This window comes from Camellia sinensis, chromosome 8 (assembly GCF_055761805.1).
Source record: "Camellia sinensis isolate YWXY chromosome 8, ASM5576180v1, whole genome shotgun sequence".
NCBI lineage: Eukaryota > Viridiplantae > Streptophyta > Magnoliopsida > Ericales > Theaceae > Camellia > Camellia sinensis.
Genome location: NC_138968.1, coordinates 135,270,898 through 135,415,076, shown reverse-complemented (window position 1 = coordinate 135,415,076; position 144,179 = coordinate 135,270,898). Strand labels below are relative to the sequence as shown.

Genomic DNA, 144,179 nt, shown 5'->3' with positions numbered 1-144,179 from the left:
AACTACCTCGGCGTGATGCAGCGCTGACCTCCTTGTTCGCTGAATGACCGGCTTTGCTCCGGGGAAGACATTGAGGTGATGACAGATAAAACTTGGATCAAGGCCGGGCATGTCGTAAGGCGACTATGCGAAGACCTCGATGTTGGCCATCAAAAACTCCACCATTTCAGTTCTTTCTCAGGTAGTAAGGCTGGAGCCGAGCAGGAAGAACTTGTCTGGATGCTCTGTATCAATTTGCACTTCCACTAATTCCTCAACGGCTTTGTCCTCTGCCCTGGTGCCCACATCCTCAAGAACTCCCTGGTCTCCCGGTCCTTCTATCATTTGAACAAAGCCTTTAACAGCCCGGCTCCCGTTGACCGCCACGAAGCACTGCTTTGACATGACTTGATCTCCCCAAATTTCTTCGATTGCCCCCACAGCCGAGGGGAATCTCATTACCTGATGGTAGGTCGACGCCACGGCTTGTATCGCGTGAAGCCATCCCCTTCCAAGGATCAGGTTATAAGTGGATGGTACTTGCAGCACCCAAAACTCCACTTGCTTGACTATGGATCCCGCTTTGACCGGCAGGATAATCTTTCCCAAAGGCCACTCCGGTTGTGAGTTGAAACCAACCAGGGGCGAAGTTGCCGGAGCCAAGTCTGTATCACGGAGCTTGAGCTGCTTGAATGCATCGTAGTACATGATCTCGACCGAGCTTCCCTGATCGATCAAGATCCGTTTGACATCAAACTCCTTGACGCGGAGCGTCACTACTAAGGCGTCGTTGTGCGGTGTCTGAATGTGCTCTAGATCCCTCGAGGAGAAACTGAGCACATCTCTTTCTTCGGTCTTCCCTCTCTTGATTGCAGGCTGAACCGACAAGACTTCCCTCATGTGTTCTGCCTTCTTTATCATACCCCGGAGCTCGCATACCCGCGCTGGTTCCATTATGCTGTGAATGACATTAACAACTCCTTGTGGGGGTGCATCACGGTCATCCGGTCCCCGCGGATCAACCAGAGCTTGATTCGCCTTAACACCTCCATCGATGTAAAGGTCCAGGGGTCCGGCTGCGACTAACTCTTCCAAGTGTTGCTTCAAAGGCAAACAATCCTCTGTCCAGTGGCCGCGCTCCCAGTGAAACGTGCAGCGGTACCGCGGATTGAAGCCCTTCTAACCGTCGCCCAACTTAGCAGGAAATCGGATGTACTCCTCGTCACGGATTTCACTAAGTATACGATAGATCAGAATTTTGAAGACCATGGTAATGCCCGTCCTGGCCTTCAATCTTCTGTTTGCGTCGGCCACATCATTTCGGGGGTAGTCATCCCGGTCATTCCGACGTCCCCTACCCTGGTTTTTGCGATTTGAGCCACGGTCCGATTCCTCAGCGCGGTCACTTGATCGGCTGGACTCTTGTCCAACTGCGTGCACTTTGCTAGCTGACCTCTTGTCTGTTGCCACCGGAGTCGCCCTCGCGGTAGATGTTGACGCATCATCCTCTACTCGGATGTGCTCATTGATGCGCTGCATTAGCTGGCCCATGGATGTCGGCTGGTGCATGGTAAGTGAGTCCCGCAGTCTATTTCCGACCGGGAGGCCTCGCTTGTACTGAGTGATTGCAAGGTTGACCGGGCAATCCAAGATCTCGTTGAAAGTCTCCCAATATCTGGAGTTGTATGCCTTCAATGTATCGCTCGGCTCCATCTTGACACTCAAGCAGGTGATCAACTTCTTTAGGTGTTTTAGTGTTGGTTTTGAAGCTGTCACGACCCAAACCCGGCCCTATGGGTTTAGCACCGTAACCGGTCAGTAATCTGAGATTACCGAAGGCCTGCAAAACAGTAGTACAGTAAAACAGAGTACAGGGCCTGGCGGAAGCCAATGCAGTAAAGAAACAATGCCCAATGAGCTGTGACAGTCTGTATGCCAAAAAGATTTTTCATACATTCATACATAAACGGTACGGAACAGTATGCACAATATTTATAATCATTCAGACTAGGGACTTAATCCCTGCATAACAGTACGATAAACATTCAGTCTATACAGAACAGTAAGACAGTACAGAAGGGGAAAATCTAAAACTCCCCTAAGCCTTAACTAATAGGCTCAGAACCTCGCAGTGAGGCACATAGGCTGGCTTGACAAAACTGGAGTAACCCTGACGCTCCTAGCCGCGGTCCGGTGCCTGAACACCTACATATATATATGAGCAGTGAGCTAAAGCCGAGTGAATAACATAAAGCGTAAAGAGGTTAAGAATGAATGTCCTTACAGTATGAAAACAGTTCATTTCAATCAGTCATTCAGTTGATCAGTACAGTAAACAGTCATATGTGGTACATCCGTTAGCATAACAGTAAACAGTAGGTCTAGAAGACCGAACAGTAATGATGGCCATCAGTCAGTAAACAGTGGTGGTTCCAACAAGGGAACCGACAGAGATTTCTATCACAGTAACAGTAGACAGTAGGTGCTAAGGATGCCACAATACAGTTCAGAATATAGGACATACATTCATTCAGTTAACAGTAATCAGTTCAGAAAACAGTACAGTTCAGTTGTTCAGAAGATAATCATTTGTGAACATATCTTTACACAATCGTTACTCACAGAGTTTGGGCTACAGTATGCTAAAGCGTGTCTCCCCAGTCGCCAACCCTACACAGTTAACAGGTTGAACACACTAAGCTACACAGTTGGGAGATAACATAATTTAATCCCTAATTTGCCTTGGTGTGTTCTACATCTATGTCCTCAACAAGATGCCTTAAACTAGGTCTAAGAATGCCTAGAATGGGATGAGGATGCAAAGATGTACTCGAAAAGCAGTTTCAGAAAAACAGAGTCCCGCTCGAGCGCAGGTTTCCCCGCTCGAGCGGACATGCAACAAAGGTACACGCTCGAGCGTCAACTTTCCCGCTCGAGCGTACTGTAAAAGTACTGGATGGGTGAAATCTCTGCTCGACGCCCGCTCGAGCTTGAGACATGACTCCGCTCGAGCGCCCAATCCTCCGCTCGAGCGGACTGTAAAACAGTGCAGAGATGCTGGATGCTCGGATTTCACGCTCGAGCGCCAATTCCCCCGCTCGAGCGGGAGTGCAAAATCTGGAAATCCCAGATTGCACCTCCAAGCTCAAACTCAAGTTCAAAAGCATTAAAACCAATCCTCTTGGGTCCATTTTCTGGAAAACATTTATAAACACATAGAATAACACGGTTCAATGCTCAATTTTGAGAAATCAAGGCCCAAGGGTGTTTAATTCAAACCCAATTTCAAACCATTTTCATGAACATGAAGAACATGCAAACATGCATGAATTCAAATCACTTTGAAGTCCCAATGTGATGCTCTAAGGAGCCAATTGTTCCAAAAACAAGTTGAAAACATGGACCATTACACAATTATGAACATGCATGCACCATTTTGCCATGAACTCAACTCCAAGTTCAACCAAGAACACATGCAAGCATGAATTATGCTCTATATCAACATGTATGAACTAAAACATGACTTAGCTCTACAATTTAACATGGACCATGCAAGAATTAGTTCAAACACAAGAATGAGAAGGTGAAATTCATACCTAAGGTCCTTAATTGCTAGTCTTGAGGTTCAATCTAGCAATCCACACTTCAATTAGCAAGCAATTCTCAAGTTGAGCTCAATTCTCTCCTATCTCCTCTCTTGGTCGGCTAGTGCAAAGAAAAGGGCTGAGGAAAATGTTTGTTTCAATGAGTTCAAGGCTCTAGTATGATATACTAAGGGGCCCACTAGCAATGGCAAGATGGTAGATAAATCAAACTATGCAATTGATCAGTATTTAATCTAATTTAATCATACCTAATCATTTTTCAGATAACTTTACTATAAAATCACATTAATTATGAGGATCACGAAACATAAATCAATTCCCAGTTCGGCCGTCGATAGGGCCTTCAATTAGCAGTTTAAACATAAAATATGAACAGATAGTCAAACAGTCAAACAGATAGAATACAAATTAACACACATACTCAGTCAATTCGATCCCAGTTTTTCAGTCAGTCAGTTCAGTACTTTAATCAGTTCAGTTATCAGTCATAATCAGTTCGGTTTAACGGTAATCGATGGTTATCGGTAATCAATCAGTCATTAATCGGTAAACAGTATGAGGGTTGTTACAGAAGCGCGTCACAAAGGCTTCGGCCAACTGATGCCACCTCTCAATACTCTCCTCCGGCAGCCGCTCGAACCATTTCAAGCCCAGCTTGCCCAAACTTGACGGAAAGATGAGGCACATAAGAGCATCATTCCGCCTATGTCCTCATATGACCTGTCAGAAGTGGCTTACATGCATGTAAGGATCGGTCTTTCCGTCGTAAAGCGTAAACTTTGGCTGGTGGAAGCCTGTCAGAAGCGGTGTTGTTTCTATTTCCAGGGAGAAAGGGGTGGCGCTCAACCTTGCCAAGTCGGAATCCACAAGGAGTGGCGCCGCTAGGCGGGGTGGAGGCATTCTGACCTCCTCGCTGGCGTGAACCCCGTAGGATAACCGCTGGAAAGCCGGTGTTCTCTGTGCCTCCCGCTGGCGAGCCCGTTCCTCCAAGACTGCCCGCAAATCTTCTGATCGAGCAGAATAGGTGTACCTCGACGTCGTCACCGGACGTGAGGGCTGGTAAGTGCTATCTTGCGCGCTGGACTTCTCTACGCGCACATCGGAATCACCAACCTTGTAACTTCTAGTAATAGAGATGGACGGTGTGTGCCGCTGACTCTGACTACCTGAACGGCGGGGTTGGGTGCGTTCACTATGGTCTCCCACTCCAGCTACACCCTTCCCTTTGACATGCCGCTTCAGCTCCTCCATCCCCGCCGCCATTCGCCGGATGACGGCGTCCTGGTCCTTCAGCTTATTTTCCAGACGTCTGGCGTGTGAGTCTCTCCTTCGCCGGTGACCGTCTGGACTCCGTGAATGACCATGACTTCTTCTGCGCTTATCCCGCGCGTCTCCCGACTGTCCTCCTGGGAATGTCTCCAAGTCCCCCATCGGAGTAATGGTGGGGTGTCCTTCTCTCCGTCTGCCTGACTCCGGAGTGGCTCCATCGATGGCGGACAACGGAATCTCTTCGTTGTTCGCCATAGAAAGCGATCGGATGAGCTTGGAAGACAAGGTTTTATCTGCAAAGTTTCCCACAGATGGCGCCAATTGTACGGGGAGCAAATATTCAGGCAAGCCCGTACTCCCTTCTTCCAAGCTCCATTTCTATCCGATCACCTGCATACACAAAGGCAGTGAGCTACCCGGCGGTGTGTGGCCGGAAAACCCCTCCGACGGTCAAGTTAGAACACACACTAGGGGATAGATAGAGAGAAGAGAGAAAATTGTGTTTAGTGTTTATCTCACCAAAAAAATGTCCTATCCAGTATGGGGGCGCAGACTTGCTTATATACCTTCTGCGCCCAAAATTTACTCCTAGTAATCTCTCGACACGTGGTTCTGCTATCTCATCTGTCAGCACAAATCTTGCTGAGCATCACCTAACCCAATTGCCAGCCCACTCTACTGGGAGCTCGACAGCTGGGCAACATTATCTCGACTACTAATGGCCATACTCCACTTCAAGCCTAAGCGCACTTGACGGCGTAATGCTCCTCCAACCGGGCTCATTTCTAGCCGTGCTCGACTGCATTCCAACGAAGCCGAGATGGAGGTTGATCAACTTGGTCGTACCGGGCTGAGGGCGCGTGTATTACAACCGAGCAACGCGCGAGCTGTGGAACCCTTACCTGACTGAACCTTAACCTAACCGGTCTCCGTGCCAACGAAATCAGGTAGCTCGGTTCCACAAGGAATTTGCCATTACCGAGCAAGATCACGGCCCAATCTCGGAGCCAAATACCTCGGCCCAACCTCGTTCGGCCCAATCTGTCCGGCTAATTCCACCTTCCCAAATTCAGATCATTAATCTCCCTCTCAACGATGATCTCTGTATCACTCTTTCTATGTGTTGGGTGATTTGGGTTTGATTTTTGTGTGATGATGATGATCTCTGTATCACTCTCTCTATGTGATTTGGGTTTGATTTTTGGTTGATCTTTCTCTCTCTGCTCCTCTCCCTGTATCACTCTCTCTTTGTGTTAGGTGATTTGGGTTTGATTTTTGTGTGATGATAATGATCTCTGTATCACTCTCTCTATCTGATTTGAGTTTGATTTTTGGTTGATCTCTCTCTCTCTGCTCCTCTCTTCTCTTCTTTCTTCTTTCTTTTTCTTCTTCTTTTTCGAGTTACTACGAAAAAAAAGAGGCTAAAATGACGTCGTTTTGAAATTTCGGGCCATTCGAGCCTTCAGAAATTCGAGATACAAAACGGAACTGTCTACTAAATTCTAATTTTTCATATTTAAGGTATTTTATGAATAATTTTACTTTTATAAATATTTTTTGAAAACTTAACAATTTGGTGATATGAACATTTATATTTTTTTAATGTGAATATTCATACTATTAATGTGAATATTATTATTAGAAATATTTTGATATAAAAAAATAATTTAAACTAAGTGAAATATAAATAGATGAAAAAAGATTTATAAAAAAATGTCTCATTTAAAATTAAGAAAATCATTACGTATTTATAAAATAAAATTATAATTATATTATTAATATTGATAAATTTTACTATTTATGCATAATTATTTTTTAAGTCTTACACTTATTTAAAACTTTCCCTTTTTGTTTAAGTGCTACTATTTTCTTTATATAAAAAATAAAAAAAAATAAAAAAATGTAGTGCTACTATTTTTTGTGAACAATTAAAATGCAACCCCCTTCCAATGACCTCTTCCTGCACATAACAGCCTCTCCCCCAATAACCCAACCTTCACTCTCACTGTGCCTTCCTTTCCCTGCACACCATTAGGACCCTCCCAATCCCTCTTTTTTCTTCTTCTTTGCAATCTCTCTCTCTCTCTCTCTCTCTCTCTCTCCATGTTGATCCCGAGGCTTGGGATTGTGGAGATTAGGGTCACAACGGTAGTAAAAGCTACAAGAGTGTCGAAAGAGCAAAGGGAAGGGAGTGGCAGAATAAGGGGGCATTTCCCTAAATAAGCCAAAATAATAAAGGAATTCCCAAACTAAGCCTAGTTTTGAAAGAATTCCCAAAATGAGCTAACTCGCGGTTCACAATCGCGAGTTCAACAGTTTTCCACCCCTGTCACGCGAAACCTGCCAAATTTGAAACTCGCTGTTACGAAAAGCGAGTTTGATTAAGAACTCGCGGTTACGAAACGCGAGTTTAATTAAATTTTTTTTTTCCTTTAAACTCGCTTTTTACAAGCACGATTTCATCCCAAAAAAATTTTGTGTTGAACTCGCTTTTTGAAACCACGAGTTCATCAAAAAATAGATTTCTTCTGAACTCGCTGTTCATAACCACAAGTTTATCAAAAATTATGAACTCGCTATTTGTAACCACGATTTTAGGGCAAACTTTTTTTCTTTAAGTGAAATCGTGGTTCACAACCACGATTTTAGAACTTATATTTAACCCCCCTAGCCCCGTGTTTTGCATTAACGCTTTCTCCTCTCTCCCTCTGCTGTCTCTCTCTCGCTCGTTACTCCTCTCACTCTATTCTCTCTCTCTCGAGCTCCCTGCTCTCTCTCTCTCTCTCTCGCTCCCTCTGATTCAGTACTGTCTCTCTCTCGTTGGTATGGCTTCTATCATCTACTTTACTGTGAATAAATTAGGATTAGAGTTTATATTTGTGAATATATTTGTGTTTGTGAAAATGTGAATAAATTAGGGTTAGGGTTCATGAATGTGGGGTTAGGGTTAGGGTTTATATTTGTGAATAAATTAGGGTTAGGGTTCATGAATGTGGGGTTAGGGTTAGGGTTTATATTCGTGAATAAAATGTTGTGAAATCAAAAATAATAAATTAGGGTTACAGTTTATATTTGTGAAATTTTAAGTATAGATAATTTGTTGAATGTGAATGTTGAATGTGTTGAATTTTAATTATAGATAATTTGTTGAATTTGTTTAATTATAGATAATTTGTTGAATTTTAATTATAGATAATCTGTTGAATGTGAAATCTTTTGCTATAGATAATTTGTTGTTGAATTTGTTGAATGTGTTTAATTATAGATAATTTGTTGAATTTTAATTATAGATAATCTGTTCAATGTGAAATCTTAAATTTTAAATTAGGGTTAGGGTTAGGGTTAGGGTTTATATTTGTGAAATCTGTTTAGAAATCTGTTGAATGTGAATGTTGAATGGTTTATATTTATCTTAAATCTGTTTATAATTGTGAAATCTGTTGAATGTGAAATCAGATTTGTATTGAATGTGAAATCAAATTTCTGTTCAATGTTGTATCTGTTTAGCAAAATTTAAATATTATGTTTGAAATAAGAAAATGAGGGTTATGGTTTTCTATTGAATGTGAAATCAGAAATGAGGGTTTTGGTTTTGAATTAGGGTTTTGAATTGATGAATGTGAAATCATTTTTCAATTAACGGTTTTAAATTGTGAAATCAGAAATGAGGGTTATGGTTTCAGAAATTAGGGGTTAAGAAATTTATGATAAGTTAAAATTTTTAAATAATGTTATATAATTTTTTTTAGGAACAAATAATTTTTACGTAATAAATAGATAATTATCTATAATAATAATAATTACATAAGAAAGAGAAACGTTAATTTGGCTGTAAAAATTATTATTAATTAGGTGATGTGGAGTAGTAATAACTTAAAATTAATAAAGTAACAAAAATAATTTTGTTCTAACTTTCAATTTTTTAAGTAAGAATAAGAAATTGAAAAGTAAGGAACAAAATTTGTGATAAGAAATTGCTATGGAAGTTTTCTCATCATTTTGGACAGGAACAAATATATATATATATATATATATTTTGGAGATAGGGATATGGCAAAATAGAAAAGTCAGATAATTGAATTTTATGTCGGTGTAGGCCTGCTTAATATTTTCTATGGGTGACCCTTTAAGTAGTACACTAAAATTTTATTAACAAATTAAAAATCTAACTATTTAGAATGTTGACCCAAAAATAAAAAATAAAAGAAAACGTTAAAATATGCCATTGATGCCACATGCCCCTACGATAAGAAAAATTGGTTTGACTAAATTTATGCACTAAATTCAAATGTAATCGTGGTTAAATATAAAAAGTATAGTTTACTTGAATTTCTTGCCCCATTTACGGTTGAATTTCATTTTAGAGTTTTTCCTCCTTAAAATTCATGACATTCCTTTTTATAAATTTGATATAAATAAATGACTTTTTAGAAGTGATCTACAAAAAATTGATATAAACATTAGAGGTCGAATAATTTGATCCACAAAAAATTAGAAGTCAAAACATTACTTTTTACCTCTTTGCCAAAAGAGGCCTTCCAAGTCGTCATGGAAAATGCTATTATGAAAACATTTGATATAAAAAAAAAAAAACAAATTTGTTTAGGAATTATGTTTGAAAAAATTAAAATATTTGATTTATAAAATGAGTCATTCTCGATAATTTTTACCCACTTGAATTATCCAATTGACTTATTCTCTATGCGTCTGCATTATGTTTATTCAATTAAGTTATAACTTTTTATGATAGTCGGATGTCTGAATTAGTTTACGTATTTATCAACTAATCTTATAATCCACACCAAACGTCCATTCCACGTAGATCCGACAAATCTCAATTAATGAAACATACTGAGAGTTCAACTTGAGATCTGAAAGGAGCATACCTAATTTCTAACACATAATGAGAGCTCTTTAATATTAATGAAACTCAAGTTTGACTCGCTTCAGGTCGATAATTTTTTTGTTATGTTATTTCCCTAATTTATTTCCTACGTTATTTCGGATGAGGTTATTTCCCTAAGTTAGGGAATAATGTCATAGGAAATAACCTATCAAATAACTTTGTCATTAAGGTCCCTATTGGCAGAGGGAATAATGTCAATAAAAGTAACTTCTCTTTAATTGTCCACAAATCTCACTAATTTGACCACCAGTTATAAAAAATAACGTGAACAATGTTTGAAATTAAAATTAAGTACAAGTCATACAAAATCAGTCGAGTTATTTGAACTCAATGAAAAAAATAATAATTTCATAGACAAAGTTACACTATGATTTAAGATTTTTGTATGACTTGTCCAGTTTTGTCTAATCGCACTGAATAAATACAATACTTCATACAAATTATAGTATAAAATTATATGAACAGAAAAATAAAAGAAGAATCTTCGTAATGTCTTCATATTCAAAATTATTGATATATCTGTCTAGGTTACAAATCACGCTTTTAAGGAAATTTTATTTATACAAAAATTTTGAAGTAATTATTTTTTTAAAGTAAATCTGATTAAGAAAATTTGATTTATACATAACTATGCTGTGGTTAAGTAATTCTTTCTATCTTCAGAAAACGTGGTTGCAAACCACGGTTTTACTGTTGACCCGTGGATAATAATCACTTCTAAGCAAAATGTAAAAATTTAACAAAGAATTCAAAATCAGCACTCATTCTTGTTTGTCACAGACACTCACAAACACTCTCTCTATCCCTCTCTCTGACACACACACCCACAACACTCACACTCACATCAAACATATAGGCTTTTTAATATATATAAATTTTATTTTGTAAAATTCATACCAATATTTTATTATTATATATATATATATAATAATTGATAATAGCAAATAATAATCAACTATATAAAATGATTATTTTTTTACTTTAATTCTTAAAATGTAAAATTTTTTTTTAGGTAAATTACACTGACACCCCTGAGGTTTATTTGAAAAAAAAATTCATTGGAAAAAAATAAAAATAATTTGAAAAATAAATTATTTAAAAAGATAAATTAAATTAAAAAAAATTAATTATTTTGAATTTTATAAAATAAAATTTATATATATTAAAAATTATATATGTTTCATGTGAGTGCAAGTGTTGTTGGTGTGTGTGTCAGACAGAGAGATAGAGAGAGTGAGTGTCAGTGTCTGTGACAAATAAGAGGGAGTGCTAGTTTTGAATTTTTGTTCAAAATGTGCTTTGAAAACACGTTTTTACATATTTTACTTACAAGCGTGGTCACGAATATGTATAAATCAAATTTCTTTATGTATAAATCAAGTTTACCAACACTTTATAATTTATATAAGGTCACAACCTAGGGCCATTTCCCAAAATAAGTCAAAATACTAATTCAATTCCCAAACTAAGTCTAGTTTTGAAAGAATTCCCAAAATAAGCTAACTCGCGGTTCACAACCACGATTTCAACATTTCTGGGCCTGTCCCGTGTGGAATTTGGAAAATCTTAAAATCGTGGTTACAAAACGCGATTTTGATTAAGAAATCGCGGTTACAAAACGCGCTTTTAATTAAAAAAAATTTATTATGAACTCCCTGTTCTGAACCACGATTTTAGCCAAAAAAAATTTTCTTCTGAACTCGCTGTTATAAACCACAATTTTAGTCCAAAAAAATTTTGTTCTGAACTTGCTGTTATAAACCACGATTTTAGCCAAAAATATTTTTCTTCTGAACTCGCCGTTATAAACCATGACTTTATCCAAAAAAAAAAAAAAAAAGACTTGTGTACTCAAAACATATATATTAAAATGTGAACAAAGCATCACTTATGTTGTTGGTAGCTGAAGTTGTAGTGCAATGGTGATACCGAGGTAGTTGTTTGAAAATTGAGAAGGAGTTGGCGTGGTTTGAACCCACGCCTCTGCCTGGGCATCACCATTGCACTACCACTTGAGCTACCAATAACATAAGTGATGTTCTGATCACATTTTAATATATATGTTTTGAGTACACAAGTCCTTTTTTTTTTGGGTAAAATCGTGGTTTATAACAGCGAGTTCAGAAGAAATTTTTTTTTGGCTTAAATCGTGGTTTATAACAGCGAGTTCAGAGCAAAATTTTTTTTGGCTAAAATCGTGGATATGTGCATACCTGATGAGAAGTATCGACCATACATATGATACACTTATCTAGGTGTCAAGTGTCTGATATGGTTACTTGATTTGTTTTCAAGAATCCATGTAACACAGACATTTTTGATAAATTTTAAATTACAACTTCAGAAGTAAAATAACAAGTCCTTATAAAATTAAGACGTTCATCACACAAATAAAATTATATTTATTTAATGATTACAAATGTTGTTACTTTCTAATTTATACAAAATTAATCCAAAATTAATAAAGCTGTTTTTTGACCTAAAATTTAGCTGAATTACATTTAATGTGCACAAGAGCATGATCTTAATCATAATAAGTAATGTAAAAAGCATAGCATAAGAGGATGATGTTAATTTTTTCATAAGTTGTAAGATGTATTTCTTAAAAAACTAAAAAATCTAAACCATTATCATTATTTTAACTCATATCTTAATTAAAAAATCAATAATGAATGTTGGATTATAATTGATGATTACTTAAATAAAGTTTTTGCGTCACAAGTAATTGTAATTGAATGAGTATAATTTCATATAATTCTTTAACAAGTACAAGGAGATATAAGTATATTGTTGCTATTTTAATGTTTTTTGTCTTAATTGAAGCAAGTATATGGAGACTGTTCCAATTATTTTCTATTGGGGGGGGGGGGAAACATAATTCGGGATCCTGATGAAGGCGTAGCATATGATGCTGAGCCAAAAGGGATATATGCGGTGCAAATTGGCACCACGCTTAGCAATTTGGAGGAGATGTTTACGTCAAAGGTGGCAAGTTACGGGAAAAGTGTCCGATTGACCTTCAAATGTAGATATCCTTATCGCCAGTGGCAAGCACATAGCAAATACAAGATATTACCGATCAATGACGATGAGGCGTTGAACACCGTATTAAGTATCGGTGCAAGTTTTCAAGCACCAAATTGTTTGGAAGTCTACATTGATAAAGAGATTGTACACAATATCCCGAACATGACACATATGGATTCTCGTCCGTTCACTACATTGCTGACGCATGGGATAGACACAACAGCGTTTCAGTCTCCTATGTATGAATCAGATCAATGTTATCCACTGGGCTACACACAACAGTCATTTCAGGGCCATGGTGTAGAATCAAGTTCACGTGGTGGATATGGTTATGAATTTGACAGTAACACACAAGATGTACCGACATGCAGCCATCATACCACTCCGGTTGAAGTTATTGGTAATATGGCTGAAACAGTGAACGAGGTGCAGTTTGCTGACAGTGACATGTACGGTCCTGATGTCGCCCTAAACGATGATGACAATGAAATGTGTGAGGAAGAAAATTTATTAGGCGGATCAGATGATGATGATGATGAAGAATATGATGCCCAGGCTCCCGTTGAACCTGAAAATGCCCCTATTCCACCTAGAGTTGAAATCCCTTTCTATGACAACATTCACATGGGTGGTGATTTTGACATTAGTACCCGTGATGTCGTTCCCCGTAACCGGATCTGGAGTGCTGAAAATCCAGAGTTGGACAGAGGAATGGTTTTTGTTGATAAGAAGCAACTTCTATATGCTGTGAAATTGTACCATGTAACAAATAATCGAGAGTATAAGGTCGTAACCTCCAAGCGAGACCTTTGGGTGTCTGCTTGCAAGCACGACTGCAGTTGGTGGTTGCGTGCATCTATTAGTAGGAAACATGGTCTTTTTGAAATAAAGCAGTACAAGGGTCCTCACCATTGTTTATACCCACGAATGAACAGGGACCACACTAATATTAGCTCCAGTTACATTGCTTCTCATATTTTGGGACAAGTTGCGGTTAGTATAAAAAATAAATGTTTACATATACATACATATTTGTTTGTTTATAGTGTTCACATCTAGATAATCCAACTCATATTTGATTGTCATATGCAGAATGAACCTGATATGCCAATTAAGAATGTCATCGAAGATATAAAAAAGACCATGAACTATAGTATATCATACAAGAAGGCGTGACATGCAAGGGCAAGGTAATTAAAATGGTATTTGGTGATTGGGATGAATCATACAGGCAATTGCCTAAATTCATGCATGCATTACAGACATCTAATCCTGGCACCATCGTGACATGGAAGCATAGATATACCGGGCATGCAACCATTATACCCGTCTTCCACTTTGTTTTCTGGTCTTTCAAACCCGTCATCGATGGCTTTAGATATTGTAGGACTGTTATAACTATAGATGGTACATTCTTATACGGTAAATACACTGGTGTGTTACTTGTAGCAACGATTGTCACTGCCAATGGCAAAATATTACCGCTTGCATTCGCTGTTGTCGACAGGGAGGGTTTGGAGTCTTGGTCGTTCTTCATTCAAAATATCAAGGAACATATTGTCATGGACCGACAGGGAGTGACTTTGATATCTGATCGAGCTGAGAGTATTTTAGCTACTGTGAGGCGGCATTGGCTGAATCCCTCGCTCCAATTTGTTGGATATCATCGGCACTGCCTTCGACATGTTTGCAGTAACTTTAACACACATTTCAGAAATAAGGAGCTCAAACAACTTCTGTGGAAAGCAGGGAGTGCTGATCAACGACAAAAGTGTAATGGTTACTTAGATCAGATACAGGCTATTAACCAAGAAGCCATCGATTGGGTCCACAAGATGAATCCTGAGGACTGGGCCCTTGCATATGACGGTGGATATCGCTGGGGGGTATTGACCAGTAATGATGCAGAGTGCTTCAACAGCGTCTTGAAAAATGCAAGGAACTTACCTATTTCAGCTATGGTTGAATTCACATTTCGACGACTCGTCAAATATTTTGACGAGATGGGAGTCCAAGCTGAAACAGATGTACGCAATGACTTCCAATACCCTAGAGAGATGCAAAGAACTACGGAAGAGGGTATCGTAAGGGGAAATACTTTCAAGTTGATATCGTATGACAGGTTAGTTTGTAATGTGAAAAAATTGTTATTATTATGTTTTTAAGTTAATTACATCTAAAAACATGAACTTGATTATTTTGTTTCAATATTATCTTATAGGCCCCGCCGTGTATTTGAGGTGCAAACATCTTTTCGCCGTGGACGAAGTCGCAATAGACAGATTGTGCGGATGAATCAACCCACGTGCAGTTGTGGGAAATATGAGATAAGACACTATCTATGTTCTCATATGCTCGCTGTAATGTCTGAATGCGGTGACAATCCATTCCAGTACGTTGATCCAGTATACAGGCTTCCTGTATACATGAGGGTTTGGGAAACTAAATTCAACCCAATACCGCATGAAGATTATTGGGATGATCCACAGTGGACCTTAATGCCTAATGACCTTCGTCTGCGAGAAGTAAAACGGGGTCGTACATCTATGGCTCGTATTCCGAATGAGATGGATATATCAGACAGGCGTTTGACAGCTCGTTGCAGTGAGTGCCACCAGACAGGTCATGACAGGCGAACATGTCCGGCGCGAATTGGTCGATGAAGACTATGTAATACTTACATGTTGTAATATATCATTTTGAAATTCTTCATTTGTAATAGATCATTTAATTATGTATTTTTAAATTCTTTATTTGTAAACGGGGTCGTACATTTGAAGTGTGTATTACAAAATGTGTACTTGAGTCAAAAATGTGTAATGCAAAATTGAAAATGTGTACAATTTATTCAAACTTTTATAATTTATTGAAAATGTGTACTAGTTTTTCATGGAGTACTTGATTCGAAATGTGTATTACAATATTCTATAATTAATCACGTAGTTCTTCTACCATTTCAAAATTTCATATTTTTGAATAAATTAAATATCGAATGCTGCAATCATTGTTCACATTTTATAATTTAAAAAATTTACAAATTTTAAAAAAATTAACCTATTATAAATTAAAATTTTAAAAATTGGAATGCTGCGGTCATTGTTCACAATTACAAAATTTTATATGTATTTTGCAAAATTTATAATTTATTCAAACTTTTAGCATTACAAAATAAATATTTCAGTTTTGTCAAATATGCCATAAATGTAATCATTAATTTCGAATTGCTTCCGTGTAAGTGGCACATAAATTTGTCTTTTTCTCGAACCCATAACATTTACTTCATTGTATTTTACATCGTTCAGTACAAAATCAATAATTACAGTTTTCTTTGTTATTATGTTATGATTAAATGAGCTTTTGATATGGATCAATAATTTCAGTTGTACAGGCTTCATGGCACATGTACCTGAGGAGGTTCCACTGTTGAGACAGGCACGTCGGGCTGACAGTATGTGGGACCGTCCGGTATGCAATAATGTTTGTTGCACTTTATGGCTACAATTAAAATACATTGCATTTTGTTGTATATTTCGGGATAATGTTATTATTTGAACTGGTAATTCTGTTGTGCAGGATGAGGCACGCACCGTATTGACATGCCGTCGGGCAGCTTACGGATTGTGGGAGCATCCGTTGGACCATAGAGTCTTGCAGTATCTATTACGCGCGGGATTTTATGGTGTGTATCGTATCGGGCACATTCGACTGGACCACGCACTCATCACTGCTCTCGTTGAGAGGTGGCGCACAGAGACTCATACATTCCATTTCCCGATCGGGGAGGCCACCGTCACGTTGCAGGACGTATCCGTCCTATATGGTCTTCGGATTGATGGCCGAGCAGTTACTGGAGTTGACTCTTCTGTCGCGACGGGGCAGTGGATAGCCCTATGTGCTGAGCTATTGGGAGTAGCACCTACACCAGCAGATTTACAGCCAGGTAGAGTGAGGGTGAGGTGGCTGGCCGAACACTTTGCTCAACTTCCAGATCATGCTCCAGATGAGTTGGTACAGCAGCATACCCGAGCATATATTCTGTGGCTTATTGGGGGGGTACTTCTCCCTGATAAGTCACAGAACCTGGTCAAGCTGATGTACTTGCCATTGCTGAGAGACATTGAGGAGATTGGGCAGTACAGCTGGGGTAGCGCGGCTCTGGCATGGTTGTATAGGATGCTATGTCGAGCAGCTCAGGTGGGTACGAGGGAGATTGGAGGACCACTTGTGTTGCTACAGGTTAGTAACAATTTTATTACATGTCAATTCATATTTATAGCCATATATCAGTATTGTAATTGTGTTCAAACTATTGCAGATTTGGACATGGGAGAGATTGATTCGCATTGCCCCGTCTAGGCGGCAACCGGTTGGTCCTGGTGAGCTTCCTATGGGTGAGGGGGACATGCAGTTGCCCACCGGACCGCGAGGTAGCCGGTGGAGGGTTGACATGGGCCACGAGGTCGTCTTGACCCACGTAGTGGTAGTTTATAGAGACCAGCTGGACCGGATGATCGAGGGCGAGGTATGAACTTTTTTTATTGCATTTTAGTTGTCTTCTTCATTGTATATGTTTTGAGTTCACGAGCAAAATTTAAATTATTTGTCGTCATTGTAGTTTATCTGGCAGCCTTACGCTGGGGTCTTCGATACGCTCCCCGACTACTGCCGACTGGGTCAGGAGATATGGATGGCGAGAGTGCCACTTATTTGTTTTGACGTGGTTGAGTGTCATCTCCCCCATCGTGTCCTCCGACAATTTGGTCGGGTGCAGTCCGTGCAGGATCGGTTCGACACTGAGTGGCAGTTGCACGTCACTGATAGGCGTGGCCGAGCTGGCACTGACTGGCATCTATTTTATATGCGATATATACAGTTGTGGGATGCCCGCTGGGACAGTATTGTACAGGCTGACTACAGCGATGAGGTGATCCCCTCTTCCGACCCTTACATGTTGTGGTATCGGCGACATACACACCTACTAGTCGGGAATCCGAGCCACGTGTCTGAGTCTGGATATCAGGGAGTTGGCCCTTATCTTGAGGCATTGGTGAGTATCATATTATGTGTCAGATAATTATTAAAATCATACTTGATTTACTTTCAGTGAACTGTAGCCTAATAATACGTCTGAATGTTTGTTCAGGTGGCTGGAGCTGGGAGGTCGTTTCACTTGGCTGAGGACGCCCATTTGAGATGTGATGCACAGCATGCCTTGGAGGCCGTTGCAGAGATCCGGGAGTTATTGTACCAGGCATTCCAGCTTGCCCATTGGGGAGATCGTTTGCATTTCGGCCACTACGGTGTACACACTTTAGCAGCTGCTCCAGACACATCAGCGCCGTCCACGTCAGCGCCTTCCACTTCAGCGCCTGCTACATCAGCTCCTTCGACACTGCCTTCGACCCCACAACATACTACCCCATACATATCTACAGATTCCCTCGACGTACTTCTTACGCAGCATACTGGCATGCCTTATGTGCCTGACCCTGATTGGATACCGCCCCGATACATGCATGACGTTGTTACCCCACCCACCCAGTTACCACCACCAGACAGTTCGACCGCGACCATGAGTACACATGATGTAGTTCTCACTAACATCTCCCATGTTGACGCTGAGGGCCATATTGAGCCCCCCCTAGAGCGCGCGGGAGAGGCCGAGGTTTTGGTCGTGGCGGACGTTGCGGCAGAGGTCGGGGTGCGGGTAGAGGCAGAGGTCGAGCTCCAGCTGCAGATCCTGATACAGTTGCACCAGATGATGGAGTTTCACAGCTCACAGTAGTATCCGATCTTCCACCACAGCCAGGATCAGGGGCAGCACATGCAGTAGAGGGGGAGTCACAGTCACAAGCTCCACAGGAGCCAGATATTCAGAGAGTCTACCGCAGAAGACCGAGGAGAGAGGTCCACGGTCGGGGTTGTGGGACTGGGGGCAGGTTAGGGCATTAGCGGGTGTGATGTGGAGTGTATAGTTTATTTTATTTATAGTTTTTGTTATAGTTTTTGTATATCAAACTTGTACAGATGATGTAAATGTGTCATACTTATTTCTTCGAAAAATATAATTTCACAATTTTTTATTCTTACTTGTTTTGATGATTTCCATAAAAATGAAAACGAAAACAGGAAAAAAATGATAAGAATTGATAGGATTTTATGATTAAATGAGATTGGAGGACCACTTGTGTTACTACAGGTTTGTAAAAATTTTATACAACAAAAATCTGGGAAAAAAATGTGAACATTGCATAATGGATAGTTGTGGGGAGCAATATGAACAAAAAGGAAACAAAATAAATATCTAAACAAACACAAGTATTTCAACTATCAATCGATATGAACTCATACCTTGTTCATTAAGTATCATTATTATATTCCACATCAATAATGCATGAAATCATGAAAGTCTAGTTCAAGTAGCGTTCTTCAAAAAAACAATAACGGAGAGAAAGTAAAGGTAGAATTACAATAAATATTCGAAAACAATTGAAATATCTCCCTTCATTGATAAGATAAGTCGTGGATAAGCATTAAAAATTGCATGCATTACAGAAATGGTTTGGGCGTTCATCCAAACAATTTCATTCAGTATCATCATCATCTGACATCTTAATATCAGATTCATACATAACATCCATGCTCCAGGCGTAGTACTGGTGTGCATCATCCATTAACCCATCTTCGGCACGCTCATTTGCGGTCTTCATTAGTCCGGACCTTTGCAAACGTTGGGTCATGCGATTAACCTCATCGCGGATACGATGCAATGCCCTTTGCAACAACTGTGGAGTGTCAGTTGGCATACGCATGGCTAACCGGCGAGGAAATTTAAGATTAACTTCACGACATAGCTCAACGAGAACGTATGCTCAAGTTTTGCGAAATTCCCACTCAGCTCTCATGGTATTGACGGTGGCACGTGAGTAACGCAGATTTGGATTCATTGGGTATTCAAATTCATCTCCATCTGCAACCCAATAGCGACCCATTGCTGAATATAGATCAACCACCGTATATCTCATGATGATATCGCTCGAAATAGCTGTGAAACTTTTGTTATGGTATGATGCGATATTTATATCATATATACACATGGTAGTTGTATGTATGAAATTATTGTAATCAACTATGCATCAGAGTTGTCACGTCAACATTTATGACCTGAACAACTATGCATCAACTTGATAGGAGTTGTCACTTCGACTTTTATGAATTGCATAATTTATTGTTATTCCAAAACAAAAAGTAAAAACATAAAAAAAAATAATAAAATAAAAACCAAGCTGATCAACCGACTAAACGTCTGAAGTAGTCAAATTTCTCTGCCTGAAATTTTTTTTAAAAAATAAATGTGAAATTACAATTTCAAAATCTTTAAAATATTTTTAAATTCTTTGAAATATTTATTCAGAAATTTGTTTTACTTTTTAGGTGTATTGACATATTTATTAATTTATTGTTATTTTGTTATGACACCCCCTCAAAATTTTAATAGATTGCATAATTCACAAGGGCACAGTAGGTATGGTACGATAATAAATTGTAGCTCGGCGCGGTGATACGTCCAACATTTGTCAGTGATGCTCACCAAATACTTGAACCGGTGTAATAATTTGGATGCTTTGTTTTTTCCTCAGATGCTATGTGACTTTGTGCAGCGATGCAGTGATGCATCTGACTTTGTGCAGCGATGCAGCGATGCATGTGACTTTGTGCAGTGATGCATGTCGCTTTATGCAGTGATGCAGTGATGCAGTAATGCATGTGACTTTCTGACTTTGCCATGCTTATATAGTTTGTCACTTTTTTCCTCACATTACGTGATGCATGTGACTTTCTGCAGCGCAAGTAAATGCTTTATTTTTTTTTATCACATTGCAGAATATACAAAAAGAAACAAAAAATGCAAACAGGGAAAAATAGGATGACTGTGAAGTTCATTAAGTGAAAATAAAATAAAATATAGGTTGTTTATGAAGAATATTAGTTTAAAACAAAGAAAATTTAAGGATTTAATTTCATTTATAATTTTTTGAAAATACCAATTTGTACTGAAATCGTCAATTCCAAGTCACTACTTACTATATTAAAAAAGTAAGCATGAAAAAATAGTTTCATGGGGCGATGTGACAACTCACTGCATATTGTTTTATTTGACAACTCACTGCTCCAATATGAAGGGATTGCAGTGTCATCCTCTGTCCTACAATGATGACTTTATCTGACAACCACGTCCGTGACTACATCACAGGTACACAAAGTCACGGGTACTCAGGATTGTATGAAATGAAAAGCTAAAAAATAATATCACGGGTATTACTTCTTCCATAGTGCCCCAACATGCATTATCGTCACTAGATCATCTCTAGTTAACCCTCAGTATGATGTCTATAAATAGCGACAACCCCAGTATGATGTTTGTTCAAGTCATAACAATAGTAATATATCTACAATTACTATTATTATTTGTTTGTTTATTTTAGGAACAATGTCTTCAAGAGGTGCAGGAAGTTTACGCCAACAAAGAAATCCGAAAGTGTGGTTGCTACCTCCATTTAGTTATGACTACAAGAGCAAAAAGTACTCGAGTCCGAAGGATTATTATGCTGGTATCCGAGCAGAATGGGCGTTCAGGGTAACGGAGCAAGAAGGATTGTTTAATGATCTACGTAACTTTGGGGCACCGGTACCTCATCTTTGTTCATTAACCATGGCTAGACGAAATGTCAGTGACTATGAAAAAGCAGTTAGTAGAATTAAGAAGGAGAACAACAGAATGTCGATGCGAAGATGTCGACATTTCATGCTTCAGTTAGCCACCGAAATGGCAGAAGCAAGCAACAGAGATTTGAAAGTGATTGAGCGAAATAATGTCTTAAACAATGAAAAATATCTCTCTGACTACTACATGTCAGATGAGGAATGAGAAATCAAACACCTTTATCTTTCATATATATTTGTATGTTGTCTGGAGTGTAAGACAATGTTGTTGTTCATCTAACGTACGGATGTATTTGAAGTATTTGTTTAATGAACCTGAAGTCCAGTCAAAATGATGACTCTAGTAAGCCATTTAAAACCCAATTGGTTTACCTCAACACCAATTTGATATATGTGTGACTCTCAATTCAGAAAGTCACATGGTAACAGTGAATTCACTGATTTACCCTACAGTGAGCATGCCCTTATTTTGTGGGTATATGCAGATGGACTGTCAGGTCATGTGACTTGGTGCACACACTTTGGTTTTCTCAATTTTTTGCTCGACTTTTTTATTACACTGACAACTCATTTCTTATTAATATATTTGCGATTCTCAATTCTGGATTAATGAATGGATTAATGTATGTTGAATTATGTGAATACTTAAAACACATAAAACAGAATAGGTAGCTCGGTGAAAAGCTTCCCTTAACTGGGGCTGGTGAAATAGGGATCAATTTACAAAGAATTTCAATCTCCATCAGGAAAGAAGAAAGAGTCACTTTCCAATTCCTGAAAGTCCAGTAAAAATGATGAGTCTGGTAATGAATGAGGGGTTGACAGAAAACTAAACTCGGTGAAACGAACTGCCGCCTTCAATAACACATAAAACAGAACAGGTAGGTCGGTGAAAAGCTTCCCGTAACTAGGCCTTGTCAAATAGGAATCCTCTACGTAAAGAATTTCAATCTCCATCAGGAAAGAAGAAAGAGTCGCATTCCAATTCTTGGAAGTCCAGTAAAAATGATGACTCTGGTAAGGAATGGGGGGTTGATAGAAAATTAAATTTCGGGGGCTGGACAAACAAGCTCAAAGCTAAGCGGTTGGTCCAGTTCGGGGACTAATAAAGTTCAGACAAACGAACTACCGCCTTCAATAACACATAAAACAGAACAGGTAGCTCGGTGAAAAGCTTCCCTTAACTGTGCCTCGTCAAATAGGGATCCTCTACGTAAAGAATTTCAATCTCCATCAGGAAAGAAGAAAGAGTCGCCTTCCAATTCTTGTAAGTCCAGTACAAATGATGACTCTGGTAAGGAATGGGGGGTTGACAGAAAACTAAACTTCGGGGCCTGGACAAACAAGCTCAAACCCAAGTGGTTGGTCTAGTTGGGGGACTAAGTTTAAAACCCAATTGGAATTGTGTAGAAACTAGAAATTGACGATTCTCTTAGTATAGAAACTAGAATTGTAACCAGTTCTAATGACGCTGATTTGTTATTTTTCGGATTTATACCCAAAGAGAACAACACTTCTGAAATTACTGTGTAACACCAGTTTTCCAGACAGATTTTAATGCACATGATATTCACAAACATTGGTGGCTAAGTACTCTTACCTAACCCACGTTTCACTCACAAGGTCCACCATTATTTTAAAGTTGATTTCAAAAGTTGAGATTGTAAATGTTTCCAAAAATATTACAAATCGAATAATCAAAAGTTGATTTTAAAATAATTCCAAATGACAACAAAAATTCAAATAGTTATACTTTTCCCGTTGATAGAAATAGTAGGTCATAACAACGAATGATGCATAGCTAAGTGAAACACAACATTGCCTACATAAGCTTCATTTTTTCAAACATTGAGTAGTCAAATCGTGGAGAGACTTGTCAGTATATGCAGATGGATTGTGAAGTCATGTGACCTGGTGCACCGGCTTTGGTTTTCTCGATATTTTGCTCGATTATTTGATACACAATGACAACTCATCTCTTATTGATATATGTGGGATTCTCAATTCAGAAAGTCACATGGAAACAGTGAATTCACTGATTTACCTTACAGTCAGCATGCCCTTATTTTGTGGGTATATGCAGATGGATTGTCAAGTCATGTGAATTGGTGCACAGGCTTTGGTTTTCTTGATTTTTTGCTCGATTTTTTTATTACAGTGATAACTCATCTCTACTTGATATATGTGGGATTCTTAATTCAGAAAGTCACATGGCAACAATGAATTCACTGCTTTACCTTACAGTGAGCATGCCCTTATTTTGTGGGTATATTCAGATAGATTGTCAAGTCATGTGACTTGGTGCACAGACTTTGGTTTTCTCAATTTTTTGCTCGACTTTTTTATTACAATGACAACTCATTTCTTGTTAATGTATGTGCGATTCTCAATTCAGAAAGTCACATGGCAACAGTGAATTCACTGATTTACCTTACAGTGAGCATGCCCTTATTTTGTCAGTATATGCAGATGGATTGTCAAGTCATGTGACTTGGTGCACAGACTTTGGTTTTCTCAATTTTTTGCTCGACTTTTTTATTACAATGAAAACTCATTTCTTATTAATATATGTGCGATTCTCAATTCAGAAAGTCACATGGCAACAGTGAATTCACTGATTTACCTTACAGTGAGCATGCCCTTATTTTGTCGGTATATGCAGATGGATTGTCAAGTCATGTGACTTGGTGCGCAATATTTCCTTTTTTCTGGTTTTTCATTCTACTGACAACTCATACCTTGTTCGTTTATGTGGGATTGTCATGCAGGGCCATATTTCTAAAGCTGTTCATAACCAACTATATAAACGATTAAAGGTGAAGACACAACCTTACAACTCATTTCGCCCTACGAAATTATCATTCATTTGTTTTAAAAAATTAGCATGGCTACATGGTTCATGGGAGGGAGTGGGAATCGTAGAGGTGGTAGGAACTTGCAAAGGGGTGACAGTTCACGACGAGGAGGGAGAAGGGGAAGTGGCGATGCTGAAGATGAAACACCATTTGCTTCGTTAGATGCCTCTTGTGCTTATCATGATAGGTTTGGGAAGCGACATTTTGTCATGCCCAAGTACTATCGAGATCCATGTGGTTTGGTGGAGGAACCATCAGATAATCAAACAGGATATGGTTTAGCAAACGCTAGACTTCTAAAGTGGCCCGCACTATTTATAGAGCGAGTCCAAATGGAAAGATTATGTCGGGAAAATCGATTGAAGGTGCCAAAAGCACGTTCTGTTGAGATCCAAAAGGAAGATCCTGATAATGTTGATCGACTATGTGAAAGACTACAACGTGAGATTTCTCAAATGAACCGTAGGTTAGCCCGCGATATGCAGCTATACATAGTTAAGAAGGATGCCCAGAAGAACAAAACAGAACCAAATGATGCGGCTATCAAGGGTATCATGGAGGATCCTCAGCTTGTCTCTGATGTTGAGCTTTCGGATTGTTCAGACTCTGAGCCACCTACCGATTTAAGCGCGAATTAGGTGTTAATGTCTACACTTCGGCAATATTAGGTCATGCATTAATATGTAATGTCTGTGCTAGAGTAAGTGTTTCCGTAATGAGTTGGTCAGATTGTCTGGCTAATATTTGTCTGTCTAACTGTTATGTTTATCTATGTATTGTGTGTTCAGTTCATGGTGTCCATAATGTATTGTTGTTCGAGACTTATGTTTGTACTACTTATGTATTTTTGTGGGAGACTTATGTGTTTTTTCCTCAAGGTTTTATGAATTACATTATCAGCTTTGTACGAGAAAGAAATAAGCCTTCTCGTATAATCCTGTTGACCAAGTCTACTCTCCTCCGTACGTCGTCGCTTTATTACCTGAAAACACAAACGTGAGCTAGCCGGCGGGTGTGTGCCGGAAACCTCTCCGATGCCTAAGTCAGCAAGCTTGACAAATAGACAAAGCTCTGTGTATTCAGAAAGCAAAATTGTGTGTTACCTCTCCAAAGGTGATGTTTATGAGCTTTTATAGGTTTTGTGTGGCATAATCCCAGTAGGACTTCTACTCCTCCATGCAGAGTCCTCCTAGGATTCATACTCCTGAAAGATAATGCTTATCCTTCAACACCCCCCTCACTGCTTAAACCAAGTGAGATGGTTTTTACCATGGCCGAACTCCAACATGACCGAAGTAATCATGGCTATGCTGAGCCGCAGAGTAGGCCGAACTATCCTTGGTTTGGTTTTTCCTTTTACTCCTCCTTATCTCGGTTCTCTCATGTACAAACCATGGTGTGTTTAGACCGAGCTACCGAGTAGCTAGGTTCTGACCGTTCTAACCACAATACGCCATGACCGGGCTAACTTTGAGACCGGCCTAACTCGAAGTTGCTTCCGGACCGGAGTAACTTCACATTTCTCTCGGGCCGGAGTAATTTTGTACCTCTCTTGGGCCGGAGTAACTTTACGGCCTTTTTACTCAGCCCGTCGTATTGTGGGCCATAATGACCATCTCCCAACTCGGCCCAATTTTTACACAAATTACCCTCTCAATTGCCCCTTAATTCCATCTGCACAGCATGATAGGGATTACCTGTCTATCAGCCAAGCTGAAGTTTTTAAGCCTTTCTAGCCGAGCTAAAAAAACCCTTTAGCCTCTCCAGCCAAGCTAAAACTCTTAAGCCTTTCAGCCGAGCTAATTTTACACCGGGCTGGGCTCTGCTTGTCCGGTCAAAACGTCTCTTCAATCACAGCAACTGAATCGTTCCTCCTTCGCAGGACACGTGGCATGCATTGATTGACTGAGGACGGCTGTCACGCCGTCTTTGTACTTCGTGAAATTTGAACAGTCCCGCCCTTTTCCCTTTACCTAAAACGAGCCTCTTCATTTTTGCCATATTTTGTAACTTCTCCCTCTCTGTGCCTCTACTGTTTCTTCAACCTTCTAAGCTTGTGTTCTTCACTATTCTTCGTCTTTCTGAAAGAGTTCGTGATCTGCTGCTTTTTGCTTCCATCTTCAGCTCTTGCTTCTTCATCTGGTTAGTATTGTACATCTTACTTTGTTTTTGTAATTTGTTTTCTGTGTTTTTGCAAAACATATCTTTCCATTTCGCTTTGCTCTGTATTTTTTTGGAAAAAACTTAACAATAGAACACATGCGTATATGTAATATCTTGTAGAAGACTAGTTTTTCGATCCAAAATCATGATGCAACCGAACTAGGATACTGTTTAAGCCAGGTAAAAGTTTAGTCAACTTATAACCGGACTAACACTTCATGTTTACACCAGTAGCTTTTAATAAGTCAAACCACTTCTTGATTGACCTTAGCCGAGTTAAACAACCGAACTAAATTTGCACTTAGCATACTGTGGTACCTGAACTCCAACCGATCTAGGCCTTGGGGCTAACCCAGCTTTCTTAGTTTTTGAGATGGAACTCAGAAAGCTGCCCCTAGACGAACAATCGGTCAAAGAGAACCGTTTCCACAACCGAGATATCTAGACGCTCGCCAAGCCTGAATTAATAAAAAGCCCTGCTCAAACCAGCTACCAATCACCTTCCTTAAACCGAGATAGAACCTGTAGCATCCACATAGCCGAAGTAGGGCTCCGAAATTTTACTTTTATTTAATAGCACGGTCCAATGATCTGTGCTTAACCCCTTTGTTTTCTACTTTGCAGACTTAGGCTACCCAGGCACTCCTCTGCGCGCTCGACCGAGCTACTGAGCACAATTTTTGGACCGAACTAATTTATTCATAAATTATACAATAAATGGGGAAGTATAGGTATCTAGTAAATACTCCAGGCGGCCTAGCCGAATTCAGAAAAGACTACAATATACCTGATGACGTCCACCTGATTTTAGCCGAAAAAGATGTCATACCTTGGGGCAATGAAGGCTTTGTCCCCTTCACCCTTTTGTCCATAATTGAAATCGGACTACGATTTCTAGTCCAACCCTTAATTTGTGAGTTTCTGAGGCAAACCAGACTATGCCCAACCCAACTATCCACCAATTCATACCGTATAATAATGGGAATAGCCGAACTAAACCGCCAAGCCGGTCTCAACCTCGGTCTGGCCGAAATCTTTCACCAATATTCCATTGGTTCGAAGGAAGACGGCTGGGTGTACTATCTCAGAATACGCCGTCGTCGTGAGAAAATAATAAAAAACACACCGGATAAGGACTTGAATGACGACGATTTTTTCTGGGTGTCTGGGAACTTTGAGGACCACCAAGCCCAGATTCCTGGCCGACGTATAAATTGGAAAAAAGGAGAACCCGGTATACTTACTTCGGTTTTCTTGCGTGCTTTCCTATATTTTGGTTTTTCAATCTTTCAGCCGAACTAACAGTTGTCTTCTTTACAGATTCTGCCCACCTTCATTCTTTATACAGCTACCCAAATCTAGCGACCTTGCGCGCCGCACTACGGTATCCAGAACGTAGTTGGGCCAAGCTGCTAAAGTTCGAGCTGACCTATAGATACAACGGCCGCCGAAAAGCGAGGGTGACCGACTTTCTGCTAGAGGAGGCCCCAGAACCGGACCCAACCTTGCCGGAAATCAGATTAATCCCACTGACCGCTGAAGAAGAAATGGTTAAAAGAAACAGAGTAAGGGCGCTTCTAACCGAAACTAACAGACCCGAGGTACCACAAACCGGTCAGACGACTGAGACCGTGGTAGCCCTTCCATCTCAGCAGCCATCCTCATCTCAGGCGAGCAAGCGTGCTCGAACTAGCCAAACCGAGCAACGACTTGTTGACGAGGATGAGACCATTCTTCCGCCCGGCCCTCAACCAAGCCCTCAACCGGAGTACTCTGACCGGGCTGACTCCTCCAAATGGGCTCCAAGTCTTACCTTCCAAAATCGAAATATTCAGGAAACTGACTCGGTTGTTGCTGAGAAGGATCACTTGATGGCTTTCAATCTAGCCAAGAGTGTTGGCCTTCCAAAAGACATGGAGCACCACAACAAACAACTAAACACCGAGCTGAAGACCATCCGGTCATCAACTAAATCAATGATCCTGGTAAGTGGCTCTCCCTTTTCTTTGTCTAACTTTTCCCAACTGTCAGTCCGGCTAAAAAGAGTCACTACTCTTTTGTAGGCCATTCAGAAGAACAACATTGCACATAAGAAAGTGCTGGAGCTCAGGAAAACGACGAGGCAGGCCATGGCTGATGTCGAGGCAAAGACAGCCGAGCTTGAGCAAGCTAAGAAGCAGATAGCCGAGCTACAGTCCGAGAATGGTCGCTTGACCGGACTTGTTAGCTCGGCTAAAGCCAAAAAACAAAAAATTGCAGCAACAGTGAAAAACAAATACTTGTGCGAGTTGGTCAAACTTGAAGGCAAAAAAGACGCCGAAATAGCCGATCTGAAGAAGAAGGCCGGTGATGCCAACGCCCAAGGTTTCAAAGAGGCGGAGGGCCTCTACATTCCTCAGTGTGAGGGGGCGAAGGACTTATTCTTCAAGTGTGGCTGGAGGAGTGCTGTGGAACAGCTCGGCTGTGGGCCCGAAACCGAGGTCTACAATGCTCCGCAGTACTTTATTCCGGCCTCACTTGCGGAATATGCTGCTTCGGTCCAAGAACAATTTTTGCAGGATTCAGATGATGAAAACGAACAAACTGTTACTCCGGTAGTCAACGAGCAAGTCAACGATCAATCAGCTCGGTTGGAGGCAACGGTTGAAGACCTGACTGTTGAGCCATCGACTGATATCGTTCTGCCAGTTGCTACTGAGACTGATCTTCCATCTGCAACCGGTGTTCAAGTTGATATTGTCGCCGAAATTGAAGACATTTTCACTTGATTTTGTACTTTTCTTTTCTTTGTTACTTTTTGCTCTTGTAACCGGGCTATGGCCCCCCCTTTGTAATTGCTCTTTTGATGAATGAAAAAATTCCTTTTTCTTATTTCGGTTGATCTGTATGGTTGTACTTGTAATGACTTTTCCATGATCTTTTCACTTCCAACTGTTATCTCGGTTTAAATTCTTGTTTTCTAATAGAAGAGTGGCCGAGATACTTTATTCCGGTCTCATCTGAGCAATCTGATTGAGCTTACTAGCCAACCACTCTTTTGCCGATGTCCTTACTTTGGTTAAAGAGTACTAAAAGTTGGTTTAATTCAGCCAAGCACTCTTTGCCGATGTCCTTACTTCGGCTAAAGAGTACTAAGAGTTGGTTTAATCCAGCCAACCATTCTTTAGCCGATGTCCTTACTTCGGCTAAAGAGTACTAAAAGTTGGTTTAATCCAGCCAACCACTCTTTAGCCGATGTCCTTACTTCGGCTAAAGAGTACTAAGGGTTGGTTTAATCCAGCCAACCACTCTTTAGCTGATGTCCTTGCTTCGGCTAAAGAGTACTAAGGGTTGGTTTAATCCAGCCAATCACTCTTTAGCCGATGTCCTTACTTCGGCTAAAGAGTACCAAGTGTTTGGTTTAATCCAACCAACCTCTAAGTTAGTTTTTCCAGCCAACTTAGAATAAAATGTTTGGTTATTCCGACCAAACGTCCTGCAGCCTGGATCCTTATCTTGGGCTTAGGAGGGCTGTTGGTTTATTCCAGCCAACCTCTAAGTTAGTTTTTCCAGCCAACTTAGAATAAAATGTTCGGTTATTCCGACCAAACGTCCTGCAGCCCGGATCCTTATCCTGGGCTTAGAAGGGGTGTTGGTTTATTCCAGCCAACCTCTAAGTTAGTTTTTCCAGCTAACTTAGAATAAAATGTTCGGTTATTTCGACCAAACGTCCTGCAGCCTGGATCCTTATCCTGGGCTTAGGAGGGATGTTGGTTTATTCCAGCCAACCTCTAAGTTAGTTTTTCCAGCCAACTTAGAATAAAATGTTTGGTTATTCCGACCAAACGTCCTGCAGCCTGGATCCTTATCCTGGGCTTAGGAGGGGTGTTGGTTTATTCCAGCCAACCTCTAAGTTAGTTTTTCCAGCTAACTTAGAATAAAATGTGTGCAATGTACCTAAACTTTACTAAGGCTAACTTTTACGGAGAACAACTCATGCTGAAAAGAATCGATTGTTTTATTGAGGAAAAAGAAATTACACATGTTTGAAAAGAAGAAAGCTAAAAATAAAATAACTTGAGATTGGCCGTGTTCCATGGCCTAGGGATTGCTTTGCCGTCCTTGTTTTCTAGGTGGTATGCCCCTTTGCCTGCTAACCCAACCACTTTGTAAGGACCTTCCCAGTTTGGCCCTAACTTGCCATCTCCTGGTATCAAGGTGTTTCCCATCACTTTGCGCAGTACCCAATCTCCAATCTTGAATTGTCTTGGATGAACTGTTTTATTGTATTTCCTGGATAACTCTTGTTGATACGAGGCGATGTGAACCAGTGCTCTTTCTCTTCTTTCCTCTACAAGGTCGAGTTCCAAAGTTATGGCTTCGCCATTCAAGTCAGAATCAAAATTTTCGCTTCGAATTGTGGGGAGACCAACTTCCAGTGGGATCACTGCTTCCATGCCATAAGCTAAGGAGAATGGTGTTTCTCCAGTTGATCGTCGTGGTGTAGTACGGTAAGCCCATAAAACATGAGGGAGTTCCTCTGCCCACTTGCCTTTGGCTTTTTCTAACCGTTTCTTCAGTCCATCCAATATTATTTTGTTTGATGCTTCTGCCTGACCATTTGCTTGGAGATATGCCGGTGTAGAATTGTAGAACTCTATCTTGTACTATTCACAAAAGCCTCTGAAGATTCTGCCATCGAACTGAGTGCCGTTGTCTGAGATTAGGGCTTTTGGTATGCCAAACCGAGTGATGATATTCTGCCAAACGAACTTCTTCACATCTTTTTCTTTGATTGATGCCAATGCTTCTGCTTCCACCCACTTTGTGAAGTAGTCTGTTGCTGCGAGAAAGAACTTCCTATTTCCGGGTGCTGTTGGAAGTGGTCCTACTATGTCCAAGCCCCACATTGCGAAAGGCCATGGGCTAGTCAATGGAAGGAGTTCTCTAGCTGGTTGATGTATTTGATGTGCGAATTTTTGGCATTTCTCGCACTTCTTCACATATTGCTCCGAGTCTGCCTGCATGTATGGCCACCAGTATCTTTGCGAAATGGCCCTATAAGCTAGCGATCTTCCATCTTGATGGCTTCCGCATACTCCTTCGTGTATTTCGAACAAGAATGCTTCCACTTTGCTGGGATGAACACACTTTAGGTATGGTCCTGAAAATGACTTTTTGTATAATGCCAAAGATGGGGAGAGCCAAAATCGCTGCGACTTCGCTCTTATTCTGTTGGCTTCTTTTTTCTTTTCTGGCAAGATGCCGTCTTTTAAGAACAGGATGATGGGATTCATCCAAGAGGGCCTAGTTCTGCGCAACATACCTCTTCTGTTTCGGGGTCTTCAATGCTTGGTCTAGGTAGGTAGTCGATCAGTAGTGGATGAGGTATAGAGGTATCTGCCATTGAGGTGAAACCTGCTAGTTCGTCTGCTCTGCTGTTTTCCTCCCTGCCGATTTGTTTTATCCTTACTATTTCAAATTTCTTGATCTTTGTTCTGACCAATTCTTGGTACTTGGCCATCCTATCATCCTTTGCTTCATAGTCGCCAGAAATTTGGTTTACCACCAGCTGTGAGTCGCTGTAGACCATTAATTCGGTGGCCTTCATGTAGTATGCTGATTTGAGTCCTGCAAGAAGCGCTTCATACTCCGCTTCATTGTTGGATGCTGGGAAGCCAAGGTTGATTGCTTGCTCCACAACCAGGCCGTCTGGTGAGATAAGGACTATACCAAGTCCCGCACCATGCCGGTTGGATGCTCCATCCACAAAGAGCTTCCACATCTCTCCAACAAACAGCTTCCAGCAAGTGGAGGGGTCAGATGATGTTGTAGGATCAAGAATGTCGCTAGTGTTTTCTTCAAGGTCCATGCTTGCTGTCTGCCCCTCGCTATCTGATTGTACCAAGTCTTTATTTGTTGGTGAGTCTTGATTTGGTGTAGTATGGTTTGGCTCTTCCTTCCTTGCTTTGCTTTGATCTGTCTTGGCGTCTGACTGAGTATCCTGTACTAGGGGTTGTGCTATTCCTGCGTCAACTTCCATCCCTAGTTTGGTTGTGTCAGTTAGGTCGATTGGGCAGATATGATGACTTCTAGGAGTAAACTCTGCGACGAAGTCTGCCAAAGATTGGGCCTTTACTGCGGTTCTGGGTTGGAACTTGATGTCGAATTGTCCCAACTCTACTGCCCACTTTAAAATTCGCCCAGAAAAGTTTGCCTTTTCAAACAGAGCTTTTAGTGGGAAAGCTGTGAGGACGACTATGGTGTGGGCGTGAAAGTAGTGTGTCAATTTCCTGGAGGCCATCATTAAGGCCAATGCTAATTTTTCCAGTGGCAAATACCTTGTTTCGGCTCCTAGCAATGTCTTGCTGACATAATAGATGGGCAGATGCTGGATTCCTTCTGCACGAACCAATACTGCGCTAATTACGTGTTGAGAGATTGCCAGGTACAAGAAGAGTTCTTCTCCAGGTACTGGGGTGACCAGCAATGGTGGAGAAGACATATATTCCTTCAAGCTTTCCAGAGCTTGGTCGCATTCTTCGTCCCATTCGAACTTGGCTTTTAGTGTACGGAAGAATGGTCGTAGTCTGTCTGACGACCGGCTTATGAACCGATTGAGTGCAGCTGCCATGCCGGTGAGATGCTGCACTTCTTTTACCGAGTTTGGTCTCTCCAAATCTTGGATTGCTTTGATCTGAGAGGGGTCTGCTTCTATACCTTGGTTGGTCACAAGGAAGCCTAGGAATTTGCCAGATCCTACTCCGAATGCGCACTTGGATTCATTGAGGCGCAACTTGTGCTTCTTCAGGATTTCAAACATCTCTCCTAAGTCGTTGAGATGGTCATTCTCATCCTTGTTCTTGACCACCATGTCGTCGATGTAAGCCTCCATTGTTCTGTCTAACAATGGTTCAAACATCTTGGTGACCATTCGTTGGAATGTCGCCCCTGCGTTCTTTAGGCCAAAGGGCATGACCTTGTAACAGTATAGTCCTCTTGGAGTTGTAAAGGATGTGACCTCCTGGTCTGGTTCATGCATGGCGATTTGGTGGTAGCCTCTGTATGCATCTAGAAAGCTAAGTCGGTTGTGCCCTGCCGTTAGGTCTACCAGTTGATCTATTCGTGGTAGAGGAAAACTATCTTTTGGGCATGCCTTGTTGACTGTTTTATAGTTGACGCAGACACGCCACTTGCCATTCTTTTTTGGCACTACAACTGTGTTGGAGATCCATCTTGGGTAGTGCACTTCTCTAATTGCTCCTGTCTCCGGCAGGTTATCTACTTCTTCCGCTACTATCTCAGCATGGTGGAGTGCCGATCTGCGTGTTCGTTGGATGATTGGTCTGGCGGATGGGTGGACATTAAGTTGGTGACAGATGAAATTTGGATCAATGCCTGGCATGTCGTAGGGCGTCCAGGCGAACACTTCGATGTTAGAGGTTAAGAATTCCAAAACCTCTAATCTCTCAGTGCTGGACAACGACGAACCGAGCAAAAAGAACTTATCCGGGTTCTTTTCATCTATTCTTACCTCTACCAAGTCTTCCACCGCTTTCTGATCCGCCGCTTTGCCGACATCTGCGAATAGCTCATTGCTCTCAGGTTCTTCCACCGAATGAACGTATCCTTTGGCAGCGCGGCTGCCATTCACAGTGGCAAAGATTGCTTCGACATGATCTGATCTCCATAGACCTCTTCAATTACCCCGGTATCGTTGGGGAACCGCATTACTTGGTGGTAGGATGACGCCACTGATCGCATGGCATGCAGCCATGTTCTACCCAAGATGATGTTGTAAGTGGAGGGGACCTTCAATACCCAGAACTCCACTTGTTTCATCACGCTTCCTGCTTTGACTGGAAGAATTATTTTGCCGACGGGCCATTCTGGCATGGAGTTGAATCCAATTAGGGGAGATATGGCAGGCGCCAAGTCTTTGTCTTGCAGCTTCAATTGTTTAAATGTTTCGAAGTACATGATTTCACATGAACTATCCTGGTCAATCAGAATCCGCTTGACGTCAAAATCCTTGACTCGGAGAGTGACGACCAGGGCATCATTTTGAGGGCAGTATATTCGTTCCAAGTCTTTATCCGAAAAAGACATGACGTTTGTTGCCTCTGTCTTCCTCTTCTTGATGGCAGGTTGGGCACTTAGCACTTCTCTAAAGTGCTCAGCCTTTTTGATTGATCCCCTGAGCTCGCATACACGCTCAGGTTCAAAAACTCCATGTATCACATTGATAATGCCTTGAGGTGGGGCGTCGATTGGCATCCCATTGGGGTTATTATGGTCCTGGGGGGCTGGCTGCGTCCCTCCTTCAATGTATTTATTCAAGTGACCTGCCGCCACCAACTCCTCCAGGTGCTGTCTCAATGGTGTGCAATTCTCAGTGCGGTGCCCCTTTTCTTTGTGGAAGGTGCACCGTGATCTTTCGTCATAGTCCTTCTAAGCTTCCCCTAGCTTGGCTGGCCATCTGACGAAAGGCTCATCTCTTATTTCGCTCAGAATCCGATATATCGGTTTCTTGAACACCGTGGTTATGGCCGTGCGGATCCTCAACCATCTTTTATCCCGGTTCTCTCCATTGTCATGCCTGCCACGCCCGTTTCTGTTCTGACGATCTACCGTATTGACCTTTGCTGAGGTTTTCTTTTCTGGTACAGTGGTCGCCCCAGATTTTGCTTTGGCACGTACGCCATCTTCTTCTACCCTGATGTGCTGATACACTCTTTCCATCAGGGCTTCCATGGTGAGGGGTGGCGTCATGGTGATCGAGTCCTTTAGTCTATTCCCGACTGGAAGGCCTCTTTTATACTGTGCAATGGCGAGATTGGTGGGGCAGTCCCCAATCTGATTGAATGTCTCCCAGTAGCGATTATTGTAGGATCTAAGGGTCTCTTTATCGCCCATGTCGATGGAGAGTAGCTGGTCGATTTCCACTGGGTTTTAGTGTTTGTTCGGAACCTTGTTACGAACGCCTCTGCCAATTGTGCCCAAGAGGCTATGCTGCCCTCTGGAAGTTTCTCGAACCAAGTCAAGCCTAGGTCACCAAGGCTGGATGGAAAGAGTATACACATTAAGGCCTCGTTTCGCCTGTATACAGCCATGACCTGGCGAAAGTGGCTCAAGTGTGAGTAGGGATCCGTCTTCCCTTCATATGTAGTGGATTTGGGCTAAAGGAAGCCTGATGGTAGGGGCGCGTTTTCAATCGCCAGAACAAATGGCGAAGTTTGCAGCCTTGCTAATGCTTTGTCCGTTGGTTCGTAAGCAAGGCGTGGTATTGGCATTCCAACCTCGACGCTTCTATGCGTCCGAGGAGCCAACCGCTGTAAGGCAGAAACTCTGTGTGGATCCTGTGACCTGGCATCCTTCTTGCATCGTGCCTTTTCTTCGAGCACGGTTCGTAAGTCAGATGATCTGGGTAACTCCGTCTGTCTAGATCTGGTTTGGTGCGTATGTGAGGGCCAATACGTGCTTCCTTCAGTGTATGATCTTTCAGATCTTGTCCTCTCAAACCTGGAGTGACGAGTTCTGGAAGACCTGGATTGAGTATCGCCTGTCCTGAGGCTTCTGCTCTCTCCTTGCGAGGGTGTGGTATTCCTACTACGATTTTCCGAGTGGCGAGGGGCGTCTTGTTTTTGCGCCCCTCTCCTGTCGCCACTTCTTTTCTCTTCATCTGGCGCTTTAAGGCCTCCATGTCCGCCGCCATCTTTCTTATTAATTCATCTTGCTCCTTCACGCGGTCTTCCAGAGCTTGAGGATCAATCCTCCGTCTTTGCCTGTCAGGACTTTGCGAGCGAGATTGACGGGGGCTGTGAGTCCGTCTTCCCCTAGTATCTCTCCTGGGGTTATGTCGTTGGGGCTCCAAATCTGCCATGGGAGGGATAGAAGGTAATCCTTCTCGCCTTGCTCCCCCATCTGGAGTTTGCCCGTCGATGGCGGAATGTGGCAATTCTTCAATGTGCGCCATTGTTTGTAAAGAGGAGAAGCTTTAGTCAAGAGGTTTTGTTCTGTCTGCAATTCCCACAGACGGCGCCAATTGTACGGGAAAGAAATAAGCCTTCTCGTATAATCCTGTTGACCAAGTCTACTCTCCTCCGTACGTCGTCGCTTTATTACCTGAAAACACAAATGTGAGCTAGCCGGCGGGTGTGTGCCGGAAACCTCTCCGATGCCTAAGTCAGCAAGCTTGACAAATAGACAAAGCTCTCTGTATTCAGAAAGCAAAATTGTGTGTTACCTCTCCAAAGGTGATGTTTATGAGCTTTTATAGGTTTCGTGTGGCATAATCCTAGTAGGACTTCTACTCCTCCATGCAGAGTCCTCCTAGGATTCATACTCCTGAAAGATAATGCTTATCCTTCAACACCCCTCTCACTGCTTAAACCAAGTGAAATGGTTTTTACCATGGCCGAACTCCAACATGACCGAAGTAATCATGGCTATGCTGAGCCGCAGAGTAGGCCGAACTATCCTTGGTTCGGTTTTTCCTTTTACTCCTCCTTATCTCGGTTCTCTCATGTACAAACCATGGTGTGTTTAGACCGAGCTACCGAGTAGCTAGGTTCTGACCGTTCTAACCACAATACGCCATGACCGGGCTAACTTTGAGACCGGCCTAACTCGAAGTCACTTCCGGACCGGAGTAACTTCACATTTCTCTCAGGCCGGAGTAATTTTGTACCTCTCTTGGGCCGGAATAACTTTACGGCCTTTTTACTCAGCCCGTCGTATTGTGGGCCATAATGACCATCTCCCAGCTCGGCCCAATTTTTACAAAAATTACCCTCTCAAGCTTCTAACCCAAAACAAAGACAACAGAAAAAAAAATATTATTTAAATGAAAACGGCTTTAGTAAAGTCAAAACCAATTTCTGAATAACACATTCTAACCCAAAACAAAGAGAAGAGAAAAAAATAAAAAATATCAAAGTTTACATGAAAACGGCTTTAGTAAAGCGAGAAGAAATTTATGAATTACATTATCAGCTTCTAACCCAAAACAAAGACAACAGGAAAAAAAATATTATTTAAATGAAAACGGCTTTAGTAAAGCCAAAACCAATTTCTGAATAACACATTCTAACCCAAAACAAAGACAAGAGAAAAAAATAAAAAATAACAAAGTTTACATGAAAACGGCTTTAGTAAAGCGAGAAGAAATTTATGAATTACATTATCAGCTTCTAACCCAAAACAAAGACAACAGAAAAAAAAAATATATTATTTACATGAAAACGGCTTTAGTAAAGCCAAAACAAAATTTTGAATAACACATTCTAACCCAAAACAAAGACAAGAGAAAAAAATAAAAAATAAAAAACTTTACATGAAAATGGCTTTAGTAAAGTGAAAAGAAATTTATGAATTACATTATCACCTTCTAACCCAAAGTAAAGACAAAAGAAAAAATATATATATTTAAATGAAAACAGATTTATTAAAGCCCAAACAAATTACTGAATAACACCTTCTAACGCAAAACAAAGAAATAATAATTAAAAAAAAATTGACATCAAAACGGCTTTACTAAAGCTCAAAAAATTTATGAATTACATTATTACCTTCTAACCCAAAACAAACACAAGAAAAAACAAAATAAATTTACTTTAGTCAAACAAAATAAAAAAATGCTGAATTACACATTCTAACCCAAAATAAAGACAAAAGGAAAGAAAAAAAAAATTAATATGAGAACGGTTTTAGTAAAAGAATTTTAACCAAAAAAATTATTCTGAAATATATTATCACCAAAACAATGACAACATAAACAAAAGAACGAAAATTTTTTCTTTAAAGTTCAGTAAAATTGAAATTAAAAAAAAAAATTACGCTAAAAGCGCGGTTCATAAAAAAATTTGGCAAAAAACCGTGGTTCTAAAGAGTGAGGTTAGAAGAAATTTTTTTTTTTTCATAAAACGTGGGTTTTGATGAACTCGTGGTTACAAAGAGCAAGTTCATTAGAAATTTTTTTTGATAAACTCGTGCTTACAAACAGTGAGTTCAGACTGCTAAACTCGTGCTTTCAAAAAGCGAGTTCAGCGTGGGATGAAATCGTGCTTGTGAAAAGCGAGTTCAAAAGAAAAAAAAATTAATCAAACTCGCGTTTTCTAACAGCGAGTTCTTAATTAAACTCGCTTTTCGTAACAGCGAGTTTCAATTTTGGCAGGTTTCAGGCGACAGGGGTGGAAAAGTGTTGAACTCGCGATTGTGAACCGCGAGTTAGCTTACTTTGAGAAATCTTTCAAAACTAGGCTTAGTTTGGGAATTCCCTTATTATTTTGGCTTATTTAAGGAAATGCCTCCAGAATAAGCTGTGAAAGGGCAGTAGAAGATTGCCGAATCTATCTATACTATATATTAAGTAAAAAGAGATTTTTAACCCCCAAGGCCTGTGGGAGCTTCAATATGTCAATCCTAATTTTCTAATTTTTTGTTTAAAAAAAAAAAATTATTCTCAGCATTTATTAACTTTTCTTAACCCACAAGATTTTTTGACTTCTCTCATAATTACTTTAATATATTTTTCAAAACAAATAATTTGTATATTAAAAAAAATTTAAAAAAAATATAAATATTTTTATCTATGTCTATCTATAACCCACAAGACTTTTTGACTTCTCTTATAATTACTGCCGTACTTTTTCTAAAATAAATAATTTGTATATTAAAAAAAAATTAAAACAAATATAAATATCTATATCTATATCTATGTATTTATTTATATCTATTTCTAACCCACAAATTTTGTGGGAGCTCCAATATCCCTATCTAAATTTCTTGATTTTTTAATTTTTTTAAAAAATAAAACCTTAATATTTATTAACTTCTTCTAACCCCCAAGCCTTACCCTCATAATAACACATTAATGCATTAAGAACAAGTATTAAAAAATTCCTTGAAAAGTCCAACACATATGAATTTTTTGAAAAGTTCCAACATATATGATTATTATCCCTCATAATAATACTTTAATGCATTAAGAATAAGTATAAAAAAAATTCCTTAAAAAATTCAACACATATGATTATTATTAAAATATTAAACTTTAATATGATATAAAAAAAGAAGACATTTAATTCCTTGGAAAGTCCAACACATATGATTATTATCAAAATATTAAACTTTAATATAATATAAAAATGAAAAAAAAGGAAGACGTTTAAAAAAAAAAAATATTTAAAAATCACAATTTACATATATAGATAATTATAAATACAACTCGTACATAGTGCGGATGATAGACTAGTCCAGTGATATGGCAAAGAGCAACTACTAGCCGGAGTAAGTGGTAGTTATGGTAGAATAATAGAGATGAGGTTACGTCTTGAGAGGTTAGGGATGGAGATGATTTGAAAAGATGACACGATTAATAGCATTCTTTTTTTTTCTTTTAATTGATGAAGAATAAATTGTACTTTGCTACCTTTCAAATTTTTCTTAAGTGTAGACTAGGTCAGCAGATTCTGTTAGATTATAAATGGTAGTTAATTGATTACGAGTCGAATTAATCCAAATTCAAATATTTTTGTACTTAAAAAAAATCTTAAATATTTTAAGGAGACTTATTTATAAGTCATATTTCAGACACTTATGCTATGTTAAATCTTGTGTAATTTTTTATAGAATCTCAAGTCCTATTTAGATAGAAATGTATTCCACAAGATCCTATGAGTTGTAAATAAATGGTATTAATATACTATTATATACTAAAATAAAAAACCTAATAAGTTTGCGAAACGTAATCACGTTACGTTTATGTAAGTGTCACGTCACGTTACGTTTATGTAATATCTCATCTGATATGGTCACGTTACGTTTCGCAAACTTAATTTATGATAACATTCAATTTCTTATATATAGGAAATTGAATATTACCATAGATCATATCTATGTAAATGTGAATTTCAAAATACACGAACAAATAACATTTTTACATTCAATTTAAAAAATAAAAAAACAAAGTAACATTTTCACATTCAATTTAAAAAATCAAAACCCTAGTAAGTTTGCGAAACATAACGTAACACGTTACGTTACGTTTATGTAGGTAGCACGTCATGTTACGTTTCACAAACTTAATCAATGGTAACATTTAATTTCTTATATATGTTTTTACCATTATTTATGATATTAACAACTAATATTAAGGTAAATATGTCAACAAACTTCACACAAAACTTACGAAAACATAAGCTTTTTATAAAACCATATGTAACATAAGTCTCCCTAATACGACTTATAAATAATTTTCCCAATATTTTAGGAAATCTACGTGTATGTAGGAAGAAAAAAAAAAAAAAATACTAACACAAAAAAGTACAAGCTCACAACCTTTCATTTGCACAAGCACAGACACACTTATACCTCCATATATTTGTAATTTTTTTTCCTCTCCCATCTATATATAGTTCTCCCAATATTTTAAATATAAAATTGATACAATTAAAAAAAAAAGGAATTGAATTAATTTTTGAAGGCAATTTAGGATAAAATGAAATTTACTTCCATTTATAGTGCTGCTAATAACTTCCACCTCTTTTATGAGGATCCCATCATGACCCGAATTTATTAAAGGTGTATAAGCAAGGAGAAAGAAGAAGAAACAATCAGAACTCACAATTCATAAACAAACCTGACAACGACACAGACCCGGAGTCTTGACAATGACAGACACAGGCACAGACATAACAATTTATCAAAGAGAGAACACAAAGTAGAGAGAGCAGGGAAATAAAGAAAGAAGTAAAAGAAAGTAGCAATCACTAAGAATTGCTGAAAGAATACAGAAACAAAATTTAAAAGGGCCGTCGAGTTAGGGAGGTTGTTGTCCATCAATCTCCATCAATTTGAGCTTCTGAGGTTGCCTATAAAACCCTTTCACTACAGCTATGAAAAAACCCAACTTTCAAAAGAAACTAGCTAGCTGGTCAAGAAACCCTAGAAAAAGGATGAACATAAATATGAGTTGCATAACACCATATATATATAATGATGAACCAACAGTCCAATCCTCCAATTGTGCTTTTGACAATACAAGACCGAAGATTTGTTGTGAGATCATTAGGCAATGATTTCAAAAATCAGCTTTGGCTGCTTCATTTACAAGACAATAATCAGTGGTGGGACTAGCATGTGAAGTCATCAGCTACCAAGGGAGGAACAAAACTACAACCTTGAAGAGTCTGCTCAAAGATATGGCCCACTTTAAGCAATTTTTCCTGCAATTATGATTTTAATAAAGTTATATATAAAAAAAAAAAAAATCAATGACATTCTATTTGCTTAGCAAACAAAGAAATATTATGAAGTTCACCCACAAAGGTCTGCAACTATTGTATGCATAGATACATTAATCACACCAAATGGATAAGGTTACCTGGAATTCTTGGCCTAAAAAAAATCAAATTCTAAACAAGTAGTATGTGTTTACTTGTATTCTTTTAGCTCAAGTCAGTACTACTTTTCCCATTATCACCATTTGAACCAACCTATCATCAATTTGACATGTCATAACATCCAGAGAAAGAAAAATGCTTGGGACCCCCTTTTTTGGAGACCCCCACAACCCCCTTTGGATCTCAACCATTGATGTATGCGTAGGACCCATTCATATACGTGTAAGGCCCACACCATCAATGGTTGAGATCCAAAAGGAGTTGTGGGGTCCTCAAAAAAAGAGGGTCTCAATTATTGTTGTCCAAAGAAATGTGTCTTCAGCCAATCAGATTCAAGAGTTTTGTCAGAAAAAAATATGAAGTTCTAATATCCAAGCAAACATTGGGGCCATCATTAGTTAAGACCATTTTATCTTTGCTGATCCATCTAGGTACCAGATATATATATATATATATATATGCCACCTAGTTTGGGACATCACCCAGTTTTAAACAAAATAGAATGAGAAAAACCAGGTCAAGCAGGAAAAAAGTACTTGTGTTGTGCCAAACCATCTTTATGTGCAATATGAAAATTGGTTCTACCTCGTCAAATGCTGCACCAATCATTTGAAAACCAACAGGAAGACAAGTGGATCCCCCTTCAACAAATCCACATGGCAAAACCAGTGCAGGCAGACCAGCCAAGTTGACATTTACCTGTATCAAGAATAAAATCAGTCTCACTACCATGATGTCCCCTGCATGGAATTCTAACTAAACACCATAAACAAAGAGACCCAAAAAAAGGGAAAAGAACAGTAAGGCAAGAAACAGACTTACTGTCATGATGTCCCCTGCATACATTGCCAATGGATCATTTTTCTTTTCGCCTGTAAATGTGCCAGATTATTGGGGCCATCTACCAAAACAGGCAAGAAAAATAGAACTAGGCGAGCAGAGCTGAAGAGAAAAAGGAAGAATGTGAAAGCAGAAGATGTAAGGGCCATACCAATTTTATAAGCAGCAGAGGGAGCGGCTGGAGAAATTAGGATGTCATTTTTATCCAATACTTCCTTGAAGCTTTCCTGAATCAAGGTCCTCACCTAAAACACTAATATGATTGTAAATTTCTTCACATATTACAAATAGCAGCACAATAGGAACATGAATTTAGAGCGCAAAGATTACAACCAAAATGGAGACGAAGAATTAAAGTGGTGAACAGGTTCCATCACCGTGAATTTCAGAATTAGAACAGAAACAAAATAATACCTTCTATATAATCATCACAATGCAGCTATAGCTGGATTTATACCAAATAACTCTTGAGCCTAATGGCTGGTTTAAGTGTCACTGGTCTAAAATTTTCATCAAACATATTAATAAACCAAACCAAACTAAGCTTTGTCTCCCAATCAAGTGAGGTCAGCTATAATATGAATCCTTTTTCACCACTTCGCTCTATTAAGAGCTACATGCTCAATTAAATTAAATAAATTGATTGATTTTTTTTTTTTTTTTTTAAACTACATCCCATGTCAGTTTAGGTTTTCCCCTCCTAACATTGATCATATCACTTCTTAACCGTTGCATTCGCACGTCTTCGTTGTACATGATCATTTTAGCATGTTCTTTCCCGACTTATCTTCAATTAATGTGAGTCAAACTTCAGTTTTCTTGTATTAGGATGGCATCCACAAAAATGAAGATGCTAATAAGTACCTCTCACTACTGAATCTATCTGTATTGTGCAGTCAATAAAAATATTCAGCACAGTTATTAAGGTACCTGCTGGGCACGCTTGTAATAGGCATCATAGTAACCAGCTGAAAGGGCATATGTTCCCATTAGAATTCTCATTTTAACCTGTAAAATTGAACTCACATGTTATTTCAGAGCCACACTCACACAAATACATCAAAAATTAAATTTCCAGCTATCATAATTCTTAAACCCACAAACACTGCAAATTCATAACTGCAGGGGCACTTGAGATGTTTCATACCTCAGAACCAAACCCTTTAGCACGGGAATCCCCATAAAGGGAATTTATCTCATCAGCAACAACTTGATTTCCATACCTGGATGTTGATAGGAAAATAAACATAAGAAATCCACCAGCATATTTATGCCACTATCTATTGAAGTTAATAAGGGTTTTCCTACAATGCCTTTTGAGTTACTATCAAAATGTTAAAATCCACCCACTACACTAAACCTAACCCACTACACCACTATCACCTCCACTTCACCTACTCTACTAAACCTAACCCACTACACCACTACCACCTCCACTTCACCTACTCCACCTACCACCTACTACCACCTACTCTTCTATATATAGGAATCATTGTAACATATCAATAAACATCAATCAATAATACATAAATTCTTACATGGTATCAGAGCAAGGTTAAGACCTTAGTATTTCTCGCTTCACCGGCGGGCGGCAACCTTGCCTTGGCCGCCCGCCGGACCTCAACCTATTCCGCTTATTTTCTACACATACCTTGACTTCTTCAACATTTTCTTACACCCCTCCTCCGCTATGTCGGCGGCGGCACCCGCATCATCGTCTAGCCTCTATCGCCGTTCACCTTGCCTCTCACATATCCGTGGTTGTACTCTTACTCGTCGTCGTCGTTGGCGTTTCTGGCGCTGCTTTTCTGCTCGTCACTGCTGTTTTTTTTTCCCGATTTGCTCTCTCTCTCTTAGCCATGGATTTGGGTGTGGGGTGTAGAGCTGTGGCTCTGTTGTTGGTAGCCATGTTTGCTGGCTTGAAGGTTTCAATGGCAGCAGTGTACAAGGTTGGGGACTCCGCTGGTTGAACCATCATTGGGAATATTGATTACAAGGCCTGGGCTGCTTCCAAGACGTTTCATGTTGGAGATGTCATCATTTTCGAATACAATTTTCAATGTCACGTGTTGCAAGTGCCCCACAAAGAATACCAAGCCTGCAGAAGTGTAAGACAGTAACATGCATCTTCACATACAGCTTGGGTAATGTGTAACTATCAAAAGCACAAGCTTCTTGGACATCCCTCTCTCTCTCTCTCTCCATGGACCCAACATCATCATCATGCACCCACTCTATCTCCCTCTCTCTCATCTTTTCCCACTTTCAAACCCACTTTAATCATATCTCTCCTTTCTCTTAATTTATTCCATCCACAAATATTTTTCTCTATTTTCTTTATCCATTATTTTCTTTTATTTTATTTTTCTTATTAAACAACACCACAAAATAACACCAACAACATTCCACAACCTTGTCATTTTATTCATATCAGGGGATCAACCCCGATCACACTTTTACATCAAAAAAAAAAAAAAAAAAAGAAAACCCACACAAACAAAAACAAAACTACCACACCCACAGTGGGATTTTTCTTCTCTACTCAACTGCAGGTCTCTTCTTCTTACTTTTATCTTGGGTGTCCCGTGCCAGTCCGGTCTCCGTGTTTCCTTGTCCACCGAGCACGTTCACTCCCCCATACTCCTCCACTGCAGCATATGGCGGACCTCCAAATCGGAACATCACGGTGGCCTTCCGCTTCAGTTCCTTATTTTCTGCCTTTAGCACACTGATCTCTACTCGCGCATCCTTATACATGCGTTGGAGCAGAGCCAGCTGGGAATTTAAATGCTGCACCTCATTTGTCCTACTCTGCAGCCGGTTCGACAAATTTGTGACCGCCGTCATGGTTTCCACGCATGACTTCAGAGTATACTGATTAGCCTCAATATCAGTTTGCACCGCCATTTTTTGCTCCACCGACCGCATCGGAAAGTTCAATGGAGCAAAACCAGAGGTGTTTGGTTGAGGTTCACTGGCCACCGCACCAGTTATTTCTCTTGTGGGCTCGTTCAGTTCTGGAAAGAGCGTGAGCAGGTTCTGGGTAGCTGGACGGGAAGAAGAGGCCATGTTTTTGGGTTGCTACGTGTTTCAGCGAAATAGCAATTTCCAACTGGTAATGTTCGGAAGGGTTGGTGACAGAATGGCAACAAAGTGTTCCACAGTTTCTCTCTCCGCAGAGGCAGAGTTTTTTCAGCGAAGGGTTGGTTTCAGAGGTTTCAGAATGGTATGCCTCAGCCTCAGCCTTCGTCTTGGTTAAATAGCCGAGGCAGCCACGCGTATCGCGCGCCTCTTGCCGCCCGACAAACTGGCACGCCTTTTCATGGCACATCTTTTGACAAAGTGGACACGCCTTTTGATGGCACGCCTTTTGATGAATTGGGCACGCCTTTTGATGGCACGCCTTTTGACAAAATTGGGCACTCCTTTTGAGGGTGCAACTTTTTATGGGTCCGACAAGACTCTATAAACTGTCCCGACATTGATTCCGGTTAGCTCCTTTATGGGTCCGACAAGACTCTGTAAACTGTCCCGACATAGATTCCGGTTAGTTTCTACACGGGTCCGACAAGACTCTGTAAACTGTCCCGACATAGATTCCGGTTAGTTTCTACAAGGGTCCGACAAGACTCTGTAAACTGTCCCGACATTGATTCCGGTTAGTTTCTACAAGGGTCCAGCAAGACTCCGTAAACTGTCACAACAACTGTCACCACATTGTCTGCTACAACGGTCCGACATGACCCCATAAACTGTCTTCTACAACGGTCCGACATGACCCCATAAACTGTCTTCTACAGCGGTCTGACACCGCCATACAGTGTCCTCTACAACGTTATGACACCACCATCCAGTGTCTTCACCAATGGTCTGACACGACCATACAGTGTCTCCTATCCTCTTTTATTTTTATGTATTTTCTTGTTTTGTTACTCTCTCCAAACTCAAGTTGGTTAGTTCCTATCCCCCTTGAGTTTGCGGGGGGCTGTTAAAATCCACCCACTACACTAAACCTAACCCACTACACCACTATCACCTCCACTTCACCTACTCTACTAAACCTAACCCACTACACCACTACCACCTCCACTTCACCTACTCCACCTACCACCTACTACCACCTACTCTTCTATATATAGGAATCATTGTAACATATCAATAAACATCAATCAATAATACATAAATTCTTACACAAAATTTCAAACAACATTTAACTAATCTATTTCTAATTATAATAGGCATGCATATTGGGTGAATTAAAAAAAAACAACTAAACACACATGCACGTATATATCTATAACAAGAAGAGACTCTCTGCAGATCACCTGACACCATCATAACGTGACAAGTTTGAAGATGACTCAGATGAAGCAAGGATATAATAGGCTGGTAGCCCAAGGGAGAAAGAGGGTAATGAGACCTGCAAGTTTGATTCAATTTATTTTTTTTTTTAAAAAAAGGTAAGATGACACAAAAAAGAAAGATTTTAATTGTTGCAGGTGGATATAAAAAGGAAAATCCGCAAGGAAAAAAAAAAAAAAAAAAAAACCTCTGTTACAATGCATCCTAATTCTTCCAAATGAGAAGCCGCACCACGAACTAAAGATATTACTTCTGGATCAACACCATCGTCAAGAGTTTCACGAATTACACCAACCCTTAGTCCTTTCAAAGGTTTAGATTCCAACAAATCCTTGGAGATGAATTGAGATGTGAAGTCGGGAACATGCTGTAAAGTAAATTTAAAAAAAATTAAAATAAAAAACTCAGCTACAGTGCATCAAAACAATCTGGCATCTCATATTTCGACATGAAAACTCAGACCGATACAGAATACTCAAGCATTGGATGATACATCATTAGAAAGTAAGAAAGGTTTAAATTGCTTGTGCTAGTCATACAGAATCTCAATTGGTAGGTAGATGTAAGACAATGCATATAAGTTTATCGTTCATAAATAAAACCTGCTCACATTTTCTTTAAACTAAGCATTAAAGTTTTATAAGGAATGAATAAAAGAAGAAGAAAGAAGCATCAAAATCCACAAGAGTTGCTGGCATATACTTTGACAATATATGATCATAGATTGATAATATTGATAATATATGAAGTCAAGTTCGCAAACTAGGCATCATTGACCTTGATTAAGAAACTACAAGTACATGACATATAAAAAAAACCTTACTAGCTTACTACTAGTGGCGTCAAATCTATCATGACCAGAAATCGTATGAAGAATAATTCCTGTGTCAGCAACTGAAGAACCAACACATCCTATGACATCCAGCGATGATGCATACGCCACGAGTCCATATCTTGACACACGCCCATATGTTGGCTTCAATCCCACAACACCACAAAAAGATGCCGGCTGCCTTACACTTCCACCAGTATCACTTCCCAATGACACTACACACTGCCTGGCAGAAACAGCTGCAGCTGAGCCCCCTGATGACCCTCCTGGCACCCTGGACAAATCCCAAGGGTTTGCAGTCACCTAATGAATAAAAAGATGCACCTGAGTAAACTATTAACAGTTACTAATTGGAATTTTGGAACTCAAAAAAATATATCTGGCTCAGAAAACACTTTATCTTGAAGTTGAATGGAATGGAAACTTAGAAGGGTAAATAAGCAACTTTTTAGTTGGAAAAAGTACCAATTCAACATTTTGTGACCTTGTTTGCTTACTCTAGGCAAGAGATGGTTTTAACTAGTAAGGTACTAATCAAAATTTGAAGAGTTCCATGTGTGGAAATAATAACATGGAGATGGAGTCATGGAGAAAATGACTCATACATTCAACACTAGTAAATAGGGAACAGGATCCAACATTTGATGCATCCCAATATATTTATTCAATTCAACTCAAAAAAATCCAAATAGATAGCATACCCTGTCTTTTTGAACTAATATGTTCACTGCTTAAAAGTAAATAAAAGATTGGTGCAATTATTTTAATAGCTAAACTTATAAATTATATTTAGAAGATTGCCGGCCATTGTGCACTATCTACTAAAATCATATACTTAGCAGCTGAATTTAAGTTCAAGATCATTTGATATACTAAATGGTAAGGGCATAATTGCTAAAGGGACACACCTAGTCCCCAAAAGGCTTAAGACTTGTCAAGGCACAACAAAACTCCTCACTCTATGCCAAGCAAGGGCCCTGCAGTCAGCACACATGAAGCTGAAAGGCACATCGCCTTCCAGCAGAATCCATGTCCACCACAATCAAGAAAAGCTTGTGTTCATATTTTAATCACTCAAATCACAATTTTCTTTTATTTTCTGAATTTCACCATACACATCATGTCTTGACTCCAGAGGAATACATCAAACTGTTTAATCATTTATTTGTTGTTTTAGATTTGAAGGCTTGCAATCAACTACTTTGAATTAGACATATCTAATGGTAAATTCCAAATATCTATGATAGTGCAACATAGTATATGATTACAATCTATCTAGTTATAGTCATTTTTTTGTTGCAAAATTGTGACAGTATTTTATTGGTACATATGCTAATTAAAAGGATATATTTAATTTGATATAGCTAACCTTCTTTTTCGCATGCCAAATTTTTTTTCTTCTATTTTCTCTTTCTTTTTAAATTCTTAACTAGTTTTTGTAACCAATTTGAATAGTTTTTAAAGTAATTGATTGACTTAAATCAATATCAAATTTAAAAATATATGTAAGAAATTATACATGTGTGTGTTGATTTGACCGAACATGTTAGTTCATATGCCAAATTTTTTTTACTTTTCTTGATTTTTGGCAAGTTTGTGTCACAAATTCTAACTTGTTTATATTGCAAACATATTTAAAATAAACTCCCATGAACTGTTGCAAATGTGTCATACATCGTTCAGGCTTACACAAGTCCAATTTTGTTCACACACACACGGGCGCGCCTCCTATTGTTCCAAAACAGGGGCTCCACAACTTTAGATGGGGGTCTATACACTTTTTGGATGAAGGTCCTACTATTTTGGACCAATCAGATATTGTGTTTTCATTCAACTCTGAAATTGTGTGAACAAATTCAATTTCAGGCTCACACTTTATTCTACAACTGATTCAATACAATTAGGCTGTAGAAGACCTTGATGCTTTACTGTACCTTGAGCCTTTACACATAATGTGTGTTGTAGCAATGTGCTGGATGTTACTATGGTTAGCCACATAATGTACATGCTATGCTAATCTTTCTTTTATTTCTGGACAGGGTTTGCTAATGCTTGCACTACATGTTGGAATATCCTGCTGGAACATCCGAAGCTCTTTGAGGTTTTGATGCAAGGTTTGACTAGTATTGGAAAGCATAATATTTTGGTTGAATGGCTGCTGTTTCGACTTGGCTGCTGCAATTGGCTCACTGCGATTGGGAAGCCGTGTACAGCAGTTTCTTGTTTGGTTCTGGAGTCTTATAATCGCACAGTTTTGGTTGCTATTGCCATAGTGTGGAGGGCTGCTTGTAGCGCCGATGGAGTGAAGAAATTTTTATTTATGTGTATTTTGTTTATAAAATTGTGTAATCCTTCTTGTTTTTATACCTACCTTCGCGGGATGTGCAAAAATTATGTCTTGTTTTACCAGTTTTGTTGTGATGGATGTTCATGGTCCACATTTTCAATGGGGCCCACGAACATTTTCTCACTGATTATTAGTCTCTCTGCCTGTTTAGTTGTTGGCTGTTGTTTGTTGTCCGGTTCATGTTGGACATTTGTTTTTGATTTTTTGTTTACAGGTCTGTTTCCTTTGTATTGTTCTGGGTAGGGCCTGGGGCATGCCCCTTGTATTCTTGTGTTAGTTTTTTGTTTTTATTTTATGACTTACTTATCAAAAAAAAAAAAAAAAAAAGCCTTTACACATAACTCATCATTTCGAGAAACACAAGCCTGATTAAATTGACAAGTAAACTCAGAACTAAGGTAGTGTTTGGTTCACTGCTAAGTGGAATGGAATGGTCATTCCATTCGAATATTCTCATATTTGATTGACTAAATAAATAATGAAAAATGCATTGTAAATGAAATGATCGTTCACTAAGAAACCTAATGAATGACCATTCTATTCCATTTCATCTCATTCCAACTAACCAAATAGAGCAAAGTAGTTCAAAGCATATGTCCATCAAACCTAATGTGTAAAAGCAGACCACTTGTTCAGTTCATCCAGAAGAAAATGGTTCTGAACCCTTCTTATTTCTAGTTAAAAAAATCAACTTTGTAATTCTATTTGGGTTTCAACAAAATTATAATAGAAAAAAAAAAAAATTAGTGAAGTTAAATTTATACTAAACTGAATTACTGAAGCAAAACCGAGAACCCAAACCTGGTATGCAGAACCTTCGGTAGTACTCCCCATACCAAACTCATCCAAATTAGTCTTCCCAACAACAATTGCACCACTCTCCTTCAACTTCCTCACCGCCGTGGCATCGAACGGCGGCCGATACCCCTCCAAAATCCTCGACCCGGCCGTCGACGGCATATCCGCCGTACAAATATTATCCTTCACAGCAACCAAAACGCCAGCCAGAGGCCCCAACTCTTCATTCCTCTGAATCCTCTGATCAATCTCCTCCGCCTCTTTCAAAACCGTGTCCGAAACGTGTAGGAAGCTCTTGAGGTGTGGCTCGGTGCGGCGGAGGCGGTTGAGGTAGTCGGCGGCGAGCTCGACGGCGGTGGTGCGGCGGGAGAGGAGGGATTCGCGGATGGTGAGGATTTGGGAGGGCGGAGATGAGGTTGGGGTGGAAGAGAGGGTTAGGGTTTGAGAGATGTGGAGGGCTTTGACGGCTGTGGTTTGGAGGTGGGGTTTTGGCGGGCAATGGAGGTTGGGCCAACGGTAATGGAGGAGGAGGAAGCGAGGATTGTGGACTGAGGAGAACATTTCAGTAGAGAGACAGAGAGGTCACAGAAGTTTTCTTCCACTGGTATGTAATCCCTGTACCCTTAACACCATGTTTGGAAGGACTGGGAAGGAATAGGAATATCCGAACAGCACCACCCGTCCATCCTAAATCGATTTGACAAACACAATACGGATAGATACAGTTTAAAATATGATGGGCTCGTTTGGTTTGATTTTCTGAAAAAAATTTGGGAAATTTTCTCTACAAATAAGTTTTCAAAAATAACCAAATCAAACAAATTTTTCCAAAAAAATTTCCCAAAACTTGTAAACCAAACAAGTTTTCCAAACAAATCTCTCTCTCACACACATCAAATCAATCACTTTTTCTAAAACTCTATCTCAAAATAATTTTCCAAAACATCTTTTAAAAAAAACCAAACCAAACATGTTTTCGTACTTTTTATCTCTAAAACACATCTCTCAAACACAAACCAAACATACCCGATATAATTACGGATTGTAAGTGTTACTTGCACTTGTAAGAATACGGCGCACTTAGATTTTTTATTATTTTTTTTATAAAAAAATCTCAATCGTTAATTTTGTTTATCCTATCTTAAATATTTTTGGTAAACACACCAAACCTTAATTTCATGATTCAAAATGTTGTTGATGGTAGGTTAAATTTTTTTCAAACCGTATACATACAGGTTGGTCCAAATCAATCTGTAAACCGTCTAAAATTGAACCGTCAACCCTCCTAATTTGGAAGGTAGTGAAAGAAGTATAGGCACGGGGCAAATTAGATGATTTTTTTTTTTTTTGTAAAATTTATTTTACTTACTTTTTTTATAGGTGTCGGGGTAAAATTTATTTCACTTTTTTGCGAATTGAGGTCGGAAATACTTTAATTTTTATATTTAAATATAGTCGGAGAGTCTTATGTGAACTAAACTGCAACTCTTAACTTCGTTAATTACAAATGTGAATTTATTGTAATACACATATAATTCGTCTAAAAACTGGTGTGTACAATATTCTTTCTATTAGTTTAGATGGAAAAAAAAAAAAAAAAAATTCACCTTGAGATTTTCTGTTTATATTTAACCCGTAGAGGATAAGTGTTCCAATCTCAAACCATATGAGAGAATAAAATGAAATTTTCCCCTTTTTTTAGAAAGAAAATTGGAAAAATCTCGCTTTGTTCACCCTCAAACTATCACATTTGTATCACTTCACTGTCTCAATTATCAATTTTAAAAATTAACGCCTTAAATCATTGAAATTATTTCACTTTGTTCCAAGTTGTCAAGGGCATTACAATTATTTGATGGAAAAACTCACATTACTCCACAAATTATTACACTTGTATTATATTAATCTTTTGGATTATCAAGTTTAACAATTAACGCATTAATTCACTCTGTCACAAATTATTACGGATAAATTATAAATACATCCCTTAAATATTATTTAAAATACGAATTGTCCTTGTAGTTTAGAAAATTACAAATACATCCATGTCAAAATTTTTTATTTAACAGAATTAATTGAAAAAGTGAACTTTCTAACTGTTCACATATACAATAATAAAATTATCTGAATTATTAATTGAAATAAAATTTTAACATTATTAAAAACTGCTAATTAACTTGATGATTTATTAATAAAATGACCTATTTGTTATGAAATTAGAAATTTTAAGGGGTATAATGTAATTTCTAGAATCACAGGAAGTAATTTGTAATTTAAGTAAATCTCAAGGGGTGTGTTTGTAATTTATCCAATTATTAATGATGTTAACAAATTTTTATGGAAGCTCATATGAGCAAACCAAAGAGGCATGGAAAAAAAAAAATAGAATCATTCTCCAATACACTACAAGAAAAATGGGTTTAGGCGGTGTTTTTTTAACAGCGTTTTATTAAATGCCACTTTTATTAATATTTAACGACGTTTTATAAAAACGTCACATATTTATTTAATAAAACGACGTCGTTTTGAAATATGAGGCGTGTAAAAACGCCTCCAAATATGTTGTGCCTCATGCGCCTACTTTGAATCTGAGAACACTTTGTTAAAGCTTTGTAAACCCTCTCACGCTTTCACAATCCTCACGCCTCTCTCTTGCTCACCTCCAATTGCTTCTAAACCCTCGAGAGCGATTTCGATTCAGATCGATTTTCTTTGAGATTCATCTTTGAGATTCATACAGATTCATCAGAGCGATTTCGATTTGAAGCTCTGAAGCTCCACTGTCTCTCTTTCTCTCTCTCGATTCATCCTTTGTTCTCTGCGATATCGCTCTGAAGCTCTGGGAGATTGCGAAGAGAGAAGAGGGGTTGGTTTCGATCGCAGAGGAAGTGATCTCAGGAGAGGCTGTGCTTGATTTCTCAGATTGGTCTCAGACTGATTTCGATTTTGAGATTCATCTCAGAGCGATTTCGATTTTGAAGTTCTCTCTCTTGATTTTGAAGCTTCACCGCGAGGTATTGATTTCTCTCTCTCTCTCTCTCAAGCTCTTCCTTCCCGTCTCTCTTGATTTGGTTATTGAGATCGATTTCGATGTAACTTACTGTAAGGTGGTGAAAAGTTCATTTGCCCTGGTGATAAATTACTGATCAAAGTCATGAAATAACGTGGTGACATAAGCAAAAGAGGATTGAATCTATCTGAGTCACAAGTTTACCATTTTCTCTGCTTTTTGCCAAAAATCTGATAGCAAGATACGAAAATATTTTGTAAGAATGGATTATAAATTATTGATTGGTTTTCTATCCACCTAAACAGTTCATTGCTATATATTTTAAATTCCTAGTATGATTCAGAAATGTACATTATAGATGAGGTGATTCACTTTGGATAATGATATGAAAACAGAATAAGTTTTGGCCCAAAGAAAATGATATGTTATACTAGTAAGAATAGCTTTTCTTGGATATATTCCATGCGAAAAACCTACAACAACCATTTATATGTGTTCTCAATGATTAAAAATACTGTCATGTTATTTACTTTGTTTTGGTTCTCCAGTGTGAGCAGTTCATTGCTAATAGCATATATGTGCTTCGTATGCTACTTATTCATTATTTATCAGACACAAAAATTTGGTATGCACTGCCTACCAAAAGTCTGCAAAGAAAATCTAAAATTTGAGAAAACACTTATATTAAATACACTGTTTTTGTTATTATTGTATAGTGTACAACTGATAAGACTACATTATACTTCATACTGCACACAAAAATGCATTTTAGAAACTCATGCATTATTTTTACTAAAACCACTTTTCCACTTCACATTTCAATTTTAAATCAACTTCTGTTAATAAAGTTCTAATCATACTATACCGAGTACATTTAATGGAGAACTTCACATTTATGTCCATGTTTGTATTCTAGTTTTGTCCATGTTTTTATTCTAGAATACCTATACATCATATGTATTAAGATAGCCTGGCGGCTGCCACATTAACCCCATAAATAGATTTTTGGCAACCTATAAACATCAAAATGTGACATTTGTGTTAGGTACTTGACTTTCAGAATTTTTTTTCTGAATCTTCTACGGTTTTTTGGAGAAGTTTTTCGTGGTATTTGGAATGGGACAGATGTTGCCATTAAAGTTTTTCTTTAACAAGATTTAACTGTTGAGAACATCGAAGACTTCTGCAATGAGATATCTATTCTAAGGTTTGTCTTAATTGATCTATTTGCAATCATAGCTTCTCATATTTCCCCTCCTTCACTTTGTTCTTGTCCATGCGATTGACCTTTTCTTTTCTTCTTTTCATACACAGCCGTCTACGCCACCCAAATGGTAATGCCCTACATTTAAATGTTGAAGGTGTATTTCCTCGTTAAGTATTTTGTAATTTTTCAGCTGATTCAAACTATACCCAATTGACTGTAGTAATTCTCAAGTGTATGTGTGTGTAGTAATTCTTTTCCGCAAATCTTTTTGAGAGAAAGAAACTAATGCAAAGAACATAGAGATTTCCTCATAAAGAAAGATATAAAAAGAAGGGCAGAACAAATAAAAAAGGAAAAAGCCTCCAGAAAAACTAAAGCAGAATAACAGTCCCAAATTCCTCTAGAGTAAATTTTCCCTTACATATTTTTCGTTTTCATCTTGCTTTGAAAGGCAAATTTTATGCTTTATTGGAGCTTGTACGTTTGTTACAATTCTCAAGTAGAAGCAAGTGCTCAGTCAAAATGTGCCACTTGTTACAATTGTTTTCTTAGCTAGCATGTATGCTCTGGACATTTTAAAAAATATGTATGTCTATGTTTTGGACACTTGAAAATTGGCCACGACTTTGTTTGAAAGCTGAAAATTGTTTGGTTTGTGTTTATGCAATTTGCGAAAACATCTTGTTCCTTGCATATTTTTTGTCAAGGTTTCTACGGAGTCTTTCAATGCTGCCATTATGGTATGTTCAGATTGCAATGTTGTGTTATATCGAGTGTTCTATAAAAAGTATACTTTTCATTAGTCAAAATTTTGGTATCCCAGGCAAGGCATGGAACTCGTGCTCCAACCAAGGAAAACTTAAAAGAGTTAAATGATTTAGCCATGCGTATGGAAGTTCTTCTACAAGATGCAAAAGAGCAGAAGTTGGCTTTGCAGAAAGTTCCTGCCTGGTTTCGGGGATGGAAATCTCCTTGGCAAGGGAAGCTCAAGGGTGGTGAATTAATTAGCGAAGGAGAAGATGAACTGTATAATCTGGGGGTTAGAACCAGAGACAAGTTTCCACAACTGTTTAATGAGGATTACCACCTGGATGTGTATGCAATAAAGGCAACTCAGGTGGGCCACATTCTACTTTTCCTTTTATTCACTTTTGCAAATGGCTGGCTTTAGTGATGATAATTCATTGCGGGTTTCAGCCAATTGTTCTATCTATTGCCTCATTACCATAAATGCTGTTTGGATCAAGTTTTCCCTGAAATTGTTTCGATCCATCAAAAGGCTGATTGCATCACACTAATTGTGATATTACATTTTTATATAAAATTTTCTGTTGCTTTTAGAATTCATTATTCTTATACATCTCTTTTTCTTTGCCATGAATCATGAAATAGATTCCTCGGGCATCAACTAGTGCAGTAGCATTTGTCATGGGGTTGTTAAGTGGAGGGGAAATCTTGGACCAGGGCGCAATCAAGCTTTTGCAGTAACCAGTGAAAGCCGTGCAAGTGATATATTGCTAAGATTCCATGATTGGATATTAAATTGAATGGGAAAGTGAATTAATGCTACATTTACTATTTGAATGGAAGTTATTATTTCATATTAGTGCTATTCAATTTTATTAAAGGTATTTTTTTAGTTTAATCACATAAAATTAGCACAATTTTTATTAAAAAAAAATTAAAAAAGAGAGGATATCACGGCGTTTTGAGAAATACCACCTAAACTCTAGCTAATGGTCAGTTTTTAAAAAAAGATATGACGGCGTTTTGAAAACGTCACTAAATCATAGTGATGTCATAGTGCTGTTAGGGAGGGACATTTGGCAGTGTTTTTAAAAACGCCGCCTATACTAAATATAGCGACGCTTTTAAAGCGTCATAAAGCTATGGCGACGGCCGCATCTTCGACGTTTGGTACTAAACGTCACAAAAATAATTAGTGACGTTTTTGATAACTATAGCGGCGTTTTTTAAACGCCACTAAAAGCCTAATTTCTAGCAGTGATAATATCCTCACACTACAAGAATACTGGGATTTAATGGCGTTTATTTAACGACATTTAAAAAAATGCCTCTGTTTCTAATATTTAACGGCGTTTTTATAAATGTCGCATTTTTTGTTTAATAATACGACACCGTTTTCATTTCTGAAGTTGTTTTAAAAACGCCTTCGAATGTGTTTTTTTATTTTTTATTTTTTTAATATATGAGAACATAAAGTAGCGTATTCACTCTCTCTCGTCTCCCTCTTTCTGACTAAACCTTAATTTCACTCTCTCTCTTTGTCTCTCTCTCTCTCTCCCTTCTCTTCAAACCCCTTCGTATTTGTAGAACCACAACTGAACCCCTTTGTATTTGCAGATCGATTCATGAATTCGTAGATCGATTCAAGTATTATTCACTCTCAGTCTTGCTCTCTCTCTCTCTAAACCCTTGATTTCACTCTCTCTCGCTTCAAACCCCTCTGTTTCAGAGACAACTCTTCATATTTGTAGAACCGTAGCTGAACCCCTTCGTATTTGCAGATCGATTCAAGTATTCATAGATCGATTCAAGCCTTTTCTCTAGTTCGTGTTCGCGTTCGCAGCTCTTTCTTCATAGTAAGTGTTGATCAGTCTCATCTCTATCTTCTTACTGACGGAATCATTCGATTCAAGTATGCTAGGTTTCATCTACTTTATCATTCTTAGATCAGATTGAAGATCTATTCATTCGATTCAAGTATGGTAGGTTCGATTGAAGATCTATTGATCGATTGAAGATCATAATGTGTATTGTAGATGTTAAAATTGAACACAAAATACATACATACATATATATGAATAGATTGACAAATTTTTTTAAAATAGATCTCAATAAGAAAATCTGTAACCTTTTATATATTCATTGAGCTTCAGAAGAGTATTTTAATGTCTACTTGAAATGAACCAAAAAAAATAAATAAAAAAATCTGATGTTATAACTTTGTTTTTAGATAGCTTCTGTTTCTTTTAAGAGGTTAAATGTGGTGTTCATTTATGTTTCTTGTGTGGTATGAGACCAGAGGCAAGTGGTATCATTGGAGATCTCTGGTATCATTTTTTTTAATGATTTTGTTGTTTCTATTTCAGCTTCGACTTTCTCTTCTCAAGACTACACAGGGGCATCCTATGGTGAGAGTCCTGTCTTTTGAGAGCATTTTTATACTTATGTAGTCTTTGTTTGGTTGCTGAGATAATGTAGATGCAAAGAAACTAGGGTTGAATTTAAATTATTGCTCTGCTTTGTTAGAAGGAAATATAGGAAAGGAAATTTATTAAAATATGATGTTAGGTTTCTCACGATTTTGGCTCCCAAATAGCCAAGAATCTAGCAGCCAACAAGTTTTGGCTGATTTGAAATTATTTTATTATTATTTTTTAAATCATGGAGTTTTTTGCTTGTTGAAGCAAAAAAACATGAATTGTAGGAGTTAAGAGTTGAAATTTAATTTATTATTTTCCTAGGAATTTCCAGTAATCGCATGGAGGGTCAGGTTTTGAGAGTTTAAGTTTGTCAGATTAGTTAGTAAGGGGTGGAGCTTGAAGAAGCGAAGCAAACTTATAGTAACAGCATATTATATTTTTTTAAGCCCCCTAATTAATGCTTTAATTTTGATAGTTGGTGGAACTTAAAAATGGGGAAACATACAATGGGCATTTGGTGAATTGTGATGCTTGGATGAATATCCATCTTCATGGACCGACGTCGTCACATGTATGTCTATGTTTGATAGAGTTTATCTGGGTTATTTATTTTTTATTTTAAGAATCTATTTTAGATTGTTTAGACTTTTACTAATAGTCAAGAGTATAGATGAGGCTGCTACCATATTGTTGCCGCAGACCCCTGATAAGATGAGGGAGTTGGTCCAGCTCACGTTTTACAAGCCGCCCAAGATCCTGCCTTCATGCATCCTCACTGATTTCATTCGAGTAAGGTCTTTAAAACTTTATGCTCCTCATACTCAGACTCATACTTCCTAATTAAGTTGTTTGATTGTGACTTTTAAGACTCGTATCATAGTTGCTATTAGAGGTGGCAAAGGGACTGTTGGAAATGGTAGAAAAATTCTGGGTAAAACCAGAATTTTTTCTCAAGTTTGGTCTATTTTTTAGGTGGGCCCCGTGCATCGATTTACACGGGTCAAAGTGGTAACGCATTCTATGCCGCGTTGTGATTCACGTGGTATATTTGGTTGCTCAAAACCATTACCGAGTGAATGGGAAATTGAAGCCAAAGTGTGCTCCATGGAAATGGAGTTTTGGTGGAAATTCCTTAAGATTGTAAATTGGCTTGTCCCACGTTGATTTGGTGGGAAGTTTTGAAAGGGTTTATAAGGCTTGGGTGAGATACTTGGGGTGTGCCCCAATGGGTACCCAAGTGTTTTAGAGGGAGAGGTTATGGGCAAAATGGGCTAGACCCATTGGACCCAAAAATCACCACACGCGCGCGCCGCTGCTGCCCGTCCGTCCGTGCGGGCGGGCTGGGCTGGGCTGGGCCTAGGCTTGGGCACGGGTGCGTGGTGTGTGGTTGGGGGCGCGCCGCCGCTGCCGGTCGGGTGGGCTGGGCTTGGGCGCGGGTGCGTGGTGTGTGGTTGGGTTGGGCTTGTTCGGCTCGATATTAATCTTTTTGGGTAAAAAATATTTAAATTTAAATTTATTTTTTATTAAAATAAAATCCAGAATTCAAATTAAACTGGTTTGGATTTACTGTTCATCCAAATAGGGCCCTTCCCGGTTTCAAATAGAATTAAACTGGTTTGGATTTATTGTTCATCCAAACAGAGCCCTTCCCGTTTTTATCTGTTTGAATTATTAACCCAACAGATTCAAAATCTGTTTACATTCGAAACTAACAGGTTTCATACCTGTTTAATTCAAAACCAAGAGCCACCTTTACATCTATAAATAGACTAGCCTCCCATTTGGATTTAACTCGAATTTTCGTACTCTATCCTTTGGTTTAAATCTTTGCATTTTATTTTTGAAAGAAAGAGTGTAAACACTTTGTGTGTTCAACGAACGATTAAATTGTAGTGCTGCTTTTATTCGTTGATAAGATCATTTTATCCTGGAGATAGACGTCCAAATTCTGAAAGCACCGTGGAGAGGACGAATCTGTCTTAAGGACACAGTGTTAAACACTGGACTTGATCAGAAAAGTTATTCAAATAAATTAACCAAGTAAGTTGTTTAATTTTATTATATTTTTATTTGTTTATTTAATCAGATTTTATTTTTGTTTTTGTAACAAAATAAAATCTGTGGTTTTATTTATTTATTTATTATTTCGAGTTTGATTTTTGTAATCAAACAAATTCTCTTCTTTTCTTTATTTCTTTATATTCTGGTTGTTGTTTAGTACACAACAGAATTTAACTTAATTGAATACAGTGAAGATTGCCCAACAATCTTAAGACAGATTCCTTTTTGGTATCTTCATTGTATTTAATTTTCTGTGTTTTCAAAGTAATATTCTGGTTGGAAAAACAAATAGTGATTTATGCTATTTGATAAATAGTAGTAATATACTGTCTCTTTTCTTTGACAACTAGTAGTAATATACTGGTGTCATTAACAATAGCAGAATATTATTTGGTATTATAGAAAATTATTGTGATATTTTATTTTTCTAGTTTTAGTAATAAGGAAAATAAAATTATTTTGTTGTTATAATTTATTTTCTGGTTTTAGTAACTAGAAAATTAATTTGTGTTTTAATTTTTCCTGATTTTTATAATCAGAGATTATGGCTGCTACAACTGAAACTGCATCTGGCAGTGGTACTCCTATTGTTACACCTACATCGGTCCCTATGCAGAACCATGTTCATGTACCAATCAATCATGGAGAAAAATCGAAAAAATTTAACGGTACCGAGTTTAAGAGATGGCAGCAGAAGATGCTGTTCTATCTTACAACTCTTAATTTGGCCCGGTTTCTCCATGAAGAGGCTCCAGCACTTAAAGAGGGTGAAAGTGATCGGCAAGTTGTTGCCGCTGTAGATGCTTGGAAACATTCAGATTTCCTGTGCAGAAACTACATCCTAAATGGCCTTGACAATATGCTGTATAATGTATACAGTCCTCTGAAAACAGCAAAAGAATTGTGGGATTCTTTGGAGAAGAAATACATGACAGAAGATGCTGGCACGAAGAAATTTGTCGTCGGTAAATTTTTGGATTTTGTTATGGTAGACTCCCAAACGGTAATATCTCAAGTTCAAAGTTTTCAAATAATTTTGCATGATATTCATTCAGAAGGTATGTCTCTTAGCAAGTCATTCCAAGTCGCTGCTTTAGTGGAAAAGTTACCACCGGCTTGGAAAGATTTCAAAAATTATTTAAAACATAAACGCAAAGAGATGACTATGGATGAATTGATTGTAAGATTAAGAATTGAGGAAGATAACCGGAAGGCTGAAAAGAGGAATGGGAAAAATCTCATTGAGTCCAAGGCTAATGTGGTTGAACAAGTTCATAAACCACATAACAAAAAGAGGAAGTTTACTGGAGATGGTCCTAAACAAGGCGATAGCAACAAGAAGTTCAAAGGAAAATGCTATAACTGTGGCAAGACTGGACATCGAGCTTCTGACTGCCGCTGCCCTAAGAAGGATCATGGAAGTACAAGTAAGAAGACCACCAATCAGGCTAATGTATCCGAATTGGACTACATCTCTGACGGAGTGAATGACATCAACCTATCTGCTGTGGTGTCTGAGACTAACTTGGTTAGAAATCCCAAAGAGTGGTGGGTTGACACTGGAGTAACTCGTCACATATGTGCGGACAAGAAAATGTTCACTACCTACAATGAGGCTGCAAATGGTGAACAACTTTTCATGGGAAATTCTTCTACTTCTACTGTGGCTGGAGAAGGAAAAGTTATCTTGAAGATGACATCAGGGAAAGAACTGACCCTCAACAACGTACTGCATGTACCTGACATCCGGAAGAATTTAGTTTCTGGTTCTTTGTTAAGTAAAAATGGTTTTAGGCTTGTCTTTGAGTCTGATAAATTTGTATTAACAAAGAGTGGTATGTATGTTGGTAAGGGATACATGAGTGATGGTCTCTTTAAGTTGAATGTAATGACAGTTGTACCAAAAATTGCTATGAATAAGAATAACACATCTTTTGTTTATATTCTTGAGTCAAATTTATGGCATGGTAGATTAGGACATGTGAATTTTGATGCTTTGCGTAGATTAATTGGTTTAGATCATATACCAAAGTTTGAAATTAACCCTAATCATAAATGTGAAATTTGTGTAGAAGCGAAACTAACTAAGGCTCCATTTAAATCAGTTGAAAGAAAAACCGAACCTCTAGAATTAATTCATACTGATGTATGTGATTTAAAATTTATTCAAACTAGAGGAGGCAAAAAGTATTTCATAACATTTATCGATGATTGCACAAGATATTGTTATGTTTATTTACTTAGAAGTAAAGATGAAGCCTTAGAAATGTTTAAACTCCACAAAACAGAAGTTGAAAATCAACTTGGTAAAACCATTAAAATACTTAGAAGTGATAGGGGTGGTGAATATGATGCACCATTAAATGAATTTTGTGCACAACATGGCATTATTCACCAAACTACAGCCCCTTATTCTCCACAGCAAAATGGAATTGCTGAAAGGAAGAATAGAACCCTAAAAGAAATGATGAATGCCATGTTACTAAGTTCGGGCTTACCACAGAACTTGTGGGGTGAAGCAATATTGTCTGCTAATTATGTTCTTAATAGAATACCCCACAAGAAAACCAAAAGCATTCATTATGGATTGTGGAAAGGTCGACCACCTTCCTACAAATACTTAAAAGTGTGGGGGTGTTTGGCAAAAGTTGAAGTACTGTTCCTAAAAAGACTAAGATTGGACCAAAAACAGTAGATTGTGTGTTTATTGGTTATGCTCAGAATAGTAGTGCATATCGGTTTCTGACTTATAAATCAGAATTACCTGATATAAATGTGAACACTATTATAGAGTTAAGGAATGCTGTGTTTTTTGAACATGTCTTTCCTTGTAAGAAAGGACAGGAATTAAATTCACAGAAAAGAACTTATGATTGTACACAAAGTCAAGAGACTAATGACAATCAAACACAAGAGACTAGTAATGGTCTCGACCAACAGGATTTAACTGATGAACCAAGACGAAGTAAGAGAGCGAGAACATCAAAATTCTTTGGTCCAGATTTTCTGACATACTTGTTAGAAAATGAACCTCAAAGCTTTAAGGCAGCAATGATAGGTCCTGAAGCACATTTGTGGAAAGAGGCTGTTAATAATGAAATCGAATCCATTATACAAAATCATACTTGGGAATTGGTGGATCTTCCACCAGGTTCTAAACTTCTTGGATATAAATGGATATTTAAGAGAAAAATGAAAGCAGATGGTTCAATTGACAAGTATAAAGCAAGACTTATAGTTAAAGGTTACAGACAAAAGGAAGGTCTGGACTATTTTGACACATATTTCCCTGTGACAAGAATAACATCCATTCGCATGCTTATTTCTATAATAGCGTTGTTTAATTTAGAAATACATCAAATAGATGTTAAGACAACTTTCTTAAACGGTGATCTAAATGAAGAGATCTATATGGAGCAACTTGAAGGGTTTGTTGTATCAGGACAAGAAAAGAAAGTTTGTCGACTTGTAAAATCCCTTTATGGATTAAAACAAGCACATAAGCAATGGCATGAAAAATTTGATCATGCAATGCTTACTAATGGGTTTAAGATAAACGAATGTGACAAATGCGTCTATGTTAAAAACACTGACCAAGGATATGTCATAGTTTGTCTTTATGTGGATGACATGCTTATCAATGGAAGCAGTCAAAACATGATCAAATCAACTAAGCAAATGCTTAACAAAAGATTTGATATGAAAGATATGGGGGTCGCAGATGTTATATTAGGAATAAAAATTACTAAAACATCTGACGGATATGCATTATCTCAATCTCATTATATTGAGAAAATTCTTGATAAATTTATCAAGGATGATTTGAATTTAGCTAGAATACCTGTAGACATCAGTCTTTATTTATCGAAAAATAAAGGTGATGCAGTGTCTTAGTTAAAATACTCCCAAATCATTGGAAGCCTAATGTACCTAATGAATTGTACTCATCCTGATATAGCTTATGCTATCAATAAATTGAGTAGGTACACTAGTAACCCTGGAGAAGACCATTGGAAAGCGATCATTCGGGTTCTTAGATATCTAAGATTTACTCGTGATCATGGTTTGAACTTTACTCGATATCCAGCAGTACTCGAAGGTTATTGTGATGCCAATTGGATATTGGATACTAAAGATTCAAAATCCACTAGTGGATATGTCTTTACTTTAGGAGGCGCTGCTGTTTCTTGGAAGTCCACGAAACAAACTTGCATCGCACGATCCACAATGGAATCCGAGTTCATTGCTTTAGACAAAGCAGGTGAAGAAGCAGAATGGCTTCGTCACTTCTTAGAAGACATTCCAATATGGCCAAAACCTGTGCCAGCTATTTGCATTCATTGTGATAGTCAATCTGCAATAGGCAGGGCACAGAATCACATGTATAACGGTAAGTCACGACATATTCGTCGTCGACATAATACCGTAAGGCAATTGTTGTCAAACGGAATAATCTCAATAGATTATATAAAATCTAAAGAGAATATTGCGGATCCGTTAACAAAAGGTTTGACGAAAAAGCTAGTGTGTAGTTTATCAAAGGGGATGGGATTAAAGCCTATTACATAACAGTCGTCATAATGGTAACCCTACTTATATGAATGGAGATCCCAAGAACTAAGTTCAAAGGGACAACTAAGTTATGTATGGCTCGCCAGAAATCACCAAGGGATTAAAATTCCTACCCATTCCTATGGTGAGAGTGATATCTGCAACATATGTTGTCTGCAGGGGTATAAGGATAAGCTTTGCTTTTAATGATTACTTATATCTTGATTAAAGGCATAAAATCAAGACGAGTATAAGGAGATACTCACAATAAGAATCACCTATATGAGTGTTGAACTGGGGCCGGTTCTATGAGAATGAAAAAGGCTACATTCTCTAGAAATACTCATGAAAATCAGGTGCGTTCAAGGCCAAAAAGAACACAACAGTGAGAACCGCGATGTGTCAGAAGATATTTTGTGTGAAATCTATTGTCTTGGCTTACACAAATGGCTAAACAATTCAAGGCATCGCATCCATTGGTTAGCCAGTAAGTCCGATAGGTTATCACTAGGGAAGGTTCAAGGCCGAAAACTACCTATCCTGATACAAGATATTTTCGATTTATACTCTTTCGTAAAAGTCTGCATATTGTTGCATTTCCGTTGTCATCAAATTCCATTCATGTGGGGGATTGTTGGAAATGGTAGAAAAATTCTGGGCAAAACCAGAATTTTTTCTCAAGTTTGGTCTATTTTTTAGGTGAGCCCCGTGCATTGATTTACACGGGTCAAAGTGGTAACGCGTTCTATGCCGCGTTGTGATTCACGTGGTATATTTGGTTGCTCAAAACCATTACCGAGTGAATGGAAAATTGAAGCCAAAGTGTGCTCCATGGAAATGGAGTTTTGGTGAAAATTCCTTAAGGTTGTAAATTGGCTTGTCCCACATTGATTTGGTGGGAAGTTTTGAAAGGGTTTATAAGGCTTGGGTGAGATACTTGGGGTGTGCCCCAAGGGGTACCCAAGTGTTTTAGAGGGAGAGGTTATGGGCAAAATGGGCTAGACCCATTGGACCCAAAAATCACCACACGCGCGCGCGCGCCGCTGCCGGTCGGGCGGGCTGGGCTGGGCCTGGGCTTGTGCTTGGGCTTGGGTGCGTGGTGTGTGGTTGGGTTGGGCTTGTTCGGCCCGATATTAATTTTTTTGGATAAAAAACATTTGAATTTAATTTTATTTTTTATTAAAATAAAATCCAGAATTTAAATTAAACTGGTTTAGATTTACTGTTCATCCAAACAGGGCCTTTCCCGGTTTCAAACAGAATTAAACTGGTTTGGATTTATTGTTCATCCAAACAGAGCCCTTCCCGTTTTTATCTGTTTGAATTATTAACCCAACAGATTCAAAATCTGTTTAAATTCGAAACTAACAGGTTTCATACCTGTTCAATTCAAAACCAAGAGCCACCTTTACATCTATAAATAGACTAGCCTCCCATTTGGATTTAACTTGAATTTTCGTACTCCATCCTCTGGTTTAAATCTCTGCATTTTATTTCTGAAAGAAAGAGTGTAAACACTTTGTGTGTTCGACGAACGATTAAATTGTAGTGCTGCTTTTATTCGTTGATAAGATCATTTTATCCTGGGAGATAGACGTCCAAATTCTGAAAGTACCGTGGAGAGGACGAATCTGTCTTAAGGACACAGTGTTAAACACTGGACTTGATCAGAAAAGTTATTCAAATAAATTAACCAAGTAAGTTGTTTAATTTTATTCTGTTTTTATTTGTTTATTTAATCAGATTTTATTTTTGTTTTTGTAACAAAATAAAATATGTGGTTTTATTTATTTATTTATTATTTCGAGTTTGATTTTTGTAATCAAACAAATTCTCTCATTTTCTTTATTTCTTTATATTCTGGTTATTGTTTAGTACACAACAAAATTTAACTTAATTAAATACAGTAAAGATTGTCCAACAGGGACAAGTTTGGTGGTGGCGGTGATGGTGACGGTGTTTGGTGGTTGTGGAATTGTGGTGGTGGTGGTGGTGGTGGTGGTGGTGGTGGTACCCAATCTATTTAAACCGAATGTTAATTGAGCTTGTAACATGAAATCTATCTATTTATGAATTTGGACAAATCTAAATGGATTTTAAATAGATATAATTAGTGGAGTTCATGATTTTGGATTAAGTTTACCAACTCTAATTGGTATTAAATTGTTTTTCTTTTTAATGGTATGATAATCCAATAAATAAGGAAATTCACTTGTTGGAAACTAGGATTGTATGATTTTGTTGCCTTGTCGAGTCTATAATTAGTGTTAGGTGGGGTCATATATCTTAAGTTGGAAAATGCTGCAATCATTTGCTGCTCTTTTTACAGAGCCTAACAGGAAATTTGTGGATGGCAATAATTGTAAGTTCGTAATATACTTTTGATTATGCCATCATCTATTGAATGTAAAAGTTCGTCAAATCTGTGGTCATCATTATTATTATTTTCTCCTAAATTTGGCTTAGTTTCTTGGTTAATGCATTTTTTCCATTTAAGATGAAGCCCCTATCATTTAGTATTGCAATTTTGAGGTTCTAATGTAAAGAGGAAAGAAATTTCCCTCATAAAACAAAATATGTTGTAGAATGCAGAAAATCTATATGCCGAGATTAAGGAAAATCTTATAATGGACTCCATATTTATCATGTGCTTTTGTGTAAGTGACCAAGATTTCCCAAAATTCTGTTCTCATAAATTGTTTATACTGTTATCCCTTAAGAATAAAAAACTGCAGGCATAGCAAAATATCAATTATATTGGGCAAATATTAATACACTGTTATCAATTGGATTTTGTTTCCAAACATTAAAGCGTCAACTAGTTAGCTTCAATTCCAAAATGGTATGTAAGACAGAGAGAGGGAGAATATATTAGAATTTAGAATTTTACCCTCTTTTCATTAGTGAACCAACAACATTTCTGTCATTTTTATGCTCCTTGTGCTCTGTCTAATCAGATATGGTTGTATAATAATTGAATCCCCTGTATTGGTATCTATCCAATTTTTATCTATTTGCTTCTCATTAACTCACTCTATTATAAGATTTACCCGTTGTTGTTGTTGTTGTTGTTGTTGGTGTAATTGTTGTTTGTGTTCGTGTTATAAAGCTCTAGATGGTGTCCATCTCAGAGTCAGATTTATCAGATATTTTGATATCTGTGCTTGATATCCCAATAACATGATTTCGTATGAATTATTTTACCTGATAAACTAAGATCATAATAACTATCCTTAATAGTCCAAAGTAATGATGAACCATATTACATACACAGTAATTATGTTCCCTAATCCTCATTAATATATTAGTAAGAGTAATAATTATGTTTCTAAACCCTTAAAGATGTTACTTATACTAAAGAAGGTCCATATGTTCTGTTCAGATTGTTTTTCAAGTACTAGTGAAGGCATTGGTTAGCATGGATCCAGGTGATGACACGAAGTTTCTAAAGAAACAATTTCAAGAATTCATGGCTGGTCTCATATCTTTACCAATTAACCCACAGGTCATTACAGGCAAGTTAATTATATAGTCACATTAATTTCTTTATTTTTCTTATTTTACACTATTATGAGAAATTAATAATAAATTTGAAGATGGGTTGTTTCAGGCAAAGAAGAAAATGGTTGAATTAGTACATAAAATCATCGAAGCAAAAAGGAAGAATAGAGGCAGATCAGAAGTTGCAAAAGGAAGTATGATTATTATGAGTTGCCTTGGTTTTTTTTGAGAAGAATCTGCTGGTGAAGATGGAGATGAAGCAACAACAATAGCAGGAGATGGAAATGGAGATGGAGATGGAGATGGAGATGGAGGTAGAGGTGGAGAAGGAGAAAATAGAGGTGGAGATGGACCACCAGAAACAACAATAAATGGAGTAGCAGCACTTTTAACAGCAGCAGGAGATGGAAGTTGGGGATTGCTTGAAGGTGCAAAGGATAAGAAATGAGATGGAGGTTGAGCATTGCTGAAAGGTGTAGAGGATAAGAAAAAGGTTATAATAGCAGCAACAGTAGTAACATAATAATAAATTAGCAATGCTAGGTATCATGAAAAACCTTTCATGAAAATAATCATGAAAGCTTTGTGACCCTTGGATTACACTTAGAATAAAGCACCACACACTAATTAAGGTAATCCAAAGATCATAACTCTTTCATGATCATTTTCATGAAAAATTTTTCATGATCCCTAACTTTTCGCATAATAAATAGTGCAACAACAACAACAACAACACAGATCCGTTAGAACTCTGTTTCTTCTTCTTGATTACTAGTCTTTGGTTTTCTTTTGTTGGGAGAAGAAGGTTGCAGAAGAAAGGTGAGTTGTAAACTCCAGCTTTCGTGTCCGGCAAATGCAGAATAGCGAGGAAAGTGATGCATTTCAAATCAATCTTAAATCACTATTACAAGAATTATTGCAAGAGTCCCTAAAATGTTGTTTAGTTCCCCGCTCCTTCTGTTACGTCCAAAAAAAAAAAAAAGCGCACATTTCTTGACTCATACATGCACAAAAAGATCGGACTTTGATAATCTCTGTAACAAGTTTACAATAAAAGATTTTCATTATATACCTAATAACTATAAAATAGAAATGTAAGCTTATAATTATTAGTTTGAGAGGTAAAATAAAATTTTAAATGAAATTTTGATGCTACATCAAAAACTTCTATTTGATTATAGACCACAACAAATGGCGAAATTGATCAAAAAATAAATAGTTCAATTATATAATTAATCTTATTAAAAGGAATGGAGAATTCATTATGCACACCTCCATATCATACGCACTCTTAGTTACGTCATATTCTTCTTTGGTTATGACATTATTTTGAGATATTTGGTTATGACTTTTTTGTGCTTGATTATGACTTTTTTTTTTTTAATTATGACATAGAAAGTATAGAATTATGTCATTTTCTTATGCATAGTTTTTTCCTAAAAGAATAAAGGTAAAATTGATTTTTGAATGATAATTTGGGATGTAAAATATTATTATTATTTTTTAAAATTTAACACCAAATCAAATCTTTTAGTTTTGTTGGTTAGGTTCCCAAACAAACAAGGAACATGCCATGATTTGATATTGTCGATTTGGTGTAGATGAATGATTAACATGAAATTTTAAAATATTTTATAAAAAATTATAGAATTTCATATTAAAAATAAGTGAAGAAAAAAGTCAAAGTTATTCTATAAATGTCACACCTCTTAATTTTTATTACAAAATGAGTATGTATAAAAAAATTTAATATAAAATTTTAGTTATAGTTCGACTTTTATTAATATAAAAAATTTTAAAATTGAAACAAACTACTTGTTTTGAAAAACAAACAAAAAATAAAAATTTCAAATGATTTTTTTTGGGAGAAAATAACCAATAAGTCTTATATTGCTCTTAAGATTACTAATGAGTCTTATCAAATTTCAATATGGACAATTAATTCTATTTGTGATAAAAAGTTTTCAAAAAATCCACTACTCCATAATGATGTGTCTTGTCCTAAATTTACCCTTCCTATGTAATATGAATAACAATTTTATAAATAATTTTAACTTAATTAAAATTTAAAATTTTAATTGTAAAAATTATTAATCTTATACTTATAATTTTGTTTATGAAAAATCATTTAATTTGAAAAATTAAAATTATTTATGAACTTTTTTGTTCATATTTTAATGAAAAAGATAAAATGAAAACAAAAGTAAAATATACTATACCAGTATATATACAGAGGCTACTTTCCATTCTAGACTAAGCTATTCAATTCTTTTATTCTTCTTCAACCCCCAACACATGAGGTATAGTCTTCTAGACTAAGCTATTCAATTATTTTATTCTTCTTCAACCCCCAACACATGAGGTAGAGTCACAAGCGAAGTACAGCACTGTTAGCTTCACCTAATAAATGGGTCACTAATTGTGCCCCCGAGAATCGAGCTATGCTCACTTGCGTGGAAGTCCAACCCCTTTTCATGCCACCACCACCACCCCGGTGGTCTTATTGGCTACTTGCTTGTACTAATTTTCTACCTGTGTCATACATGAATTTTGTTTCAAATTTGATTTTTTTTAATAAGAAGGATTTATTTGGGAATTGATTTTTTTAATAATTTTTTAATTTTTTACAAAATGACATGTTCAAAAATAGAGATAATGGGTTGAGTTTTTATATTTGTTTTTTCGACTTTTTAAAAATTTTAGCCAATTGCGAATAAACAATTTCTCATGACATTTGAAAATAATATAATAAATCATATAAATTTGACATAATTGTATTGGACACTTCTAAAATTTTAGTTAATATAACACTTCGTACTTTTTTTTTTGTCAACAATACATTAGTCATATAAATAGAAAAAAAAAATGACGTTTCTTTCTCTTTTACACTGAAATGAAAATTTTATTTTATTTATCATTACATCTTTATATCATCTCCATTATTCTGGTCCCTTTACCCATATTAAAAGGGAAGTTGGTATAATATGCAAAAAAATATAAAACTTGTTTTATTTTCTCTAATTCTCAGAGATATAGTGTAATTTACCTTTTTCTTGTGTGTGGGGGGGGGGGGGGGGGAAGCGGCGTCATTCAAAACTAATCATCATCAATTTATTTCAATGATAAAGTTCATGTAATTGTTTCTAAAATTTTAAGTTTCCTGTATTGAAAATATTTAAGAGTTTCAAAATTAAACAAATAAATGTATTATTTTAAAACTAAGGGATGTGTCCCTAATAAAAATACACTACAATGTCTATTTAAGACATTAACTTTCAATATTTTAATTTGAGTTTCTTCTCTTGTTTTTTTATTTATTATTTTCATATATATTTCTGATCATAAACGGTTTGTTAACCTTTTTCTATCTGCGCAAATGTCATAAGTATTAATAGTAATTTGGTTTGTATCTTGGAGTTGTCCATTATCTATTAATACATTCGCATGGATAGGTAATAACAACTTTAAAAAAGCAATTACGTATCTCGCATAATGACAAGCCAAGATTTATTTACTTTACTTTTGATTTACGTATTTATAGTAATATTGATGGTTTATTGTATAAAATTTCCCCCAACATCTTGTAACAAAGCACAGATGACAGCAATGGATGGAGTAGTAGAGAGCAGTGGCCAACAGCTTCTAGTGTTCTTGGTACTGGTGGAATTGACAAGTACACCCTCTAAATTTTTCCATCCACAAAGGATTTCCAATACCGCGACACCTTCCCCTTGCATTTCAATAATGAGTTTTTTTTTTTTTTTTTTTTTGTTGAAAAAATTATTTGTCTCATAAGTTGTAAATAGAAACTGCACCAAATACTCTTACAATGTTCCACAATGTTCCATTCATAAACTAAAAGTCTGTGATTTCTCGACACAGTGTTCCACCAATCTCACCAAGTTCAGATGGCGAGTGCTGCCTATTATCTTGACTTGTTCAGCCTAGAAAAAGACTTCTTGACATGGCCTAAGCCACCAAGATGCTTCACTGCAACTTTGGTTTTGCCATTGCTTAGAAGAGAGTTCCTTCAAAGACCAATATCATCCTTGCCAAAGTTTCCTTTTGAAGTTTTATATCAGTCAGTGACTTTGAGCTCACAGTAAGAGAATCTCACGGGCATTCCTAGCACTTCTTGATCTAAATAATCCTCATCGGTTTCATCAGTTCCTCTTTTCTACATTAAAAAGGAAAACACAGATGGAAATTATAATAAAGAGACCAGAAAAACGCTCTAAGGCTGGATACCAGTTTGATTACAAATCTGATTATTGACTTAACCTCTGCACTTTATATTAACCTTTATTGAGATGATCTCTGTTAATATATATAGAGCTGAAAAATCTAGAAATCCCCTAGACGTTGATTTGTGATTATGTATCAATTTTAAGCAGTAAACAACAATCCCAATCAAACAATCAAGACAAATCGACATAACGATTTTACGTGGAAAAGCCACAATTGGACGTCTCCAATTGTGATAAAAAACCACGGGCAACAGCCACAAAACAATCCACTAAGAAGATATAAAGGAATTACACAGGTATACTCTCAATTACCTAGCGAATCCATGCCCGAATTGAACCAACCTCTATGTGCCTCTTCCAACCCCGTCTTCACCTCGGAATTGTCTTGACGATGAGCCACTCCAGAATCCACCAAAGCTTCAGGCTCGAATTTTTCAGAATCCACCAAAGAACAACTCTCTCTTTTGTATAGAATGAACAAATAAACCTTTGATGTATTCTTCTTAACCCATGAGTTGAATACTCAATCAAAACATCAAAGAAAACTTAGCAAAATATCCCCAGATATAAACCTTAATATCTAAAAAGAAGATCTGGAGAAGTAATCCTAAAATATGACTGAATCACGTATTTATAGAAAACTGTCCCGCGATCTCCGCTCGAGCGTCAAAATGGCGGCTCGAGCGGACCGACGCTCGAGCGCGGAAAGTTCCGCTCGAGCGGGAAAAAACATATCGCAGTATTTTTGTAGGCGATCAAACTTATGGAACCAAGGATTCTCCACTCGAGTGGGGCAATGTCCGCTCGAGCGGACAGGTAATTTTGAATGCATTTTTGCATTTTGCTTCAGGGGCGCTGCCCCTTGACCCCGCCGTGGTGCTGCCCCGAACCCGCTAAGGGGTGTTGCCCCCTGGACCCCCGCGAGCTGATCGGGCAGCTCGATCCCCGTCATAATCAGCGAAGTGGCAATCTTGAAAGAATTAAACACCACAAACTTCTCTGCAAAGCACGATTCGGGTTGGATTCGCATCTAACAACTCATAGCCTTACTGAAATAAAAAAACGAATAAAATTACAACTCAAAGGAGTTTTGTCAAACGGGATTGCCAAGAATAAAACCTAACAAGAACATTTTCCACTTGAATTTTTATTGGACACTTCACTTGAACAAAATAGAGCAGCTCTGCAGTAGATATGGTATGATAGTATTCAACTACTCTTCATGTCTGTGTATTCATAGTATTTGACATGTTAGCCTCAACAATGAAGTAGGTAACATTCTTTAGCTCTATGAGCTTGTGATGTTTTGAAGCTTCGCAGAACAAGGGAATAATTTCAGAACATCCAAGATTATGATGCTTATCATTTATTTGTCTGTTTAAAATAGCTTGCTTGTATTGCTGTTAGCCACCTTTGAGTAACTGCAGTCCACACTTGCCACGCTATCATACCATATCTGCTAGAAGGAATTGAAAATGGAAAGGGGTAGACAGAAGCTCTCCACCCATCTTAAAAAGAAAGAAAGATCAGTAGGTTCCAGAAAGCAAATGGGGAAAAACATGGCAAGTAGAATGTGAATCTTTTTGTTCATCATGTACCACTCTTTTTGTTTTCCCAGTCAAGCTCAAAATAGAGAGGGGGGGGGGGGAGGCTCTGTGTGTGTGTGGAAATGCACATTCTGCAGACTAAGGGATGTACAAAATGTTTTCTTTCCTAGCAACTCAAGAACATATCCCATCAACCAAATTAATTAGTCATAAAATGGAAATAAATTTGTCCAAAATATAAGCCAGCTTTGTTCCTTCTTCAAACTTAATTTGCTATTCCTTGACACATATTTTGGACAAGAAAGTTTGAATCATATCCCATTATACATATGTTCTCTTGTTTTACTTGAATCATGAGAAAACTCACATACTCTCACAAAGTATCTATCTTCTTCCCCTTCACTACAGAACTTGAGAATGTTTAAATTAAAGCTACGGGAAATCTAATCTCGCTCACCACATTCCAGTGGTTTTGTATGTTCTATGGAAATGATGATGGAAGAACTTAAAGAAATAAAAAGTGCAAATGTTATTGAGAGAGTTGAAATTTTATCGACACTACTCAAAACACTATTAATCCTGGTACCATGGAGTGTGATTTGCACAAATAAAAATCTTATATTATAATTCACTACATAAGAAAGGGAATACAAAAACTTTAAACAATCAGCTGTAATTTGATTGTTGGAGTCTACTTTCTTTACCTAGGTCCTGATAAAACCGATGCAAATAATGGAGTAGCAGCACCAATGGCATCTCTTTGTTGACCAGCAACTGTAATTGCTCTTGGTACAACAGGTGTTGTAAAGTTATAATCCAAATTGTTTTCAACATCTACAGAACCCTCCAAGACCTTAACCACCACTGACATGGGAGGCCTCCTGGAAAAATCACTTTGTAGACACCACACAGCAACCCTCATCATCTCCACGACTTCTACTTTATGTGTTTGCATGTCATCATTGTATTTATCAACGATATCCAAAAGTCGTTCCTCTTCTGCTTTCCTCTTAAACAAATCTAAGAGATGCATATCTTCCTCAGGCTGAGACCTATCCAAATTTTTGCGCCCACACAACATTTCCAAGACCACGACACCAAAGCTATAAACATCTACTTTCTCAGTGATAATTGAGCTCAACCATTCCGGAGCCAAATAGCCTGGTGTTCCCCTCATCATTGTTACAACTTGGCTTTGGTCCTTATCAATTAGTTTTGACAATCCAAAATCAGAAATTTTCGCATTGAAGTCTCCATCTAAGAGGATGTTTTGGGGTTTGATATCCAAGTGAAATATCTTTTGCCTACATTCCTCATGAAGATAGGTTAGTCCCTTGGCTATATCCATAATGATCTTCTTTCTGGATTGCCACCCAAGAGTTTGCTCCTGGTGCCTTTGGAAGATCCATGTATCCAAGGATCCATTGGACATGTACTCATAAACTAGAAGCCTATATGATTTTTCAGCACAAAATCCAATTAATCTCACCAAATTGACATGGTGAATGCTGCCTATTGTCTCAACTTCAACTAAGAATGACTTCTTAACCTGACCAAAACCATTGAGCCGCTTCGCCGCTATTTTGGTGCCATCGCGTAATGTCCCTTGAAACACTGACCCAAATCCTCCTTCGCCAAGCTTATTATCGAAATTGCTTGTCATGACTCTCAATTCTTTGTAAGAAAATCTAGTAGGCATCCCTGGTACTTGATCGACGAAGAACTCATCAAGTTCATCAGATTCTCCTTTATTTCTAAAAAGAAAAAAGTAGGAGGCAACCACAAATAATACACTAAAGAAAGCTCCGAGACTGGATCCCAATATGATTTTGACATGCCTTGATTGCTTTTGAGGAGAATATGTTGGTGAAGGAGTAGGATACTCTGCAGTCGGAGATTTCTGCACTTTCAGAAACACAGTGATGTTATAAAGCCCTCCGTCATTATTGACAAGAGAAAAGACTTCATACAATAATAAGCAACCATTCACTGAATTAAGCCCCAAACCATATGTAAACAAAGCAGCTTTGCATGAACAGTTTTTCAAGCAACTCGTCTTGCAATCCTCTAATGCTATTTTTTCATCAAAGTAAATGATTTCGGATGCGTATGTGTTTAAAAAGTTATAGTAGAAGTAACTAGTATTGCTAAGCTCCAAAAGGGTGTGATATTGAGAATTGTTACAAGAAATGGGTGTAACAAGGGGACATCCAAGGCCGGGTTGCTTATAATTTATTTGCCTGAAAGTGCTGTTGCCGGCGCCTTCCTCAAAACAACCGCACTGTCCATTTGGAGAACAGATGCCATAATTGCCACACGCCATGGGATACCCACACTCACCCATGCTTGATGTCAGCAGATCAGCCGCCGCATTCCAATACCATTCCATCCACTCATAAGCCTTCAAATGCCCATCAGGATCCAACCTTATGAACTGAGCTGATGATGATGATGCAAAAGGGATTTTCTGTAAAGTAAAGCTTTCATTCTCGAATTTGTAAGATTTCACATCTGTATATGATTCAAAATAGGGCAAGGGGGGATTGGATTCTACATAAGCCACCAGACTGTAAGAGCCCTCGTTATCCAGCTCATGAACCTTAAGAGAATACAAACCTGGAGTCCAGTTCGATGCGGATGTGCTGGAGGTGAGCTTCTGGCCAGGACCCAAAGCCTGGCCAACAAGTAAGGAGTCAGTTGGGTGATCAAATGACTGCCAAACTGTTGAATTGTTTCGATCAAACAGCACCAAGTTTCCCAATTCGGTGAAATTCAAGCCGAAGACGAACTTTCCAGAGGTATTGGTAGACCATACGAAAGTGCCATCGTAGTCATGCAATATCAAATCTCCATCTCCAGTGAGTTGTAAGGTGGCGTTAATTTGAACAGGACGGTTCCGATTAGCTGACCAAACCAGTTGCGGGATAGGGCCCCTGGAGTCACCGAAGATTACAACACCGAAGAGGCATGACGATTGCTGAGTTTGTTGAGGAGTAGAAGGGCAATAGAAGCCACAGATCATTCGGGAGTAACTGGATGATGATGCTTCGAGGACGGGGTTGTGATAAGGGAAAAAAGTTTTGAAACTATAGTCAGTTGAGGGTTTGTTGATCCAAATAGTAGATAAGTTCGCCATTGGAGGTGGAAATTGGGCATTGTTGAAGAAGGGTACAGAGGCTATGAAAAAGATGATAACAGCACCAAAATGGTAACAAATAGAGCAAGATAGACCCATCGGTGGTCTATGTCTCATGTCTATGTTTATGTTTATCGAATCCAATAAAGATATGGAGGAGCTTGTCCCATAAAAGTCATGGCAAGACGTTTTCCAACTCTACAATTTCTATGGTCCACTCCACTTGGGTGGTGGTCTACTGGATTACACATCTCCCCTCCACCCAGCAGAGCAGCGGCCGAGGGAGTGTTAATTTGCTTTGGCTCATTATGTTGTACTCCAATCGACATTTTACCTCGTGTGGCAGGTAGGTGAGGTCTATTTGTGTGTTCTAGTGATGTCCCTTCTTATAAATTAAGGTAAATCCCGCAGGAAATCGATCACCCCGGACCAGGGCCTATAGATGTTATAATGTCTCCCAAGGGAGTGTCCTTTTTTCATTTTTTTGTAAAATACCATTTGCACCTTCCAAAAGATGTATGATGTGCTATTTCACTCGTGGTTGACACCTTTGTTAAAATAAAAATTAGAATTAGTAACATTTTTTTATTGGGATATTTATCAATAAATCCTATCTCACAAATAGTTTTACTGATTGGTCCTAAGGTTATTTCTATTGTTCTGATTAGTCCTATTAGTGGGAAAATATCTTACCAGTTGATCCTATTTCCTTTGTTTAGTAACGTTGAGTGGTCAATTATACCCTTCCGTGTGTGTGTCACGTGACATACATCATTCCAAGGCAAAAAGCATAAAGAGCCTTAGTGTACTTTGTTGATGTGTGACACCCATTGTGTGTGTCACGTGACACTCCAAGGCTAAAAGCATAAAGAGCCTTAGTGTATTTTGTTGATGTATGACACCCATTGTGCGTGTCACGTGACATATTGTGTGTCACGTGACACATCCGAATAAAGAGCCTTGATGTATTTTATTGATGTGTGGCACCCATTGTGTGTGTCACGTGACATATTGTGTGTGGCACGTGACACACCCTCATAAAGAGCATGCATCTAATAACATCTAAATGAAGGCATTAAGGTCCCTCAAAATATCCAAGGATTAAACGGTTTATTAGAAAAAAATTGGGACCAATTGGTTCATAAGTTTAACATTTGAGATTTATTGGTAACGTTGAGTGGTCAATTATACCCTTCTGTGTGTGTGTCGCGTGACATATATCATTTCAAGGCAAAAAGCATAAATCGGTGGTTTATATATATGATTTATATGGAATGTTAATCAAGAAATCATAAAAATAAGAAAACTTACAAAAATATGAAAATATAACAAATATGAAAAATAATATATTCTAAATATGCTTTAACACAATTAAACAAACAAACAAACAAACAATTAATTAATGTAGTTAAACAAGAATAAGTATGATATAATTGAGAATTATGTTTTATTTTGATAAATAATAATAATAATTCTACTGCTAACCCACAAATAAAACATAATAAAAATCTCAATTATTCAAGTTTCTTAGAGCATCTCCAACGGTTCACCTAATTTTTCATCAAATCTGAGTAAAAAAATGACCGTTTTCTCAATTTGATACAGAATACTCCAATGGTTGATTTTCATCAAATCTGCTCCAAGGACAACCGGTTGGTCGACCGGTAAGGCAAATTTTTTTTTTTTTGGAATTGTTTGAACCTACCTATTTGAACCTTTTAGTGGTCAACCGGTTGGTCGATCGGTAAGGCAAAAAAAAAATATATATATATATATTTTGAATTGTTTGAACCTACCCATTTGAACTGTTTGAACCTTTTAGTGGTCGACCGGTTGGTCAACCGGCCGGGCAACAGGCTGGTTTACCGGTTCCTCTCCTCCAACGGTCACAAATAGTAATTTGCTGAAATCTGTATCATGTTCTCAGTTTGATGATTTTTTGGTTCAATTCTCAATTTGATACTAGTTTGGTGAAACCGTTGGAGCTTTAAAAAGTGCATTTTTCACCAAATTTCAAATTTGATGCCAGATTTGGTGAACCATTGGAGATGGTCTTATAAATAAATAAAAAATCATTGCCAATTGTAGAAGATAAAAATGCATTAAAATTGCATAAAGATACACAAAATTAAATATTACATAAAAATATACAAATCACAAAACTATTTAAACCCTTCACCAAAAATCCTCAAAAGTTAAAATTTTAAACACAAAAACAAATGATGAACATTCAATGGCTAAGCGAAGTTACTCTAAATTGTACTAAACATATTATATGTATATATATATTGTTTACCACTAAGGCAGTAATGATAGTTTACCACTGAAAAAAGTGTGTGAACAACGTTATAGAAGTCATGGCATCAAATTTTTTTTTCTTTCTACTCTACAATTTCTATGGCAGTAATGATAGTTTACCACTAAAATGAGAGTGTGAACAACGTTATAGAAGTCATGGCATCAATTTTTTTTTTTTTTTTTTTTTTTCTACTCTACAATTTCTATGGCAGTAATGATAGTTTACCACTAAAAAGAGAGTGTGAACAACGTTATAGAAGTCATGGCATCAAATATATATATTTTTTTCACTCTACAATTTCTATGGAGTAATGATAGTTTACCACTACAAAAAGAGTGTGTGAATGACGTTATAGAAGTCATGGTACCAAATTTTTTTTTTTCCAACTCTACAATTTGCAGTAATGATACCTAACTCTAATACTAGAATTCTAAATGGAGCTCTAGTGAGGTAGGAGAGAGAAAGAGAGAGGGGGGAGTGTGGACCCCACCTTTACATGGACGCTCTTCACATCATGAGAGCTACATTAGAGCTCTCAAATATTATTCTCTACATCATTAGAAATACATTAGAGTTCTCAAATTAAAACTCTCAAACATTATTCTTTCTATTGTCCATGGCACCTGCACAGAGAGAACATTTAACTTTTTTGTTATTATTTTCTTTGAGTTTGACAAATCACGTGATAAAAATTATTCCACTCTGTTCAAACTATGCTATTTTGTAAATGTAAAATACTAACGGTAAACTACTAATAAGTCATAATAGTTAGACTTAATTTCCATGGCAACATCAATTTTTAGCCTAAAAGTCAAAAGTCACTAAAAAATTCAAAAAGCCAACAATCTATACCAGTAAGTCAAAAATTTCGTTTTCTCTCTACTTTTTACACATTTTTTTTGTAAAAAATAAAAAAAATCATCCCAAACATACTAATTTTTTTTATCTCATATTTTAGCCAAAAAGTCAAAAAGTTACTAAAACAGTATGTTTCCAAACGAGGCCCGTCTTATTGAAAATAAGTCTTAATAAAATTGTCACTAAAAGTAAATTTTTGTGACAATTTTTTTACATATGTTGCTAAAAATGGACAATTAGCGACTTTTTTTTTTAATCACGATTTTTGTAAATTGTGACTAAAACTTGTAACTAGTGACGTTTTTCTGTGACGAATTTTTCAAACTATCGCAAAAAGTTAAAAATTAATGAATTTTTTTGTAACAGATTTTTTAAACTGTTACTAAAACTTATAATTAGTGACATTTTTTGTAACAAAAATTTTAAACTATTGCTAAAAATTAACAATTAGTGACTTTTTTTAATAGTGTTTGATGAAAAATGTCATTAATTATCACATAACCTATTGGATAATAAATTCACATATGAGGCCCTATACGTAACTCTCCCACAAATACTAATTTGAGAAATTTTGTGATTTTGCACGTTGGAAAGATGCATGATGTAAGATTTCACTCATTGTTGACACTTTGCTAAGTTAAAAATTAAGTTTAAGCTAAATGTGATAGGTTACCCTCCAATTAATGTAGTTTGATTTTGATTTGTACTTTAATCACATATAATAATAAACAAAAAAAATTAAAAATCAAACATCACATAACAACTGTACCCAAAAAAAAAAAAAAAAAAAAAATCACAGAAAGGCTATGTGGTAATAGGTTGAATTAGTCAATAAATTACTAAAAGATTAAAAAATCATATAAAGAATTAAAGATTCACTCTCATTCTTTTTACTTTTTACACATTTAAAAAAAAATTAAAAAAACATTCACAAATATTTTAATTTTTTTCACTCATATTTCAATTAAAAAATTTAAAAATCATTAAAAAACTATTTCTCAAACCAATCCTAAGTCAAAGTCAACCCTAAATCATAAGTCGACCATACATGATGCAGAGATGCATATCACAGACTAATCTTTTAAATCTATGATCAAAAAAAAAAAAAAAAGGACTAATCTTTTAAATTTTTATTAATTTTTCTTTTAATGTTGACCCATTGATTAACAAGAAGTCATGGCAACAAGACTTTTTCCAACTATGCAGTTTCTAGGATAATGCCTATCTCTACTTGCTTGTGTAATTTTCTACCCGTGTTATACACGAATTTTGTTTGAAATTTGATTCCTGTTTTTGAGTAAATTATGCGGATCTCTTGGGACAATTAAACAAAATATAATAAGTGGCATATATTTGACATAAACAAATAATAATAATTATTATTTTTTTAAAACGATGTGTCCCTAATAAAATTAGGGCATAGCTTCTCTTTAATCTAAATCAGATTGGAGGGTGCTGTTGAGTTTCCGTAGGCCCATCATGGAGCTCACATTGATAATTTGAACTGTTCAATATGTAGGACTCGTTGAATATTTTATCCTAGCAAAAATCTCGTTAATCGGATATCGATAACCACTTAATCAGATCATAGTTGTGTCAACGGTAAGTATAATTTTTAAAATAAATTATTTATACAAATGTGATCTGATCAAGTGATTATCGATATTCGATCAATGTTATTTTTTGCATGGATGAAATATTCAATGAGTTTTATATATTGAACAGTTCGGATCATCGATGCGGGCGCCGTTGTGAGCCTACAGAGGCCCAACAACACCCTTCAGTTGGGTATCCTAACTGGAGAGGAGCCTCTCCCTAAAATCACACGACAATGTCTATATAAGACATTAAAGTTCTTTAATTTTCAACATATTAATTTGGGTTTCTTCTCTTGTTTATTTATTTGGGAAAATTAGTCTAAGATCCCTCTTCAATTTTTAGTAATGGAAGAGATCCACAATATTATTTTATAATGTCTAAGGTCCCTCAACTCCCACACTCATATGTCACAGAGAAATTTGACTCCATCAAATATTATAAAATCGTTACAGATATTTTTTTGTTATAGGTTTCGATCAATCGCAACCATGGAAGGGGGCGGAGCCATGAGAGCAACTTCATGAGTGAAAAAGCTTACTTCATAGTCGTCAATTTCTCTGACTTTGTACGCCTCATCAGTATGATCCTTGTCAGAACTTTTGCTTTTATGTTTTGATAAGGAGTTCATATTCTCGGGAAAGCACGTTACAGACAAATGTGATTCAGCTGGCTCAATCACATTTTCTTGCAAGGACATTTTCTCGTCAGAACCACCATGAAGTACTCGAATGGGTATATCTATCTCCAAAATTTTTGTGGAAAGTGGGAAAAAAAATTTCTCTAGAGAGAATGGAAGGCCAGAGATATTTACAGTGGAAATTCTAGGGAATGTCAGAGAAATTGAAAAGTCCAAAGAAATTCTTCCCAGAATTTCTCTGGACCAATTTTCTCTTTGAAGTTGAATTTTCTCTGGAAGTCTAGGGAATGACTTCTTCTCTTTCTTGTCTATGCGAAGGTATGGTAAGATCTTATTGTCAACCACCTCATCTTGTTCGACTTGATCTGCAAAGAGCACTGGGATTAGCAAACAGAATTTTGATAACAACTCTTCATGAAAAGATATTTGTAAGAAAACATATAAAATGCACAATGATGCAGAGTTTCCAGGATTGTGTGAATTTTTTCTGAACCATCTGAATTTTCTCTGGATGTCTAAATTTTCTCTGGACTATCTGAATTTTCTCTGGATAGAGAGAATTTCTCTGGATGTCTGGAGAGAATTTCTCTGGAAAGTCCAGAGAAATTCTTTGGACCGAATTTTCTCTGGATCGATGTTGAGGGACCTTAGACATTATGAAAATATTGAGTGTCCTTTATGCTATAAAATCTTAATATCAGGGACCTTAAAAAAATATCCTATTTATTTATTATGTTCATATATATTTAAGGTCATAAACAGTTTATTAATCTTTTTCAATGTGCTCAAACGCCGGCAAGACTAATAGTAATTTGGGTTGTATCTTAGTCTAATAACAATTCTTAGAGTTGTCTAGTGTCCGTTAATACATTCACATAAGTAGATATTAACAATTTTATAAAAGTGATTACGTGTCTCTCATAATCACAAGTCAAGATTTATTTACTTTACTTTTGATTTACATATTTACGATATTTGTTGATTTTTTTTATAGTAATATTTATGGTTCCCTAAACATTTTCTAACAAAGCACAGATGACACCAATGAAGTGAGTAGCAGACAGCACTAACCAACAACTTCTAGTGTTCTTGGTACTGGTGAAATTGACAACAAGTACACCCCCTTAATTTTTCCATTCACAAAGGATTTCCAATACCATGACACCTTTCCCTTGCTTCTTCATAACAAGTTTTTTTTTTTTAACCCAACTTATTTAAGCTATGCTTGTCTTATAAGTTATAAGTGAAAACTGTACCAAACAAACATAAACTTTCAACACAAAAAAGAGAGAGCTATAAACAGTGCCATAAACTGCACCAAACGGCGTCATTCATAAACTAGAAGTCAGTGATTTCTTGACACAATGTTCCATCAACTTACCAAGTTCAAATGGTGAGCGCTGCCTATTATCTCAACTTGTTCAGTCAATAAAAAGACTTCTTGACATGGCCTAAGACATCAAGATGCTGCACTGCAACTTTGTTGCCATTGCTTAGAAGAGAGTTCCTTCAAAGACCAATATCCATATCATCCTTGCCAAAGTTTCTTTTTGAAGTTATATCAGTCACTATAGGAAAAAGAGGTTTAGGTGGCGTTTTTTAACGACGCATTTTTAAACGTCACTTTTTTAATGTTTAACGACGTTTTATAAAACGTCTCATATTTATTTAATAAAACGACGCCATTTTATAATAGGAGGCCTTAACTTTCTTGTTGTACTGATCAATGCAGTGCAACATCCAACAACATTCTAGATTGAGCAATTGACTCAGAGGATGCTCAACATAAAGATTTTCTTAGGCTTGTAAGGAAAGCTTGATTTTTTTTGTTGACATGAAATGCATGTTTCTAGGAAGGATGTTGAACAATGTTATGTTATTGTTGCAGGAGCATGTTGAAGGGTATCATGAACTATCAGCAAAGACAAAAACCTTCTTTTCCACAGCAATTGCAAAATGGGATGCTGAATTCTATGTAAAGGTGGATGATGATGTTCATGTCAATTTGGGTATGTGCTCCCCCCCAACTCTTTTTATTATTATTATTATTATTTTTTATAAATTTTTCCCTCACCAATTATCTTTAATTTCTAGCTATTATCTGACTTGTATATACATTTATATATGTACGTATATGTATGTGTATGTGTATGCATTTGTATTTTATTTACTGTGAATCTGGAAAATGGTTAGGTATTCGGTAGGTTGAATTAAGACTTTGCTATAGCTCTAGTTTTGGCTTCATTCTATTGAATCACAGGAAACTGAAACTTTTTACTCTTTTTGTTAATGCAGGCATGCTAGCTGCAACTTGTAGACGCGCCCGCGTGGGCCTCATGCTACAGTTCGGACTCGATTTGTTGTCACGGTTCTTAATCTGAACCAAAGAGTCCAAATCCGGCAAATCGTTTTGAGAAACAGATTTTTTGAAAAGAAGTGCCAAACATGGACTGCTTTGCCAGATACAGAGTCGCCACCTAAATATTTTAAAATGAGAGAATTTAGGAAACCCTGACTCGGTGCCAAAGGCCACGTGTTCGTCATCACCAAAGTTGCCTCGGCTCGGGAACTTGGGTACGATCGGGGAAGGTCAGCTATGAGCACCCCCTCTCGCCGGTCTGAAGACCGGCCTCTACTAACCGTGATATCCAGTTTTGAAAACGTTATGCGTTCTTATTCCATTTATTAGCCTAGAATTACTATGTTATGCGCACAGCACACAAGTATAGACTAGATTGCCCAATTTGGAAATAAGCATTGCATATCCTTTTGTTTTGGAAAATGTTTTGGAATTTGCTACTCGCAAGTAGGCTAAAATACGGATTTCAACGAGTTTTTCCAACTCAGACAATCCAACCTTCACCCACAGGCATTCAAACAGTCTATCAAATAAGCATCTAGCCACATGGTAAGCATGCTATCATGATAGCATTCACACTCATGCGAGATGCTAAAGCATAAATACTTACATCGTACTCCGTGCCAAAACAATAAACTAGTTAGCCAACATGCATGGTCCTAGTTCATGTCAATTTGACTAATGCAACACATACAGGATGCAATTAGAGTAGGCTCGGCTAACTTAAACATGGCATGTGAAATGCGACTAATTGATGCACGTATTCAATTTGGAATTGAAGTACAAATGCAGTTAGCATGATGTACCGAGCCTGGTGCATGCGATACAAATGCATGAATGCACGCATGCATAGCATAAGGTATGCTAATTTTAAATATGCCCTAATCTACCATCATAAGCAGGTAGATAAAAGGGAAGAAAGAAGTGGGGATTGGAAGACATGCACACACACGCACTCACACTTATTACAGATTCGCCCTCACTCGGAGGGACCGAATAAATATTACAAATTAACTAACTCGCGAGCTAATTAATTATTACAAATTACCTAATTAGTTAACAAACTAACTAAGCTAGGAAAAACAGTAAACCGCCTCAGGAAGAGAGCTCGATGCAATGCATGCTCGGTCCTGCTCGGAAGTACACTGTCATGCATAAGCTGCCTCTGTTTTCCCTGCTCTGCTCCTCTAAAGACTGCCAAAATCTCAAAATTGCTCCTCTGGACATTGGGAGACACCACCGGCTGAGTAGAATGGTCACCGGCAGTGGTTTGGTGTCCCTCGGCACATAATGAATCCATCGGCTGCCGATTTATTGCCGGTCGGCACTCCATGAAGTCGGCCGGCAGAGAATGCCTGTAGAACCTGTTTGACAGCAGCAGAGGGCAAGGCAGAGCATGGCAATACAATTCAAGCAATGTATGCACCAATCATGTCCCTTATCATGTGAATGAGTCAAAGGGACATGCTTCTTGGTTCTCGGACCACCAATCGCGCATTTCAATGCGTGATGGCCCAAGAGACCAAGCATGCACATTTGATGTCAAGTGTAATGCAAACCAACAAACCAAAGAGACTCAACCTCTATCACAAACATTTCAAGAGGCCAAGCATGCATGCAAGTGGAATGCAATCCTAGGCATGTGAGCTAAGGATGCGACATGGCAATGCAACGCATTCATGCAATTATGCAAGCAAGTATGCGAGGCAAACATGCAAACAAGCAAAGGGTAGACTTGAGCATAATATGGGCAGCTCTAATTAGGCTCAAAAACAGTGGCCAAAGTGCTATGAAATGAGGGCTAAATGACATGCAAACATGCATGCACACAAGGGCCAATACTTAAGCGTTAAAGAGCAATTCTCAAGCACACTCAAGAGGGTGCAAACATGGACAAATGACATGCATTAAGCTCTGAAAATCATGCGAGAACATGGTGCCAAACCAAGCAAGCAAGATAGGCTAAACATGCAACAAATGGCCCAAGCATTCAAAGCAAACTAATGAGGTATTGAGCTACACTTAGCAAGACCAAACATGGCATGAACTTATTGACCAAAAACAGAGTTTTAGCACATAAAATAAAGCCCAAAAGACCACTTAGATGGCATCTAAATGGCTCAAATTCAAAGGCATGCACAAATGCCAAAACATGGAGCATGCTACACAAGCTTTCAAAGCATTAAAGAGGTGTCCAAGGCAAGCATACAAGCATGTCAAAGGGACTGAAATTAAGCCAAAAATGGTGCCAAACCATCAAAATAAGGCAAGTAATGCATGCTACACACTCAAACACTTAAGGCCAACAAGCCAAAATACAAAGGGGCTATACAATGCATGCCAAAGTTGACCCAAACGACTATGGACAGACCTCAAGCATGGCAAAATAAGCACAAAAGCTTCACGAAGCTAGACCTAAAACATGCTTGAACAATGGTTTACAACCTAAGGCATGTTAAGGCCTAAACATGGCATTACAAGGTTGGTATGCTAAGCGTGCATGGTGTACCAAAACCAATTAAAAATAGAGGCATATTATGACATAATAAGCACAAAAAACAACTAAGGCATGGTCAACATGAAGCTTAGCTAGGTGCCCCCTTAAGAGGCCAAAAATGGTCCTTTTCAAGGACAACAAGGAGAGGGGGTGGCCCTCTCCTCCCTAGGACCTCAAGGCACCATCCTCACCTCTGAAATCCCTCAAGATTTCAGTGGTGAGGAGGCCCAAACACCAAGGTCCTGGAGCTCACTCAAAATGGCACAAAATGGGGCCTCTCAAGGCCTAGGAGGGGTCAAACACCTCCAAACCACAAAACACTCTAAATAAACTATTTAGAGGGCCTAAAAACAGAACTTTTTTATGTTATACACTAAGCACAAAAATAGTTCTAAGATAGGCAAAAAAAATAATACAAAAATGGGGAATATAAAGGCAAGTTTCTTACCCTTGAAGACTTTCTTAAAATGGTGGACCAGCTGGTTCTTCAAGCTCAAAACCACCCAAGAACTTCAAGAACAACCTCTTAGAACCTCAATAGCCAAGGGAAGGTGTAACACTATGTGTTTGTGTGCAATAGTAAGACACAAACACACTTAAACACACACAAAGGCCAAATGAGAGAGAGGTATAGAGATAGAATATGTATGGAACCCTAGACCTAAAACCAGATCTCTCACACAACTTTTCTCTCTAAAGTGTCTAACCCTAAAGCCAAGAGGGGAGGGCTCCTCTTATAGAGGAGCCAATCTTGTAAAGTTTACAAGGTAAGCTAACAAGGAAGCCATCCCTCCATACGCGTGTATGGAGGGGAACAAAATGCCATACATCTGTATTAAAATATCTGCAAAAGCAGATGAACAGTAGTCGGCTGCTCAAAAATGCCATTTTGACAAAATGGACTGCCGACCGGCAACAAATAGTGCTGACCGGCAGCACACATTGCTGATGGAAACAAAACACCAGCTGGTGGCCTCTAGCCATGGCCCGTGATGTGTGGGGATGTCTCACAAGGCATTCCCTGCCCCTCCAAGGCAAAACACAAGTGTTTGGTGCAAAACCAGACACTAAACAGTCGAGTCGAGAGATCCTGAGGTGAGGCGCGCAAGCCGAGACCTCCGGGAACTCTAAACGAACACAAACATGGATGATCACCGGGTGTTCAAACGGTGACGTCCAAGTCTTGAGGACGGTCAAAAATGGGGTGTCTACACAACTCTTGCCCACCACCGTACGAAGCCAAGGGTATATATAGGATGTATGAAATTTGGACCAGTTCTTTCTCAGAAGCATATCCTTAAACTTTTTTTTATTATTTATTTATTTATTATTTTATTTTTCCACATTATATAATATCTATGAAGCATGGATACGGATACAATATAATACGGATATAGTGATATGACAAAACCTCAAAAAGTAGGATATGGGTGAGGCTAGGATGCGTTAGTGTAAGAAATTTTTACAAATTTTATTTTTGTATTATACATAAGCTCAAAAAATGGTACGAAACCATTTTTTAGAAATTATGTATTAGTTTAAGAGTTAGTGCCTAGTTTGTTTTTTAATTTTCCAGTAGGTCCTACAAAAATTTCACATGCAATATCAAGTCTAAACTGCTTATATTGCCCATGTGCTTTTCCTTTTCACACTTGATATGCAAAAGTGTTAATGCTATGGTTTTCTCTTTCTATGAAGTATAGATACGGATACGGGACACATGCATAAGATATTAGATACATCAATTCGATAAATTATGAAAAAAAGTAGGGAACTACTTAATATCACTATTTTCGTCTTCTCTAAGAACTAAGCGAAGTGTTGAAAACTATTCTTGTATTTATCCTAACAATTATACTCTAATGCTATGCAAGGTGTATCACAATCTAAATTTCATAATTGTTCGGATATGTGACAAAGAATATCCGAAACATATCTAATACTTCTCAAAATTAAAGAAAATTAATTCGAAATTACATGTTTTTCTTCAAATTCTACGAGTCCCTAAATTTGGCAGAGAAACTACATGTGGAAGAGTGGAATCCAAGTTTTGATCAAGTACTCACCATCTCAGCCCAGTTAGTTATGTCTTTGATGATCTTGGCTTCATTTGAGTTTGTTTTAATTTTGTGAAGTAAACATTTAATTCCGTACTCGTCATTGAAATTCTTTGTATTTTCTTTGTGCTATTATGTGCAAAATTCCTCTTATTAAGGGTAAATAAGTAGTATAGATTATGCTGAACATGACACTCATAGACTCATAGTGTTTTATTACCTATCATGATTAGTTTAGGCAATATGAAATACTTGAGACGATTCTTGTAGATGCTTTGTTCACATTGGTAATGACATGTTAGTGACGTGGTGTAGATTTCAGGTTTATGTTCCTAACTACTGTAAAGTTATATAGCGAATCTTTCCATTGGTGGTTTTCTTGCTTGAAGTCTCTTTTTACTTTGAGTGTTGCTAATGGTGCTGCTTGTGCTCTGCCACAATTCTTGCAAATGATGAATTTTCAGAATTCTTGGACATTTAGTCTTTTTTGGAAAAATAATAAATAAAGAAATGTAGTAAATCCCTTAAACAGAGCCTTCTGTTTAGGAGTGTGAATTTGGCCCGGCCCGGCCCATGTCAGGCCTCGCAGGCTCTCGCCAAAATTTAGGCCGGGCTGAGTTGGCCCACGGGCCAAAAAATTAAGCCTAGGCCCAGGCCTAAGCCCAGGGGTATTCGTGCTTTGGGCGGGCTAGCGGGCCGATCCAATGGGCTTAGGCCTGGCCTCGGGCTTGGGCCGGCCTAACCATTTTTTTTTGTTTTTTTTAATATTTTTCTACTAAAATGTTATTATTTTCCGTTAAAAAATACATTGGGGCTTGGGCGGGCCGGGCCCTAAGTGGGCCTTAAGAAGGCTGATGGGCTGAGCCACGGGCTTCAAAACAATGGCCCAGGCCTTAGCCCAGGAGCTTGGATTGGGCTCGGGCCTGGGCCCATCTTAGGCTGCCCGCTGGCTTCGGGCCGCCCACAGGCCGCGGGCCATTTTTACACCCCTACTTCTGTTAAATCTAAATTGGTTTTAAAGAATCTTTTCAATTTTGGACGAAAACAAAAATTTTAGCCCTAGTTTTTGTTTAAATACAATTGAAGTAGTAAAGTTGTAACTTAAATCATAGATTTGTGTCAGGAGCAAAACTCCAACCACCCCTACCAAAAAAATTATACAGCTGAAAATAAAAAAATGCAATCAAGTGATTAAGAAAATTAAGTTTACAAATTCTTCAATTTATGTTTATTTTGGTGAATCTGATTGCAGTTTATGTTCTGATGTAGGTATGTAGACCAGTGAAGATTAACAATGAACTCTCTCATCAATTTGAATTTAACTCATCCAAGCTTGAAATTTATGTTATAGGCAGGAATAGATTTTTTAAATACAATTTAGTAAAGTTCAATAGAGTCTCTTGCTTTGGTGATATCTTGAGTTGGGGATAATTTTCTTGGTAATGATTTGCCATCTCTTGTATAGTTGGATCAATCATTATAGCTCAACACTTCTTTCTCTCTTAATGTCTTTGCTAAAACATGATTTGTGAATAAGTTATTTTGTGGTTAATGGTGATTGGATATTAAATTGGATGGGAAAGTGAACTATTGTTGTATTGGCTATTTGAATGGGAGTTATTATTTCATATTAGTGCTATTTTTCAGTTTTATTACAGGGTTTTTTAGTTCAATCACATAAAATTAGCACAATTTTAAAAAAAAGAGGGGCTATCACGGCGTTTCTAAAAATGTCGCTAAATATCATACCAACGGTTGGATTTTTAAAAAAAGAGATATGATGGCATTTTAAAAACGTCGCTAAATAGCATGGTGATGTCATATTGCCGTTAGTAGAACTTTTAGCGGCGTTTTCTAAAAAGGATATAGTGACGTTTCTAAAGCGTCATAAAGTTATAGCGATGACCGCATCTTCGGCGTTTGGTGCTAAACTTCACAAAAGGATTTGACGGAATTTTTGGGACCTATAGCGGCGTTTTTTAAATGCTGCTAAAACCCCCATTTCCAACAGTGAGTTAGTGACTTTGAGCTCAATCCTAAGAGAATGTCATGGCCATTCCTGGCACTTTTTGATCTAAATAATCCTCCTCAGGTTCATCACTTCCTATTTTCTTCCTTGAAAAGGAAAACACTAACATAAACTATATATGATACAAGACTAGGGGAAAAAAAAAAAAAAGGCTCCAAGGCTGGATACCAGTTTGATTACAAATCTGATTGTTGACTTAACTTGTATTTTATATTGACCTTTATTGAGATCATCTCTGTTAGTATATATAGAGCATTTTCCACTTTAATTTTTATTGCACACTTCACTTGAACAAAATAGAGCAGCCTTGCAAGTGCTTTTACTTAAACATGTCGCTTGCAACTACTCATCGTGTCAGTGTATTCATAGTATTTGACCTGACATGGATGGATCTAGGGAGGGTGAGGGGGAGCAGTTGCACCCCTCCGAAATTGTAAAAACTATATATATTACACGTGTAACAGTAGGTAACATTGTTTAGCTCTACGAGCTTGTGATATTTTGAAGCTTTGCAAGATAAGGGAGTAATTTTAGAAAATCCAATATTATGATGCTTATCATTTATCTTCATCAAATAGGGCAAGTGCAGTCCACATTGGCCACGCTATCGTACCATATCTACTGCAAACTAGTGGTGGTTCAAGGGGTAGGCAACTTAGGCGCCCAATTAGGCACTCTAAGTAGAAGAGGGCCCTACTTACTATATATTCACTACACAGTATATATACATAAAGACCTTAGAGGATTTGGGTGAGTGAACATGCAATTTTACCAAGACCTTTCACTAAATTAAGCAGAAATACAACTCTTAGATAAGTTTTGTGCAAATTTCAAACCACAACCAGATTGTAAGATTTACTAGTAAAATTTGTACAAGACTTAAGTTAGAATGGTGTGAACAGGGAATTTTACAAAGCCTTCATGGCATGTTTTGATAGTTTTCTTCCATTGTATTGCAATGTTTCTAGAGTAAATCGAAATCCAAAAACTTATCAGTCCAAGAAAAAGAAATAGAAAAACAAAGACAAAAAAAGGAGAGAGAAAAAGAAAACTTTAAACAATCGACTCTAATTTGTTCATAGTCTACTTTTTTTACCTTGGTCCTGATAAAACTGATGCAAATAAAGTAGCAGCACCAATGCGATCCTTTTGGTTACCAGCAACTGTGATTACTCTTGATGCAACAGAAGGTGTGAAGCTATAACCCAAATTTCTTTGAACATCTACAGAACCTTTCAAGACCTTCACCACTACTGACAAAGAAGGCCTCCTGGAAAAATCACTTTGTAGACACCACACAGTAACCCTCATCATCTCCACAACTTCTGCTCTATGTGTTTGCATGTCATCATTGTATTTATCAATGATATCCAGAAGTCATTTCTCTTCTACTTTGCTTTTAAATAGACCTAGTAGATGCATATCTTCCTCAGGTTGAGATCTATCCAAATTTTTGCGCCCACACAACATTTCCAAGACCACGACGCCAAAGCTATAGACATCTACTTTTTCAGTGATAATTGAGCTCAACCATTTGGGAGCCAAATAACCTGGTGTTCCCCTCATCATTGTTACAACTTGGCTTTGGTCCTGATCAATTAGTTTTGACAATCCAAAATCAAAAATTTTCGCATTGAAGTCTTCATCTAAGAGGATGTTTTGGGGTTTGATATCCAAGTGAAATATCTTTTGCCTACATTCCTCATGGAGATAGGTTAGTTCCTTGGCTATATCTAGGAACCATGATGATCTTCTTCCTGGATTGCCACCCAAGAGTGAGGTCTTGGTGGTTGTGGAAGATCCAAGTATCCAAGGATCCATTGGACATATACTCGTAAACTAGAAGACGATGTGATTTTTCAGCACAAAACCCAATTAACCTCACCAAATTAACATGGTGAATGCTGCCTATTGTCTCAACTTCAACTAAGAATGACTTTTTAACATGATCAAAACCATTGAGATGCTTCACTGCTATCTTGGTGCTATCGCTTAATTTCTCTTGAAATATTGATCCAAATCCTCCTTCCTTGAGCTTATCGTTGAAATTGCATGTCATGGTTCTCAAGTCTTTGTAAGAGAACCTAATAGGCATCCCTGGTACTTGATCGACATAGAATTCATCAAGTTCCTTGGATTCTCCTTTATTTTTAAAAACATAAAAGCAAAAGGAAACCATAAAAAATACACCAAAGAAAGCTCTGAGATTGGACCCAAGTATGATTCTTATGAGTTGCCTTGGTTTTCTATGAGAAGAATCTGTTGGTGAAGATGGAGCTGGAGCAACAACAATCGCAGGAGATGGAGATGGAGCTGGAGATGGAGGTAGAGGTGGAGAAGGAGAAGATAGAGGTGGAGATGGACTACCAACAACAACAGTAGCAGAAGCATTTTTTTTTAACAAAAGTATGAGATGGGGATGGAGATGGAAGTAGAGGTGGAGGTGAAGGTAAAGCAGAAGCAGGAGGTGGAGGTTGGGCATTGCTGAAAGGTGCAGAGGACAAGAAAAAGGTGATAATAGCAGCAGCAGTAACATAATAATAAATAGTGCAACAACAACGACAACAACAACAATAACACATGTCCATTGGAACTCTGTTTCTTCTTCTTGATTACTAGTTTTTGGTTTTCTTTTGTTAGGAGAAGAAGGTTGAAGAAGTAAGGTGAGTTGTAAACTCCAGCTTTCGTGTCCGGCAAATGCAGAACAACGAGGAAAGTGATGCATTTCAAATCAATCTTAAATCACTATTACAAGAATTATTGCAGGAGTCCTTGAAATGTTTTTTATGTTCCCCGCTCCTTTTGTTACGTCAAAAAAAAAGGCGCACACATTTCTTGACTCATACATGCATAAAAAGACCGGACTCCAATAATCTCTATAACAAGTTTATAATAAAAATTTCATTATATATCTAATAATTATGAAATAGAAATGTAAGTTTAAAATAAATTTTCAAATAAGTTTTTGGCTTCCCTCTCCTGTAGGTACCTTGAAACTGAACACTGATGGCAGCAAATGGAACAGTGGACCAAATGGCTTTTGGGGTCTTATTCGTGATGAAAGGGGAGCTTGGATTTGTGGGTATTATGGGAGGATGGATAGCTGTACCAGCCTTGAAACTGAACTGTGGGGGGGTATACAAAGGACTGACCATCATCCTCCAAAAAGGTTTTAACAACGTGATTGTGGAAACCGATGCTCAGGAAGTTGTCAAGCTGCCAAAGGAAGGCCCTGGAGACAAACACCCTTATAGAGGTCTGGTGGAAGATGCGAGGATCATCTTCAATGGCTACCAAAGCACTGCCCAACATGTTTATCGTGAAGGGAACTTATGCGCGGATGCTCTAGCCAAATTAGGAGCTGCCCAACTTGAAGACATCCTAGTTGTTAATGATCCCCCAGCAGAGATTCGCGAGCTGCTTGTGGCTGACATGCTGGGGATGGGTAGAGAGAGGGCTTAGTTCTTTGTAATATGTTTTATTTCCGTTGTATCAAAAAAAAAATAAAAAATGAAGTTTTGATGACCACAACTGATGGTGAAAATAAAATTGATCAAAAAATGAATAGTTCAATTATATAATTAATCTTATTAAAAAGAATGGAGAATTTTACTATACACACTTTCATACTATATGCACCATTAGTTACGTCATTTTCTTCTTTAGTTATAACATTAGTTTGAGATAATTAATTATGACTTTTTTGTGCTTGGTTATGACACAATTTTTTTAGTTATAACTTTGAAAGTTTGGAGTTATGCCATTTTTTTTTTTTTTTGTAATTATAAAGTGCATATGGTATACATAGTCTTTCCCTAATGAATAGAGGTTAAATTGATTTATGAATGATAATTTGAGATGTAATATATATATATATATATATTTAAATTTAACACCAAATCAAATCTTTCAGTTTCCCAAACAAATAAGGAACATGCTACGATTTGATATTGGCGGTGTAGATGAATGATTAACATGAAATTTTAAAAGATTTTATAAAAAAATTATAGAATTTCATTGTAAAAATAAATGAAGAAAAAAGTCAAAGTTATTCTATAAATGTCAATCTTAATTTTTATTACAAAATGAGTGGTATTAGTCAGTTATCTTCTAATGTAAATTTAATATAAAAATTTTTAAATATAATTTTTAGTTAGCTCAACTTTTATTAATATAAAAAATTTTAAAATTGAAACAAACTACATATTTTGAAAAACAAACCAAAAAATAAAAATTTTAGTTGCCTTGAATGATTTTTTTTTTTTTTTTGGTGTGAAAAAATAACCAATAAGTCTTATATTGCTCTGAAGATTTCTAACGAGTCCTGTCAAATTTCAATAAGGACAATTAAGTCCTATTGTGATAAAAGGTTCCCAAAAGATTCATTACTTCATAATGATATGTCTTATCCATCATAATGATATGTCGTATTGGGCTAAAGGCAGCTGTCATGCAAAGAATGTGTCCCAGATGCAGAGTAAGCTACAAATGCTTGACAGGGCTCCCGATTGATAGGAAGCAGTATTATGAGGATGTGCAGAGGCACCCTAAACCTACCGGTGCTTACAACAAAAGGCCATATCCAACTGGTCCTAGACAACATCCATTCTTGGCTGGACCAACAACCACTCTTGGCTGGACCAACAGCCACTAGAATGCACTCTAAGGGCAAGAGGCCTCTACATGAGTTCAGACCACCCAACTATTACAGAATAGAGGGAAATCATTCTGAGAGGAGACCTGAAGTGGGCTCAAGTTATGGGATCAAAGCCAGAGATTGGCCTCCTAGACCAGCCTCACACAAGATGGAAAGTAGCCACCCTCATGGAAGGCCTGAATTAGGCCCAAGACAGGGGGAAGGGCCAAGCAGTGGTCTCCACAGGCAACTTCGAAATTGGCTTCGAAGACAGAAAGAGACAATTCAACAACTGAGCTAGTGGGTTGATGGGTACCTGGGGTTCCAAATTGGCTTGTCATGCAGAACAAGCCTAAGGAAATTCCTACTCAGGGAAGTTTTGTTGGAGACTAGGGTAGGATGGTTAAACCTCCCTTGGTAACTCCAAATAATTAGGTGTTACCAAAACATCCAAAAACAAAGGAACCAAATATGGTCCCAGTGATTTCTAGATCCCAAAGGAGGAAGATCCAAAGAAGGTACACTCAGCACCAAAAGGATCTGAAAGAAAGTGGGGAAAGTTCTTCATTGGCCCAGCCAAAAGGCCAGACAGAGGGAAGAAAAAGTTCCAAGTTGGATCAAAGTCCAAAATCGACTCCTCAGGATAAAAGGAGTTATAACAAAGAGCAGTTGGCTAAAGTTCACTTTGAACTGAAAGCCAAAGAAAGATCCAATTTAGCAGGTCTTGAAAAGACTTTGAAGGGAAGCGACAGTGAGGCAGCGGGAGAAGTTGACCTAGACCAAAGGAAAGAGATGGTTGAAGAGTAAATGTTTGAAGCCTTCATGCTGAACAGATATTTTTGGTCGAAAAACCAGTAGGAACAGGCCATTCGAAGGAAGTCATTAGTACTGTGTAGCATGGAGGATGCTTCTGAGGTAACTGAACAAGTTAGCCTGGAAAAGAAACAAGAGCAGCCGACAGTTCAGTTTGGCACATTTCCTCCAGTGTCAATGAATATGGTGCACATATTGCCACAAGAGTTCTAGGCTGAGGATGGAAACCAAGAAGGTCAGGAGATTGACCCTATTCCAGTTTCTAGTGAAGGCTCACAAGTTAGCATGATTCAAGATGAGTCTGAGATAGCCACACCAATGGAAACTGAAGATAAGAGTGAGGAAGTAAGTATTAACCTCTCATACCCTTTTGAGTATTCTACAACATCCATGACACAACATGTCAAACCCTTGTATATCAAGGCCTTCTTCGATGGGATACAGATGAACCAAGTATTGGTGGATAATGGGGGCAGCAGTAAACCTGCTTCTGAAATCTTCTTTGAAGAAACTAGGAAAAAGGAACCGCAGATTAATCCCAACCAGCACAACCATTACTGGTTTTGCTGGAGATAAATAGATGGCTCAGGGTATTTTGCCCATTAACCTGAGTGTAGGAACCAGGGATTGCATGACGACATTCTTTGTTATTGACAGCAATGCTAAGTATAATGCTCTACTTGGTAGGGACTGGATTCACACTAACAAATGTGTGCTTTCCTCTCTATATCAGAAGATAATGATGGCCTTGTGCAATGGAGAGACAGAGGAGATCAATGCAGACCCTCAATCCTTTGTCACTTGTGCTGATTTTATAGAGGCTAAGTTGTATACTGAAGGAGTAACACCACTCAGTATATTGAGAAAACCTGATGGTTCAGCCGAAGTGACGGCTGATGAGGAAGTAGCACACTTGAAGCACTTGGTACAGGAGAGTGCTGATGAAGAATTCGTTGTCAAAGATGATAATGATGCCTGGTTGTAGGCAAAAAGGTGAAACCCAAGAAGCCAGACCTTTGGCTTTAGTTAAGTTCATAGCATTGGACTTAAAAGCAATAGTCCAAAAGGTTCGGGAACAAGAGAAGGAAGCCATGATAGTTGGCTATAAGCATAAAATACAACAGGCCAGACCTTTGACCTTTGATAAATACTGTGCATTGGACATCGAAATAAAAGTCCAGGAAATACAGAAGGAAGAAGCCTTATGGACAGACTTTGTCTATGAGAAGGAGGGCAAAGATGGTGAATCAAAGAAACTAGGAGCAGAACAAAGCAAAGAAATTGCTTCGAAGACAGAAAAAATCAAAAAAGAAGCATTAGTGAGTTCTTAGATACAAGTCCCCTTGGAAGAGGTTAACTTAGGGGAAGGTTCTACACAACAACCCACCTACATTAGTGCTTGGTTAAGTGCTCTTGACAGGGACTAGTTGTTGGTGGTCTTAAAGAGATATAAAGATTGTTTTGCATGGTCTTATAATGAACTACCAGGATTGGATAGGTCATTAATAGAACATAGGCTCCCTATGAAGCCTAATTTCAAGCCATACAAGCAAAAACCAAGAAGGATGAGTCCTGAAGTGATTCAGAAGGTTAAGGAGGAAATTCTAAGGCTCCTTAAGGCAGGCTTTATTAGGATAGCCAGGTATGTCGAATGGCTATCCAATATTGTGTCTATAGTTAAGAAGAATGGTAAAATGAGGGTATGCATCGATTTTAGAAACCTGAATTTAGCAACTCCAAAAGATGAATATCCTATGCCCATAGTAGATTTATTGGTGGATAGTTCAACAGGGCAGAAGATTTTATCAATGATGGATGGGCACTCTGGTTATAACCAAATCTACATTGCAGAAGAGGATATCCATAAGACATCATTCAGATGTCCTGGGAACATTCGTACCTTCAAATGGGTTAAAATATTCGGCCTGAAGAATGCTAGAGCTACATATCAAAGGGCTATGAACACCATCTTTCATGATGTCATTGGAGGATATTTAGAGTATTACATTGATGACATTGTATTGAAGTCCCAATCCATGGAGGAACATTTGTTTCACTTGGAAACAACTTTTGAAAGAATGAGAAAGTTCAAATTGAAGCTTAATCTTCTCAAATGTGCTTTTGGCGTATCAGCTGGAAACTTCTTGGGCTATGTAGTACACAAGAAGGGAATACAGATTGATCAAAACAAAGCCAAAGCTATCATTGAAGCCAGACCTCCACTAAGTAAGAAAGAAGTACAAAAATTCCTTGGACAGGTTAATTTTCTTCGAAGATTTATTTCTAATACTGCAGGGAAAACTAAAGTATTTTCTTCCTTATTAAGGTTGAAAGATGAAGAGGATTTTGTGTGGACAGTAGAGCATCAAATTGATTTCGAAGGAATCAAAGCCTACTTGGCCAAGTCTCCAGTGCTGATGCCACCAAAAGGTCATAAGCCCTTGAAGTTGTATATTGCTGCAGCAGAAGCATCACTGGGAGTTTTCTTAGCCTAGGACAATGAGGAAGGCAAAGAGCAAGCAGTTTATTACCTTAGTAGGTTCTTAAATTCTTGTGAATGTAAATATTCAGCTATAGAAAAGCTGTGCCTTGCATTGTATTTTACTGCAATAAAACTAAGATACTATCTTTTTCCTACAACTGTCTTGGTAATTGTAACCACAGATTTGGTTAAATATATGTTGTCTAGACCTATGTTGAGAGGAAGAATTGGCAAATGGATACTAGCTTTATCAAAATTTCATCTAGAATATGTCCCCTAAAAAGCAGTAAAAGAACAAGTTTTAGCTAATTTCTTGGCAGATCATTCATGTTAGACAGAAAGCCAAGAGATAATGGATCTTGGTATGGTCAGTATTGAACCATGGAAAATGTGGTTCGATGGATCAAAAGCCAACAGTCTAACTGGAATTGGTGTGGTGATTAAGTCACCACAGGGGGGTAGAAACCAAACATGGTTTCAGAGTGGATGAAGTTACTTGTTCCAATAATCAAGCTGAATATGAAGCTTTAATAGTGGGGCTAGAAATACTTATTGGATTGCAAGCTCATGCAGTTGATATATTTGGGATTCTCAATTGGTGGTTAACCAAGTGAAAGGAATTTTCAAATGTCAAATTGCAAGCATGTTGCCTTACTATGTTGTTGCATTACATTTGCTTTCTCAATTGCAGATAAAAAATGTGACTTATGTCCCAAGATTCATGAATACATTTGCTTTCTCAATTGCAGATAACAAATGTGACTTATGTCCGAAGATTCATGAATAAAAAAGCTAATGATGTGGCTCAGAAAGCTTCGAATTTCAGGAGAAGGGATAACACTCAAATGAACATAAGCCAAACAATATATCAAAAAGTAATCCCACCCTTAACTAAAAGGAATGTGATGTTAGAAGTCAATCATAATGACTTACAAGAACAAGATTGGAGGCATTCAATAATGCGGTATCTAGCTGGCCCATCTTCGAAAGCCAGCAGAAAAATCAAATTGCAATCTATGCAATACATAATGTATGGTAATGCTCTTTACAAAAGGGGGGCAGATGGGTTATTATTGGAATGTTTAGGGCCAAAGGAGGCATTGACAGCCATGGCTGAGGTACATGAAGGCATTTGTGGTGCTCATCACCCTGGTGTGAAGATGAGATAGCTGCTTCAAAGACATTCTTACTATTGGCCAACCATCCTTAAAGATTGCATAGAATATGCTAGAGGTTGCCAGGCATGCCAAAAGCATGGCATGATAAAACATGTACCCATAACTGATCTGCATGCATTTGTGAAGCCTTGGCCGTTTAGAGGATGGGCTATGGACATGATAGGAAAAATACATCCACCCTCTTCGAAGCATCATTGTTTCATCTTAGTGGCCACAGATTACTTCACTAAGTGGGTTGAAGCTAAACCATATAACGCTGTAGACCAGACCGAAGTTATTGGATTCATTAAAGATCTGATCCACAGATTTGGCGTCCCACAGACTATAACTATTGATAATGGGACTGTATTTAATGGGAAGATGGTAAGGTCTTTTGTGGCAGAATTTGGAATTAGCCTTATTAATTCTACCCCCTATTATGCATAAGCAAATGGTCAAGCACAATCATCTAATAAATCCTTGAAAAAAAAGAATGCAGAGAGTTGTGAAAGACAATCCCAAGGATTGACATAACTTATTGTTGGATGTATTATGGGCTTATAAGACTTCTCTAAGATCAAGTACATGAGTTACTCCTTATGCCTTAGTACATGGGCATGATGCAGTATTACTTGTAGAAATTAACATCAAGTCCTTGAGGGTGAGATGTCAGGATTAGTTAATTCTTGAGCAGTACCATCAGAGTATGTGCTTGGAGTTAGACAATGTGGATGAAGCCAGAATTCTGGCATTAAATAGCATTCTTTTCCAAAAGAAGAAAGCAGCAAAAAACTATAATAAGAAAGTCAAGCACATTAGCTTTGATGAAGGTGATTTGGTATGGAAGACAATACTTCCAATAGGGATTAAAAGCCATAGGTTTGGCAAATGGTCACCTAATTGGGAAGGACCATATCAAGTTCATAGAGTTTTATCTTGGGGAACATAACATTTGAGAAATTTGAATGGATATGTACACCCCAAGAGAATTAATGATAGATATTTGAAGCCTTTTTATCCAATCGTATAGGAAACACAAGGAATATAATAAGTGCTAAACAAAAGAAGCATGAAAACACTCAAATAACAAATAAAGATTTTATTTCATAAGGAGTTGAATACATGCAGCCATAGATTGGCCCACAAGTCAATACAATGTTTCAGTTGTTCGTTTATAATTGACTCTCTACTCTTAAGAGATGGGAACAACTGAATGGCCGTAGCCATCTCCTGCTTTCGATCAGCCAGTCCTTGGTTAGTAATCTGCAGCTTGGTGGCAGTTCTATCCAAAGCCAGGTTGACTGCTGATAACTCTTCTTCTAGCTGAGCTTTCTTCTCCAATAGTTGAGCTCGAAATTGGGAGACAGAGGAATGTTGTTCTTTCAATTCTGGCACTTCAACATGTATCTGGGAAACAAATCTCTGGTCTCTCAACAATTTATCCTCTGCAGCTTTGGCAACATGGCAGATGTTGATATAAAAGTCAATGGTAGCTGCTGCCTGAGATAAATGACTTGAAATAGTCATGTTGGATTGCTCAACAACCTTGCAGAACTGGAGGAAGCCATTCTTGATAATAGGCTTTTGCAAGGCTTCGAAGGAGATCCTTGAGAAGAATGTCAGCAACTCTAAACAACTGTCCAAATCTAACGAGGGCAAGGAAGTTCTACTGGTAGAGGAAGAGCTCTCAAAAATTTCTAAGAGAGAATCAACCAAGACTAATGGCTCAGTTTCATTGCTAGTTATTGGAATGGTGTAAGGTATGTCAAAAAGGCTAGCTAGTCTAGCTTTGAAAGTGTCCATCTCTTCTGTTGACATGATTGGTGCAGAAAGGGCTCTGGTAGAAGGAAGAGATGGCTGCATAAGGATAGGAGAGGAAGATGAAGTATTCCTAGCTGTTTCCATGGTCTTGGCTGCCAGTAAGTCAAGAGAAGAGGGATTGAAGCTAGATAGGGATAGTGGACAAGGAACTGGTGAGCTACCAGTGTCTTCTCTAAGGGAATCAACTATCACCGGAGATGAAGTAATAGCTGGAATTTCCTCAGGAGGGGAAGGAGTAGCAAGGCTTGAAGAGAGAGTAAATTGGGCAGAGTTAAAGGATAGAAGAGGAAAGTATGGAGTTAAGTCGAAGGATAGGGATGCAGGAATGCTTTGCTTCAAGAAAGGTATGAAAAGTGTAGGACCAGGGAGTGGGAGTGTTGCTTGAATAGGCTCCACATTTCGAGGTCTTTCAGCTTTAGATGAAACTGAAGGAGTCCTTATTGAAAGAGAAGACAGAGTAGTTGTTGCTGCAAAAGAAGAAATACAAAGTAATGTTAAATTTCAGTATCAAGAACTTGAGAAAAGAAATTAGAGAGACGAAAGGAAATTACTGGTTTCAGACGTGGTAGCAATGGTTGGAGAGCTGCAAAAGGTATAATGTTTAGCAGTTTGTTGTTTCCTTGTAGCTTCTCTTTGGAGTTCATTAGCAGCAGCAACTTCGTCCCTAAGCATTTGCTGTTGCCTCTTCTGCTCAGCCCTCTAAAATACAATTAGTTCTTTGGAGTGTTTTGCTCCCACTGCTTTAGCAGATGCTTCGTGAATAAGATCCCCAGTGAAATCAGAAAGAGAGACTGTCATTTTCTTCCTTCTTTTTAATGGCGTCTCTTGCTCTTTTTCTGCTTCTTCTTCTTCTTCTTCTGCATGAACCTCAGGTACCTTCTCTTCAGGATCAAGCAAGAGCTTTCTTTTCCTTTGTTGCTGCAGTTTGCTCTTGAGAAGATTTAAAGCTTGAACTTTTTGGGGAGAATCTCCCTATGAGGCACCCACACCACCTACACCAGAGAAAGAACTATAAGTAAGAGAAAGAGCATCATAAAGGAGGAGAAAAGAAAAGAAGCAGTACTACATACTTTTCTTCGAGGCAACTCGAGTAACTCTAGGAGGAGGTGAGGCAGCAGGAGTAGACTTTGTAGTAGCAGGCGCAAGAGTTGGGGTAACATGAGCAGTGGAGGAAATAACAACTCCAGTCCCTTTGGACTTGGCATAAGGTACATCTAGTACCATCAATAAATCTTAAGGAGAAATAGCCAAGTACACCTCCATGTTGGCCATCCACCAGTTCTGGTACCTCTTCAATGAATTGCTTTGAGGAATGAAGGGTAGGTACTCAAAGTCAATTAAATCTTGGATAAATTTGGAAGTTGCTTCTTCCAATCTGGATCTTCTAATCTTCAAATCTCTGCTGATAAGGCTTAAATTGGACTGACTACAGAGAGAGATAGGGACCCCTTGTGAGAATCCAAATTGCTTAGCAAATTGGGCAGGACAATAGGGCTCAGAGATGCACTTGTAAGCTCTGGGTTCATAGTACCAATGAATAGTTCCCTGGGGATCAGAATAGAGGCCCACATGTTTTTGTGCTGGGGCGTAGAACAGGACCTATCACTCAAAAAGGTCCTCAGCCAGGCTGGGCCAATATTGGTAGCCTCGAAGGGGCGGAAGGTGTGAGAAGAAGGAGAAGCTGGGAGTTGGTGAAAGAAAGAAAAGTAGAAGGCAAAGTTGGAAGGATAAAGTGAAACATTGGCTAACTTCATGCCATGAGTGGTAGGGTTTGTGTGACGACCTCGCCACGTATAATATTTTATATTTGGTTAATTAAGGAGATTTGGGATTTTAATTAGTCGTTATCCTAATTTGATTTGGGAATTATGAGAATTGTAGAATCTGATTCGTATATGATTCTATGAAAGATTTATTTTGGAATTAAAAATTAAGAGTCCAAATGGCTTAAGGAAGTGAAATTAAGAAATTGAGTCAATTTAATTTTAATTACGGACCCGTTTGTGAGTTTAATTAAACATTCGATCCTGTTTAGTGAAATTGGGGTTTGATTAATTAGGTCTGAATTGGAGTTAATTAAGTTAATTAAATTATGAGGGTTGAGAATTGTGATTATTACGAATTAAATTTATTTATGGAGTGTCCAATTTGAATATGCAATTTATTGACGGGAATTTGAAGTCTGATCAGAAATTGAAAGCCTCAATGATTTGGGAAATCAAAATTGATGTTGGCAATAAGTTTAATTTAATATTTGGAGCCTTTTTGAAGTTCGATTAAAAATCTGATTCAAATTGACAAATTTAAATATATTTAATTGGGCTCTAAAGGAAGTCAAATTAGACTAATTAACTTATGTGAGATTTATGATTAATTATGATTAATTTAATTATGTGTTAATTAAGATTTATAAAGGCTATGTGTTATTTAATTAAGCTAATCTTAATCATAAATCAAATTAAGGAAGAATTTAGAATTGTGAGTGTGTATGGGTGTGCAGAGAAATCTATGTGGGTGTGCAGAGAAACCAAATTTGTTTGTATAGGTGTTGTGCTGGAAATTAGATTCAAACACACACATAGAGAGAGAGAGAGAGAGAGAGAGAGAGAGAGAGAGAGAGAGAGAGTGTGTGTGTGTGTGTGTGTGTGTGTGTGTTCAACCAAAGGAAGAAGAAGAAAGAAGAGGGTTTTGTGAGATATCAAAATCCAAGCTAAAAACTATGGAAAAATTCATCATGAGGTAAGGAATTCGATCCTTTTTCTAGTATTGTAATTAATTTAGACAAAAATTGATTCAAGGTGGATTTTGAAGGGATTAAAAATGAAGATTTGAAGATCAATTATATAAATTGTTAAAATTTGGGTTTGCGTGTAAAATCAAGTTAGGTTGAAGAATATGAGTTATGATTCCTTAAATTTGTTAAATTTGGGTTCAATTTCATATAAATAGAAGGAATTAGCAAGATGATGAATTTATGGAAGTTAAATTGAGAATCAATTATGTTAAATTTGATTTTTGTAGTCTTGCATGAATTTGAGTTCCATTTATACATGCATGAACAAATTTTGTAAGTTTTAATACTCTAATGATACATGCATCATAGATTTTGAAGAATTTGAACTAATTCAATCTCATGTTTTGAAGAGAAAAAGGAAAAGCTTTGAAAATTAGGAATTTGTTTGATTTTGATCTTTAATCCATGCATGTAAGTTAATTTAAAAGTTTTATTCAATTTAAACACATTTTAGAACATCTATGATTATAAATTAAGTTTTTGGTTAAAAATTGAGTTAAGTTGAATTTCTAAGAAATTGATTTGTCTAATTCATAGTTAAGTTGATTTTTGTTATTAATAATAAAATTGGGTTCTATTTTTACATACATCATGAAATTTCAAGAGTTTGGAAAGTCTAATTCATATTTTAAAATTGTGGGTTTGATATAAAGAAAATGAGTTAAATCTAAATTTGGACAATTGGAGCATGATTTTGAATAAATGATTTCTAATTGAGAGTGTTTACTAAATTATACAATGGTTCTCCATTTTTTGTACCAAAAACACAAGTTTTGAGGCTTTGAATATCAACCTTCAAGCTCAAACACAGTTCTGGAAATTCTAAAATTCATGCTATCTGTCACGCCCCAATTTTAATTACTCGGAAACATTACCAAAGCCTTAAAATTAGGTCCATTTTTTTTTTCAAACATCTATTACCCTTGAGTAATAGAAATATAATGATACATGTTTTCTCTCTCTCAATAAACATTACAATGATAACAATACATGCCAATTTCCTACTGTGAAGCTACAAATGAGTAAAATACAAATACATGATCCATCACATCTACAATGAAATTACATATAAAAGACACATGGACTTCTTAACTCTTCAATCACAAAATCCAAACTTTCTTCCTGTTAAAAGATAAAACAACAAGGGGTGAGCACTAATGCCCAATAGGAATCTCATAGTTCTAAATCAATAACTAACACACAGATATAAATGATCATGCATGCAGGGTGATACCATATAGTAGGGTGACATCTTCTAATTTCAAAATATTAGAAGTAAAATACCTTTTTCTCAAAACTATTTAAACACTTTTAAGAAAAACCTCCAGCCATTAAAATCATCCCTTAACTTTAGAAAACCATAAAGCCTTGTGAAACAAACATGTTTAAGAAACAACATCATTTAAAAATTATTAACCAATTCCCAAAATATTACCCATTTCATTTCCATTTTTCCCTTATACTATTTCCAATCACTATAACTCCATAATGTCAAGATCCAATTTCCTTTATGTTCAAAAAGAGACAATCCTCATACACTCAACTTCAACTTGCCTAACAATTATCTCATATTAACGTTTGCATTACCGAATAGAATACAAGCATAACACCAGAATAACAATCCCCTTTTAATTCAATTTCTCTATTATTTACAAAACAAAACTCATAATCTTCCATTATAATCACAAGCAATCCATTGAGTGTATCAATACCAATCCCTAATCCAATTACCATTTTATTTTCCATTCTTTCAATTAATTTCATATCAAACACCGGATCCAATAACAAGTCATCTCCATGAGTCACACGCTTTACCGGTCACAAGCCGGAAGGAATGTAGAACCTCAACCTACCACATGCTTTATCGGGCCCTACTCCGGAAAGAAGGCGGAACCTATCTCAAGCGCCACGCTTTGCCGGCTCAAAATACGGCGGGAAATGGACCCCAAGATAACATCACAATCCATCATTACAATTAGTGGACAATGCCAACACATCTTCCATTATTTCCATAACATTAATGCAATAAAATTTCATTCACATAACAAGTACAAATATGTTCCTCGACCTTCTTCATTATCCATTAAATCATTCATTGTTTTGTCACACAAAAATATAACAACACATCTATAGAGGCAAAGATTCATCTTTAAAGTGTTCACAATTCTTGGGTTCAAACTATTTCTTTACTTTTCCATATTATTATCAAGTCTTCAAATTCAATTTTTAAAACACATTGGTTATCAATTACTACCCACGGTTATAAATTAAATCTCTAACATTTAATTTCTTTGATACAGCTCCTTCATATAACATCGTCATATTTCACAATCTCCCATTTATCATTATTCACACTCATCTTAACCCAACATAGACTTAATTTCATAAATTTAATGTTGATTGAAGTATTATCATTTTCCAAAATAAAACTTCATAACTAGAGTTAAATATAAAGTTGGGCTTTTAGTTTTGAGTTATAAAATCACTTTCTAATTACATAATAAAATTATTAATTCTTCACTTCATCATCTTATCATAAATTCCGTATCATCTTTCAACTCCCCCCCCCCCCCCCCCCGGGTACCAACACAACATCACCCAACACAACTCATCTCAAACTCAACATGACCCAACACAACACAACTCAAACTCAACACACCCAACACAACTCAACTCAACACAATTCAACATGATTCAACCACAATTCATCATAGTCCAACACAATTCGGTTCAACATTATTCAACACAACTCAACATGATCAACACAATTCAACATAATCAACACTATTCAACTATTCAACATAATCAACATTATTCAACATAATTCAAGGTGAACTTTTAAACCTTTATTTCATCATTTCACCCCAAGGCTCATGTCATCCATATCATTAACAAATCATTTCCCCAATCTTCATTTCACATTATAGCATAATTTGCAATATCCATAACAAAGGTTCAATCGCTAATTTTTAACACAATTTTCAAACACATCCAAAATCCAATTAAACCTGTATATATACAATTCAACCTTTCACTTTCATGATTCTACTTTCAATTTGGGCAAAATCATTAATTATTATCATGAATCAACCTAGGGTTTTCAAGAAAAATCAAGACTTTCAAGAAAAATTAAAACTTCTCTCACCACTACTTTTAATTCTAATTTTCCCCTTGATTACACACCTGAGGTTCATAATCCACCATATTAACCCAACAATTGAACCCCCAACATTTCAAACCCTAAACCCCCAAATTCCATGATATAACACTATATGCTCAAAAATGGAGATTTTGTATTTATATAATCAAGATACCACAAATCTATCTATTAATGCAAGTATTGAAGAAGAACTAGGACCCCTACCTCAAGAATCAATCAAAAAGCAAAGCTTTGATGAGATTCCTTCACAAATCTGAATTCCAATCGGTAGAAAATGTTGAGCTTCAAGCCTTCTTCACTTTTTAGCAAAGGATCTTGGCCAAATCTTAGAGGAATGGAAGGTATTTGGGGTAAAAAACCTAGGGTTTTCAAACCTAGGGTGAGAGGAATGAAGAAGGAAAAGGAAAATGCAAAGAATGAGCTAAAAAATCGCATTTTAAGCTGTTGAATTCGCGCAGTCCGCTCGAGCTCCTCTTTTCCCGCTCGAGCGGACTTGCTTCTAGCACAGATTCCAAAACTTCAAACCGGCATAACTTTCTCATCCGGACTCCGTTCTAGGCCATTCTTGTGTCCAAATTGAAGCCCCGGAAACAAGCTTTCCGAAAGGTTCTAACCTCACATCCAAATTCTAAGTGTGGAAAAAGAAAAGGGCAAAAGAGTGACGGCTGGTCGAAGGAAAAGTTATCCAAATTAAATTCTCGATTCACTCTTACTTTACCATCATGATACCACTTCGATCAATGTCTCAAAATAAAACAAGGAGGTTCCAAATACACTAAAAAAAAATGTCAAGGGCAATCTCAGTTTCCACGCTCGAGCGCCGCTTTCCATACTCAAGTGCGTGGACCAACAAAGTTGTTCGCTCGAGCGACCACTTCTACGCTCGAGTGGGAATTCACAACTCTTAGAATTTCAGACCGTCTGCAAAAATACTGAGAACCTCTCAAGTCCTCTTGAGTGTCAACTCCCCCGTTCGAGTGGAGGGAAAAATTTCGGATCGTTACACTGTTCACTCGAGCGAAGAAAGCTCCGCTCGAGCGTGAAAATCGAGCCCCCAGAAGTTTTCAAATTTTATAGTCCGCTCGAGCGACGAAAGTGGCGCTCGAGCGAGGACCCTATTTTCAGCAATTTTTGACTAACTCTTTTAAGTGCATGATTACATCCTTATGACGTTCTAAGTATTTTTAGGCACCGATTGGACTCACATAGTCATGGAATAAGCTAGAAATACATAAAGAGATTAGATTACAATGAGCCAAGAAAATCAGCCCTTAGCTTTGTCAAAGCTTTGAATTTTGTTGAGTCTTATATATATGTGTGTGTGAGATATATAAGATTTGTTTATAAATTATTATTGTGTTTAAATGTTTTAATTATTTTAGTCATCATGTATACACAAGCTCGATGGACATTGTTATTTTTGTTTTGCTTCCACTTTAGGCCCCGATATAATTTAAATATTTTAAAATTTTATCTTGGAGGCCGAAGGTAATCTAGGGTTACTGGCCGGTTATGACGCTAAACTTATAAGGGTAGGTTTGGGTCGTGACAGTTTGGCTCCAAAAACTTTAAGCATTTAGACTGCAAATCAGTGAAATATGCAAAAACCCAAAGTTGGAGTATCCAAAATGGGCCTCCTTGATTGGCATCCAAGGGTTTTTCACAAAAAAAGGGAACATGCTCTATAAACATGACCCAAAACGTATGGAGCTAAGGTCACATTTCTTTGTAAAACAATGGCTTTGGCAAGAGGGGCAAATTCAGGCATGATCCTCTGAGAAGAGGTACAGAAGAGGAATTTGCAAAGCCAATACAATAAAAAAGAGAAAAATTCCCTATCAGTCACAAGACCTTCTCTTTTGTTCTCAACCTTGACAAAGTCACTATAGGATGAGTTCAGAGGGGGAAAAGAAAAAGGGGTTTTGAGGTCAGGATAGTCTGGACCAATGGGGGTACCAATAGGGGATAATCCTAATAGATGGTAGATGTCAAGGACAGTAAGAGCCATCATCCCACATCTAAATTGAAAGAAATTGAAAGCAGAATTCCAAAAGTAAAGAGCAGCAAGTATTAAAAATGGGTCCTCTGAAATAGTGAACCTGGACAATTGAAGGGCGTCGAAAAGGCAAAGCTCCTGAAGATCTAGTGTCCTATCAGAGACGACCCGATCATATCATTCCTTCCACTCTGGTCTTACTGTGGGCCAGCAGTGATGGGGTCGATTCATCCTCCAGCTTCACCAATCAAGATTGCTTTCATAAAAGAGGCAATGATCTTCCAGACGCGGATGCAGAGCTGGAAGCTCAGTGGGAATCCCCTTAAAAATGGGCCCAAGCATGTATTCTTGTTGCTCATGGTGACGGGGAATGAAGATGCGTCGGTCAATGGTACTTTTCTCACCAGCCTTGTATTTCTCACACTCTTCATCAATGCTCCTTTTAAGGCTACGGATGAACTCACATGCTCCACAACCGGTATTTTCAAGGAAGAAGAAGCCATTGACAGGAATTTTTTCAGGAGACAAAGTTGGGGAAGAGGGTAAGGGGAAAGAGAAAGTCAATAGAGATGAAGGGTTTGTGTGTTAGGCAAACAAGTGGATTGAAAGCACGAAATAAAAGGGTTTTTAAACCTTTCTGTCTGAAAAAATACCAAATCGTTTTAAGTGGGTTGAATTCATAAAGAAGTGCTAAAGGTATGGATGCGAAAGGTTTCTCTCAATGTTGATAATTTGGGAGGGAAACGTATCTCAAATACTAATATTGGCTTCGAAATCAAATGTTTGGCTTCGAAGCCAAGCTTTGGCGCCAAAATCAAGTGACAAACAGCTTCGAAAGCAGGAAGTTAACTTCGAAGCACATTTCACATCTAGGAGTGCAGGAGTGCCCAGGTATTTGTTTACTTCAAAAGGATTAAAGACCTGCTTTTAGGTTTCTTGGTGAAAGTAAAATCCTTCGAAGCAAAGTTTGAAATACCTTACGATTAGAATTTTTTTGTTCTAGGCTTCGAAGTGACGTAAAACCAATAGTTGGTTTAGTAGTATACAAAAGGAATCACTCTTTTAGAATAAAATAGTGCAGTCCTTAAAGAAAGTTTCCATACTTAGGAAAATGTAGACTGTTTATCCAAAGCAAAAATAGTTGATTCGAAACTGTTGATTGTATTAACCATATGATTGGGAAAATTGTCAATTACACTCCATATGCTGGGGAAGTTCAAATTAGGTCTTTAGTATTCCATTGGATATGTTTAAATCAAGTTTCGAAGGACAAAATTGGTGGATTCGAAGCTCTGATTTTGTTCATTTTGGATAAACAGAATGAAGTCAGACCATGCCGAGTAAATAAAGGAAAACCTAGCTTTATTAAGGTGAAAATAATTACATTAGAAGGCCTTTTTGGCTACATATTCAATTTCATAAAAATAAGGAATAAAGAAAATGACAAGGTCATGGAACTTGTTCTAACAGTGGTCAATGAATTTCTGTTCCTTTTTTATTCTGTCTTCTATCTTCTCCAAGCTAGACTGCTGAAGCTGATATGCTCTTATTTGATGAAAAAGTTGTTCGACTTTTATTTTGAACTCTGTTTCCTTCAATCCTTGTTTTATCTCATCCATATCCAAGTCATCCCAGTATGCAGAGTCTTTATTCTTGAAGTCATTATATTCATTGATAAGGTTCTCTTCTTCATACTAGGTGTGAATTCGATGGGCTGAGATGTTGTCCAAAGATTGAATAGTGGCCACAGAAGTTTGGTGCCAATGAAGAAGCAATGGGAGTTGATCCAAAAACATCTGAGGCTCTGCTTGGGCAATAGGATTGAGGACATGACTTCGAGTCATAATGTCACAAGCCCATCGAAGGTTCTTAAGAGGAATATCACCCTCAAGAACATTGAAGGGCAAGTGAGAAAAGGCCGCAAGCAGAAGCTGAGCTTGATATTGCTCAAATATAGTGGGGGAAGTTGGAGGTTGATAGGAAGGAATAAATTGATTCTCAAAGACAGTAAGTCTCAGTTCTTCTACCCAATGAGGGTTTTGCGGAAGAGGAGGCGCAGGAGGATCCATCTCGAAAGAAGGAGGGAACTGGGGGTTGTTTACGCAGTCAAGCCAGTCAGAAGAGCAAAATTTTGCCCTCTGGGCTAAGAATGATGGGCTGTACCCTTGTGCTTCCTCTAGGTGATGAGCAGCTTGCACAATCTTCATAGGTATGAAGGACGTGTACCATGCTATGAGCAAGTTGTCTTCCAAACTGCGCGGGCGATCGGTGGATACATATGGGTTAACCACTGAGCTCTGAACGAAAGGAGGGAAAGATGGAAGATCAGCGAATTTGACGAAGTGATGATTAATGCGCTCCCTTAGCTTGGATTCCTCAGGTTTTGGCCAACCTCTCCAGCCAGAAGTCTTAGAAGAAGAAGAAGAAGCTACAGCCTCATCCCACACAGAAGGTTTTGGGTCAGAAGAAGAGCTTCCAATATCCATGTTTGCAAAGTTTTGGGCTAGAGAATTATGAACAATATGTTCATAATCCAAAGGTTGATAGTTTGCAAAAGCTTCTATGACTTGAATATAGGAAGGTGGATAGGAGTGGCTAATAAATGCATGAAAATTCTTTCGAGGGAAAATATTATTATCTTGCAACTCCTCGTAGCTCGATCTATGTCAAAGAAAGTTTGTTTGGCCATGTAAGTTGTATCAGTCCTTTCGAATGCTCAGATAATGGGAAATGTTCAAGGTGTGGAAAAGAATTTAATGCAGGCGGTTGTAGTTCTAAGAAGATGTGAAACCCATGCACGTCCTAGGACGTGGGTGGAGTATTTTGATCCACTAATATCACCAAGTATTGAGTATATTTGTGCGGGGGGTAATGTTGGCTATACGAATTGTAAAAGCCAATCACGATTCAATACGTGGCATGGGAAGGGCAATTTGGGAAGGCAATATAAATCGCCAACCATAGTCAGACACGTGTCAACCCATACTGGCAATAATGGGTCTGTATAACACTGGAATGATTGAGGGATATAAAGTGATGTGGCCCAACGGTTACTTACAAGGTTTAAATTCAAAATTAGGAGGGAAGCCTAACTGCACACATGGCGTAGTGGAGCTAACTGTGAGGAAGCATGATCAGTGATCATGGAGGGATGCTTTGACGGTTAGAAGCTCATTTCGACAGTTATCATTGAGAAGTATAAATATCAGAGAAGGCCCCAGAAAGAAGCCCCAGACTCAGATCCAGAAATCAGTTTTATCTACTTTATTTTCCTTCCAGTTTTTACATTCTTGTTCTTTACATTTCTGTACTTCAAATTCTTGTATTGCACTTTATTCATAGGAGTAGTTTCAAGTAGCTTGTTGCTGTAAACCTCTATGAGGCTGGATCAGATTATTGTAAGTTTTTCATTTTTACTTAATGAAATGCTGCAATTGTTCTTCATTTAATTATTGTTTACTAAATTCTCTTAAACAAGCCACCAATAAAAGTCCTCTTCATTGAGGCTGAAAGAACCGAATCACAATCGTCTGATAATTGGTTGGCAATTAATCTTCTGTAAGGACTGATTGATCCTTGCTGGCACGCTTAAAATTACAATATCAACCTTCGAAAACCAAAAAAGCCAATAACCTTACTTAGCCTTCATTTGGGATGTGGGTTGGCTTTTTACTTTTTTAGCTTTTTGACTATTTTAGCTTGGGGCTAAAAAGTCTCGTTTGGGATGAATTTTTTTGCCTTTTTTGACTTTTGTGAGAAAAAAATGAAGGGATTATGGTTTGGATGTGACATTTTGTCTTATTAGGCTAAAAAACTATTTTGTCTTTTTGTGGCTAAAATAGCCCAAACCCAACCCAAACCTTCATGTCAAACGAACATTTATAAAAAAATATTTTAAAAAATTAATAAATTCACAAGAATAAAAAAAATATATTGAATTTTTGTACTTAGTGAATTTTTTAAATATTTTTTCACAAATATTATAATTTTTAAGTGTATTTATGTTAAGTGTATCTAAAAATTAAAAAAATTGTTTAAAACATTAAAAAAATTCAGTGAAAACAAAAAAACATAGAAAAAAAAAATTCAATTTTTTGAAAAATGAATTCAGAAAACTCAAACCAAACAAGCTGATTTGCAACTTTGAAAGGATGTATGATGTACTATTTCACTTGTTGTTGACACTTTGATAAGTTAAAAATAAACTTAAATTATATTGAATTTTTTTTAAAATTTAAATAAATTATATTTGAGTCTAATAATACATTTCAATTCACAAATCACAAAAACATTATATAATTAAAAAAATGCATTTGTCCAAAATTTCAATTTATTCACTATCATCTTCTTCTCTAAAATCTAAAATCCTAACTCTGAAAACCTTAACCCTAACCACCCTCTTCTACCTCCAGCCACTTTTGTACCATCACTTGCCGCTACCAGTCACCTCCATTGCAATTTCAATACACCAGACCACAGAAGAAGCTGACAATGGAACTTCACCACCACCGCTGCCGCCACTTCGCCACCAAATACAACGACAGAGTTGTCGTCGAAGCATACAAAGGCTGCTCATTCGCTGTCGAAATTGACTCCCCCACCATCCAAATCGAGACCAAAGGCTATACTCTTCCCTACCACGACCTCATCTGCAAAATCACCAAAATCCTCTCATTCTCCACCCTCACCACCACCACCTCCGACCACTTCTTCGAACTCTCCGACTACCTCTAAACCCTAACCCTAACCCCTTTCGAAGCCTCTGAAATCCTCAAATCCCTCAATTCCCCCACCCTCAACCTCGATTCATTTTGATTTTGACCCCCCTCTATGCCCAAATTCCAAAACAACTCCTTCCCCTACAATCGCATCCTTCTCATCCTCTCCAAATCCTCTTCTCATAACCGATCCAAATTGCTATAGTTAGTATATATATATATATATAAAATTTTTTTCTACTCTGCTGGAGACCCCCAGTGACCCCCCAATGCCTCATGTCAGCCTGCAATTGGCTGAAAAAAAAAAAAAATGTTTTTTGGGCCAATCACAGAGGACCTCCAGCACCCCCACTGGGGGTCTCAAGCTTTATTCAATTTTCTTTTTGCCTGCTTCAGATATATATATACATATATAAAATATACTTATATTTATAATATATATTTTATTATATTATATTATACATTATATTTTTGTTATAATGTAATATGAGATTAAATTAGAAATAGAGTTAAGAAGTTAGAAAAATTAGTGTTACACTTTAGTCTAAAATCACAATAGGGTAAGTGACTATTTTTAAATGATAGGTGAAAAAATGCAAATGACCTAAACCAAATAAGTGAATTTTTCCCTATAATTATTTTTAGGAACATTTACACACAAGTTCTAATTTATGAATTTATACTCTATGAAGTCATGATTAAGATTTTTTAGACCTTCAAGTCTTATTAAATTTTTAATAGTTGGAATTTCCCTTCAAACAATGATTGTTTATCATTTATGATTATTTATAAAGGAACATAATGATTTGATATTTATTTTGATTTTCAAAACTTAAAAAAATCAACTTTAAAATTGAAAAACACTAAAAAAAAAGGGGGGGTTAATTACAAAAAAAAAATCCCGGGGTTTCACGTGTTTTTCAATTTAAACCCCAAAATTTCAATTTCGACAAATTAAACCCTAGATTTTCATTCATGTTTCAATCTGACCCCTCCTTCCATCTCCGTTATATTAAACTAACAGAAATATGGACAGAATTTCAGATTCAAACCCGCATGTTCAAACACTTGTATCTCACTCGTCGTAACTCCGTTTTGCCTCATTTTTGCGTCGTTGGATTCACCTCATGACCTAGTTTTCATTCCACTCTTCATACACCTTATTCCACATATTTTTACTTTGTCGTCAGAGCTCCGAAAATTGGACAAAAATAAGATTTTTCTCTTTTTTGGCAAAATTTTATATTCAAATTCACATATTTAAGCACTTCTATCTCCCTCATCGTAACTCCATTTCACATCATTTTTGCGTCATTAGATTCAACTCATGGCCTAGTTTTTATTTCACCCCTCATATGTCTTGTTCCACCTTTTTTTGCATGCCCCGTCGGATCTTTGAAAGTTGGCTAAAAATAGGCTTTTTTCTTTCTTCTTCTTCTTCTTCCTCCTTCGCGGCTCCTCCTCCTGGCTTGCTGCTATTTCTATTGCTCCTTCATTATCACTATCTACAAGTTGAGGTGGTGGTGGTAATGATGGCGGTGTCATCGAGTAGTGATAGGTATACAACTACACATAAAAATTAAAAACCAAATGGGTTGGTGAGCATGTTAGCGCGCCTTGGTTTCCAATCAAGCATCATCCATTGCATCTCCATTGCCAAGAATTATGTTGTGATAGCAGCAAGAAAAAACAAGAGAGAGAGAGAGAGAGAGAGAGAGAGAGAGAGAGAGAGAAATCTTATTTTTGGCCAACTTTCGGAGCTCCGACGGCATGCAAAAAGTGGTGAAACAAGGCATATGAGTGGTGGAATAAAAACTAGGCCATGAGTTGAATCTAACGATGCAAAGATGAGGTGAAACATAGTTACGATGAAGGAGATACATGTACTTGAATGTGTGGATTTGAATATGAAAATTTTGTCCAAAGAGAGTAAAATCTTATTTTTGGCCAATTTTCAGAGTTCAGACGACAAGTAAAAAGATGTGGAATAAGGCGTATGAAAAGTGAAATGAAAACTAGGCCATGAGATGAATCCAATGATGTAAAAATGAGGCGAAACGGAGCTACGATGAAGGAGATACAAGTTGTAACAACCCCGACACATGATTAACGTTAATCTATGCTTAACTACGCCTAATAAGAAATTAAGATGAAAACCTGAGTTAATTACATGTGCATTTCATTATTTGCGTTTATATCTGTTCAGTGTAGGAATATCTGTCTCTAGTTTTGTTCTATTCTGTAAATTGAAGGCCTTATTGACATCCGATCATGAAATTGACTTGGTTTTTGTGTTAATTGGAAATTTTAGAGTTTTATGGTAGGTTTAATTAAAATCCAGTTCGTAACGATTAAATTAGAATAATTAATTCTCAATTAAGCCTAATTAATGAATTTTTGATCAAAGCCTATATAAGGCTTCTTATGTGCTTTAACTCATTCTTTTCTTTCATTCCAACACATTATTGAGCTCACACACACACACAAACGTGTAGAGAGAGAGAGAGAGAGAGAGTAGGGAGAAGTCTTCAAACAAGGAATTTGCTAGAGAATTAAGGAGAATTAAAGAAATCGAGCAAGAACTCATTAGGATTCAAGGAATTGAGAACCTAAGGTAAGAAATCAAACCTTTAGTTGTGTAATTAGAGTACTTAACACATTTATTCAAAAGAATTAATTGAGTTGAGGCAAGAATTAAGCTTAATGAAGTAAAAGAGAAGAGTATACATACATGTATGTGCATTACATTGCATTTAGAGCATGTTGTCTAAGAATTTGTTCCATGCATGTTCATATTTTGGTTTTAGTTTAAGAATTCAACATGTTTTTTAGTAGAATATCTTATTTGATCATGATTTGGAGACTTAGAATCTCATTCATATCATTCATGTCGTGTTCATGTTATGTTTTCTAGGAATTGGGTTTTGTTTTGCACAATTGGCAAGATTTTGGGCTTTGATTTTGCGAAATGATTTAGAATTCTCAATATTTTCCGAGTTCACATATGATTTCTCAAGTTTTTGACCCAAAAGGATGAGTTTTGAAGCATTTGGTTTGAGTTTGGAAGCTTGGAGGTGAATCTGGAAATTCCAGAATTCGACCTCTCCGCTCGAGCGACATATTCTGTGCTCGAGCGACCACCTTTATTTTTGCACTTTCGCTCAAGCGACCAAAAGTCTGCTCGAGCGTGAAATGCATGCTCCCAGAAGTTTCATATTTTTGCAAACCGCTCGAGTGACAAGAGTCGCGCTCGAGCGAGGACCTGAGTCTCATGCTCGAGCGACCGTCGAGCATGAAAATTACATAACCAGTACTTTTTCAAAGTTTGCAGACCACTCGAGCAAAGGAAGTTGCACTCGAGCGACCCCTCACATGATTGCATGTCCGTTTGAGCGAAGGAAGTTGCACTCGAGCGACCCCTCACATGATTGCATGTCCGTTTGAGCGAAGGAAGTTGCACTCGAGCGACCCCTCACATGATTGCATGTCCGTTTGAGCGAAGGAAGTTGCACTCGAGTGTGATCCCTGTTTTCAGCAAGTTTTGTTAAATGTGTTAAGGTGCATTTTGGCATCCACATTGCATCCTAGGCATTCCTAAGCCATGATTAAAACTCAATAAGAAGTTAAGACCTAGAAAAACACTAAGATCCAAATGAGAGAAGTTAAGTACCAACCGAATATGTGTTTTATTATGTGCTTCTGTTATGTGTATGTAGGTTACACGTCATAAGTTATCTGAATTGTCTGATCTGCAAGTGGAGCCATCTATGAGTAATAACATTGTAAAGCTATATTTACGTTTAAATAATTTCTTATATGATATGATATGCCAAGAAATGCTCTGATTTATGAAATGTTATATTCTATCCAATGAATGATTGTCCACTTTCTCACAAGTATTCGTGGCATCCTTAGCACAAGGCTTTTATCCGGGGGTAATAATACCGTGGTTTATAAGCAATGCCCTTGCCCATGGGTAATAATACCGTGGTCTCATGGCCCTTGCCCGGGGGTAACAATATCGTGGCTCAAGTATATTACAAGTTCTCGGAACCAGAGGTTCCTTATGGAACTGACAAGCATGTTAACGCTAATGGATGTACTATGTATATGATGAAGCATGAACTTTGATTTTCGTATGTAATTTGAACAAGAACACAAATATGAATTGGTTTTTAATATGAACTCTAATTTCTGAATTTGTTATGGATATCATTCATTTAAACCATTTACTCTATTATTATTCACTGGGCTTCCGCTCACCATGTATATTATGTATGTAGGTGAGTAGGCGCGTGACTAGGCCTAAGCTGCTACATAGAGTTTTTGGTTAGCCAACCACTGTGCCTCCTGGGGAGGTTCCCTTTTGAGATGTCTAGTTTTATAACCTTGCTATAGATGTTGTTTTATTTTGCTTATATGTACATTGGGGTAAGTTCCCTTTTTGTTTTATCTGTGTAATCAGTGACGTAAGACTATGTAATTATGATGTCATATATATATATATATATATAAGTTTGTTTTGAAGATTTCTATTTCATGTACATTAACATTGCTCTATGGACAATGTATATTTTCTATATTTGCTTCCACAACCCCTTATTATTTGTCATTCCGTTGAGAGGCCTTTGATAATTCAAGGATTACTGGCCGGTTACGACGCTAAACCTATAGAGGCGGGTTTGGGTCGTGACACAAGTGTTTGAACATGTGGATTTAAATTTGAAATTCTGCCCAGATTTTCGTTAGTTTAATATGACGGAGATGGACGGAGGGGCCAGATTGAAACATGGATGAAATTCTAGGGTTAATTTGTCGAAATTGAAATTCTGGGGTTTAAATTGAAAAACGCTCAAAACCCCGGGTTTTTTTTTTTTTTTTGTAATTAACCCAAATAAAATTATGTGAAAAAAAAAACTAACTTTTTTTTTTGAAAAAATTGAAAAAACTAAATTATTTTTTCTTGCAAAACTGAAAATTTTGTCTATAAAAGAGTATGATAATGGAACATTGATGTGCAAAATTGAAAAAAAAAAAAAAAACTTTAAAAATGAAAAAACTGATAATGTTCTCAGTTTTAAAACTAAAAAAATTGATATTGTTCTCGTTTTTATTAGATAGTTGAATCAAACCAATAAGTAGAAGGACAAATAAATTTAATCTCATACTCTGTTTTTTTTTATTTTTTTATCAGTTAATAAAATAATTATCTAAAACATTACTATGCAAAATTAATAATGTCCTTAGTTTTAAAAATTAAAAAAAAATGATAATATTCTTAATTTTACTAAATAAAACTTATTGATTCAAAAAAAATTTAAATAAAATTTAAACTGTGATAACATTTATAAATAGCACTTTAAGTAATAAAGTCTTATTTTTAAATGAGAAAGTGTAGTTCGCGGATGAATTGTAAAACTCACTGTCACGGACAACCATTCCCAAACCAGCGAACCACATGCGCAGAAAGTGGGCCCTATTATAGCTTTGTTCCTGCCCCACACATTTTGGAAAAGTTATGGGTTGGTTGGGGGTCGGGGACGCTGCTGTGCTTTAAACCCAGCTGTTCTGTTATGAAAACTCAGGATCCCTCCTTACCAATCTTCTTTGACTTCCTACTTGCAAGGTAATTGGACTCATTTTTAGGCCTAATTTCGATGATTCGAACCGTTCACATTTTAAGATTTGTTAAGTATATTATACTTGTAAAAAATCAAGTTGATCGGATATCAAAAAGTATGTGTTCGAAAAGTTGTTTATTAAATTAAAAAAAAATGGTTTTTAATTCGATGATCCGAACACATACTTTCTGATATCTAATCAATTTGATTTTTTACAAGTATGATATAATCAATAAATCTTAAAATATGAACGGTTTAGATTATAGAAATTGGGCTTAAAAGTAGACCCAATAACCCCAAGTAAAAAGTCAAAGAGAAAAGTTAAGGAAGGAAACTTGACTCGGGAATGGGGATGTTGCTGTGCTTAACACAGCTGTTAATGTTATGAAAAATGTTCGAGATTCTTAAAGTTAGAGACTTTCATGACTTTTAAAATAATACAAATTAATTATGTGCTTTTGTGTTTTTATTTATTTATTTTTTCTTGAACCAATTACAGATAAGTGGGGACGGTGAAATTGTGTTTTTTGAGATTCTGCTATTACCATACACTTTTGGATTGGGGGATGCTGTTGTGTTTTAAGCACAACAACTATTACTATACACTTCTGGGTTGGGAGATCTTTAAGCACAATGATTACTGCTGCACACTTAAACGGTGCCGTATTTGTTGTTGTTGTTTTTTTATTTTATTTATAAACAATTCTATTGCCCAAGGTAAAGACATGAATGGTTCTTTTTCTTTTCTGTTTTTTAATTTCATTTACACTAAGAGGTATACTTCTTAAGAAATTTTATCTAGTTAAATAAAAATCAAGATAATATTTTATGTTATATAAATTTAACATTTTAATTTTTTATATAAATTTATTTAGTTGAATACAAAGTATGTAAAATAGAACTTCGGGTTTTAAATACATTTTAATTTTTGGGATAGTTTTGAGTTACTGAAAGGGTCGTACCAACAACAGCTTAACGAATGTTTATTAAGAATTTCATAATGACAAAAGAGTTACAGTTTTAATACAAATTTCATATACTCACTTCTATATAGTAGTATATATTTTTGGGATATTTTTCAATAAATCTCATTTCACAAACAAGTACTCCAATTAGTCTCATATTTTTTTTTATTGATCTGTTAATCCCTATTAGTGGAAAGTTTTTTTTCGTGTGGTCCTATTTTTTATTTTGGTAGTGTTTTGATGGATAACTATATCCTTTTATTAATATAACAGATATGATGTGATACTCTAATGTGGTAGGTATTAATGTGACACTCCAAAAAAATTTAAATACTCGTTAGTTACTTTTTCTAAATGTGACAATGTGGCGGATATGATGTGACACTCTAAAACTTTTACTTCAAAAAAAATAAAAACTCTTTAGTGTACTTTTTTCAAACATGACAACGTGACGGGTATGATGTGACACTTCAAAAAAAAAAAAAAAAATCCTTAGCGTACTTTTCTCAAATGTGATAACGTGACAGGTATGATGCGATACTTCAAAAAAAATAAAACTCCTTAGTGTACTTTTCTCAAACGTGACAACGTGGCGGGTATGATGTGATATTTCAAAAAAAATAAAAACTCCTTAGTATACTTTTCTTAAACGTGATAACGTGACGGGTATTATGTGACACTTTAAAAAAAGAATAAAAATTTCTTAGTGTACTTTTCTCAAACGTTACAACGTGACGAGTATGATGCGACACTTCAAAAAAAATAAAACTCCTTAGTGTACTTTTCTCAAACGTGATAACGTGATGGGTATGATGTGATACTTCAAAAAAAATAAAATAAAAACTCCTTTGTGTATTTTTTTCAAAAATAACAATGTGGCGGGTATGATGTGACACTTTACCAAACGTGACATGTGACAGTCTAATGCGGCAAATATGATGTGACACTTTAAAAAAATTAAAAACTCTTTATTGTACTTTTTACAAATGTGGCACTCTAACGTAATGAGTATATGATGTGACCTAAAAAACTCTTTAGTGTACTTTTTTTTTTTTTAAAAATGTGACACTCTAATGTGGCGGGCAAATGAGTCATTATACATCCAAAAGGACTAATGAATCACAAGAAAAAATATAGGACTATATGGATTATGAGTCCAAAATGTAGGACTTATTGGTCAATCTCCCTAAAAAAAAAAGAAGAGACATTTATACATAAGTCCTAATGCATGAACTTATACTCCATTAAGTCTTAACTAAGATTTTTTGAACCTTCAAATGTCATTAAGTTTTTAATTAGTCGAAATTACCCTTCAAACAATGATTGTTCATCATTTATGATTATCTATAAAGGAATATGATAATTTGACATTTGTTTTGATTTTCAAAACTTTAAAACATCAAGTTTCAAATTGAAAAAACTAAAAAAAAATTATGTGCACGAAAAAAAATCTAAATATTTTTTTTTTGAAAAATTTGAAAAAACTAAATTATTTTTTTGTGCAAAATTAAAAATTTTGTGTCTATAAAGGAGTATGATGATGGAACATTGATGTGCAAAAGTGAAAAAAAAACTTAAAAGATGAAAAAAACTAATAATTTTCCCAGTTTTAAAACTAGAAAAAATTGGTAATATTATCGGTTTTATTGGATAATTGAATCAAACTAATAAGTAGGAAGGCAAAAATGTTTAATCTCATGCTCTATTTTTTTCATCAGTTAGTGAAACAATTATTTGGAACATTAATATGCAAAATTTATAATGTTGTTAGTTTTAAAAATTGAAAAAAGCTGATAATATTCTCAATTTTACTAAATAGGACTTATTGGTTCAAAAAAAATCTTACATAGGATTTGAACTATCATAACCTTTGGAAATAAAATTTTTAAGTAATTAACTCAAAAAATAAAAATAAAACCTATTTCTCACCCACCACCCTCACCAAAACCCACATTGGCCATACCCCCCAACCTAAACTCGGTGCTGCCAACGAAGAGAATTTTTTTTTTTTACACCTATACTTTATCTCAATTTTCAATTACATTCTTAGACTTTGCATAATTTTGATTTTACTTTCAAATTTTTTGAAATTGTATCAATTTTGCCCATGCTGTCAAATCTGAAACAGAAAAAGTTAAAAAAAATTACATTTTGACCTTAAATTTCAAATTTTTTTAATGCTAACTCACCATCTCCTATCCAAATTCATCCTCTCTTGCACACTCTCCGGCAACTCACACCACCACGACCACCACAACCCCCATTACACCATTGTTGCAAACCCACTCACCTTTCTACTGAAATGAACAAAAACCCACCCTTTACATACAACCACCATCATCGGTGCAAAATCACCTCCTTAAATGAGAAAAATACAACAACTCAAAAATAGAAACTCAATTGGTAAACTGAACAAACTAACATTTCTTCCAAATCCTAGTCATATCTAGATAAATTATGTTGCATACACCATAAATATCAACTACAAACACAACCATTTGCTAATTCAAACAAAACCCACTTGGTTAATTGCACAAAATCCCAACATATGCTCACCACAGTGATCATCATCAACCAAAAACACCCATTTCACTTGATAGCACAAACATAGACACATATACATGCATACATATACGTGAAGTTGATGAAGGTGATGAAGAGATGAGATGATATGTATATATACACCCCAAATTCTATATATATAGATAGATAGATGATATGTATATATATATATATAGATGAGATGAACATTAACTTCATCAACGTCATCTCATATATATATATATATATATATGCATATCATCTATCTATCTATCTATATATATATATATATCATCTGGGGTGTATATATACATATCATCTTATCTATATATATACATATCATCTCATCTCTTCATCACCTTCATCAACATCACCACCCAAACCACCAACTTCACCGCCACCGAACTCCATTACTGCCACCATGAACATCATCATCATCACCACCTTTTAACACCAAACCCACCTGTTTCACAACCAAGTTCCGTTACCACTACCATCAAGCTCCATGACAACCATTATATCGAGCTCCGTTGCCTTCTCCGAATGGCCACCACCATCACCACTACCACCATCTCCAGCTTTGTTACCACCTAGAATCATGCTGCACATCATGTTATAAGTGAAGCAGAAGAAGAAGAATGAGGAAGATGGAGGAGGAAGAAACAAAAGATGAATGTTTTAGAGTTTTCGAAGTTAGTTTTTGGACAAATTTTGGCATGTCGAAACTGCCGATTACACAAAGAAGTGAGAAAGTAAGATAGTGTAGGACAAAGTAGGAAGTGAAGTGAAGAGAATGGCAAAATAGTGAAATAAAACCATCAAGAATCGAGAAAGATATAGTCTAAAAGATGGCTTGAAGAAAAATAAAAAACGGGAAGAAAAATTTTATTTTCTTTATCAAATTTCGGAGCTTCGATGGCATGTAAAAAAAGGAAGAACGAAATGTGTGAGAGATGATACAAAAATTAGGCCGTGAGTTGAATCCAACGACGTAAACATGAAGCGAAACAGAATTACGACGAAAGCGATAGAAGGGCTTGAAGTGATAGTTGTTGGTGGTAGGAGAGGGTGAGTCCGCATATTTTTTTTTAAAATTTGGGACCAAAATGTAATTTTTTTTAACTTTTCAATTTCAGATTTAGCGACATGAGCAAAATTGATATGATTTAAAAAATTTTAAAAGTAAAATTGAAATTATTCAAAATCTGAGAGTGTAATAAAAAATCAAAGCAAAATATAAGAAAATGAAATTTTCTCGCCAACGAAACCCAGGGGTCCTAAGCATCATATCTGGCTTCCCAACACATAAACCCAACTTCAAAAGTTACCAAGCTTTTCTTATTTCCCTCAACAAAATATTCCCTCACTGAGAACAACCACCACTTCGTATGTATATAAACAAGAAAAAACAACAATATGTACCAAACCAACATTGTTTGTGTTGAATTCAAGTCAAGGGTAACTTTGTGGACCGTAGCTCATGCTTTACAATATTTTCTTTGCTATAACGCTTCAGCCTTGAATTGTACATCTTGAGCCAAGGAAGAAACGTGAAAATGGGGGTTTTAAGTTGCAGAGATAGGCCAAGACTAACAGAGATGAATTTGGGTTGTCAATGGTGGTGGGGTTGATGAGGGTTGGATTGGTCTATTTTGAGAAATAGGTTAAAAGTTGACTTATTTTGAGAAACAAGTTAAAAGTTATTAATTTTTTATTTATTTATAAAATTACACTGACTTGACACTGATTTGACATTTTTCATATTTCATATTTCATATGCCCTCGATGGTACGTAATCAAGTTGTCTTTTCAATTGAAATGTATCGAATCTCTTGGTGACAGTGAGAGTGGCACTTAAACATCACTACTAGATTTTTAAACTCATGGCCTGCAAAAAGGGGCACCGACATTTAGACTTTTAAAAGGATCATATTTGAAAAATGTTATGATTCTAAATAAATTATCAAATTTTTTATGAAATCTCTAATATGATTATAAGATTCATACAAATCACATGTATGTGATTCACATTCTTGTGAGAAGTTTAGTAAAAAATTTAGTAATTTATTTAAAATTTCTAACATAACTCAACATATTTTTTGCCCGAGCCGTATCCCTCTCTCACAAGCTATTCGCCAAAATGGTCTCTGATAAGGTCACGCTGATGATGCTTGATGGGTGTTTCATTAGTTTCCGTGATGTCAACAGATATATCCCAATAGAAAAGGATGATTATATGCTTCCCATTATTCCTATCTAAAAAAAATAAAAATAAATTACCTTGTCTCTAGTTAAAAGTTAAATTAGACTAAATAGTTGAAATTTTTGATCGATAAGAATTATTAAATGAAAATTTCTTACCGGTAAGAGTTTATAAAAACAAAGTTCAATTAAATTTTTTCAAAGACTGTTTAATGACTTTTACCGGTCAAAATCTTTCGTTTAATGATTCTTACATGAGATCTTAACTGTCTAATTTAATTAAAATTTGGGTAAATTACATTGACACCCCCTGAAATTTATGCTTATTACAGTTCTCTCCTCACCTTTTGGAAATTATATCTCCCCCCTTGAGGTTTAAAGTTTCATTACAGATTTCCCCCCCACACCAATTTAATTTTTTTAAATACCAATTTTACCCTCACTAGGTAAATTACATTGACACCCCTCACATTTTAGAAATTGCAATCCCCTCCCTAAGGTTTAAAGTAACATTACCAATTGCCACCCTCAGTTAGTATTAGTTGGAAAAAAAATTCATTGAAAAAAAATTATTTGAAAAAAAAAATTAATTGAAAAAATTTTTGTTAGTAAAATTTTTAAATTTCTGTTTAAAAACCAACGTAAGCTCATTTTTTGAATTTATGTTTTTCCTCAAATTTACAAACTAAGACAACCATTTATAAACTAAAAAAATTATCAAACAAGTTTTTATGGCAGTTTTTTAAATTTTTGTAAATACAAATTGAAAATTGAAAACGAAATGGTTACCAAACAGGTCTCAGATGGTAAAAATGTCGTAAAATTAACAAATAATTAAATAAGTTACCAACGTAAGAAATGACTTATTAAAAGATTCTTAGGCTATGTATGGTTTGATTTTTAGAATTCTTTTTTAAAAATTAAAAATTAATTTGGTTAATAAATAAAAAATAAAAAATAATTATCATTTAAGGGTAAAAAATAATTATCATTTTAACTTTTGGGCAGGTTATATACATATGTATGGCTGTTTCAATTAATTTGTAAAAAATTATTTCTAACCATTCGAAAGATAAAAATTATATAAAAATGATAATTATTTATTTTATTTTTTACTTCTTAACCAAATTAATTTTTAATTTTTTAAAAAAGTTTCTAAAAATCAAACTATACATAGCCTAAGAATCTTTTGATAGGTTATTTCTTACGTTGGTAATTTATTTAATTATTTGTTAATTTTACGATTTTTTTACCATCTGAGACCTGTTTGGTAACCATTTCGTTTTCAGTTTTCAATTTATATTTACAAAAATTTAAAAAACTGCCATAAAAACTTGTTTGGTAATTTTTTTGGTTTATAAATAGTTGTCTCAATTTGTAAATTTGATGAAAAAACGTAAATTCAAAAAATGAGCTTATGTTGGTTTTTAAACAGAAATTTAAAAATTTTAGTAAAAAATTTTTTTTCAATGATTTTTTTTCCCAACTAATACTAACCAGTGGGACAATTGATAATGTTACTTTAAACCTTAGGGAGGGGATTGCAATTTCTAAAATGTGAGGGGTGTCAATGTAATTTACCTAGTGAGGGTAAAATTGGTATTTAAAAAAATTAAATTGCTGAGGGGGAATCTGTAATGAAACTTTAAATCTTAGGGGGGGAGATGTAATTTTCAAAAGGTGAGGGGAGAATTGTAATAAACTTAAACCTCAGGGGGTGTTAGTGTAATTTACCCTTAAAATTTTAACTAGAGATAAGCCATTTTCAAATATATATATATATATATGTTCCCATCATTATTGGGGAAATTTATAATGCACACATTTAAAAAGGTATAATGTTGTGTCATTTTAAGTATTAGGTATACTAATTTGTGATAAAAGTCTATAGTATATATTTTTAAAGTGGAAATTTCAAATTATTGTGATTATTTAATGAATGTTACGAATCATTGGTAGTGTAAAATTTTAAAAATTATTTTGATGAGAAAAATTGCGATATATTGTAATATTTGTTACAAAATGTTGTGGATACATGTGGTATATTCACTTTTGAAAGTGTCCACCATAATAACTTCTTTCTATTTGTTTTTAATCTCTTGATTCAAGTTACTTCTTTGCCAAGTTACTTCTTTGCCATACTTTTAGATAGACTTTTCCTATGATAAAGAGACATAATTTTGAATAGAAAGACAAGAAAAATGGGGATAGAAACTACTCTGTTTCAAAATTTCTACTATTGTAAAATTTGCATAATTATTGAATTATGTGAAAATATATAATAAAAAATTCTCAAAGATATAATTTAAGGGTTAATGACTTTTGAAATATTATAAAAAAAGAAGGAAAAAAAAAAAAGAAGAGAGAAGAATAATTTGAGATAAAACATCGCCCCAGAGACAATTAGTTGTGGATATGCACAGATGAATGGATGAAGGGAGACACCACCAATTGGCGATACTTATGTAAGAAACGTGTATGATAGTGATTTGGATGATCCATCCCTCGTAATAATAATACCCGCTAGGTTAAAAGTTGATTTTTTAGACTATGACTTATTTTGAGAAGGAGGTTAAAAGTTGAATTTTTAATTTTTTTTAAAAATGTGAAAAAATATTAATGTGACTCAAAAAAAAATCAAAATATCAATAAATTGGCTTTTAACCGTGTTGCCAAAATTTTTTATTTGACTTTTCCGAAGGGTGATATTTTCCTCCTTTTATTATATTTTTTAGTCTTTAGTTTTATTTTTTATTCTTTTGCATTTTATTTTTGAGGTTAAAATGGGCATTTTAAATCAATATCAGCAAAACCAGCCACAGTTAGTGATGGAGAGTTAACAGAAGGGACCATGTATTACCAACAAACAAACCAAAAGGGCTGTCATTGTTATTCCATAAATCTGAAGGGAGGTATCTATAATTTTATCAAATCTCAGGGAAGTCTATGTAATTTACCCAATTAATTAATTAATTAATTTTTCTTTTTCCAACTTTATGATTTCTATGGTCCACTGCACTCGATCAGACATAACATTTAACTTTTTTATTATTATTATTTTCTTTTGAGTTTAACCAACCGCATTGTAAAAAGAGGGTTGCTATTAGCACTCTATCAATTATTTTGAATCTTTTACTTTTTAGCTTTTTTTTTTTTTACTACAATAATAACCTCAAATGAAATTACTAAAAAAGATATCAAAAATTTTGGGACACCCCATTTCACAATTAAGTCCACACACTCACTATATCATGAGTTAGGATTTATGAGACCACCCACCTCCATCACCAACCATCCATCCTCCCCAAATCCCAACTTTAAAACCTACCTACCTTCAAAACCTTGAAAATCTTTTGGCGGCAATCATTTGATTACATACACTTCTTCGGCAATGATAATGAGTGAAAGTTTTTCCAGTAACCACAACTCCATGAGAGAGGAATACAATGATAAAAGCTCATAAGAGGTTCATAATTTTGGTGGTGTTCTTAGCTCAGAGGAGATTGGCCTTGCAAGGGTAAGTTTTTTTAAAAAAAATGGCAAAATAATAAAAATTGTTTGTCATTTTTTCGAGACTGAACTCCCATACATATGACCGAAATTCGGGAACACAGGTCCAAACATTGTTTATTTGTTCAGGAACAGGTGACCGAACATTTCTTATTTGTTTGGAAACAGATAACCAAAGCAGCAGCAGAAGCAGACAAACAAAGGAGGTGTAACCACCCTCGGGTGGTTGATCGGGGGGTGAAATCCTGCTCAGTTTTGCTTACTCAGAGAGCATACAAGTATGGTGAGGCCATGGATGAATCGCAAAAAATCAACCAGAGTAGTATGAAAGTGGATTGTATTGTGTGTGTGAAAAGAGGTAATAGAAAAAAAAAATTAAACAAATTGACAAATCTCGTAATGAAGTAGAGAAAATTTTTCTTAATTATCACAAATTTTTTTCACTGATTTTAGGAGGTTCTATCGTCGTGAGTTTTGTTAGGGTTTTGTGAAAGAGTCTTTTTGGGGTGTGAGAGGTGTGCATTTAAATTGGTGAAATATTTTTACAAGGATAATTTTAATATTATTTGGGGAGAGAAAGGAAATTTTAAGAGTTTTAGAATTTATAAGTGGGGGTCCAAAGAAATGGGGGTCCAAAACAATTGATGGGGTGCTAATAGCAGCACCCCATAAAAATCGTTTAGTGAGTTTGGTTTTAATTTTTTGAATTTAATTTTTTGAAAATTTAATTTTTAATTTTTCATATTTTTAATTTTTGTTTTTAGTAAATATTTTTAAAATTTAAAACAATATTTTTACTTTTTAGATGCATCTTACTTGGATATATCTAAAAAGTAAAATATTTATAAAAAAAATATTTTAAAAAATCAATAAATACACAAGAATATAAAAATGTATTGAATTTTCATATATATATATATATATATATATTTATTTATTTAGTGAATTTTTAAAAAATTTTGTTCACAAATATTATATTTTTTTAAGTGTATTTATATTAGGTGCATCTAAAAATTAAAAAAAAAAATTCAGTGAAAACAAAAAAATACAAAAGTAAAAAAAATTAATTTTCTGAAAAAGTGAAATCATCCACACTTGTTCAAACTATGCTATTTTTGTAAATGTAAAATAGTAATTTGTGAAATTTTGTGATTTTGCCATAGCGGCCCAAGGTTATTAGATGCTTTAAACTAAGGCCAAGTTTGGCTACAAAGAAAAAAGTGCACTTATTTCATCTTTTCATCTTTTTTGGGTCACATCAATCAACATCTCCTCTCTATTTTTTCTACACATAATACAAAAAAAAGTCGAAAAGTGCACTTATTTAGTCTTCCCAAACTAGGCCTAAATATCAAATTGAGACTTTATATAAATAAATTTTTAAAAAATTGAGACCTTCAACACTAAGAATTTTAAAAATTTTCTTTTAGGCCTTGTTGACCATCTATCTTGCTTAATGGTCAATCTATCTCCGAATTTTGTGATTTCAAAAAGATGCATGATGTAAGATTTCACTCATTGTTGACACTAGGGTGATCATGGATCCGTCCAACCTGACCAAACTGATCTAACTTAATTGATTTTGGTGATCATGGATCCGTCTAACCTGACTGAACTGATCTAACTTGATTGATTTTGGACTGATGCGTGTCTTTTGGCAGACGGATGTAGACGAAATATTTCAAAATTCACGAATATGGTTCAGTTGGAAAATCAACCATCCCGCACCTGCATGAACTCGATCTGGCTGTAGATGAAGTTCAAAAAAAAAAAAAAAAAAAGCTCCTAACAAGTAACAACATATAATAGAAACAATAAAATATACATTTCTATGAAAATTGAAAATGATACTTTAAAAATATGCATGCATGGTGTCGTGGCCTATTATAGATAAATAATATATATATATATATATATTTTCAGATTACTAATTATTGGAGATTGTAAAAGTTATGTATTATAATTTTAATAAAATGTCCGAAATTTATAAAGTTCAAACTGCCAAACCAATAGCATCCATCCGCCAGCCCGCATGGCCTGCTTAATCTGCATTCGCCAAACCGGTGAACGGATGTAGATTGATTTTTTCCAATCCGCCTAATTTTGAACAGATGACGGATGAGATGTCACTCGATCCAACAGATCTGCGATCACCCTTAGTTGACACTTTGCTAAGTTAAAAATTGGGCGTCTTTTGGGAAGTGCCAAAAAAGCCAACTATTGACTTATTATCTCATTACCTCTCTATTTTTTACATGTCTTTTCATAATGAGCAAAAAAGCTAACTTTTTTAACACTTTCCGAAACAATCCTGAGTCCTAAGTTAAATGTGATAGGTTACCGTCCAATTAAAATTGTACTTTTTTTTAAATGATAAAAAAAAATTGGGACTATTACTCTGCAGTGATGTTAGAGGAAACAAATTATACATAAATAAGAAAGTTTATAATTTTAATTATTACTATTTATATAATTTTACATTGATTTGAAATTTATTTTCACAAACTAATGTATAGTTTCTCAAAAAAAAATAAAATTAACCAACGTCACAAAAAACCAGACCAAGTAGTCATAAGCCAACCTTGCATGATGCACAGATGTACACCACAAATTAATCTTTTTAAATTTTAGAGGGACTTACATGTAGGTCTTAATATATAAAAATCAACCAACAAGAGCCAAACAAAACCAAGCACGAGGCCAAAAAGTAGCACTGCAACGCATAACAATCAACAAAAGAAAAAGGAGGAAAAAAACACCAAACAACCCTCCAGCTGAAAATGCTACCTAGCAGCAGCATAAACTCAAATGTAACGCAGCAGCAGACAACAACTAAGTCCAACTACGAGCTTGAAGCATTACTCCAAGAGACTGAATAATTTCTCCCAAAATTGGCATGTAAAATGTTATCCAACTAAGCATTGATTGATATATATCATTGACGGACTTAATTGTATGGATTAGTAGGGACAAGCAAGATGAAAAAAAATATTGTTCATAATAAGCCATACCCAACCAAGTTCTAATCATCCTTACAAATCTACTGCCTACATTATCAATGCTCTCAATTATTACATTGACCTCTGAAACATTTGGCATCCATGTTAACGACCATTCCCTTAATTTTTAGTTTCGGAGGAAACTCACCTGCACCAACATCACTAAGAACCTCTTTGTTGATCTTGCCCAAAACCCTTGCCGCAGGTCATTACCAACAAAGTTCTGGGATTATTTTCCATGTCTAAAACAGCTGAAGGACCTAACGTTTCATTTCCCTTAATGGATTATATAAATAATAGTTTCACATGTATGCAAACTGTGTGAGTGATTTTCTGATCACACTGCCCGCTTAGTAATTAGTTGGAGAGCACCGGAAGAATAGATGGCTTTTAGCTAACCTGTAACAGAAAGAGAAGTCTCAGGCGGTGGTTCGTCCACCCGCGGGTACTCCGACGATCAAGCCAGCATATCTCTCAAAGATAATCAATAGTGCAAAACTCACTATTCAGAATATAAATTGCGTACCTTAGACCCACAGGGGTGCCTCTCTTTTTATAGTTAACTCAATCCTAGTCCCACTAGAAGCTTGACTTCTAGGGACTCCAATTCTGGACTTACCTTGGACTCTTCAAGAGATAAAGATAAACTCCCTAAGAGCTTTATCCTCATCTTGACTAAGTCTCCTCTTCATTCTAGGACTCTTGTCCCCTATCCGCTTATCTCGGATTCCGATATCTTCGGAGGAAACCTCGGCCTAACCGAGATTATCTCGGCACAACGACCAGGACACGTGGCACCTTGGCTGACACATCGGCGTCACTTTGCCACGTGTTGGTACTCAGAAAATATATTCCCACAATTGCCCCCTAGGTTCTATTACCTCGGTATCCTGAGGTGATGGAACCTATATCAGTACTTCTTCCTGTACATCGGCTTAAGAACTCCTCAACCGATATCATTCATTTCAGGCCGACATGTCTTCTTCAGAGAACAAGAATTCCAGTGAACTCTTTCACGTGTATGATTTGTCACGCATCATTTACTCAACCATTTCATTCACGCGTCTCCACCTCATTGGACCGTGCCCATGACGCGCTTGCAAGCCGTCTTGCGTCTGTGTGTGCTGTCTGACGTATGCGTTGTTCCAGGTGCATTCAATGCTCCGTTTTGCCGCCGTTTCAAATTTTTGACAAAACCTTTCCCCCTTTCTTCATTTTTTTCACTTTTGCATTCGATTTCTCTTCGCTTTTTCTCTCTCTAGCTCTTGAATACGCCATTGTTCCAGTCCTCAAGCTCTGCAACTGCCTTCCTTTCTCCCTTCCTATGAAGATGCCATTGTTCCAGTCCTCAAGCTCTGCAACTGCCTTCCTTTCTCCCTTCCTATGAAGCTTTCGTCGTTTTTGTTATATTTGTAATTGTCGTCTGACTTCGTCAATCTTCATGCCGGCTTCAATTTTTTCTGGTAAGCCACTGTTCCTTTCGTTTTCAATTCTTTGACGCTCTTCATCATTTGTTGTCATTACTGTTTTGTTTCAAACATTTGACTTGTTGAATCATTCACTTGAATGTGTTTATTCCATGATTTCTGTTTTTGCCTATGTCTTAAATATACACACTGTTCACCACTTTCTTGCACTTTTGCCACGGTTCTTGACCCTATATTTCTTGTATTCTTTATGCTCTTGATAGCCCATCTCTGTTCTTGATTCTAAATTACATCCTTGCTGTTCTATTTTCCAGATCCGTGCCTTCAACCCTTGCTTCCATAGATCTAGGTTTGGGACTTGTTGTGTAGGACCCATAATTTTAGGAAAAAACTGAAACCAGCACTTACCTAGGCTTTTGCCGAGGTCTTATTAACCCTCTCAAAACATTTTCTCTCTGAAATCCAACCCCTCTAATTCAGGCCGATATCATGGGTATGTGGAGACATAGGGTAGATACCCCGACCAAACTTGAGTACTTTAGGCAAGAGTTCTCCATCCCTGCCGATGTCCATCTGAGGCTGGCTGGAGATAACGACTCCATCATGCCCACAGATGATTCGATGCCCTTTCCCATTGTAGCTTTCACTGAGTGCGGACTCCGGCTCCCACTCAACATCCTTTTTCGTGAGATTCTTCACTATTATAAGTTGAACCCCATGCAACTGGCAATCAATTCCTTCCGAGTGATCAATGGCATCATAGCCTTAGCTAAACAGGAAAATGCTAGGATCACCTTAGCCGATATCCAATTTTGTTATACCATGTGCGGCCTTAACTTAAAAGAGAAAGGCTATATTTATTACCTCAAGCCGAGGTCCACAGAGTTCAAAATAGTAGCCGACCTCCCAGACTCCAACAAGGGAGCTGGGGATGACTATTTCATCACTTCAGGAAACTGGGAATTCGGCCCAGACGAGGACCTCCATCTCTTCCATCTTCATCGTTCAGTCTTTGTAGAGGGCAATGGTAAGAGCCCAGCACTTAACACTTAGTTGTTTCTTTTAAGGTCCTCATTAATTTATTTATTTCTAATGTCTGTTTTCCCTTGCAGCTCTTCTTCAGCCTCCAAAAGGTTTCCGTCAGTCTTTTGTTCCCAGCAAAGATTTGAAGAAACTTTTGGATCTTCCAGTCCAAAAGCGCAGGGCCCCACTGGTTCTCAATTTCATCCCGACGTACAAATCAACTTTGTCTGACGTCCCTAAGAGGAAGAAGAAAAGCCTTTCGCCACCCTCTGCCACAACTCCAAAAATTGCATCCTCATCTCAGACAGATCAAGGATCAACATCCGATCCAACTGATCAGCCATCAACTTCGGCACCATTCCTGGTCCCAATATCAGAACGAAAACGTCGGCAATGACTTGTCCTTACTGCCGAGATGGGCCGCCCAAAACCAGTTGCAAAAGACCTCTTAGCCAGCCTCCCTTCTGATGTTGAAACTCAGCCAACACAAGCCATGCCCCCACCGAAGCCGAAAAGAGTTAAAAAGGCTCAGCCAAAGGCTAAAGTAACTCAGGTTGAATCTGAGGATACTTTACCTATTTCCAAGCTAGCTGAGAGTGACAAATCTCAACCCTCTAATGGGAAGAGGCGCTCTGAAACCCAGCCATCAGAATCTCAAAAATCAAAGAAGCCGAGGTCATCCTCTGCAACGACCTCTGGGTCCAAAATACCAGACGTCCCCTGGGCGCCTGAAATTACTCTAGAAGATAAGCCTGTTATGGCTAGTGATAGTGCCGATGACATCAATGTCGGCGTCGCCCTCAGTACTGCTCTACTTCTTCCAGGCGATCTTGACAGGAATGCCAAGATGAGCGAGTATGAGAACTATGCTTTCATGCTTCAACGTTCTGTTCAAGTAAGTGCCTTCACTTGGTAACTTGTCTTTCTTTCTCCTTTTCATACTTGTAAAATTTTTCAAATAACTTTTGCCTTGTGTTTTTTCAGGCCATTCAGCATGCCCATTCTCTCTCCATGCAAGCCTTTGAAAATCGGGAGAAATTGGTCGACATGAAGGGGGAGTTTTCTGCCCTTCAAAAGGCCAATAAAAACCTTCAATCAAAAATGAAGAAGTTGAAGGATCAGGCTGAGGCCACTATCAAAGCCCAGACTGAGGCCGAAGAGAAGGCCGATTTTGCCAAGGCCATAAGGAAGGTTGCTAAGTCCCAGAGAAAAAAGGCCGCGGAGAAAATGGCCCAGGCTGAAAAGGAGCTTCAGAAGGCCCTGGCCACCAAAGACGCCGAAATCAAAGAAGCTGATGAGAAGGCGTACACTCAAGGCATGGTCGACGTTACTGAGGCTTATGAACTACAAGTGAAGTAGGCATGTAACAAGGGTTTCACCCTTGGTTGGATGTCTCTTCTGAAAAAACTCAATGTCCCCGAGGACTCGCCTCTGAGGAATGCCGACGAAATTCCTTTGCCATTCCCTCTACCTCCTCCATCAGCTCAATCTGATGTCGAATCTGAATCTGAGTCTGAGGATGGGAATGAGGATGAGGCCTTGGTGAGGAAATCAAAAGATGCTGCTGGGGCCAAGTTCCCTTCTCAAAATGAGCAAGCCCTAGACTTAACTCAAGACGAGGAGGTTGAGGAGGTTCCCAAGGATGTGATTCCTCCAAAGGTATCATCGGATTCACTTCTTGCTGATAAGAGTATTGATGAGACCCTTGCCCAAATTGATGCCGAGATCGCGGCGGAGAAGGCGGCCGAGGTATCTTCTCAGCAGTCCTTCGACGTCCAAACCCAGCCTGCTGCCGATGTTGGGGAATCTTAGTTTTGATGTCATGTCTTTTCTTTTCTTGTCTTTTGTACTCTTGTACTTCTTTGTTTCTTTAGACGATGTAAGTTTTGCATATGGCCGATGTGCCTCCTTGTTTTGTGAATGCTGACTCAACTTTCTTTTTCTGAATGCTTGTATTTTTGTCTTCTTCTAACTGCTCTTGCATGATTCTATACTTAGAATATTTTTCATGTCTTATGTACTCTTCCTTCTTTGTGCAATCTTCTCGGGGTGACACACCTCGGTTATGCCACCTGACGATTTACCTCGGCAAGTACTTGTCCTGTAAATTGCTTACAAATTTCAATAAGGATTAACATATACTATTTTAATTTCTACTTTGTAAACTTTTCTTAAGTTATAACAAGTGCTAAACAATGATCTTGGTTTAGCTTCAACTTGTAAATTGCTACAAATTTCAACAAGTGAAGATATACAATAATCTCGGCTTAACTTCAACTTGTAAATTGCTACAAATTTCAATAAGTGAAGATAAATAATCTCGGCTTAACTTCAACTTGTAAATTGCTATCGGTTTAACTTCAACTTGTAAATTGCTACAAATTTTAACAAGTGAAGATAAATAATAATCTCGGCTTAACTTCAACTTGTAAATTGCTACAAATTTCAACAAGTGAAGATAAACAATAATCTCGGTTTAACTTCAACTTGTAAATTGTTACAAATTTCAACAAGTGAAGATAAACAATTATCTCGGTTTAACTTCAACTTGTAAATTGCTACAAATTTCAACAAGTGTTAAACGTTTTTGTCTTCTTTCTGCCCCCTAATGTGAACCTAAGTTCCACTTGGGTTCTCATTATTCATGTCTCCTAGAAACAATATTATGCATCTTTATCAATTACAAGTGTTGAAGAATTCCGACAAAATTTTATTGATGATATCGGCAAAAAAACAGGCAACATCTAATGATAGAAAAATTTCAAATTACAGGTGTTCCAGGGTCTAGGCATTGCTTTGCCCTCATTATCTTCAAGCCGATATGCCCCGTTTCCTAATACCGAAGTAATTCTGTAGGGTCCTTCCCAGTTTGGGCCAAGCTTGCCCTCTCTGGGATCCTTCTTGTTGCCAACAACTTTTCTTAGGACTAGGTCGCCGACTTGAAAATCCCTTAGATTGACCTTCTTATTGTAAGCTCTAGCAAGCTGCTGTTGGTATGCTGCGAGCTGAATTGCAGCTTTCTCCCTTCTTTCTTTTAAGAGATCCAGATCTCGGGCTAGAAGTATATCATTAGTCCCATTCTCCATTCCCTGGGTTCTGATCCCTAGGATGTCGATCTCCAGTGGGATGACTGCTTCTGTGTCGTAAGCCATGGCAAATGGGGTTTCCCCTATTGATCTTCTCGGCGTAGTCCGATATGCCCAGAATACATTGGGCAACTCGTCTACCCACTTTCCTTTTGCTGCCTACAGCCTCTTCTTTATCCCATCCAAAATTACTTTGTTGGATGCTTCTGCTTGCCCATTGCTTTGGGGAAAACTTGGTGTTGAAAAGTAATTCTTTATCTTGAATTTCGCACAGAAGTTCTTGATGAGTTTGCTGTCAAACTGCGTTCCGTTGTCGGCAACTATTGCTCTTGGAATGCCAAATCTGGTGATGATGTTTCTCCATATGAAGTTCTTGACATCCATATCTCGGATTTTTGCAAGAGGTTCTGCTTCTATCCACTTCGTGAAGTAATCTGTTGTTACCAACAAGTACTTCCTTTGCTCAGTTGCTTGGGGCAACTACCCAACGAGATCCATGCCCCATTGGGCCAATGGCCAGGGACTGGTACATTGTTCAGGTCAGCAGCTGGCTGGTGTATCAACGGTGCGAACCTTTGGCATTGTTCACACTTCTTCACGTAGGCTTCTGTATCTTTTTGCATGTAGGGCCACCAATACCCCTGGGTAATGGCCCTGTGAGCTAGTGATCTGCCCCCAGCATGGCTTCCACAAATCCCTTCATGAATTTCATATAGAAAATCTTCAACCTGCAAAGGGTGTACGCACCTTAAAAGGGGTCCAGTGAAGGACCTTCTGTAGAGATGTCCGTCCGCTGTCAGATTGAATCTTGCCAACTTTAATCTGACCTTGTGTGCTTCCTTATGGTTTTCTGGCAGCTTTCCCTCTTTTAGGAATGCAATAATTGCATCCATCCAGCTTGGTCCCAAGTCCACACACATTGCTTCTTGCTCTGTGATCGCTGGTTCTATGCTCGGGCCCGACAAATAGTCAATCATTATTGTCCTTGTTTTTCCAGTTTGTATTGAACTTGCCAAGTTGGCCAATGCGTCGGCGTGGCTGTTATCATCTCGGCTAACTTGAAGAAGTCGACAGTTGCGAAACAAGGCTGCCAGCCTGATGACTTCCTTTGCGTATGCCGACATTCTCTCATCTCGGGTTGCAAACTCTCCTGTTGTTTGATTCACTATAAGTTGTGAATCACAAAAAATTATTACCTCATCTGCTTCTGCTGCCACTGCCAGCTTTAGTCCAGCAATCAATGCTTCATATTCTACCTCATTATTCGAGGCCTTGAACCTTATTCGAATGGACTGTTCCAATATCTCCCCATCTGGAGATATTAACACTACTCCTGCCCGCGCTCCTTGCCGGTTTGAGCTCCCATCGACAGACAGGCGAAAGGTGTCGCCAATGTAAATGCTGCAGGGTCTGAGTTTTTCCTTTCTTTGTTCTTTTGCCTTTGGCTGGGCTTCTCCTTGTTTGCTTGGACATCGTTCATCTTGGCTCAACGAAGCCCGATGTTTGATGGATTCTGGCATGAATTCGGCCACGAAGTCGGCCAAAACTTGGCCCTTAATTGCTGTTCTCGGCCTAAACTCCAGGTCATACTGGCCCAAGGCCACTGCACATCTTGCTATTCTTCCAGTTAAGTCTCCTTGTTGTAACAAGGACTTCAGTGGGTGCTCTGTTAGCACTATAATCTTATGCGCTTGAAAGTAATGGTTCAGCTTCTTTGAAGCCATTACTAAGGCCAGCATTAATTTCTCTAGTGGTAGGTGCCTTGTTTCTGCATCGGCCAAGGTTTTGCTTACATAATAAACAGCCTTTTGCTCCACTTTTTCCTCTCGGATTAGCACTGCACTTACTGCGTGTTCTGAAACTGCTAAATACAAAAATAATTCTTCCCAGGTTCAGGTGTTGAGAGGACTGGAGTCGTGGTCAGATATTTCTTTAGGTCGGCTAAAGCGGCCTCACATTCCTTAGTCCATAGGAAGTCCGTGGCCTTTTTCACCAGGTTGAAGAAAGGTTTACATTTGTTTGAGCTTCGGTTTATGAACCTGTTTAGGGCCGCGGCCCTTCCAGTAAGCATCCGAACCTGTTTTGCCGACGTTGGGCTTTTCAGCTCTAGGATGGCCTTGATTTGATCTGGGCTGGCCTCAATGCCCCTTCTGGTTACTAGGTACCCCAAAAACTTACCTGATCCAACTCTAAATGCGCACTTTGATGCGTTGAGTCGGAGCCGGTTTGTTTTGAGTATATCAAAGACCTCTTTTAGGTCGGCAAGATGACCCTTAGGTTCCTTGGTCTTCACGACCATGTCATTGATGTAGACCTCTACTGTTTGGCCAATCAGGTGTTTGAACATCTTGGTTGCCAACCTTTGGTAAGTTGCTCCTGCGTTTTTCAACCCAAAAGGCATTACCTTGTAACAGTACAACCCTTTCGGGGTGATAAACGTTGTCTTCTCCTCATCTGGGGGGTACATGGCTATCTGGTGGTATCCCCTGTAAGCATCCAAGAAGCTCATCCTTCCATGTCCAGATGTGGCGTCTATCAACTGGTCAATCTTGGGTAGAGGAAAGCTGTCTTTGGGACAAGCTTTGTTTAGGCTTGTAAAATCTACGCAGACCCTCCATTTACCATTCTTTTTCTTTACTACCACAGTGTTTGATAGCCATGTTGGATAATTGACTTCTCTAATGGCCCTGGCCTCCAGAAGTCTGTCTACTTCCTCCGCCACTGCTTCGACGTGCATCAACGTCGGTCTTCTAGCTCGTTGTATTACGGGTTTGGCTGACCTGTCAACGTTCAATTTGTGGCATGTGACCTCGGGGACAATGCCAGGCATTTCATAAGGGGTCCAAGCGAACACCTCTATGTTTGCTCTCAGAAAAGTTTCCAGTTCTCTTTCTTCTTCTTCGGCTAAGCCTGAGCCGACAAGAAAGAAACGTTCTTCATCATCCTCCTGGACGAGGACTTTCTTTAGTGCTTCTTCACTCTTCTTGGCTGGCTCCTTGCCGACATCATCTAGGACCTTCATGTCCTCATCTTCAATCTTTGCCTTCTCCGGTTCTCGAATGTTGCAGGTGGATTTCATTGCTGCCATGGAGTAATTCTTTGCCTGCAGTTGATCTCCTCTGACTTCTTCAATCCCATGCTCTGTTGGGAACCGTAGTAGTTGATGCAACGTTGAGGGAACTGCCTCCATTGCATGCAACCATGGCCTTCCCAAGATGATGTTGTATGGCGAGGGTGTGTCAATCACCATGAATTCTGTCTTGATCTTCTTAGTGCCGGCTTGTACTTCCAAGCTTGTTGCGCCTAGTGGCCACGTCGGTGTTCCATTGAAGCCGACCATCGGGCCATTGGATTGCTCCAAGTCATCAGGATGAAGGCCCAGCTCCCTGTAACATCTAACATACATGATGTCGCAAGAGCTGCCTTGATCAATCAAGATGCGTTTCACTTGGCACTCCCCAACCTGGAGGGATACTACCAAGGCATCATTATGTGGATGCTGGACCATCTCTAGGTCGGCTTCAGTAAAGGCTATCGTCGGTCCCTGGCATTCTTCAGGCCGAGGTCTTTTATGTCCGACCTGGTTCACGTGCTGTAGGTGTTTTACCTTCTAGGTCTCCCCTCGTATGTCGTTTTCGTTCGCCTTTGAGTGAATTACATTAACCACCTGTGGTCCTCCTGCCTGTGGTTACTGTGCTGGAGGAGGCGGAGCTGCTGGTGCTTGAGGCAATCTTGCCTATTCTTCCCTTGTCCTGGCCTCATCGACAAGGTCCCTCAGATGGCCTTGCCTCACCAAGTCTTCTAAGTGTGCTTTTAGGGCTCTGCAACCCTGAGTTGGGTGCCCTTCTTCATTGTGGTAAGCACAACGCCTACCGACGTTTCTTCCCATAAATTCCCATGGTGCTCTTGCTGGTGCTCTGAAATAGGGTTGGTTTCGTATTTGATCCAGGACTTTGTGGACCGGGATTCGGAACACAGTCGTCACTGCCTGTTTAGCCCTCAATTCCGTTTGTTGTTTGATCGATCCGTTGTTACCTCGGCCTCGCTTTGGTGAGCCGTTTCCTTTCTCCTGCTTTGTCTCTTTGTTTCCCGACGTATCCTCCTCGGCTCTGGCGTACTTATCGATTCTCACCATGAGTTCTTCCATTCTTTTTGGCAATGTCTTTGCCAAAGACTTCCGTAGTGGGCAGTCATCTTTCAGGCCGTTCTTGAAAGACATGACCACCACCTCTTGGTTGCATTCGGGTATTCGATTGAACACCTTGTAGTACCTTTTTGCGTAGGCCCTAAGGCCTTCATCCTTGGTGATTTTTAAAGCCATCAGTGCGTCGACCCTCAAGGGCTGTAGTTTGTTCGTCACAAACCTGGCCACAAACATCTCGGTCAGGCCTTCCAAAGTCTTTACACTTTCCTTCGGTAGTTTATGGAACCAATCTGATGCAATCTCCCCAAAGGATGAGGGGAATACTTTGCAGAGCAACGACTCGTTCTCACTATATAATGCCATTGAATTCAGGTATAGTCCAACGTGGAAGTTGGTATCTGACTTACCATCATATATTTGGAACCTCGGCATACTGAATCTCTTTGGTGCTTCAAATTTGTCCAATTCCACCGAGAATGGTGTCCTCGGCTTAACCGGGGTAGTTACTTCGGCTTCAGCATTCTGTTGCTTCCTCTTGAGGTAATCTCTCAAGTCTTCTTTACTCCTCCCTAGAGCTCGGTTATCTTTGGACTTCAATCTTTTCGGCACACTACTTTCGGCCTCGTGGTGGGCCCGTCTTGATCTTTCTCCATAGGTTGTGTCAAAGCAGAGCGCCTGCCCTTGAACATGCCGATGTTCTTTGGGCTCTGGGTCCGTGTGATACGTCCTTCGGGACTCCTCTCGTCCGACTTCCATGGAAGGCTGGTGAGAGTGCCTTCCGCTCCTGGTGTACTGAGGGGCTTCGGGGATTGTTTTCCTTCCTCCCTTCTGGGTATTAGTTGCTGGAATCGGCGTGTCCTGCAGCGGGTATGGTGGCTGCATGACATTGTTTTGCATCATGAAGTTGACGACCGACTACAGGTCTGCCAACTTGTTTGCCAATCCTTTTACTTCCTCATCCCTCCGTAGACACCTATCCCTCCATACCTAGAGGTTATCTTCGTTATAGTACTTGCTTTGGTTTGTCTTCTTCGAAGTGTCGCCCTCCTGGTTGACGTCTTTCTCTCTGTGGCCCTGGTCACGAGTTTCTGCATTTTGGTTGTCTCCTTCGATATCAAGGTCGATAGGTCTGCCACTCCCAGTAGGAGTGTCGTCCCCAATCTTTTCCTTCTGTCCGTTACTGGCCATCTATTCTTCTTTCTTCCCACAGACGGCGCCAAATTGTGTGAGTG

The 144,179-nt window shown here is 37.3% G+C and overlaps 2 protein-coding genes, 1 long non-coding RNA gene and 1 pseudogene across 6 annotated transcripts; 1 reads left to right on the top strand and 3 right to left on the bottom strand.

The window, feature by feature from the left end:
* Positions 1–41,052: 41,052 nt before the first annotated feature.
* Positions 41,053–51,799, bottom strand: LOC114273948 (Amidase family protein). 4 transcript variants are annotated; one of them, XM_028215784.2, is made up of 11 exons: positions 51,094–51,799; positions 47,937–48,248; positions 47,301–47,480; positions 47,077–47,171; positions 43,899–43,974; positions 43,682–43,759; positions 42,903–42,996; positions 42,734–42,783; positions 42,497–42,610; positions 41,689–41,734; positions 41,053–41,606 (listed from the first exon to the last, which is right to left on the bottom strand). In XM_028215784.2, exons 1-11 carry the CDS (start codon positions 51,649–51,651, stop codon positions 41,590–41,592), a joined length of 1,620 nt encoding a protein of 539 aa, XP_028071585.2. In that variant the 5' UTR covers positions 51,652–51,799; the 3' UTR covers positions 41,053–41,589. The 4 variants fall into 4 exon arrangements, with proteins under 4 accessions (XP_028071585.2, XP_028071584.2, XP_028071587.2 ...); XM_028215783.2 differs by having other exon boundaries at positions 41,478–41,734; XM_028215786.2 differs by lacking the exon at positions 47,937–48,248 and having other exon boundaries at positions 41,478–41,734.
* A 23,180-nt stretch (positions 51,800–74,979) lies between these two features.
* On the bottom strand, positions 74,980–78,089 carry LOC114273949 (G-type lectin S-receptor-like serine/threonine-protein kinase SD2-5). Its single transcript, XM_028215787.2, has one exon. The coding sequence runs from the start codon at positions 77,632–77,634 to the stop codon at positions 75,082–75,084; it is 2,553 nt and encodes an 850-aa protein (XP_028071588.2). The 5' UTR covers positions 77,635–78,089; the 3' UTR covers positions 74,980–75,081.
* A 6,570-nt stretch (positions 78,090–84,659) lies between these two features.
* On the top strand, positions 84,660–85,222 carry LOC145796679 (uncharacterized). Its single transcript, XR_014337172.1, has 3 exons — positions 84,660–84,715; positions 84,799–84,919; positions 85,206–85,222. It is a non-coding gene; the product is annotated as an uncharacterized LOC145796679 (long non-coding RNA).
* Positions 85,223–92,944: 7,722 nt separating this feature from the next.
* LOC114273956 (G-type lectin S-receptor-like serine/threonine-protein kinase SD2-5) lies at positions 92,945–94,334 on the bottom strand (annotated as a pseudogene).
* Positions 94,335–144,179: the final 49,845 nt, after the last annotated feature.

Excerpts from the sequence above, each read along its gene's own strand:
- LOC114273948 (XM_028215783.2), bottom strand. The coding sequence starts at position 51,651 with ATGTTCTCCTCAGTCCACAATCCTCGCTTCCTCCTCCTCCATTACCGT. Across the intron at positions 43,760-43,898 it reads CTAAAGGGTTTGGTTCTGAG|GTTAAAATGAGAATTCTAAT; the intron begins GTATGAAACATC and ends TCAATTTTACAG. Across the intron at positions 42,997-43,681 it reads ATTACAAGCGTGCCCAGCAG|GTGAGGACCTTGATTCAGGA; the intron begins GTACCTTAATAA and ends TTAGTGTTTTAG.
- LOC114273949 (XM_028215787.2), bottom strand. The coding sequence starts at position 77,634 with ATGAGACATAGACCACCGATGGGTCTATCTTGCTCTATTTGTTACCAT.